Source organism: Uloborus diversus, chromosome 9 (assembly GCF_026930045.1).
Source record: "Uloborus diversus isolate 005 chromosome 9, Udiv.v.3.1, whole genome shotgun sequence".
Classification (NCBI taxonomy): Eukaryota; Metazoa; Arthropoda; class Arachnida; order Araneae; family Uloboridae; genus Uloborus; species Uloborus diversus.
The window spans coordinates 144,135,533-144,279,711 of record NC_072739.1 but is presented as its reverse complement, the minus strand read 5'-3'; the positions used below and the strand labels follow the sequence as shown (position 1 = coordinate 144,279,711).

Genomic DNA, 144,179 nt, shown 5'->3' with positions numbered 1-144,179 from the left:
CCAGGTTATTGGTAAACGGATTGTCTTTGGTTCCAGTTAGTCCAGATAAACGATGTTGTACTGTAATAATACGAACAATAAAAGGAATAACCTAGTTCAAAATTATCTTTCTTTTTAAGGTAACTTGAAGCAATAGAAGAAATGTGATGTAAAATTTATTACATTAATTAGAAAAAAAAACATTATTCTTAATCGAATACTTTGATAAAGCAATGCATCCAGTGAAGCATTATGTAAACTATACCTTCGTGACATACATCAAAGAAAGTTAAATAGAACAGAGTTATCAAAATTATATTTAAAAAACGTGTTTGTTCTGGTGAAAATTAAGTAAAGACCAGATTCATTATACATACAACGCTGTAAAGAGAATGCAATAAAAGGATTAACGTGATTAAATCAAGGTCATTTTTTAACTGGATGCTTCTCCGTTACAACCAGCGCTGAGGAGTTGGCTCGACTAGCAGAGTTGCAAACTTGGGGGGAAAATGACCGACTCCGACTATTGGAATTTTAAAACTTAGAATCCCAACTCCGAATCCTTTACCCCAAAATCGTCTAGCCTCCGACTCCACGACTCAGACCCCTTTACCTAAAAATCAGCCAGGCTCCGACTCTTCAACTCTTTTACCCCAAAATCAGCTAGGCTCCGACTCTGAATCTGACCCCGCAACCTTTTTTTGAAACTACTGCGCCAGTTTCATCGAAAGAGATTGCTTTTAAAGTTGTATGTGAGATATATTAAGAAGGAGGTATACGGGAAGAGTAACTCTGCGGACTTGATGGCACATTCTCAAGTAGCTTATTAGTTGTTTCTTATATAGAAGTTAATCAGCTTCACGTACACAAAATCTGGCTTAGTTGTATTAAATCAAATGGGTTATCACCATCACCACAACAGAGAACCGCAAACACAGCGTCCTTGGCTGTGAAAAAACACGGGAAAGATTTATAATACAAAAAGAAGGAAGTAACATCCAGGGAACAGAAGGAAATCGAACGCTTGACTTCGAGCATACGAAGCGAAGCTTCTTCCTCCGAGAACCGGAGGCTCCACTTAACAAAATTTAAGTGGTGAAATATTGGAAGAAGACATGCTTCATAGGTTGCAGTGGAATTACGTTGATTGGAACCTTGGCCTCTAATTTTCCTTAGCCGAAGTATTGAACTTGCAACCTACAGGTACTGAATCTTGTTTTAAATCTTAAGTACTACTAGAACTCGAGATTGCTTGCGCAAGGCATGACATACACACCGCCTCGCTTTCAATCATATTTCTCCCCCTCTTTTTTTTGAAAGTGGACGATTCCTTGAGTATCTGACCCAAAGGTCATAACCATCTAAAAATAGTTTCTTTGGAATTGTCTTTTACGGGTATGTCATACCCTGCACGAGTATTTCTGCTGCAGTTCCGAACTAAAGCATACGCACTGCTTCCAACAAGACTCAAAATTAAAACTAGGATCTAGTGAGGACATTGCACCCTCTGCTAATAAAGCAAAATCAACGTACAAAAGGTGTACTGAATGTCTCAATAAAAAAGACAGAAAAACAAAATTTGTGTGTGACAAATGTGACCAACACATTTGTATGGAGCACTAATGCGGACACTAACAGGACAGATTTTTTTTTGTCCACAATAGAGTGGTGTCCGCAGGACAGGGGTTTAATAATTTTATTTGCCTTAGAATCAGGAACTTAGATTTGTGTTTTTAACCATTTTGAAAAAAAAAAAAAAAAAAAAAACTGATCTCGAAAATACAAAAAAACCTCATCGAATATGAAATATCATTATCGAGCATTCCCGTTCGTTTTAATCGCGCAAGCAATCTGGGGTCAAGAAGAAATGGAAAACTATCTTCTCCAAACAGACAACATATCACAACGCATATCTTCGATTTTTGTGAGTTTAGCACGGTTGTGTAATTCCAAACTGATTGTACATCGCATTCGTACCGTGTGCAAACTTTTGCAGTGGTGTCAGGACATTTTTGTTGAAAACTCTGGCTATGTGTCCTACGGGGCAAGTAGTCTGTGTAACAGATCGCAATAAAGTCCGTTGTGTCGTTTAATTGATGTAGCATATCGCGATGGAAGAAATGGGAGTACCATTCAGATTTTCTTGCATATCGCTGTGGAGTTCAGTGCATGATGCAATTGATCTAACTGAAATTATTGTTCTCCAGTCAAGCTCGTACTTTCTGTGACATGTCACAATGGAGTCCAATATACTATGTAGTTTCTGTATGATATCGCAAAGAATCAATATTTTTAAATTCACCGCCAGCTCAGTTATTCCATCCAGTTGGCGGTGTATTTTAAGCATTTCTGCATTACCCCTGGCTTTAGGGCGGTAACTTACTACAAAATCAACATTTTATTCACCTTTTTCCTTGTCCTTGGTAGTGACAGTAAGATTTTCCGAACAAACCGTTTTGACCTCAAATGTGCAAGATCTGATTAGATCGTTACCCGTTGTTAAGGATATACTTAGTGTTTTGACGAATGAAATAGTCATAGGCATTTGAGCTTAGTTACACATACATCACATGTCACTTGTGGTTCCTGATGTAATTTACAGAGCACTACATTTTAGAAGCAACATCATATACCTTTGGATAGCATATTTCTTGAATAATGGAGTGGTTGGACTGCCTACTAGCAGGGTTCAGAAAGTATGATTTCTAATTCTATGCATACAGATACTTATCTACGACAGTAATCTCAAAGATGGCCATCGTAGAAAGCGTTTTGGTTTGTCGTCTGTAGCTGTTAGTTGCCGAGCGAGATATTTCTGTTGATGGTATTTGGGGTAGAAACTTTTTGTGAGCTAGTTTGTCACATCAATTTTGTAAAAGCAAACAGATGACAGGTTTGTTTTAAAATTTTAAATGAAAATTTAAAAAATTTTACCGGTATCCTTTCATTTTATTTATGACTGCCTTGTTTCTCTTGATGTCCTAATAGAACAAACATTGCCTTCTTATGCCGTACGCTTTGAGTTCTGATTGCAAAGTTCATGATGATTTTTGCTTGCGTAGTTTATGTTCACGAACTTGTTAGAAACTTCTATTTTTCCTTCAAACGTGTGTACGAGAAGAGAGGTAATAATGGAACAGCTTATATAAATGATAAATAACAGATTGTTAATGATACGTTAATGATCATTTATTTTTTCTAGACAATACTTTTAAATTGCAGAACCTTTGCGCCGATTGGGTCTTTGTACAAGACAAAATTAAACAAGAATATGAGGCAGTGAGAAACAATGTAACAGCCAAAATTTAAAATCTGGAGATAACCAGACCAAATGGCTGTAGAACCTCCTCTCTGTTAAAAGGCAAGATATGGTAATTGTAGTCTTGGTAGGTGATGCTATACATCATGATTTAGGAAAACCATTCAATGCAAGGCCATCTAGGACCAAAAATGTAAATGTATTTTGCTCAAAACTTAAAAATGTCCGTTTACATCTCTTCGCCACTCACTGCCTAATATGCGCTGTCTTCGGATTTACAAGAAAACCATTTTTAAGTGCAAGTGATTGAATCTAGTTTCCCATTACAACAACGATCACTTACACAGAAGAAGGGATTCCTCGAAATTCCGAAACATGTACCAACTTAATATTGTTCCTTATTTAGTTGGTTTAGTTAAATGTTTCTTTTTTAAAACCCCTTAATTATAATCTAACCATTTTTTAACTGCATGGAAAAGTTTAAACAATTGCACTTAAATCAAGAATATCATTTAGAACAGAAAAAAAATCCGAACCCACTTAATTATGGTTTTAACAAATCTGCCCAGACTACATTCTTTTCCCCGAATTGGGCAGCGATGCAAGAAATTAGAATGGTATTTTATTCCAAAGCGACACAAAGTACTCGGCCTTCCGTAAAAAAAGAGTCCCACGTGAATTATCTTTAGTAACAAAGGAAAATAAATATCGAGGAGTCGTTCAAAAAATTTCAAACGTTCCTTCCCAAGCGATTTTTATTTTTTTTCCCTTGTAGAGCACCCTCCGGATACACGATACTGAAAATTGGATCTGCTTTTTCTTTTGGATTCATTGTGTAGCAAGCGATTTATTGTGGTTGAGAGGATGGCAAAGAATGGGTTTTTCTCTTCTGTAAACCATAGAGCAATGATTTCACGGCGACTAAACTTCTGTAATATTTTTATGTATGACTTCGAATTTGAAGTAAAGCATTTTAAATTTACAACAACAATTTCTTACGGCAATTTTTGCTACATAAGCTGTTACATTAAAAAGGAATATAAAGTTAAGTAGTAAATTATTTATTAATTTAAAGGAACCAGTTTTGAATTCAAAAGAAATTTTAGAAATTATCATTGATGCTTTTGAAAATTATCAGAAGAAATTTATCCTGAAATAAATATTTACTCCAAACGATATGTATGGTGTACATTAACCTAATCAGGTTTATATGCTGTCGTAGACAGGCAATGAGCAGTTACTGCAAATTTATCATTTTTCATATGTTTGCCTTTTTGTTATAAAATGTACAAACTTGCTTATTTGGGTTCCGCTGGAAAAAAAATTAATTTGAATTTTGACATCTTGAATTCAAATTATGTTTTTCGCAATCACGTGTGTGTGAGTGTGTGTGTGTGGGCTTGTGTGTTTGTGTCTGTGTACAGGCATGGGTGTGTGGGTATGTGTGTGTGTAAGTGTGTGTATGTGTGTGTGTAGGTGTGCATGTATGCGTGTGTGCATGTACGCGTGTGTGTATGTAGGTGTGCATGTACGTGTGTGTGTAGGTGTGCATGTATGCGTGTGTGTAAGTAGGTGTGCATGTACGTGTATGTGTGTGTATAGGTGTGCATGTATGCGTGTGTGTATGTGTAGGTGTGCATGTACGCGTGTATGTGTAGGTGTGCATGTATGCGTGTGTGTATGTGTAGGTGTGCATGTATGCGTGTGTGTATGTGTAGGTGTGCATGTATGCGTGTGTGTGTGCGTGTAGGAGTGCATGTATGCGTGCGTGTGTGTGTAGGATATTTACGCAACCTGGAAACGGTTTTCGCAAGAGGAGCAGCATCGTGAGGCTGGTCGACGGTGGTGCTGCAGAGGGAGGCGGGGGGAAAATAAAATCATAGGAACATCAAAACCGTCAAGTGAGAACAATAAGCAATGTGATTTCTCCAAAAAAAAAAAAAAAAAAAGCGCAAAATAACGTCTACTTTCAACATTTTTCTATTATCAGTATGGAGTCCAAAGCACGTTTATTCAAACATCACGAAAAATCATTTCTGCAGATATTGCTGTTTATCTGCCGACGGCAGTATGGTGTAAAATGTTTGTTTTAAAATCATTTTAAAAATTGAACTGAAAATACAAAACTTTCAGAATGTCGATATTTTGCTCTGAAACAGGCAATCCTGCACTTTTTATCATCATCAGTTAAATGCTTTTCAAAGAAAAATAATGAAAAAAAAAAAAAAAAAAAAAAAAATTAGCCAAAAAAAAAAAACTTTTTCTTTAAAAGTAATTTGACATTTCCTTAAAGTTGTTGGACATCGGAATTAATTCGCCAATACAACTTCTTTTATTTCTTTTACATCTTTTATTTCATAGTAATTTTGTGTTATTGCTCAAAAAAAATTTACGAAACAAGTGCAATTAACATATTTCAATTATTTTCAAACTGCTGTTTTTTCAATAGGGATAATTTCAGCTATATAGTAATTTATCAGTTTGGTTGAGAAAAACTGATGTTTTCTTTATCGCTCCTGTTTTAAACACTGAATATTGTTTCTTGGCAAAAAAAAAAAAAAAAAAAAAAAAAAACCTAATTTTTTGAATGCACATTTTACTGCTTTTTTGTACTATGTGTATAAAATGCGTTTCATTTCATATTGACTTATTTTCATACACTTGACGTAAATGCTAGTTGTAAAAATATAGTTTTGGAACGCAAACATTTTTTTCATCTAATCGTTCAGAAAAATCAAGCAGATTGAACTAAAAGAATCACGAATCAGAAACACAGCGAGAGGGACAATTAATACTCCTTCCCCGGAGCAATTGGTCTAAGGCCGTAATTCCAAAGCTAATATGGTGATATGTATGTTACGGTCAGTTAGCGAATTGACCTGCCATTCGCAAATTGTCTTCATTAGCTTTCTAACATTTTTGTTTTATATATTTTTTTTTTTTTTAACCATATAATTTATACTGATGCATTTTCGAATTTAGAATTATTTCTGTATAAATAGAACCGAAAAAAAAAGGCTAAAATGTACATTCCGTAAAGCAACACGAACCTAATCAGACATCTTTCGAACTATATCCATCATTACCCAAATAATGAATATAGACTTTCTTTGTAGTCATCCTCGAATTGCCTGCAAGCGAACAATGTTCTTTCGCTATCCCAGGAAAGAAAAATAGAGAAAAAAAAAGGAGCACAGAGAAGGGAATGGCTAAAAGTTTTGTGTGATTGCATCGTCTGGGGTCATTCTTAAAAGGCAGAGCTGTCGGGTGCTCTGGAAGAACGAATCCTTCGCTTGTTATCCTCGCTCCCTAATGAGCGAACGTTAAAAGACGGTGCAACTGTCCTGCCTCATGTCATCATTAAGCCTGGAAGAAGTTCTTCCGTATTTCCAAAAGGCAATTAATAGGCCCATGTTTCTTCTTGGAAACACTTTTAGATCGTGTTTTGTGTAAACTATCAGTTATTCTTTAATTAAAAGCAAATCGTTATTGTTTTCTCCGGTTCTGTTTAAGGAGTAAATGTCGGAGCACACGAGCAAATATCTGTCTGGTTCTCTTCTCTTTAGCTCTCTCTTTTGACATTTCAGTCCTTCTAGAATGGTTTATTTTAACTTGATTTTTTTAACGAGGGGTATTGGATTTCGTTTTGTTTCTTAACGTACGTAGACCAGTGCGTTAATCTATACATCAGTCATTTAAATGCACGCACATTACCTCTAGTCATTGAAATTGTTTTGCTAAGTAAAATTGAGTAAGTAAATAAAATTGAAAACTTTTGTTTATAAACATTTTAGCAAATGCCTTGGTGACTCGTACATTTTTAACGTGTTTTTGCTTATTTTAAACAACCGGACACTACAATTTAAGGTGTCTCAATAGACATCTTAAATTGATAGGTGTCACTGACAATCCAAAATGTAGGAGATTGCCAAGAGAGCTCAATTCATGCACTGAATGATTGTGAATATTGTTCTACAAAAAGATTTGAATATATTTAGGCTACCACTGTGTGAATCCCTGGGAACTATCTAGTATCTGTTAGACAACTGCTCAAATTCGTTTCTGCTATCGGGCTCCATTAGAAGCCCTAGCGGGGGTAGTACAATAGGCCAGTAGTCGTGGTGCTTTCGTCTTATTAAGCGCACACTTTTAACACACTTTTCACTTCATTCATTAGTTTTAAATTTATATGTTAGTACTCATTCAATTTTATTTTGCTCTATTGCTATAGTCACTTGTATTTTCGTTTTATTTTTATTATAGCTATATCACTGTAACGATTTTTTGTTTAAATATATAAAAAACGAAAGAAAGAAGAAAATTTGACGGAAAATGCATAAAACATAAAACAATTGCTTTGACAAAATATATAACATTAACTGGCGCATATTGTGACGAGAAATAACATGTAGTATAACAGATGTTGCAAACGAAAGATCAGCATGAAAAACTTGTAAAAGTAATGAAACGGGTAAAACGAAAAAATGTAGTAGTTAAATCCTTACTACTACTACATGCCACGATTTTCAATTATTTACACTCTCAGTAACTACATTTTTTTTTTTAAATTAACCATTGTTTGTTTACTAATGTATGTGTTTAGTTATTTTGTGAAGGAAAATTATAAAAATTACAATTTTAATAAAGTTACAAAATCAACTTTTTTTTAAACTGCCAGTGATAAATAAGCTAAGAATTACTTATCTTTGCTTTACAATTCCAATTTAAGAGGTCTTATTTTCCTTTTAATAGGGCTGTCTCTAGCTGTCTCTAGCGTTTTTAGGGGCCTTAGCTGTTAGCAGACCTAGTGCGAACCACCGATACGGAATTTTTTCTTTCATGTGCTACAGTTGAGGAGCGGATGTCAATGGTACACATAATTTTGAAGCCCAGTTTTTACCTGATGGAAGGATCAGGGCTATCTTTGATGCGATACTGCAAGAAGCATTTAATTTGCCGTATACATTTAAAACCAAATAAATACACATCTTTTACATCCCGCATAATTATACGAAATGGACACTGGCGATTTTCTACTAATTAAAATTTATAAAATAAAACTAGTAGTTATAAAATTAAATAAAATAAATTATACACTTTAATTTCTGTATATGCACAAGTTAACTTATGAATATTTATTTAACATATTCTTATGCAGGCAGAAGAAGTATTTTTTTTGTTTCAAATAATTGGAAAAATAAAATTAAATTTATTGTAATAAAATTCAAGTATTCTTTACAGCTAGTTGAAAAGCGTTTTTTTAAACTGCAATCAAGGTTGTACTATTATCTCATTTTTAATTAGCATTGGAATTGAGAAATGGTATATCTACATGTACCTTACCAAGCATTTTTTTTTTATAATCAAACTTCTTCGCTTATGATATTGGTTTCTCACAGAATGTTCTTATACTTGATGTTAGCGTTCGAAGAAAATCACCGGTTGACCGATGAGTAACCGGTTGCTAACCGCAACCTTCTTGAGAGCTACCGGTTAACTGGTTGCTTCCGATTTCGTTTTATGAGCCTCACCGGTTGATCTACCGGTCGACCGCAACTCTAGCTGGTTGATTGGTTGATGGAACCACGTGACATTTTTGACCAATTATACGTATTTTTCACCTGCATGTTATTCGTCTGCGTCATGTCTGCGCAAGTAACCGGTGATCAACCGAAAGCGTTCGATATTCGATGAAGCATTGGTTCGTGAACAACCGGTTAGTAACCGCTGACGTTATTGCTGTCACGTGTTTAACCAACCAGTCGCTACCGGTCGTGCTCGTCGAACGTAAGCTTTGGTTGGTAAAAGTTACTTTTTCTTTTATTTTCATTTATATTTATTTTTTAATTTCCAATGACTGGCAGCAGGAAGAAGTAACAAAGACAAGGTAGCAAATTACAAACACAATACACAGCACAAGGAGTACAATAAAATAGTAGCTGCTTATACGCTCTTTTGTCTCCCAATAATGGTCTCATAGGCTCCGTCCAGTAAGCTCATAGCAAATGTGCTGGTGGCAAATGTCCATTTCTTGGTTTGAGTTACAAAGAGAACAATTGGGACCTTCAGCAATCCTCAAACGGAGGTGATGCTTTGACGATCAGTCATGGCCAGTTAAAAGTCGAAGCATGGCCACTGACTTTGCTCTTGGTTGTATTGGGACAAAACTACGGCTTATAAATCGAACTTTGTGATTGCTGCTACATTTTAAGTCTTGCAAAAAACATTCCTTGATTTCTTCCTGATACATAATTTTGCTGCATTAAACGAGACCGGCTCATTTGGTGTTTGAGTAACAACAGACCCCTTCTTCGCTAGAGCATCAGCGAGCTCTTTTCCCCGAGTCCCACTGAGTGCTGCGATTCACTGAAACACTACTTTTAAATAAGAATAATATCCCCCATTACATCTTGAATCGAGCAGAATCACAACATCCAATTTCTTCCGTTGTATACTAAGTTTACTTTTATTGTGATCGCACCAAAAGAAGAGTAACGTTAAAATGAAATATCAATGTAAAAGAGACATCCAGCCACAGGTATTCATTGGAATTCAGACATCTTGAATTCAAATTACGTTTTTCGCAACCATGAATTGCGATAAGACCATACTCGTTGGGTTTTTTACTTCCTTTTACAAAAAAGGAAGTAATGTATTCGCGAAAAAAAAAAATTTCACTCAAAAATCGACCATAATTTCCATTTTGCTCACCCCAAATAAATGTTGAGTTTTTTTTTTTTTTTTCGACTCGACCACACGTGGATAAGTGCCTAAGATCGTATAGACACGCAAAATATCCATTTTGACGATTCCTGAGTTAGTTACAACGCGTTTTCTCGTGACGTCTGTATGTGCGTGTGTCTGTATGTGCGTATGTCCGTATGTGCGGACGTTTGTATGTGCGTATGTATGTCGCATAACTCAAGAACAGTATGTCCTAGAAAGTTGAAATTTGGTACTTAGACTCGTAGTGGGATCTAGTTGTACACCTCCCCTTTTGGTTGCATTCGGGTGTTTCTAAGGGGGTCCTTTGTCCCTTTTGGGGGGGGGGGGAAATAATTTTAATTTCGATGTAAACTCAAGTGGTGTTACAATTCGGCGGACACTTGGCGATATATCTCCAGTCTTTTGGTTGCCAAGTTGTGTCGCCAACTTGGCGACAAATTTGGCGATTTTTTTTAAAATCTGGTTTTAATTTGGCCACTGTTGCTGATATTTATAGAGTAAACTATTGAATCTCATTAAAATTACCAATAATGGGAAAATTACATTAAATAGGAGTAAAAGGAAGTCATGTGAGACACACATCAGCTCGTTGGTTATTTCGAACGGAATGGAATAAAATGAAGAATAAATTTGAATCCGGTTGATTATGAGTGGTGATTTTCTGGATTAGGTAATACTAGGCATATGGATAAAAAAGAGAAAAAGGGTAGTTAGGATGCAGTAATTAAGATATAGTTATTATAACCAATTTGCATCTTTACACTTATAGAGATTAGTTTTACAACATACAGTAGAACCTTGATTATCCGAAGTAATTGGGACCGAACCTACTTCAGGCAATCGAAATTTCCGGATAATCGAGAATTGATCAATAATAATCTAGTTTTATATGTAGTATCGTCTTTGAACTGTTATTATGACTATTTTGTTTGTTAAATAGACTAAAATTATAACTAAAAATAAATTTATATCTGAAACAAAAACTTACAATGATTTAAATGGAATCTCCACCTGGTATAGATTGGCCATCCTTTGGCCGTGCAGCTCTATCCCGAAGTTCTGTTAAAAGCATGAGTTCAGAGGAATCACTGTTTCTGTTGTTCCAACCAAACAAGGCATTTTAGGAAACACTCAAAAGCAACATCGTTAATGACGTTATTTACTCCGGAATTACTATCATTTTCATCCTCATCATCTTCTTCTTTTGGAGACTTTCGGACTGCTGCTATTAATTCCTCATCATTGAGCAACTGGAAGGAAGACAATTCAACCAATCCTGTGATTTCTCTATCCTCACAATTTTCAAAGTCTTTCATTGTGCTAGAAAGGTTTGAAAATTCGACAACGCTATCTTTCACAACGTCTGTAGCATTTTCATCTGCGCCAGTTTAAAAATTCGGCAAAAGTTTTCGCCAACTTCGTCTTAGTGCTATCTGCACTCTTAGTTTGGAAAGGACGGCTTACATACTATCTGACCACGGATTGTATGGAAAGACAAACATCCTTTTTATAGCCGGAAATGGACGAATCTATGATTTTTCACCGATGTCAGTTTTGCAGAAGCAAAGTCTCATTCAAATGAGCGGAATACGCGCATCAAATTTTTACTTTTCCCCCTCATGCAGGTAGATTCGTCTTATCTGGACGTTTGCAAATTCCATGCAATCCGTGGTTGGACAGTATAAAACGAATGTGAAGGAAAGAAAAAAGTTTTGAAAATGCGTGTTAGTTAAGAGAAAATTTTAGATGACAGTAGAAAGTGAAAAAAAAAGTGAAGATGAAACCGACTTCGGTTAACGGAGAGTTTCTGCTGATCGAGGTTCGGATAATGGAGGTTCTACTTTATACCCGTTAAGGTTTTTTTTTTATGTTTTATCAATCTTAGAAGATGGTAATTAAAAATCTGTAAATTTTGTATTTAGATAAAATTTTTCTTACATTCATCTATAAAGGTGCTTTTCCTGAAAAAACGTGATTTTACATAAAAAGAGACGTTTTTTAATGTAAACTCGATTTGAGTTAAAGCTAAGAAAAATGAATAAATGCAAACCGCAGATCATTTGTTACCAGTGTAACGAATACTAGATTATCTTAGCAGTACTAAAAACAGCGAGCTAGATTTGTTTTCGTCTTTATGGTAATCTAAACGGGCTGATGTGTGACTTACATGACTTCCTTTTACTCCAGTTTAATGTCATTTTCTCATTATTAGTAATTTTAATGTGATTCAATTGTTTACTCTCTAAATATCACCAACAGTGGCCAAATTAAAACCAGATTTTAAAAAAAATCGCCAAATTAGTCGCCAAGTTGGCGACAAAACTTGGCGATCAAAAGACTGCCGATACATCGCCAAGTGTCCGCCTAATTGTAACACCACTTGAGTTTACATCGAAATTAACAATGATTTCCTCCCAAAAAGGAGCAAAAGACCCTCTTAACATCCCGAATGCAACTAAAAGGGGAGGTGCACAACTAGACCCCATTAGGAGTCTACGTACCAAATTTCAACTTTCTAGGACATATCGTTCTTGAGTTATGCGACATACATACGCACATACATACATACGTACATATAGACGTCACGAGAAAACTCGTTGTAACTAACTCGGGAATCGTCAAAATGAATATTTTGCGTGTCCATATGTTCTTAGGCACTTATCCACGTGGGGTCGAGTCAAAAAAAAAAAAAAACTCAACATTCATTTGGGGGTGAGCAAAATGGAAATTTAGGTCGATTTTTGAGTGAAATTTTTTTTTCACGAATACAATATTTCCTTTTTTGTAAAAAGAAGTAAAAATCAAAGGGACATCAATAACGCTCAGCTATTAATAATAAACAATTCGCAACTGCTCAAAAATTAAAAGCACCAAACCTAAATTAAGGTTCGCACTAATCGGTTGTTCAAATGCTAACTTTTAAACAAATAGTAAAATACCCCCTTCCTGCGAAAGATAAAATAGATTCAAACTGCACTTAGTTTTTAAAAATAAAGAAAGGTGCAAAAAATAGTTCACTATTCTTGATAAATGAAAAGCACACACAACACATTTTCTCCGAAATTCCAAAAAAATTTGCTCTTTAGTAAAAACTTTTCTCATAAAAAATGCCTTAAAAGCCGCAAAAGCAAATGATTAAATAAAAGGAGTTCATTTTCTTGAAGCATCTAATTAATCTTGTAAGAGGGAAAAAAAGGATTATTTATTCTAAAGCTATGTGAAACCCGTAACATATTTTGTAAAGTATTTTAAGCTTTATTAGAAGCTATTCCTTTTCCCTCTTAGGTACTTCAAATAAAAGCATGCTAATGATATGCAGTTTTGTTAGCTTCTAATCCTAAAAGAAACAGTTTTTTAACGCCTTGTTCAAATTTTAAGCTGAGGAATCAGTTTTTACACTTCATGTTTAAATTTTATGCTAAGGTCACTTGTTTTTTTAAGAGTGATATATCGTTTTGAAATTCAGGAATAGATGAATGTGAAATAAGAGTGACAAAGCTGATGTTTTTGGCGGAAATTATTTCATGGCGTAATTTTTTATTGGTGATTATTAATATGAATGCTGAGCTTTTTGTTTGAGCAATCACGAATTGTATACTGTCATCACTTGTCCAAAGCCGATGTCGCTCTGATTTTCCATATTACCATGACAATGGTTGTTTTAAGAAATTGGAGAAAAATGTGGACGCATCTATTAGCTTTTTATTTAGGAGCGAAATTTTCGTCATCATAGATACAACTTGTCTGCTGTTTGATTTTATTCAGGGCTTTACTTAAGCATATTTTACATTAAAAAAGGCTTTTTTTATTCTGAAAATTGTTTTTAGGGAAAACATCTATATAAATAAATGTAAGCTGTGAAATTTTATATAAATACAAAATTTCCAGATTACTAGATCCCATCATTTAAGATTTATAAGAAAAAAATGCATAACGCTGTGTATAATCTTTACGATAAGTGTACTGGTGGATATCAGCCATAATATCTTTATCTTTATTACCGCATCCTAGTCGCAATTTCCTTTTTTTATGGATATGCTACGTATTAATTATTCAAAAAAATTACCAGTAACAATACGAAGGGTGCAAATTTCTTGGCCACCTCCATTTCGCTCCAATTGTTGAAACAAGAAACTCCACGAGTAAGGTTCCTATGGAAATTCGTGATTGCGAAAAACATAATTTGAACTCAAAACGGCAAAATTCAAATGGATGTTGGATGTTTTCGCTTTCTTATTTTCTTGTAAAAATAGTGGGTTGACTTCTTTTATCAATGCTCAAACTAACGTAATTCTGCTACGATTCGTTCATTTAAATAAGACATTAATTTTGTTGAGTTTGTCGATAGCTCCATAGTAAAAATGAGTTATAAAAATTGCAATAGTACTATTAGCTAAAATTAGCTAAAAATGGAACAACGTTTAAAAGCACAAAAAGGATAAAAAGTTTTTAAAAACGCAGACATGTTTCGGAGGCAATAGCCTCCTTCCTCAGTGCGAAATGAACAAGTGGATGAATCACGGTCAAGGGAGAATTTAAATGCGTAACCGGAAAAACATTGACCAATCAGCTATCAGCGAGTGCTGAGGCAAAATATGACGTGTTTAAACATGTAAGATTGAATAAGATTGGAGAAAACAGCAAAAGACTCATTGCAAAGATTATTTAAGTTTTTATGAATGTAAAAGGATTCAAGAAAATCTAATTCACCTACTGCTGTAGATCTGCAAATGATCTTGGCTTCCGAAAAGAGAAAATTGTGCCCTGTGTCCCAACAATGTTTAGCAATTGTAGATTTGTCCAGTTCCTGTTTTTTAACGTGGTTTTCATGTTCTTTCAAACGAAATTTAAGTGAACGTCTTGTCTGTCCGACGTAACCGATATTACATTTACAAGAAATGTGATATATGCCCCACTGATCAAATGGTTGGGATAGTACTGCCTGACTGCGGATTGTATGGAAATGCAAACATCCGGTTTACCGGCGGAAATGGACGCATCTATTAGCTTTTAGGGATGTCAGCTTTTGCAGATGTATGTTAGCCTCTAAATTAAGCAGAGTCTGATTCTTAGAGTGAAGATGGGTAGAGACTGAATTCCACTTTCAAATCGAGCGGAAGCTGCCGCGAGCACGGGTCACGTGGGGAGCATCAAACTTCTTGCTCCTTTGTGCCCTAAATTTATTGGCGAGTGTTTGCATGCGAAAGGTTGCAAATTTTAATCTTTCCGCTTCTTGAAATCTTTTAAAGATTTCAAGGCATTCAATGAATGGCAAGGGATTGTTCATTAATTACCTAAGGGGTCCCGAGATGGAGGGGGGATTAGAACAATCTCTACATACCCTAACTTCAGATTGGGGGGAGGGGGTGGGAGAGCAAACCCTTTCATACATAATATTTTAAAAGTCAATATTTTATCTTAGAAATCCAGCGGTCAAGTGGTTTGCAGGGATCATGCTTCATTTGCGTGTGGAAGGAAAAAACGTATTAGGATTAGTTGTTTTTTACTTGTTTTATAAAGAATGAATAGAGTAAAATATAATAATAGAATTGCACTACGTATGGTATGTTTTATTTATATTTAATATCGCATCATATAATACATTTGAAAAATAAAAGTTTTTGATGAACATCAAACAGAAAGTTTCAGTGTAACTGATTCTTTTTTAACAACATTTTTTGTTTTGGAAATCGAAATGGAATCTTACGTTAGAATAGGGAGAGGGGTTTGAAAAATCTAAAGTACCCTTGGATGGGGTAGAGGGGGGATGGAGGTCAAAAATTGCCAAAATCATCCTTACGTAATTAATGAATGGTCTTCAACGTATAAGCACAGTCTGCTACGGGGATAATCCAGGAACGGCGAATGGGAAAACAAATTTTCCACTTATTCCAAATGAGCTTCTAAAAGTTTCAAAAAAGTGCAATGAATGCATATGAATTTATCAGAAAGCATTTATAATGCCTTATGCAAATAATACAATAGAATATTAAGAGAGTACTTCCTTTAAATTAAAACACACGATTGCAATATTTACTGTCTAAATTTTATTTAGAACAAAAAAAAAGAAACATGGACTTCCTGTTTATCAGAAATTAACTATCCAAATTATTCGTTTTTAATTACTTGAGTACACAAATTAGAACCATAAATCCATTATCTTGGAAGTGCCCATCCCTCCAAGAGCACCGCCTCAAATGCCACATAGTCCTCTCCCCTCGAATTAGAACCCCCTCCCCCCCCAAAAAAGACCCCGTTAAAGTAATCTTCCACTAAAAATTGCATTAGCTTAGTTTGTGCAATCCCCCCCCCTTCTGGTGGACACCTCGTATCACTAATGATAATTCATACAAAAAAAAGTCACAATGGATACAATTTTGCTTACAGTTTCAATGACCCTTAGAAAACTAAATTGTATTTACCTACGAATAGCATTCATACGAAGATGTAATATTAGTATGAAGCTAAACTCAAGTGAGAAAGAAATCCCAACTTGAATTGATTCAGAGAAAGGAAAAGAGATGTAAGTGAACATTTTCAAGTTTTGAGTAAAATGCGTTTAAAGATGACGTCCTAGGTAGGCTTTCATTGATTTTTTTTATAAATCACACTGTACAGCATTAACTACCAGGGCTACTAATTCTATCTCTTGCCCCAAAACAGACGAGAGATTCCCCTTCTATTTATACTGGTTATCTCCAAATTTTCAATTTTGCCACTGACATACCTTTGCTTCTCAATGCCTCAAATAGCTTTATGGAAAAAAAACTTCATGAGCTCACAGTTATCTCTAAAGATACGAACATCTATATTAAGTATTTTATGAGATAAAAGATGACAGCGCAAACGTTCAGTTCAAGTTGTTCATTTTGGTAATATAAAATGTTTTTCGCCAAAAAAAGCGATAAATGGCATTTTAACCGCATTTTTAGCTAATAAAACCAATAAATTTATAAATAACTGAGATATTATTAAAGTAAAAATTTACTAATGGAATGTTATTGCTTCTCCCTTGGACTGATTTTTCCTTGCATCCAAATGCAGAACAATACAAGATTATTTTGTTGTAAAACAACAGCTCTCCCTCCATGCTACGCTACTCCGAGGTGGGTGCTTGTCACGTGGTGAAAACCACATTCGTGCTGGCGTGAGAAAGGGTTTCCACTACTCTCTGTACCCATCTTTACTCTAAGGTCTGATTCAAATGACCGGAACACGCGCATCACATTTTTACTTTTCCCCCTCACTCAGATAGACTCATCTTAACTGGACTTTTGCCAATTCCATACAATCCGTGATTGAACTGTACTGTACTCCATTTAGGACAGCACTTTCTTAGAAGAATGAAATCTCAACTTCGGTTTTTCTAACTGAACTGAAAATAAGTGGTTTGTTTGATTGTAAACGTACGCTTAGGCTATCTTTAACAGTGATTTACTCTGTATTATAGAAAATTATGGAAATTTGTTAGTTAGATACATAAATAGAAGATAATGAAATATTTTCTTTAATGACAAATCCCGATTTAGTCCATATCTTGATGACACAATATCCTTTTTTAAGTGTATGATGCTTATGTAGTTCAGCGTTTAAAAAAAAAAGAAAAAACGTGTTCCAGGAGAACGTTTAAATTGAGATTAGAACTTAAGGTAGAATTCCAGTCACGTGGCTGTTTTTATTCAGTTTGCAGGCTTGAGTACTTTATTAAATATTTAGAAAGATAAAAAAAAGGCAAAGTTTTATATTTTTTAATGCTATTACTGAATTTACAACTAAAACAAAGAATCGACAAGGTCTTTTGTTTATGAAACGCACTGTTGGACAATTAACCTTAAGCAATTAAACAAAAAATCGCTTTAAAAGCGATCTTGAAGGTAACGCTTTAAACGTTCCTATTTTTAAAATAATCACTAGCTGCTGTGAGTTATTTTGAATATCTGTAGTTTGTGCAGTATCGTCCAAATAATCAATACATATTCAGTAGATTTTGTCTCTTGAAGTTAACACTTCCCTTTAACGTTTTGTTTAAAGATTATCATTTTCTTATACAAGATTGAGAGTAGCTCAAAAAATTTCGCAGCGTACGCGTATTACTTGTCGTGTATTTTACTCATACTAAAAGATGCATTTTACGTAACTGTGAAACAATAAATCTGTAGTTTATAAAGGGTGTCCCAAAATTAACGCAAGATTTGAATTTGCCGCCATTTTTGCAATAAATGGTTGGCAACCCTGAAAAAAGAACAATTTGACAGCTGAGAGTTTAGGGTAATCAAAAATGGAGCGTTATACGATACAATAACGCGCTTTCATTATTGAACAATTGTTTCAAAAATAATAAAAGTTGAGGCTGTTCAAGCAGTTACTATTATTGACGCTCGGTATCGCAACACGGTAATGCACGGATGGTTGTGGGCTTGTCGACATAGACCTTTGAATTCAAATAACCCATAAGAAGAAATTTAAAAATGTTAAATCACACGATCTAGGGTGCCAATTCTGATGATCGAAATGAGAGAGTACGCGACTAGGAAATGCCTTATGCAGTAATTGAAATGTTTCACTCTCTCTAGCTGTATGGTACAATAACACCCCATTTTTACTAACCCTAAACTCTCAACTGTCAAATTGTTCTTTTCTCATGGCTGCCAACAATTTATGGAAAAAATGGTGGCAAATTCAAATCTTGCGTTAATTTTGGGACACCCTTTATTACTTTACGTAATCCTCAAAACAAATAATTTTCTACCGGTTTTGACTTTGCTAATAGATTGTTGTGCGTTGTACAACTCAGTGAAGTAAGTCACGGGCGTGAAATTGTAATATGTAAGAAGCATACCTTGCAAAAAAACTTTAACATTTTTATTTTCCGCGTTGCTTAAGTTAGCTACAACAGTGACGGCTCAAAACATTTATTACTTTATACAACATAAAATAAATTTCGGAACGTTTCTGGAAAATAATAGGCTGTTAATATGCCTAATTGCTGCTAATAATTTATCTGGTAAAAGCCGGGAAGGTTTCCAGTTAAAAGTAAGTAACCTTCCTGAAATTAACCTGGATTCTTTCTAGAAAATTCAGAAAGCTTCCTGAATTTTACCTGGAATCTTTCTGAAAAACTCAGAAACCTTCCTAATTAAAGTCACTCATGTTTCTAGACGAACTCAGGATAACCTTCTGTGAAACTTATACAGTGACAGCTTGGCATCCTTCTGATTTAGCGCAAAAGCTCTTAATGCAAATATAGCCGAAGTTAAGACGGAATTGCAAGCAATTCCTTCAAAGCTACAATATCCGGAGACTGCAATTTGCCTTTTGTTGGGGCTTAGTCAATCCGACGGGCCATAACTAAGTTAAAGAAGAAACACTTAAATGCAGAAAACGTTTTAGCAAAAAGAAAAAAAAAACAATTACAGGAAACTTGTGTATATCCTAGACGTTACTTGGAATTAATCAGTGACATTTCGGGTTTTTTCAGCGTAAGACAGTCAACTCTCGATAACTCGAAGTCCCGAGAGACTGACTGAAACTTTCGAGTTACTGCAATTCTCCACAGCAGTCTCAAGAGTTTGAGACTCGACGAAAACGTCGATATAAAGAAATATTTGAATTAGATGCTTCGAGTTATCGAGATTCGACTGTATTTAATTTTTTAAGCTTGTGAGGTGTAATTTTTAAAAACAGCACGTATGAACAGTGAAACGTGTCAAGTAACTTTCCATTAACTCAAAGGTTGATAACAATTTTCGACATATTTTTTTACTAATAATAAAGCTGAAAGTCTGTATATCTGGGTCTATGGATATCAGAATCTCCGTATATCTGGATCTCTGGATGTCTGTTACGCGCCTAGACTGTTTTGTAGATTTTCATAAAAATTTGGTATAAAGTTAGTTCATAGCATACGGGTAAGCACTTCGAAGCGATTTTTCAAAAATTCGATTTCGTTCTTTTTCTATTCCAATTTTAGTAACATTTTATCGTGCAAATTATCAGAACAAGGACGAGTAAATTATCCTAACGTGGACGAGCAAATTGCCATAACGTGGACGAGCAAATGAACATAGCAAATTGGCGAGAAATTCATCATTCATTATTTCTAAATATACAGGCAAAACAAATGACCTTTTAATTTTCTACTACGGGCAAAGCCGTAGGGGTACCGCTAGTATTAAATACTTCAGTAAAATATGCTCAATAACTAAGATTGTTCTTTAACAATCGAAATGAAAAAAAAAAAAAAATCCGAGCCGTTAAATAAAATACGAATGTTCCATCTGTGATTTTACTGAGATCTTTCATAATACACTGATCTGCTTAGGTAAACAAAGAAAGTTTCGAACAAAAACATGAAGACAGATGAAAATGTCAAATGAGACAATGAGAAGCAAAGGGATGTAAGTGACAAAATAAAAATTTGGAAATAAAATACAAATGGTAGGTGAACCTCTCCTTTGTCTTAGGGCAAGAGGTAGCCCTGGTATCTAGGGCTACTAGTAGGTAAGAGATGGTACTAGTAGCCTAAATCATGCTGCTATACAGCATGATTTAGAAAAAGTTTTTTATGAAGGCCTGCCTAGGACCTTATCTTTAAGGGGTCACAGTACCTTTCAAACATTTTTTTGTAAATTAAAGTAAATTTTATATTTCTTTGAAATTATAACATGCATACTTATTTCTTATTCAATAATTTATTTTCAAAATTTGAAAATATTGCCTATTTTTTTTAAAAATTCAAAACATTGAAGAATATTTTAATTTTTTGAAATCCCTAAGGCTTTTTTATTTTTGCACTAATAATTTTTTTTTCCACTATAATCATCAGTAAAAATCTGTGCATTTATTTGCGTATGAGTTTATTAGAAAATTTTCTGTGTTTAATTATGTAAAAAATCAAAGTTTTTTTTTTAAATTGGTTTTTAAAGGTTTAACATTCTCGAAACATTTGAGTAATTTATAAAATGCTTATCCACTGCACAGCTTTGGCAAATATGTTATCCCAGTGGCAAAAAGTATTACTTTAAAGCTGCATAATAGAAAAAAATCCTTAAGGATTCTAATGATATGAAAACGCAAAAATACCATCATCGAGAAAAAGCAGTTTAAAGTTTTTTTTCGCATAAGAACACATAGCGAGCATAGCCTAAAACCACTCATAACTTTTTAAATATTTGAACTAAAGCAATGAAACTTTTTCCCTGTGCTCAGAATTGGTTTTAGTTTTGAAATAAGCAATAATTTTTTTTTTTTTTGATTGTTTCATCATTTTTGATGTACTGTAACCCCTTAAAGACGTTTTACTCAAAACTTGTAAATGTCCACTTACATTCCTTTGCTTCTCACTGCCTCAAATGTAAAGATATTTTTCACAAAATATTTTAAGTCTCATAGAAGATATTTCATCGCAAGTCTAATTCTTTTGTTTTCCATCTTCGTGCGAAATGACTATTAATGAAATAACTTTAAAAAGAGATTCTTAGTGTCTGAAACCAAATCAACTGTCGCAAAGTAATTGTTTAAATTCACTTTTAAAAAATAAGATGAATACTTTTCATTTTAAACCAGCGAGATCGATCTGGTCCAAAGGGATTGACAGCTGGGAAAGAATCAATATTTTTCCCAGGGTAAAACTTTTAATTATTGACTTATCTAGTTTGCAAACTTAATTGGGTCGATCAATAATTTTTCTTCTATTGTTAAAGTTCTTAAATGTGCGAGGAGGAAGTGACAATCTTCTTTTCTAGCTCGAAGCTTAAGAATACTTTTTCTTAATTAGCAATTAAAAGTAGGAAAGTTTTCAACTCTAAGTTCGTTATAGAATTACTTTTAAACATCTCGCCAAAAGCGCTAGTAAAGGTATTTAATAAAATGGGCAGTTAGCGGATTCAAAGTGTTCAAGTGCAATCCAAACTAAAGAAATAAAGCTGTTATCATAATTAAGAAAATGGTTGCACTGAGACATTTTGGGAAAGAAAATTTGTTTTGTGCGACACGAAAGGAACATAAATCTTAATGGTAAAATGTTCAAAAATTCTATTTTTTTTTTAACGAATAACACCGACAAGTCTTTAGATACAGGAAAAGTGGTATTAGAAGCAGTACGTAGTTAGAACTTGAATGTGTAGAAAGAAGTTTGTGACGCAAAAAGCAAATGGCAAAGTAAATAGCATACACGTTTTCTGGTGATCAATTCATTTCAATTACTTATACTTAAACAAATTCCATTTTTTCGGTTTTTCCTTTTTTTTTCAAGGCGTAAAATTGTTAAAAAGTGGGTAAAAAAGGAAGTTTACGTATAAGAGAAAACTGGAAATGTTGATACGAAACTATTGAAATGTATACAAAACAAGTGAAAGCATTATCTTTATTTATTTATTTTTTTTTTATTGAAGACCAAACTCATAAAGGTATTCTAACTGTTTTGGAAGCAAAAATATCATGCTTTAACTTTTTTTTTTGCTTTTTTTTTTAATTTGGTGAAAAATAAAATGCCTTTTAGTTTTTAACTTCAACTTTTTTATTTCTAACTCTGTGAAAAATATTTATCAGCCTTTATATTGACTATTATATCAAGCAGAAATATAGATGTATAAGGAAGGTAGCTGAAAACATTTTTCCGTAGTTTGGCGGAAAAGAAGCATTTCTTTTTTTTTGGTTTCAGGATGAATTATGAATTTAAATTTTGAGCAGATTTCTATTTCTATTTTTTTAATCAACTAAAACTGGAAGAGTGTTCTTAATTTCAAACCCGTTTAAACTCATGACTAGATCTAAATTTTATTTTTGTCGTCTACTTTGACACGTAGAAATAGAATATAAAAGCTTAGAAAACAAAATTTGATATTTGAAAATGCCGGAAAAAGAGAAGAAAATTAAAAATGGAGGAAAAAGAACTCATAAATGCAAAAAAAAAAAAAAAAAAAAAAAAACACACACAAAGTGGTCACTTTTTACACCATTTCTGTTTCAAGTTCAGCTGTTGAAAGTCATCTTTCAACAGCAAATTAGTTGTAGGGTGGGATTAGAATTTCTAAAATTTATAAAAATTAGTTATTGGACTTGACACACAGTACACTATAAAATTTTTAAACGAAGGAAAAAAATGAATGACGGAAAAGATAGAAAAAAACAGCAAAAGTCTGGGAAAAAAAGTGGAAAACTATTTTTAACAAGAAATTTCGTTAAGAAGTAAAAGGACCTATTTTCCTGTGTACCAACATCGACTTTCTAGTATCTAATCAATATTTTCTAAATTAGATGATGTGCTTTAAAAAAAAAATTCATTATTTTGAAAGCATAAGAAATGAGATTTTGAGAAAGAAATTTGCGTTTTTGAGCCTTTAAATGACAATCAGGTAAAACAAATAGTATAAAAAAAAACTTAAAACGTATCAAAAAATTTAAAAAAACGAGCCTTTGTATGATTTTTTGTATTATGAAACTGTTAATTTTGACAATGACAATTCACTCAAAATATATTCAGGTTTTGTTCCAGAATGCTTTATGAAATTTCAAGTTTTGGGTTAATATCTGTTATACTTTCAAATGCAGATATCCTACTCATAAAAAACCCAGCAATGAAATTTCTTTTAACTCAGTACTTTTAGTGACATTGATAATTTTAAATAAAAACTGAACAATAAAATTACACATTTTCAGCCGGTTTTGGGACTACAGCAAAGCTTCAAAAATTCTTTTTTTGAAACTAGTACAAAATCACTTGCCATTTAAAAATATTTTTCGATGCAACTTCAAACTTTCTTTAAATGACGACACAATTTTTGGGGAAAAAAGAGATTTATTTACAACTATGTACAAGAAATAGCCTTAAACAACTGCTAAATTAACCATAGCAATGAGGCAAATATCAGTTTACACCGCAAACCCAACGGTCACACGCGTATTCACATCAAAATACGCAAAAACACAGCGCAAAGGCTAATACACACAGAGCTAAATACATGCTCTCCAGCGCACGCCTGATACGATTCACAAGCAAAACTAACTCTCATTCAAATGTCATACGGCTTTATACTCGGCAAAGAAATATCCAGAAAATCCTACCTCATATCCTATTCTCATATTTTCTTTTTAATCCGTTCGCAAATCTTATCGTTCAGAAATGGAGGGACCATATACTTGACTCAAATGTAAGGGGGTTGTATATCCATTATGAGAAACTATTTTCAGATTACATTACTAAGACAATTTTAGATGAAAGATAATGGAATAAACGCCCAATTTAGCCAGATTACTACAAATTAATCATAAAACTAATTACTATTAGCAGAATTAGTAACAATATTATAATGCAAACCCCTGATATGTTTTCAGAAGTAATCAAAATCTGAAAATACAGATTTCATTTCCAAATGTTTAATGAAATTTCATTCATATTTAGAGAGGGGAATCTGTTACATAAATGTTGGGTTGATATCTTTAATACCTATAAATACAGACATCTTACTTTAAAAAACCCATCTTTTTTTTTTTGGCTAAATACTTTTAGTAATGATGATTATTTTAAATGAAAACTGAACAATAAAATTACATATTCAAACAGGTATATGGCTGCAGCACAAATTGAAAATTCATGTTCAAAAAACTAGTACAAAATCACTTGCCTTTTAAAAATATTGTAATGCAAATCCCTGATTTGATGTCAAAAGTATCAAAGAACTTCCATGTAAAAATTCAGATTTCGTTTCAAATTTTTCTATGACATTTCATTCACTTTTAGAAAAGGTAATTGGTTACCTAAATTTTGGGGACAAAGCTGTGATAAGGGCTTATATCCTATTTAAAAACCTAGCAGTTAAGTTTTTTCTTTGGCTAAATACTTTTAGTAATTAACAAATAAATACTTTTGTGCTCGAAAATTGAACGAATGAATTAGCAACGTTTGAGTGGGAAAAAATTATAAATTACTGCAGATACCTGCTTCGAGGTTACAAGGAACCCCCTTCTGTTACACCGTGATACCTTTCTCGAACTACTTTTCATTCAAAAACTCATACTTCGTTGTACTGAAAAAGGGGTTCCTGTAACCTCGAAACACGTGTCTGCAGTAACTTGCAAATTTTGTGCATGGAAACGTTGGTAATTCATTTAGTTAACTGTTAGTAATGTTTTTTGTTTTTTAATAAGAACTGAAAAATAAAAGTGTACATTTCTGAACATGTCTATGGCGGCAGCGAAACTTCAAACATTCATTTTCAAAAACTAGTGCAAAATCACTTGCCTTTTAAAAATACTATAATGCAAATCCCTGATTTGATGTCAAAGGTAATCAAACTCTGCAAAAATCTTCAATGCAAAGTTTTCCATTATGTTCAAATTTTGAGTTAACATCTGTAATACTTATAAATGCAGATATCCTATTTAAAAAAAAAAAAAAAAAACTTAATAATTTTAGTAAAGTTTATTGTTTTAAACAATAAAGTTACACATTTTCAAACGGATCTATGGCTGCAGCAAAATTTCAAAAATTCATTTTCAAAAACTAGTGCAAAATCACTTGCCTTTAAAAAATATTATAATGCACATCCGTGATTTGTTGTCAAAAGTAATCAAACTCTGCAAAGAACTTCCATGTAAAATTCTCCATTACGTACTTTTACCCTAATTAAAGCTCAGTTCGGCACACATAAAAATTGTTCTTCTAGTCACGTTAATGGACATTCATCAGCGAGAAACACAAAAGTTGTCGAAGTTGAAGAACAAATTGGCAACTGTTTGCTCTTCCCAATGGCGTCTAAAAGAGAACAAAGCATTCGCAATTCCACAAGGAACATCTAATGAAATTAGCACATCAGTTATTAGAGAGTTTCTCAAAGAATTTTTTCACTTTCTGATTACACCAAATTGAACGCATTTAGTTGGTTTAATTGAGTTGTTTAGAATGAACATTTCGAAAAAGGAAAATGTATTTTCTAATTGCATTAACTTAGGAGACAGCTTCTCAGACTTTTTGTTGTTTTTAAAGAAGCTTACGTGTTTGTAAAATAATAAGAATATTTAATGGACATATACTTCATCAAAAGTTTTTTTTTTTTTAGTTTGATGCATTTAACTTAAAAGTACACTTTAGTTTTGAGAAGTTGGAGTCTTTACCTTATATTTCATTCGTATGTTTGCACAGACACGTTCCGTTAGTAAATTTGCAATTTTCACAATTTCCCCAATTTCATTGGGGGTATGACAAATGGAATAAAAGCAGCTTTTTGTGATGACTGATTTCCTACATTGGACAAACAAAGCGTGACCTTCAAATTTCAGTTGAAGAGCATCAAAAATGAAAATTAGGGTTATCTTCCTTCCCTCTGTATTTTTGGTCGTACAATCATATTTTTAAGGGTTATGCTACTTAAATCATTAAAATTTGTTTACAGCAATCTAGATATTTAGGGATCTAAAATCATTTCGATGAATTCAACACTCCTCTTCCATACCTATCGAGTACCCCTCCATTTCTTACTACTTGAAATCTTTCCTTTAACATTCTCCCATTTTTGACTTCATTCTCGTAGTGAAAATGACCTAACGACTTTTATTGACTTTCTATTTTCCGGCTACTGTGTTTATTTTTCTTTCGGCTTATATTTTTTTTTCTTCAATGATTTCTTGGTTGTTATGAATCTACGTTGAAAAAGTTCCCTTTGTTAATCTCGAAACAAGAAATTTCGAATTGTATGTCTCTTTCTTTCATTTTAACTCGTACTTTTCGTCATTTTGTTTTTGTACTTGATTACGCAATTTTTAATGTTTTTACAATTCACATAAATTGTAAGCGGGAGACATGACCACAACCTAAATTTTTTGACTTAAATCTTTCTTTTTGATTCTCAAAACTCAAAGTCTTCAATTCATTGATTCGGTCGGTTGGAGTGGTTTGTTTTCGTATAATCACGGGGTGTAAGAAGGGGAGTGAAGGATTTTCCTTGTTGTCGTCTGTGTTGCCAACCTGAGATGAAAGGTGAAAATATTAGACACTGCCCCACTATTTTAAAGTTTTTAAATGGCACCTCTCAGGACGCAAAATTTTATTCACGCTTTAAAAGTTCTTCATCTTATTGGGCTGCTGTTGATTAATGGGAGAAATTCCGCAGTCGGACGTAAGATTAAAAAAAAGAAAAATAAAAATAAAAAACCTAACAAAACTGACTTGAATAATTTGATTTTGCTTACATCTTGTACCACAGGAGCGTCTTGAAGTAAAAGAAAATTTGTAAAAGTCACAAAACAACACATATCACTCACCCAGACAAACTCGTACTCTTTTCAACACTTATTTCTAAATATAATTCATAGAAGCTAAATAAATTCTTAAGTTTTGTTCAGTAGTTCAAATGCATAACAGGACTGTATCATACATATTAAAGATCCTCATAATAAACAAATAACAGAGCTGCGTTTTAAAGCTTTTAAAAAAAGGAAATTTTTTTAAAAATTGTAACATACAATACATTTCAATATTTATTTTATTTTTCCTTTAATCATCATTTTAGTACCTAGAACTTTCTGGTTAGCGCAGCAATAATGGCACTTTACTACATGGAATAATTTGCGGAAATTCCCTGAAATTAAGGTTAATAGTTGTTCTTTGATTTTGAAAAACATCAAAGTGTTGTAATTTCCAAAGAAATGCTAAGCAATAAACATCTTTCTCAGTATATAAATGCATGAAAGTACTAATAAAAGACAGTTAATGCCGATTTAATGTGGGTACTTTGTTTAAGTTGTAACTTTTTAATTGGGTCTGGGAAAATAAGTGCCATTGTATGCGCAATAAATTTCTAACTACTGTTTGCTGTTTGGATAACTTATGATAAAAAATAAATGAAATAAAACGAAATGACAAATTTTAATGAACGAAATTCAAGGAAAAATACCGACTTCTTAGGAATAAGCTGGTAATTTGTCTGAAAAGGAATTACATTTAGAAAAGAAAATTAGACTTCTTATTTCAATGTTTATGTCTTTATTTCTTAAGAAATAAAACATACTTTTTCTATTTAAAATGAAAATCTTCGTACTAATTAAATATATTTTAGAACTAAATTTTAACTAAAATAATTTTTTCTTGGCAGATTTATTGCCAGATTGTAAACAATGAAGTTCAGTATAATCTTATGGCGTGAAGTTAGTTAATTATTTTTTATGCTAACACATTATTTAAAAAATACTTGAAAATCACCAATCAGGGTATGAGGGGAGAAATTGCTTCTACATTTGAACCAAGCAATTACCTGGAGATAAATAAATACCTCTGTGCTGAACAGAAAAGTAAGACAAACAACGTGAGAAAAAGCACAAATTTGCCAATTACAGCAGACACGTATTTCGGCGTTACAGGGAAGGCCTTTTTCAATGCAAAAAATAATGAGCTTATGGATGAAAAGACATCCGACAAAAGCCAAGAGCAGATAAGCATGCAGCTTAAAAGATAAAAACAGCGGATTAGCCAAACACCAATGACAAAGTTATAAACCGATCAGGAACCAATAGGAATGCAAGCAAAGGCCAAGAGCTTTCTCTTAGGTACGAAACAAAGAAAGAAAGAATTCAATTGGACAAAGATTAAGCCGAAGCTTAAAGCTCATTATTTTTTGCATTGAAAAGGGCGTTCCCTGTAACGCCGAAACACGTGTCTGCTGTAATTGGCAAATTTGTGCTTTTCTAACGTTTGGTAGCTGAAATTCTAACCCTAACTCCAGTGGATTAAACCTAAACTCCAGTAGACAGCGAAATTTGTTGATCACTTCTTCGTTTCTTCATTCCCCTAAAATAACAATCTTACTATTAAAACAGTTCAGCCTTCTCAAAATAAAGAATTTCCTTGCGTGTCAAACATTGCCAGAAAATATTGTCAAATTATAAATAATTTACTGAGTTTTTGCTGCTTTAACAATGAAATAATGCCGTCACGCATGCTATGGTACGAGTTTTATTGTTGGTGACGTCAGAGTATTACTTGATTAGTGATTTGGCTACTATATACGCTCCTGATTGTGAAAATTGTAACACCATGAAGAAAGCATCATAGTTGAATGAAATTTAATACACAGTTGAATGGTAATGGTACAAATAAATGATTACATTTTCAAAACAAACAAACAATAAAAATAAATAGAAATTAGTATTTTGTGTGGCCACCACGCGCCGCAATAAAAGCTGCTACTCGACTCGGAATGGAGTAAAACAAGGTTTTTATATCTGCCTGCGGAAGAGTATTCCATATAGTTTGTATGCCAACCATAGTTCGTCTGTCGAAGCAACAGGACAAAGATCACGAGCTAAACGCCGCTCAACGAAATCCCACACATGTTCAATCGGTGACATATCCAGGTAATATGCAGGTCAAGGAAGAAGCTGTACCTGCTGCGAATAGAGGTAGGATTTGACAGTCCTAGCGAGATGTGGACGGGCATTATCCTGCTGAAATACAGCCCCTGGCAATCCTTGTAGGAAAGGAATATCTTGGGGCTGTAAAACTTTGTTTATGTATCGGGTACTGTTCAAATTGTCCACAATTCAGATCAGCTGTTATGATGGTCCATGATATGCTATGGCACCCCAGACCATAACCTCCGGGTGTTCGTCCACTGTGGCGTTCGATAATGCACTCCGGAATATGCCGTTCATCGGCATAACGCCTGACACGAACTGTTAACCAATTTATTTGTTAATGAATTGATATACTTTCCTTCATTCCTTAATTCACGCATTTATTATGAAACACAACGAGCATTTAGTGCTGATAGCCAGCAATTGCACTAAAAAACTGTAATTGGTTGCTAAAATTAAATTATTTTACTAATAACAAAAAACATTAAGACCTTATGTATCTTGTGTCGAATGTTCCGCATGAAATTTTACTCAGTAACTGCGATGCTCCAATATTTCTGTGCAGTTATTGCGCAGCTACCAAACCTCCAGATTGATTCGGGGGACTTCCGAATCGTAGTGTCTTCTTCCGAATTTCCGAATTCCTTAATGATGCAAATAAGTTTTCAACCAAAAAAAAAAGAAAAAAGAAAAAAAAAAAACGAAAGCCCCCGAAAAGGAAATTTTAAATCATTATTTAATCACTGGGAAAAATCCCTACCACAAAACGATCGCTATCGAAAAAAAAGAAACCTTTTCTTACACCAGTGGCGTCACTATAGGCGGGGGGGGGGGGGGGAGGGCGGTCCGCACCGGGTCTCACCCATCTGAGGGGTGATGTAGCGGATAGGAAAGTGGAATCTAAAAGTGAACCCAAAGTGGAATTGCAAGTTTTTGAAAAATATGGATCCAAGTTGAACTTTTAAGACTACAAATTTGAAAATTTCCTGGGGGGAGAAGCTCCGGACCCCCCCTCCTTTTTATTTGTTTTTTGTGCATTAGCCCACTTGAGTTTCTGTTATAGCACGATAAATGTAGTTGTTTACTAAATTTCATGTTTGCTTGCATATTTTTTCTTATTTGCGTTTGATGGGGAGGGGGAAGGGATTACACCACAAATTTGCCCTGGTTGTCCCCCATGCTAGGTACGCCAATGCTTACACGCGTATGAAAATTGTCCTGCCAGATTTCTGAACGCTGAATTTCTGCTCCTGTACTGATTTAATTTATGAAATCCCTATTTATAATTTAAAAATCCGATTTACACTCAACTTTTTGTCACTAAATTGCTAAATCTTCATAATTTTGCACTAAGTCTCTGTAATTTTCGAATTTCAGTATTGCAGGCATGGCACTGTAGGTACGCAATGTAAAAAAAAAAATCTGCTACAAAAATTCCATTTACAATACAACCTTGCTTAGCCGGACTATCTGGGACAAATGGCAATCCGGATAAGGGTCATTTTCCAGTAAAAGTAACTTTTGAAAGCAAAATTTTTTTCAATTTCGAAAGCTTTTGTTTTCTTTTTTTTAAATTCTTACATGAAAGTGTTACCTACTAGAAGTAACCATAAACAATGGACTAGCTAACTTCCAATTATTTTACTCATAAATTTAAAAAAAAAATGCTTTGTTCACGGAAATAAAAAAAAAAGAGAAAAACTTTTAATATTTAAAAATCGAGGTCAATTTAATATGAGAGTAGTTATTACTTTCTTCTATCTATACATATAATAAAATAAGATGTTTGTGTGTGTGTGTGTGTGTGTGTTTGTGGCGCGCATCCCAGGAAAATGGTAAGGCCTAGAAAGATGGAATTTGGTATACTGGTGCAGTTTTTGCTGAAAAAGTGCACCTCGGGCTCCGATTTTTGATATTTTTATTAGAAAAAAAAGTTATTTAATGTTTTATGCGTTTTTTTGCACTTTTTAGTACTTTTTACCTCACAGACCCCGAACCAATCGCACCACACAAATATTTTTTGTACTACAATGTAGGAAATTTAGTTTTAAATATGATGATTGAAAAAATTTTGAAGATATTGCAATTTTTGTATTTTTTATAAATTTTTTTAAAAACCTATATTTTGCATTTTTTTCTGGGTTTAGTTTTTTTCGAAATCCATCCTGCAAAAAGTATTGAGCTCTCGATTCCAAAATTTTAGTTGGTAATAGTAAAAACATTCCGCCCCCTTCAGAAGAAAAAAGTCTTTAAAAATACGCATAAGTTTTTTTTTTTACAATTTTTTAAATGCAGAACGCGACGCGACCTGTAAGCATTGCCGGCTGAGTTCCGCACTTCCTCATCACGTGACCTAACTGAAATCGTTTGCTTTCTCTTCACTTTTTTTTTCCCTTTAACTTTCAGAGATTTCATACCTTTATTTTTCCAACTTTTTTTTCTGGAGGTTTTGCTATATTTATTTTTGGTCAAATATTTGTGCGCATTTTAATTCAATAAAAGCAGTGTTTTTTTTTTTTTTTTTTTTTTTTTTTTTTTTTTTTTTTAATCTTTTGCAAGCGCTGCTTTTTGCACACTACGGAGAACACAGGGTCTTTTTTTTTGCGTGCAGTTTTAAGTAAATTAAAGCCCGCGGTTTTTTGTATGCTTTTTGTAGGGATTGGTGGTTAGGTTTGGTAGATAGAGAGATGATATTAAGTGGGCAAAAAAAATTTTTTTTACATAGAAAAGGATTGTTAATTACTATCAGAGATAGATATGCATGGATCGTATAGATAGAGAGAGAGAGAAAGAAGGGTGGACAAATATAGAGGTCGATACAGTAGATAGACAGTAAGAAATAGAGGAACTTCAACGGGGGATCAATAACCGTAACCCCCCCTCCACACACACAAACACATACCATGACTTTGAAAAAACAATGCTTTCACATAAAAGTTGAAGTGCTTTTTGTTATTTTCCGACAAAATTTGCATGAAGAGTATGCTCTTTGTGCCTCCCCCCCGTTTAAAAATATTCCAAAGGACATATAACTGGAGATAGATCTAGAAAATACTTTATTCAACACAAAATTTATTTAAGCAGCCGCCGATAGTGGCAACCTTGGCGTAAAAAGGCGAATGATAATATTGATGTATAAAGAAAAAGATTGATTAATACCATCGACAAAATTTTTAACCAGCCGCCGAAGAAGCCAACATTGGCGTAAAAAGGCGAATGATAATATTGATATATAAAGAAAAACATTGATTAATATTGTCGATAAATTGTCTAAGCTGCCGCCGAAGGCGGCAACCCTGGCGCAAAAAGGCGAATGGCGTAAAAAGGTGGACCAGCTGGTCGCCGAAGGCGGCTAGTATCTAATATATAGAAGAAAGTATTGGATTCGTGCAAATTTTCGAATTTCGAATTTTGACGGATTCGAACGTTTTGAGGTGTGCTGAGTCCATTTCGACCATTTTTGGAAAATGTCTGTCTGTCTGTGTGTGTGTGTGTATGTATGTATGTGTGTGTGTGTGTGTGTGTGTGTATGTATGTGTGTCACGTCTGTGTGTGACCAGTTTTTTGTGGCCGCTCTACAACAAAAACTACCGAATGAAATCGAACGAAATTTAGTACACATATGTGCCCCTATGTGAACTTGTGCCCATTAGTTTTTGGCGCGAATTCCTCCAAGGGGGGTGGAGCAATGGGACGTTTTTCGAGTTACGCGGGCTTGCTATTCCTCAGGAAGTAACTGGCGGAATCAAACAAAATTTGGTCCATATGTTGGTATTAACAGGAACAGGTGCTGATTCAATTTTAGTGTCAATAACTCAAACGGGGGTTGAGCTATAGAACGTTTTTTGTCGTCAATTGTGACTGCTGTATCTCAAGAAATAATGAACGGAATGAAAGAAAAATTTATCGGCAAGTAGCCCTTAGTGGGTATAAGAACTGATTTTATTTTTGTGTCAACAGCTAAAAAGGGGGTAGCGCAATCACCCGTTCTTTTTTTCCATTTTGAGTGCCCTATCTCAAGAAGTAATGCTACGTTCTGGTTGAAATTTGGAATATATGTGAATCCATATGTAAACAGGCTTTGGTTCTATTTTGACGCCGATCGCTCCAAGAGGTGTTGATTTTTTTTTTTTTTTTTGCGAATAAAAATAGCTTTATTAATGCAACAATAAGAAAGATAAATCGTAATAGATTGTCGTCTGCGTATTTCTCGTGATTTTAATTGTATGGAAATGATCGGAAATATTATCGCAATGATTTAAAATTTTTAACTGTTGCCATCTTATGTTTGTTAACAAATAAAATATTTGTAATTAATTCAAGCAAGGCTTTTAAAATAACTTTCAATTTTCGCTCTTTGCTTTGCTTTTGCAATAATTCAGACATTGGGATGGTCGTCAAGTTTTTGCATGTGTAATTTTGTTTTTGTTGGGAATATTGCTTCCTCGTCAAGCATGGGGAGGGATCAGAAAAAAAAAAAGAAAAATATAGAAGAAAGTTTCGTGATGGCCACAACATACTAGTTTTGTTAATTGGGATGCAAACAATCAGCTATTTTAATAATTAGTGAGAATATGATATCAAGCTCTTTTAATTAAAGTACAGCTTAATTAGTAGTTTCAAATGTATGTTAAAAATAGTATTTAGTCAATATGAGGATATACTGGCAATTTATAATTTTCGTAGAATGCCTATTATTGATGTATAATAGGCATTTCACTGTTCGTCTCCATCATTTATTTTCACCTCAGAAATAATGACACTGATAAGGTCTGTCACGGAAGTGAGGAATTTACCATTCATATAGGCCTAATAGGTACATTTTTCAGAGGATTTTTTTTTCTTCTTTGCTACAATCTGCACACATTAAGCGTATGAAAATATGTTCATTTTTTTTTTTTTTTTGTATTAGTTTACATCCCTGAAATTTCACGGAGATGAGAAGTTTTTAAAGCAAAATCTATTTCGACAAAAATCTCACAAATTTAACTATGGCTCAAAATTTACAAGGGGTCTCCCTTGTATCATGGAAAAAAAATTGATGTCATTACTGCCACGTGTTAATAAGAAATGGCATTTAGTGTTTAAGTAACGGAGGTGAGAACTTTTTGTGACATGTCCCCTTGTCCTACTAAAACGAACTAAAACACAATATTAAAATATTAAATATACTTAAACATTTAGTATTTGAGACACTTGTGAAAGGAAATATAAATAAATGAGGGTATACTTTTAACTAAGCAAGTTATTAAGCAACATAAACAGTCACACAAGGTGTGTGACATGCCACTGTGGTGAGAATTCACATGTTGTGAACCAAAAAAAAAAATACTAAAATAAAAATTATTATTAAAATATTGTAGATGGGTTAAAATAGATATATTTTTGATGAAATTAAAAATCATTGTTAAATGAATTGTTCCTTAAAGTTTTTACTGGTAAAAGGCTTGTGACAATACGCCTTGGACAATACGCCTAAGGAACGCCTTAAGGAATACGCCTAAGTGTGACAATACGTCTAAGGAATGACCCATAAACGAAAATACAGAAAATCGGTGTAATGTGGGTAATAAGAAAAATAAATCCTTATCCAAGCCAACGTTTCTTTCATTGCAAAAAAAACAATGCTTTTTAACAAAACTTTATTGGATCGTTTCTCGTTAGCACTTTATTTTTAACAGTTCAATTGCAATAGTGTCAGATTGACCCTGCAAAAAGTACTACATCTTAATGTCTGTTAGATTAATATAATTCCTCCAACGATGTGTGATTGAATTGAACATTTAATCAAAATAATAAGCAAACGTTAAGCGTACAAAAAGTTTCGTTCTTGTTTCCGTAATTTGTTATTATAATTTTAGTGACTATTTTTTTAACTATAAACTTGATTCGGATAAACAGAAGCCGAATAAACGAGGACATACTTTACAACAAAAACTGCTTATTTTCAAAACACTGTTCAGAAAATATTATCACCAACATCTTTATGTGGAAGGCATATTTCAAATTTCCTTTTATTAACTTTGTTTTGAACCGAGTATACATACCAGAAAGCAATTCAGTGAATCTTTTTTAATGTTTGGAAGAAAACGAAAAGCAAAAAAAAAATCTTACTCGCAGCAACAAATTTAAACGACATTTGAAGAATGTACACAAGATCTCTTAGCTCAACATAAAGTGGACCTCGAGTCATTGAATTTTAAACTGGTGATTCAATTGAAGACCATTGTCTTCATTGGAATGTCAACAAAACTTGTTCCGATCATCAGTTCAAGCAAAAACGACGGTAGGATGCTTAAAAAAGTAACATTTTATGCTCAATGGAGTTGAATTTGAAATACATTCTAAGCTGTATTTATTCTAAATCAATTACGGGTATTTTGTTAGCAAAAATGGATTTGTGTTGCAGATTTGTTATGGTTAGACTGGACTTGAAATTGCTCCCCATAACATAGTTACGAGTAAAAAACAGTTTAAAAAGTTGCAATTTTTGCAGAAAAAAAATGCACAAGCATATTTCGGGTTTCGAGGGACAAGCTTTTAAATGCAAATGTGACCGTTTGGATGTAAAGATATCGGATAAAAGCAACGAGAATGACCAGTAGAAAGCTTAAACAGTAAAAGGGGTTAAATAACAAAACCAAAAAGACAAAATGCTGACAGCTACCATAAAATAAAGGACAAAAATGCAGAAAAAAAATCAGTTACTGCCGTTCACCTGCTTACTGCAGAATAAACTTTAGAGTAAATAACTGCAAATACAACAGCATTTGTAGTTATAGCTTGGCACCTTCATGTTTTACCACGAAAGCTCCTAAAGCAAGTATGGTCGAAGCTTTCGCTTTCCATTAGGTCTCGGCCAATCTGGAAGAGCTGTAACTGAGCTGAATGCGAGACACCTAATAAAGAAGCTGAGTGTATCTTCATACTGGTAGATAAAAATATCTTTCACAGCAGTGAGAAAATTGACGCAAAGTTTGCATTCATGAAACCAGTAGTGATTCCAGAAACGTTTTCGCAAGTGTGCTTGTTTTTCACTGGAAGCCTATGAAATCTTGGAAAGTTCCCCGAGAATAATCTGACTTTTCGCCTTTTATTTTTTAAGTGTAGGAATTGTATGCAATCTTTTTCTCAATTTCCTTTTATTTGATCTGCACTCAAACCCACGTATTTAGTCATAATTCCCCCCAAATAAACTTCTTAATTTTAATTATTTTAAATAAATGTGTCGATATATCGAATGCAATTTCCTGTAGTAAATCTTAAACCATTTTTTTTATAATGGGGCGTAAAATGAGAAAATTACGTTTTTTTTTTGTTTTAATTTTACATTATTATTATTATTATTATTTTGTAGTACACTCGCGGTAGTAGTAAGCTATAAATCTGAATTTGGTTTTTTTTTCCAATTACTTTGGGAGAAAAAAAAAGTAATATCACGATAGACTTGTGAAAATAACAGCTTTTCAAATAACGCCATATTGCAACCAAAAAATCTAAAAATTACTACCACGCAAATGATTAATCTTTAACGCAAGTCTTGGAAAGTATTTTTTCGCCCTTTACGCAGGTTTTAAAGGTAATTTTGAGTTTTTTACGCAGATCTTGAAAGTAATTTCAACCCTTTTACGCAGGTCTTGAAAGCAATTTTTAGTCTTTCACGTAGGTGTTTTGCGTGAAATTAAATTTTTACTATGGAATAAAAAATGCAATTTATAAAGGGACTGGCGAACACAAAATGATTAAGCCATGTACACTCAATAACTTACGTAAAAATCTACAATTTTTAAGTCAGATTCATATTGGTGTGAATAAATCACCACCCTTACAGAAGGTTTTAGAGGAAGGGTAAAGATAAATTCATCTTAACAAATTTGTAGTGACTGTTTATTGACTTTATTAAGAATCACAACTTTTCAACAAAAAACTAAGCTTCAATATTTTTATATTGCAGGTCGAGAACACTCTGTTTCGGGTCTTGTGGGAGCATCAGTCGTCCTGCCTTGTGAAGTTGACACTGTAAACTGTGGACGCATTTACGTCATCACCTGGACTAAACACTTGGACAGCAAGGGAAATGGCGAATCCAACGAAGAATGGGAGAGAGTGTACCTGTACAGTGATGCATATTCCAGAGCACTGGGAGAACTGGCGGGAAGGGCACACTTCGCGCTGCATGAAGGAATTTCGAGAGAAGCTGAACTGCACCTTTCGCGCTTGGAAGTTGGTGACGAAGGGACATACAAATGTGACGTCACTTATGTTCACGGAAAGTGCCCGTCTCTAACAATGACAAAGCTTAAAACTCTAAGTAAGTGAACGTTTGGTACTTTTCTGTGAAAGGTGCATCTCTTGGCGGATTTTCTATGTTTGGCGGTTGAATTTTATTTTTCACTGTTGCAAACTAAAAATTTTGTAGTTGTCAACATTCAACAACTTTAATTTTTAAATTTTAGGGTTGCCATACGCTTGCATATATGGCCAATCGTGTAGCCAAGAGGCGTACCTTTTAAGGAAAAGTATCGAAAGTTTTTTTATTCAAATTATGAATACGCAAGCACGTCATTTTATCTGTGCTTACATTTGAGGCGTTTAGTATCAAAGCAGATCAATCATTTTTTTTAAAGTTTACTATAGATGCAAAAACATTACACTCTCTGCCTACTTATTTTTTACTATTGTTTTTTTTTTTTTTTTTGCACAACATTTCTGTTTTTTTTTTTTAAACAAATATTAGATTTTAGTTAGATATGTTTCAAACGCATCTTACTTTTAAAATGTTGGTTTCAGTACATAATATGTAATAAATAACATAATCAATAATAAAGTTTTCACTTCTAGCTACTGGAGGTTCCAACGAATAAACAGTTAATTGTTGAATCTGTTGATATACCAAAGAAAAAATAAAATTTCGAACCTTGTTTTTAATCTTTATCTTTATGATAAACAAGAATTTTCTTCATCTTATCATAAGCGAATGAACGAATACATCGTCTTTAAACGAATAAACATTTAAATGTTAAATTTTAAACTAATAAAAAGAGAAAAATGTTTTGTACTGTTCATTTTAATCTTTATGGTAATCTTTATTGTAAACAAGCATATTCTTCATGTTATCATGCATGACTATTGACTGTTAAACAAACAATTAAACGAAGGATCCTAATTAAACGAATAAACATTTAATTGTAAAATCTCTAAATAATAACAAAATACGAAAATGCCTTGTACTTTTGTTTTTTATCCTTTTGGTAAACAAGCATATTCTTCTACCTATCATACATGACTATTTACTGTTAAACAAACGAACAAACAACTAACCTTTCTAAAACGAATAAAAAGTTAATTGTTAAATCTCTAAGTAATAAAAAAGAACGAAAATACTTTGTACTTTTGTTTTTAATCTTTATCTTTATGGTAAAAAAAATATTCTTCATCCTATCATACACTGCAATTTAGGGCAGAATACGTTCTGTGTTTGTAATTTAACAGTAGTAATTGGAACATTCCACTAACAAATACGCAGTTGTTAAGCATTTCTCTATGTAATAAGGTCCACGATGTAATCTTGTTTTAATGAAGCTTGCTCTGTTCTCATATAGCTTCTCCTAGTTCGTATTTGTCAACGAAACATTCTCCTTTTAATATGAATGCATCGAATTCTAGTGGTTGTTATTTACGTTAATTATTCTTCCAACTCAAAAACATATTTTTTTTCTCCAACGAAACCTATGTTAGCAATATTTTTATGCTAGAAATTTAAGGCGTTCATTAAAAATTCATATAAATACCAAAGAGTAGAAAGCTTTGATCAGTACTGCGCTTTATGTTTGCATATACCCTTATTTACACAAGTGTATAAATATGCAGTAGTTTCAATTTTTGCAAAACAATTCATTGGTGGGCATTTCATTTAGTTAACACGAAAAACATCACAAACATTAAATCTTAAACTGCATTGTGCATCAATGCAGTAGTAATTTGAAATTTTTGTTAAATTGTAGGTCGTTTTGTTTTGTGCAAAGGAAAAACGTGTCACACATCGAGCTTCAAACTACTCTGTGTTTTAATACAGTTACAATTTGAAATTTTGGTTGAAAAAGAATTTTTATTGCCAGCCGTTCTGTTTTGTGCACACGAGAAATATCACATACAAAACAAACTGACCAGTGTTTTAATACAGTTATTGATTGAAGCTTCGGTTTGAAAAGCAATGACTTTGCATTTTTTAGCTTCATGTCTATGAATTATTTTGTCATAAAACTTGACTTGACTTTGTACTTGAATTATTTTTGTCATCTCAAGAACAGTTTTAAGCTTCATGTGCATGAGAAACATCATGCACATGGAGCTCTAAACTATTTAGTGTTTTCATACAGCTGTAGTTTGAAATTTTGGTTAAAAATGAAATTGCATTATAGGCCATTTTATTTTGTGAACACGAATTGCTCGTATTTTGATGCAGTTTTAACTTGAAATTTTGATTGTAAAAGAAATTACACTTAAAGGCATTTTATTTTCTGCACATAATAAACTTAACACATATCAAGCCTAAAACTGCCGGGGGTTTTAATGTAACTGTAATTTGAAATTTTGATTGTTAAAGAAATTACATTTAAATGCATCTTACTTTCTGCACATGATAAACTTAACACATATCAAGCTTAAAACTGCCCGATATTTTAATGCAACTGTAATTTGAAATTTTGATTGTTAAAGAAATTACATTTAAATGCGTTTTATTTTCTGCACATGATAAACTTAACACATATCAAGCTTAAAACTGCCCGGTGTTTTAATGCAACTGTAATTTGAGATTTTCGTTTTGAAAGACATTCACCTCCAGGACATTTTATTTAATCAACACTAAATACATATCACACATCACGCTTTAAATCGTCTAGTGTATCAATACTAGGACTGCGGAGTCGGAGTTGGACTGGTTTTGGGATAAATCAGTTGGAGTAGGTCAGTATCCCTTTGTGTCTGCAACTCTGCCAGTGCTTGCGAGTTCGGAGTTGGACTGGTTTTGGCGTAAAGGAGTCGGAGTCGCAACCGACCATTTTCCATCTGACTCCGCAGCCCTGATTAATACAGCTGTTTTGAAAAAGTTAAGAAAACGTTGCCAGTGTGCGTTGAATTAAATTATCCTATTAGAGGAAGAAAAATTATTTTGCGCAGTCGGAGCAAACGAGGGCAGTCAACAATAAGTACATTCACTTTTCCACGTAAATATATTGCTCCGCACGTTGCTTTAAAAGAGGATTTGAATTACCTTACAGAAGGCTTAGCCTTTCAGTAATGTTTAACAACTAAGACACAAATTTATTGGCAGGTATTAACGAATAAAAACTTTTGTAAAGAACTAAGAAGATATTTCAATGAAAATATGTTCAATTTTGGAAACTCTCTTTGATTTGTTTACCTTGCACACTTATATATATATATATATATATATATATATATATATATATATATATATATATATATATATATATATATATATATATATATATATATTGTTTGTTTTCTTTTTTGTCCGTTAGTTGGTCTGCCATTTTCTTTTGCCGTAGTTAAGTTAAGGGCAATAACTGTAATTTTTTCATTTTTCATCTTTTTCATTTTTGTCATCCATTGTACGTTTACTTTGTTGTACAATCTTACTAATTTGATTTCTGCGATTAAAAGGAAGCGGGAAAAATACTAATTACAACAGTTCTCTATTATTAGTATTGAAAATAAGGCGCGCTTCTTTAAATGTCTCGAAAACTCATTTGTGTAGCGTTTACCTATCCACGGAGGGCGTGTACACGCAATGTACCTATGCACTCAAATCTAAGAAGGCGCAACTGCTAATTTTCCAAGGATATTCTTCTTACTTAAACGACAAGTCACAAAGTACTATGTTCTGAGTACATTCAAACCTGTTTTTTGTGCAGTGTACAGAACCCAGGGCTGTGGAGTCGGAGTCGGAGTTGGACTGATTTTTGTGTGAAGGAATCGGAGTCCGAGTCGTTCAAAAACATGCTGACTGCGGGTTTCTTTTTTTTCTTTAATTTTCATTGACACCCCTTGCATTTTTTAAAAATCTGACTACAAATTAATTTGATTACATGTATAAAAGCTTACTAATAAGGAAATAACTGTCATTGTGACCACCAGCTGACTGGATTGTTTATCGAACTTCCTGTAACAGCTACCTACGCCGTCTACTAATTTGCTTATTTTCTAACTTTATTTAGCTGATAGCAATTGTCAGTAAACAGTTTTGTCAGCTACCATTTTCTAATCACTCTCAAAAAAAAAAAAAAAACATTTTACCTCACTCTCAAATTAAAAAAAAAACATTTTACCTCGATCTCAGTGATAAAAAAATAAAGGGAATGTATGTATCGCTTGAGCAAGTCGGGGAAACTTCTGAGGGTGCTTGGTAAATTCAAATAGGTGTTGGCGCGGAAGCGCAAATCCAAAAGATCCGATAAAAGATAAATTCTTTTTTAAATCTAAAGACTTTCTAAGTCTAGTGATCTAAGAAAGCTTGGTTATCACTAAGAAATACAAAACAAAATTAGTACCTGATTTATTTGTTACAACACTCAATAACTGTAGTTAATCCAAAAATCTTCATATTAAGGCTAATTCTGAAGCTGCCAATCGAATTAAAATTAAAAATTGAGCCAAGAAATGGGTATAGTAAAAGCTATTCGTACAAAACTGTATACCACCGCATTTTGTGCAAAATTTACTCCAGACGTACACGTACCCGTACTCTCTGCAATATAGTGCAATATTTTTGTTTACATTTTTATGATGAAATTTAAGATTCATTATTGGCGTTATTTTAGAATTAAAGTATTTCAATTTTTATAAACCCTGAAATTAAGTTGAGGTGTCAACCATCAGATGGGTGTTAAGAGGGAGGGGGACCGCCCCCTTTCAAGAAAAGTTTTTTGACTTTGCAAAAAAGTTTTTTTTTCCTCTCCCAAAGCTCCTTCTCTAACTCTTGTCAGTGCTTTCAAAAATTGAAAGCACAGGGTTTTATCAACATCTATTTTTTAAACATTAAAGGGAAGGGAAATAATCCTTTTCAATTTTTTTAAAAATGGTATTTTAAAAAAATTTTACAGTAGAAATCTCAAATGTTGGGTAATTTGATTTTCAAATTTAATTTCTAACGTTGTATCACGTTAGATTTGCAATAAAATGCAATGTGAAAATTTCTTAAAAAGGAATTAATATTTCAGTTGTTTAGTCATATTCTCTATTTAGGGGGTTTATCCTCCTTCCCATGAGGGGTGTGATTTGAAAGTGCGAAGCCGGAGTCGGAGTCGGACATTTAAAAGTTCTGGAGTCGGAGTTGGAGTCAACCATTTTTCTTCCGACTCCGCAGCCCTATAGAACACTGCATAAAAGATAAAAAATAAAAAAAAGGCTTAAAAATCCGCTCAAAACTTTACCAGCAGCTATAGAAAATAATTTTCGCAACATAGTTATTATTTTTTTATGCGGTGAATAGAGACCGCATAAAAAAACTCGCGTAAAAAATCCCTCAATACTTCACCAGTAGCTATAGAAACTAGTTTTTGCAACACAGTTACAATGCGATGAATAGAGATCGCATAAGAAAAATCCGCTTAAATAATCATTCAAAACTTCTCCAGCAACTATATAAAATAACTTTTGCAACATATTTTTAAAAAACTTTTTAATGCGGTGCATAGGAGCCGCATAGTAATTGTCATACCTAGTAAATGACTCAAAACGATGTGACGTAACTCGAATTTTAATTCCTTTTTTTAAACGAAGCTAAAACACGTAAGCTACTTAGTATCTCATCAACCCTTTTATGGTCTGATTCAAAAAATATACATGCGATTTTTTTTAAGTTTTTTATTTGCATGTGTACTTATTTTACACGTAAAACAACTTTTCAAAATTTATAACCATTATCCTTTGTAGTACGCCGATATGAGAACTTTCTAGTGGTATACTGGTTAAAAATAGATTTCGTCAATTGAAGATATTGCCTTGCACTCGTTTAATTGATAATTTCTTCTATTATATTCCAATTTCATGGAAAATTTCATGTACCATGCACAAAGATAGGTTCATATTTCAGTTTCTGATTGCGTGAAAAATAAGTTTAATTCAATTTGTTAAAATTCAAATTAGGGGTCAGGGGTTGGATGATATATGTTGCATAGTGAATGTGTGTACATACACTGCTTGACAACTGCTAAGGAACAAGTGATTATGCAAATTTGGGCCTCAAACAGTTGGCCAATGCAAATAAACTCAAGATTATATGGCGTGGTAGATCAAGACTCGCTATTTTGCGTAAAAACTCAAGATTCGTACGAAAATTCATGCTGTTTAGTGCTTAACAAAACTAGTGCTAGATGATGAAAGAGTTTTTTTCTCTGAAATTCTGTTTGGTTCTTGAAATATTTAAGAGTAAAATGTCAGCAAGACATCATTTGAGTACCTATGGTGGTGGACGAGCGATTGGACGACTAGAAAAAGATCAAAGTATCACCAAAGTAGCTGCTGAAGTGGGTGTAACAAAAAGTGTCATCTCGTTATTAAAGAAGGTCGCTGAAGGTGAAATGCTTTGAGAACGCATGCCGTGGGTCGTGGTAAGAACACCACACCTTCAGAAGATCGCTATGTAGCCCTCGTGGTGAAAAAGAACAGAAATTTCACTCTTGCACACAGATAGATGCAAATCTTGCAACCGTTACCGGTGCGCATGTGTCTGCAAGTACTATCTCACGGCGATTAAAAAATGTTGCTTCGTATGCACGGAAGCCCGTACGTTGCATCCCACTTCAACCACACCATCGTCGAGAGAATACGCTGCTGTAAGAATCATGTTGGTTGGATCGTCAAAAGTGGTCTAGAGTGATGTTTTCAGACGAATCTCGTTTCAGAGTGACAAGTGATTTTTTCTGTGTCGATGTTCTCTAAATGACATTGCTTTTATTAAATTTTCTGTTATTTTATATTACATGTGATCAATTTCACGGGTAACTGACTGACATTTTTTAAGCACAACAATTTGTTTTTCGTAACATTAAAAGCAAAATATATGTTGTGAAACGACCTTTTGCCCTGGAATATTATATTTTTAAGCTGAATTTAATGGTATAGTTGAAATTCAGAAATACGTTTTCGATGATTTATTAAAATTTATTAAAAACAAGATAACTGATTGACATTTCAAAAATAAGTACTTCAGTCTGTTTCCATGCTTTAAACATTTTTTTTATTCGTCCAATATGTATATTGAGAATTTAATTATATTATTGAATTCAGCCGTAAAAAATATAATGCTCTTATTCCACGGTAAAAGACTGTTTTTGCAATGTATACTTCGCGTTAAAAATTACAAAATACGTATAGTTGTGTTTCAAAAATGTCAGTCAGTTACCAGTGGCCATGTACAAAATGGTACTAATGTAATATTGAGTATATTTTTTCTCAATTCATTAATTTTTATTTATTTTTATTCTATTATTAAGGACTTAAATTGTTCTAAGAACCGCACAAAATATGTCAACTAGTCAAAATCTCTGTTTCCGTTTTAAAAAAATGTTTCAAAATCTCCTGCTGCATTCATTAAACTAATTTGTTTCACCTTCTCCCTAGAGCTGCATGCTTTTGATAGTTTGATGGATTCTTCCTTTTGCTGCTGAAATAACCGCGACGATGTAGCCCTAAATGAGAATACTTCAGAGCCCTCCCTCACCCAAAGTTTTCCCATCCCAAGAACTAGTGACACACTTCAGAAAACTTCAAGATAATCGGTAGTCTTTACTCTTCTCAGTTTAGCTGAGCCGCCTTTTTTGTGGTTGAGCAGTAGTCTACCAAGCGTAAACTGTGTTCGTAAAAGCAAAGAGAGAGGGCTTTATTCTGAAGTAAAGGTTGGCTCGCCTTTCATCCCCTGGTTTAAAATGGGGATTCTTTCTTTCCTACCTCTCCCCTACACATTGAATTCCTGTCAAGAAGCTCAAGAAAGATCATTTTCCTTTCAAATAGAACTCAAAAGGATTCAGCGGAACAGTGAGATGAGTCAACAACGGGATCGGATGTGAGAAAAGTCTTTTCGAAACGAAAAACCTGCCCATAGTCATTTTCTTAAACTTTTGAGCATTGTCAGGAGTATCATTCATGCTAAGTTTATTCCTTTTTTTTATTCATTACTTTTACATTCCTTTTAAATATTTCCTTTTAATTATTTAACCGAATGGTTCACACAATATTATAAAACACATAGACATCAAAGATTTGAAATTTAGCAAGCACGTTTTTTTTATCTAGGGAAAAATATTGATGATGAAAAAGTAGATGATTTGTGAAAACGAAAGAGCTTGTAATTGAGAATCAAACTGAATCTGCCATAATAGGCATTTAAATCATGATGAGAAAGTTTTCAAAAATAATTCAAAAAATAAAATATCTGTCATTTGTTGTACATCAACCATTAGAAAAACGGCATTCTATCTCTCCAACTTAAAAAAATATGCAATTATTATTACAGTTTGATTTTTTAATAATAATACCGGCAAAATAACGGATCTCCATATTAATTTACAAATTTGGCGAAACATGGTTAAAAATATATGATAAATTAAAATTTTTTAAAGTTTATATTTCAAATTGTTATGATGAATCAGCTGTCAAAATATCTTTGAATCAGCAGCATATCTATCAACAGCATCGAACAGAAAGGTTAATTAGTGACCTTTGCACAAGAACCAGTTAAATCCTAATTTTTCTCTTCCTTTATTTCTTTCTTTATTATTATTAAAAAATCTACTAATCAATAATAACTACAAAAAGATTTAATTGATGATTCATACATTAAAATAGTTTCCGATATATTTCAATTAAAAATGTAATGATACACTTAATCAACACTGATTGTTATATTGAAATTGTATCGATACTGCAAATCTTTATCTTTTCTAATACTAAAGCTGAACTCTGTCTGGATCTCTCTCTGTCTGTCTGTCTGTCTGTCCGGATCTCTATGACGCGCATAGCGTCTAGACCGTTCGGTCGATTTTCATGAAATTTATTACAAAATTAGTTTGTGTCATGGGGATGTGCATATCGAAGCGATTTTTCAAAAATTCGATTTTATTCTTTTTCTAATCCAATTTTAAGAAAATTTCACCGAGCAAATTATCACAACGTGGACGAGTAAATTACGAAATTATCATAACGTAGAACCGTAACATGCGCAAGCAAATGAATCTAGCAAATTGGCGAGAAATTCATCATCCATTATTTGTAAATATACAAGATAATTAAATAACTTTTTAACTTTCTACTACGGGCAAGCCATGCGAGTACCACTTCTATTTAATAAACGCAATAGCACCCAAGAAGTTAACTATACAATTAAGATTGATTACCAAACATTTTAGATAATCGATGCGGAAAATTGTGATTCTGAATTTCATTTAGTAAATATCAAAACTTTTTTTTTTTTAACATCGTATGAAACTGAACTATTTTTGTGCACTTAGACGTAACCATTAGCAATTGCATTATTCGGACAAATTCAAGTCTGCAGACGTGGAGCGGATTTTGCAGAGTCACAAAACCTGATTCTGTGATCATTCGATTTTGAATTTCATGCTACACATGTTCGTAATTTAGATGAATTACGAAATTGATTCACACCAGCTACAGTTACAGTGGCTCCCCAACTGCTTTAAATTTCATGAAGATAAATAGAGAACAATTTATTTTATGATACACACTTTGATTGGCTTTTAAGTCATTTCACGTGAGTATAAAAACTGATTGCTTAAGTCCAAAAATAATCGTTTCCATGTACCTCATTTAATATTTTATAGCAAATCACTATCCGGTTATTTATTTATGAATACTCACCTTGTATCATTTGTTTATGTAGATGTTTACGAATTTAGTTCGATGTTTTTTTATTTCATAAAAAATCGAAGCGAATTAATCCTAGCTCAGGACTTCAATTAATGCTTCGCATTAATACTATATGCAGACATAGCAAATATTTTTGTCGATATTTTTTCTTTTTTTTTTTTTTTGTAAAGCAAAGCATTGAAGAAAAAATCTTATAATTAAAAAAGTAAGAATACAACTCATAATAAAGTTTGATCATTCGGAAAAACTTGAGGTTCTAGAGCGAATGTTTTGTTGAGTATAAGTTTTAAAACAACTACTCTTTTATTAACAGAAAATATATAAAAGTCACGTATAAAGTTTTCTTGCTGCATATTAGATCTATCTCTCTCTCTCTCTCTCTCTTTATATATATATATAATATACAAGCCCAATAACAAGTTTTAAACAATTTATACAAAAAATAATGATGACCAAAAAAGAAAAATTAAAGCAGCAATTTAATAGGAAAAGAAAGGATGAATCCTGAGCTAATCAGCCGTGGAGGATACAATGAATATGATCAAATGACCGAAAAATTTAACTATGAACTACAAAAGAATGTTTAAGCTCCAAGTATATGCAATACAGAGTAACATTGGGCAAAACACAACACATGTTAAACTATAAACAATAAACAAGACCTTAAACCTAACATTAAAAGCAGGGGGGTTCGCCTCGACAAATTAGGAAAACATGGTTCGAATAATTAGAGATCCACGGGACAGTACCTTCAAATAATTTAAATCATCTTACCTTAAGATGATTTAAGTTATTGGCAGGTACTGTCAGACATATAAAATGTTTTATGTTTTAACTATTACTATTAATGATACAAAAATCTTGACATTTGTGCGAGCAAAACTCAAGGAGATATTCCATTTCAAAGCTTTAAGGGACCATACAAAAGATGAGATTGGAACTTATCTCCCTTTCAGAAGAATGGCAGGTTGTCAAAGTAGAAAATCAAAGTATTTATATTTTTTCATTGCTACTCAAAAATAAATGCAAATGTTATGCCGTGATACTCAAAAACTCGAACAATTTGGGAAACCACAGGCTATGTACACATATGATTTTAAACACTTGTTAACCGCTATATTTCCCCCAAAAGGTGTTATTGACGGTTTGTGAAAAGTGGTGTAAGTCACAAAACGCTGCGTTTCATATCTCGGTCAATATTGGTAGTACTAATTTCAAACGTTTTGTGTTGGAATTATTTTTCAACGGAAATTATTTCTCTAAATATTTGTTAGGGGACCTAGGAACAGTATAAAAAGTTAAATTTTGTATTTTTTGACTTATTTGTATTTTTACTTCAAACTTTCACTATCTTAACTCTGCATCTGATTTTGAAAATCTTTGCAATTGTAAGTATACATCTAGGACTAACGGTTGTGAAAATAAAGGTTTTGCAGGTTAAAATGGAACACCCTGTATATTGCACGGGTATTTATGTGCGTGTGTGTGTGTCTGGCCGATTCCAATATTTTTTAAAATTTATTTCAATATAGAGAGCCGAACGCTGCTAGTTTCATATGCCAAAATAACCAAAACAATTTTTTTTTATTCGTATGAGTTTTCTTTAATATTTTAAAACATAAATAATTTTATCCGTCTGAAAAGATTCGCATTTTTTTGTGCAGTCGCAAATGCTTTGATAAAGGTTTCCAAAAATATTTTTCTTAAAACAAAATTTCCTTTCCTTTTTAAAGGATTTATTTTAATTATTTATTTATTTATTTTTCTGCTTTTCCCCAATTGCTCAGTAGACGCTTATACGGGGCTATTATTTACATGTTACCGATGTTCAAGTAACTTTTCGCAAAAAACTTTAACGTAGCCTGAATATACAAAATATTTCAGTTTCGTTTAACGGAAGAAAAACATGATTTTCACTTTTTATTCAGTTCTCGAATACTTGAAGGTGCAAACATGTAAAATTCGTTGAATTGTATGTATGTTTAATGCAGTTTTTGCTTTTTTATCTTTTGGTAAAGCTCACAAAAAATACCGCAAATGTTTGTGATGTGCTTTCGAAAACATCTTATCTTTTTTTGAGAAGACTCATATAAAATATTTGGAGCAAAAGCAGTATGATGCGTTAAGATTCATCACTTCAAAACATGAAAATGCTTTCAAGGTTGTTTTTTTTTTTTTTTTTTTTTTTTTAAGAGCTCTGAAATCCTTCTTATGCAATTTAATATGTTCTGTCTCATACATTTTGACTTATGCTTTCATTCATTTCAATTATTTAAATTATTCACTGATTTATTTTTTATTGATTGAAGAAGTGTTTTATTTTATAGTTAATGACACTTGTTGCTTGCCAATTTATGTTACACTGAGTAAACTTAAGCAGTTACTAGTACAATTAGTTACGGTTATATACAGGTATAGGAGAAAATAATAGGAACGCCTGTGAAAAAATGAAAATCATTCATCAATAAAGGGTTGGGCCACATTGTGCCTGAATGACAGCTTGTATTCGATGTGGGATGGACAAGTAAAGATCTTGAATATAGTTCATTAGAATTCGCACCTAAGTTTCGTGCAAGACCGCCTCGAGGTCAGATAGGTGCGTGGAGGAGGAAATCGCGCTCAAACTTAGTTCTCTAAAACACCCCACAGGGGCTCAATGATGGGGGTGATCAGGGGACTGGTGACACCCCGATAAGGGCTGTTCATTTATTGGCCGTCCGTCTCGTCCATCCCATTTTTTGACGTGACGAACTGCCGACGAAAGCAGAGTAGCATTTACATACTGTCGCCTTACATCAATCACGTGACTGAATTCACCCGCCAGAGAGAAGAGCGCGCTGATTGGCGGAAACCAATGAAATGTCGTTCTACTTTTGTCGACCGTCAGATATCGAGATTCTTCTGATCGAAACCAGTCCCGTCCAAGATGGTTTGCTGTCAAGGTAACCAGCAAAGAACACTTGTTTCGGGAGGTAAAAAACGTGATGAACGGAACGGATGGCTGATATGTCAACAGGCCCTTAGATGTTCTACTTCACCGTCATGCTCAGAAAGTGTCTGCAGCATAGAGGGGAGATGATTGGCGAGAATGATTCGATAATATTTCCCTTAGATTCTCTATCTCAGGGCACCAAGAAGCCCAAATCTACCGGAAGATATCGCTCTCCACAACATCACAGAACCCCCCTCCATGCTTCACGGTAGGAACCAAACAGTCAAGATGATTTGCTTCTGCTGGTGTTTGCCAGACACACACACATCGGATGATTTGGAATAAAGTAAATGATGACTTGTCAGACCGTATGACTTGTTTCCATTGCGGTTGTGTCCAGTTTACGTCTTTTCACAACTGTAGTCTGTTCTTAGCACTTTGCGTCTAAGCTATCTGTTTTTGAGTACTCCCATGAATGTGGCGGCATGCAACTCCTGTTGAAACATTTTCATTGATACGGGGCTCTGAAGGTTTGTATTCTTTTCGGACGGTATCTGTGGCAGTGTAGTCTTGCGTTTTTGGGAGACATTCCTCTTCAATACTCATCTATCACGAGCCTTCAACTTCGACTTTCGCTCACTGCTGTCCTTCGCAGAAGGCATCTTCCCCAGATTTGTAAAGGCTGTCATAACCCTTGATCCAGTGGTCCTTGAATTATCCATAAGATTGGCTGTTCTGAATACTGACGCTCCAGCGAGATGAGCTCCAATATCATGCCTTTTTCATGTCGGAGAAGTCGGACATAATCACGCTTTGCTAAATACAGAATTTTTCCATACAGCACTCACACTGCCAAATGCTTGGTAGATACCTTCCCTACCACCGCCAAACTGTTGCAACACGTCGCGGTCGTTCATTGGGTGGTCGAAAAAAGACTCAATTTTAACTGCGTGTTATATATATATATATATATATATATATATATATATATATATATATATATATATATATATATATATATATATATATATATATATATATATATATATATATATATATATTCATGAATAAAGAATCTAAATAAAATTGAAGATGCAAAAAGCAAGAACATCAAAATGAAAAAAGGTGAACTAGGGACCGACACTTTCTTAAGGGGAGGACCGGTCCCTAAGACCGGTCCCCTCATAACATCCCCTTGAGAAAGTGCCGACCCCTAGTTCACCTTTTTTCATTTTGATGTTCTTGCTTTTTGCATCTTCAATTTTATTTAGATTCTTTATTCATGAATATGTTTGTACTGTTCTTGTTTCTAGCAGCTTTGCTCTGGCATTGCAGTACACTTTAGTATTTATTCTTTAATTTTTTTTTTGTATGTTTTTGAATTTATATTTAAAATATGTTCTTAAAATGTATCTCATGTTGTATATATATATATATACACACAGGGTAAGGTAAATATCTACCTTTGTGCTGAAAAGTATAGTAAGAAATAACAACGTCAAAAAGCACAAATTGCAGTTTTTGACGTTGTTATTTCTTACTATACACACTAGGTGTTTCAGTTTTACGTTTCAGATCGTTTATGAGGGTTAGGGTGGATCCTGATGACTGGACATCATATAAAAATGTGGGGTCGGAAATGCTTCCCCAAAGCTGGGATATACACAAAAGCACCATAAAGAAAATGAGACCGTAAGTGAAAAATCTTTCAATAACACAGATAAAATAGTAAATGGTATATGAGTCTGAGTAAGAGCTCGAAGTTTGAGCCCGACTACAATGTACACCTCACATCTTCAGCGCATGAAACACCGGGCAGTCAGGAAACCTCTTAGCATATTGCAAATTTCTTGTGTCAGGAAGCCAATTCCGAGCCCGCATTGCTATGTGATTTCGAGTTGTCAGGATGCACCCTACCCCACGTAGAAGTTCTGAACAGTTTAAGGGATTACAGTACCTCAAAAATGATGAAACGATCAAAAAAAAAATGTTATTGCTTATTTCAAAAATAAAAGCTATTCTGAAAACAGGGGGAAAAGTTTCATTGCTTTAGTTCAAATGTTTGAAAAGTTATGAGAGGTTTTAGGGCTATGTTCGCTATGTGTTCTTATGCAAAAGAAAAACTTTAAATTGCTTTTTCTCGATGATGTTTTTTTTTTTTTTTTTTTTTTTTTTTGAGTTTTAATGTCATTAGAATCCCTAAGGATTTTTTTCTATTAAAGATACAGCTTTAAAGTAATACTTTTTGCAATTGGGATAACATGTTTGACAAAACTGTGCATTGGATAAGCATTTTATAAATTAGTCAAATGTTTAGAGCATGTTAGACCTTGAAAAACCAATTTATTTTTAAAAAAAGCTTTCATTTTTTTACATAATTAATCACAGAAAATTTTCTAATAAACTCATAAGCAAATGAATGCACAGATTTTTAGAGATGATTATAGTGATCGTTTAGCAAAAATTTTTTTTAAATTAGTGCAAAAATAAAAAAGCCTTAGGTATTTTTAAAAATTGAAATTTTCCTCAATTTTTTGAAATTTTTTAAAAAAAAGTAAGCAATATTTTTTAATTTTAAAAATAAATTATTGATTACGAAACAAGTAACTATGTTATGGTTTCAAAGAAATATAAAATTTACTTAAATTAAAAAAAAATGTTTGAAAGGTACTGTGACCCTTAATTGAAACACCCTGTACAATGTACATGTAACTTTGATTTACAATGTCCATATTTCCAACTGCTTGACTCATGTTTTAATAGGTTTGCTAGGAGGCTCCGTCCTTTTTTCTTTTTGCTTGCCAGCCTCTGATCACCCTCTGCGGTGGCTTAATAGCACGGTGAATGAAATTTGATGATTTCAATGTTTTTTCCTGGATGCCCTATGCGCAGTTTATTATCAATTCATATCTAAATCATTTCACGTCAAATCGCCTAAATTAAAACGTCGGCCGTGCCTTCAGGTCTCCAATTTTGTACGTTATTTTTTTAAGAATGGATATCTATGAGAAAAGCCCCAATTATTTTTGTTAGATTTTTTCGAATAAAAATTACGCTTTGGAGATATTTTTCAAAATATCAATTTTTGATCATTTTTTGGAGTCACCGTTTTGGCATAAATTTAAGAAATCTCTCTAATTTCTTTATTTTTCAACCAATTAATCTGAATTTGGTATCAATTTTAAGCTATTTTTCTCTTTCAGTGTGAACGACAGAAAGCATTCTGTGAATAGTTGGATATTGCCACTCTTTATCTAAAGTCAGTTTTTATGCTTTTTCAATTGGGAGATTAACTAAGTCGTATCTCCGGAGTACCTACTATGATCTGCATCAAATGTTTTTTGTAGCACATTTAAACCATTCTCTTGCTATGTAGAAAAATGTAGAAGGGTGTTTTTTGTTGTTTTGAAATAAAAATATAAAGTTTGTTTTGCAGAAAATACAAGTTCTCTATTGCTTTAAATCCCTTTTAAGCTTAAGAAAGGCCAAAAACTTTCCAGAACAACTAATACTGGACTGTCGGAGGATAAAAATTGATTGATATCAGTAGTTAATCGCTAAAATGTTATTCACTCTGCAAAAATCTCCGTTTCAGACTTCACAAAAAAAAAAAAAAAAAAAAAAAAAACTACATTTGATTGAAAGTGTACTAAATATTATAAGAATATTAATTTGAAGAATAGTGTAAAAAATATTTCTAGAGGTATTATTTTGCAATTTTTCGACATTAAAAGATGGAAAAGAAAATTACTGTTGAAAAGCATTCATAGTATATACTTGTTTGGATTACATTACACCTGACAATGCCTATGACAAATTTTGGGAGTTATGTTGAAGAGTAGTTTAAGAGTTGTAGATTTTTCGTCAATTTTTCCTGTATCCGTACACGATATATCTTTATTACTAAGCGGAACCTACTTCGTGGATATACTTCGTACATTTCAAACCACTGATTGAACGTTTTTTTACTCATAAAGTCTTTTCCAAAAGAATCTTGTTTTTCTTCTCTGTTTTAGGAAGAAGACATGAAAATGTGTAAGTTTTAAAAAGTTGCGTTTTATTTATGACGTTCTTGCACTAAATTTCAAAAATACTATTTGAAACATCTTAAAATATTCGGTCTTTGTTATGATTGAATGTACAACCTCAGCATAGAACACACAGTAAAATTTAGTTCTAACTTTAGTTCAAAAATATGGGGTCTTTAGAGCGTCATTCCAACACCTCTGTAGCTGAACTATAAATGATAAAATATTCACGAAAGTCTGTATTGTGTAGTTTTGTTAAACAAGCTTTGTTTTTTTTTTTTGTGTGTGTACCAAAAGATAAGTCTGCGTATTTAAGAATGTGGTTTGCTTATTACTTGTATTGCCTGGATTTTCGTTTATGTAGATTGTCTGTGGTTCCAGTTAAACGAGGTTGTACTGTATTTAATAAGCTACTTCCATTACTGAGCCAAAAATACTATTTCAACAATTTTTCGAGATTTTTTTCAAGCTTAGATACATGGTTGCCATTCATTCAAGTTTATACAATTAAAATAGAACCTAACATATTTAAATTTTTTGTAGAGTGTTTAGGGCAACAATTTCCATTTTGACAAACCTATGAAAATGGAATTTCTCAAAGGTAGAGTCAATGTTTCACAGGAATCCATGTAAAAGATTTGGATAATTTCTTGATCGCCATATTTAGCTGGATTAATCATGAGAGTCTGATTAAAAGGTTCTTAAAATTTATTTTGTAATTAAAATATAAATTAGAGAAGCACTTTTGAAAATTTTAGTTTTTTTTTTCTCTCTAATGGGTCTGCGCTAGAGGCGTTAGACTTTTGCTGACATAGTTTGTTTTCCCGATATGACTTTCATGACTCACCATTGAGGTACCTTTGTCAATGGCGCAGCCAAATTTGACGCCCAATTTCCACCGAATAGAGGCTCCTGAGCGGTGGAACTGCACTAGGGATTTAATTTTGTTGTGGGCATTTAAAGCCAACGAGTGCCCAAGGAAACTTCTATATGCTGCATAATCATGCTGTAATCTAGGTGCTGGCAATTTACTGCATCTTGAAAAATCACTTTCTTGATTTTCGACATTTTATTCACAATATAAATATTATAAATTAAAAATTCTTCCTAAAACTGCTGGTTAACTTTGAACTCAAAAACAACAAGTTACCTTTATAAAAATAATTTTAAAAACCTTTCCATTTTGAAGTTGTATGAAAAGCCAGTTTTGCTAAAATATTGTTTCAAGTAAAAAAAATCTATAGTTTTATTATCCTCGTAACTGCGTTTTTTTCTCATTTTACTATATTTAGAACCTATATAGTTGATGTTAATAATTTTGTCTTCATTTTATAGTTCCGTTTAAAAAAATTTCGCAACAGAACTGTTTTACTTAGTAGCCTACTCTGTAAAACTAACCGTTCATTCTAAAGTAACTCATGATAAAAGTTTATATCTCTTAAACAATCAAAACAATCTGTTAAACAATCAGTGCACATGAAGATTAAACTAATAAAAAAAAAGTATGAACGTATTTTCTATTTCGCAAGCTTTGCAATCGTACATAGAAAAGAGGTTAATGCATTTGAAGCACAAAAATAGACATTTTTGCAAAGCATTCTCAATTGCAAGCCTAGCATCATCATAAATTTAAGAGTGTTGAGACGAATATTTCAGGGTACTTTCCATGAAGAATTTCCAAAAGCTCTTGTCCGTTTGACAAGATTCGCCGGACTTACCCCATTTTCATCCGCACCGTTGCAAACTCCCCCCTTCTACTAAGAGCGAGTCTAGGATTTGTATTGAATCTACGAAGTGATTTTAGGCAAAGGAAAAAGTTCTATGCAAAGAAAAACATAGAAGGGAAAGAAAGCGCGGGCTTTTAGAGTGAAATATCGTTCCCGAACATGAATAAGAGTTTTTTCTTCAATTTATGTTCATGTATACTTAAGGAACAGAAAGTAAAATTTTCCCGCTTCAGCAGGGTATTTACCTTCAGTCTGTGTACTGATTCACATTTTTCTTGGAATACTCTACGTTGAATGTGAGCTCTCAGAAAAAGAAGCAGTATAAAGTGCTCGCTTTTGAAGTTCTTCGGCAAACAGAAAAAGAGCATTCGAAATTGAACGAGTAACTTTAATTTCAATGAACACAAATACCTTAAAAATGAATTGATAGGTAGAGTATTTATTCCTGTATTGAACTTGTCACAGAATTTTTGAAAAATTGCAATCTCAGCCATTTCTTCGAACTAATATTGCTCAGAGTCAAATAGTTATTCCTTGTGCCACTAAACTGAGGTTTGCACAAGATATTTTTCATTTGCTTCAATGTAGTTCGCGTTAAATGTTCCGTTTAATTTTTGAAAATATATCGAAAACCGATTTAAAGTGGAATTTACGTCAGCATTTTATTTTTAATGTAAAATAAATCATTCCTTTATACAAACATGAGCTATGTTCAATTCAAATGACAACTTTTATGAACGAAACTTTTCAATAGTTGAAAAAAAAAAAGTTATTAATGCTTCTATTGCAGTGAGTTGAAGGTATGAAAAGGCACTTCGGCACTTGGCAAAGTTCACTCATAATTTTAAACAGAGAAAATACCATGTTATTGTTCATAGTTGTTCAATCTCAAGTACTTGATCGCAAGATTTTTCTAAGTCATTAAAAAGCTTTACTTTAAAAAGTAGTCTTTTGAAGTTTATTTGCGAGGTTAAAATATTTTATCGAAATTTTAAACGGCAACTTTAAATTCTGGAATAGAAAATTTTACTTTTGTTTTAACCTGTTTTAGTTGTTGTTTTAAGATTGATGTTCATTCCGTATGCTCATAACTGGTCACTTCATAAATAAATTTGAAATTTAAATTTATAAGTTGAATCATATACTTATATATGTCTTGAGGTGTGATGCCTGGGTTGATTTTCAGTAGTTTGAGGTGCTGTTCGTCTCTTACATACGCAGAGGCGCCCCAAACTAATTTTTTTGGGAGGCATAAATTCACAATTTACCGAATGGAACTCCAAATTTTGCCGCATGATGGTGATTTTTCCATATCGTCAGACGAAAATTGCCGAATAAGGAGTTTTTTGAGAGGCCTTAGTGACCTCCCGTGACCTCCTATCGGGACGTCCTTGTACATAGGGGTCAAAAACCGTTCCTCACACTTCAACACCATATTACTAATTGTCTTTAACCTCGACTGCTCAGACATAGCTGGTGCAGCTTCAACGTTTTTTAAATTCAGAATAGCAACATTGTAGTGACTACTTTAACTATAATTTTAAAAGAGCTAATGTCTGCATCAAATGACTTCCTTTTACTCCAATTTAATGTCATTTTCCCATTATTGGCAATTTTAATGTGATTGAATAGTTTACTCTCAAAATATCACCAACAGTGGCCAAATTAAAACCAGATTTTAAAAAAAAGAAAAAGAAAGAAAAATTTAGAACTTAAAAAAAAGAAAAAAAATCGCCGAATTTGTCGCCAGGTTGGCGACAAAACTTGGCGACCAAAAGACTGGGGTTTAATTGCCAAATGTCCACCAAATTATAACACCACTTGAGTTTACATCGAAATTAACAATGATTTACTCCCGAAAAAGGGGCAAAAGACCCCTTTAGATACACAAGAATGCAACCAAAAAGGAAGGTGCAGAACAAGACTCCACTAGGAGTCAATGTACCAAATTTCAACTTTCTAGGACATACCGTTCTTGAGTTATGCGACATGCATACGCATATCCGCACATCCACACGTACGCACAAACATACATACGTACATCCAGACGTCACGAGAAAACTCGTTGTAATTAACTCGTGAATCGTCAAAATGAAGAACGCCTGCCTATACGTTCTTAGGCACTTATCTACGTGTGCTCGAGTCGAAGGAAAAAAAAACTCAATGTTCATTCGGGGGTGAGTAAAATGGAAATCAAGGTCGATTTCTTAGTGAATATTTTTTCGCAAATACAATACTTCCTTTTTTTGTAAAAGGAAGTAAAAATGAACTAAAATTAATCTTCTTCCATGCTTTTGTCGTGAAGGTTATTTAAAAAAAAACGCATTATGTTTCGGTACTGTATCGCTTAAAAATTAAAAAAAACAATCACCATGATTGAAAATAAACATTTTGAAACCAAGGTAATGAGTTGGAAAAATATGTGTTTGTTTAATAACTTTCAGAAAGAATATTCTGATCTAAAAATAATGCGTTCAAAAAATCTGAAAACAAATTCTCATCCTTTTACTTATGATTTAATTTTTAAACAGTTTGAAAAGACTTGGCGTTATAAGCTGAATAGGAAAAGTTAAATCGTGTATAAGTCTTGATATAAATTCCATTGTACACCATACATACCTGAGCAGCTCGAATGGTATAATTTGAAATCATTTTTAATTTTACGCAAAAAAATATGTTTTAAAAATGCTATGTATTACTGTTTTTCTTCTAAATAAGGAACATTAATCCCTCATTGATATTTTTTTATCTTAAGTATTCGATTAAATTGATAAATATTAAAAACTTATCACTTTGTTACTTTATGAATATAATTTAAATACAAGTTAAGAAACTAAGAATATTTATTAACTGAACATGATGCGCTGATCTAACAAATGGTATTAAAGCATTTCATATACAGAATATCGGGTTTTTTTTCTCTCTCTCTCTCTCTTAAAAAAAAAAAAAAAAAAAAAAAAAAAAAAAAAAAACACATTCTTGAGTCCAACAAAACAGAACAAAGAGGAAGAACCACAACCTAAGCCGAATATTTGGTATTCGGCAAATTCACTAGGGAGCATGCCAATAAAATCATGTCAAGAAGTTTGCACGTAAAGTTTTTAATTGCCAACCAATTGTGAAGTTCTTTTTAGCCGGCATTGTACATGAAAACACTGAAAAACCCGATTTCATTGTTGCAGCAAGAAATTTTATGCGCAACAGTGGCAAAGCTACAGTTAAGTTCTAAAACACGGAACGAAGATAAGTGTTAATAATAGTGTTGAACGAGCAAGCTTTGTCAGTTAAGACTTCAACATAAGGGGTTTTAGGACCCTTAAACTTCAAAATATTCAATTTTCTGGAAAAAAAAATTTGTTATGCATAATTTAATTCTGAACAATTTGATACCGTATTTATTGCCATACGCAAAAAACTTTTTAAGTTATAATGAAAATGCGTAAACTTTTCCCATTACAGATTTATGTTTACAGCAGCTGTTTAAGCGTCTTTTTCTCAGGTGCCGGTTTCTCGTTTTGCGCGCATGATATTTTAGAAAGTTTCTTATGTATTTCCGTAAAACTTTTTCTGAACCTAAATTTTAACTAAAAATAACAGTTAGCATTAAAAAATAAATTTCCTCTCAAAATTTCGGGAAATTTTGATTATAACTTATAAAATTAAAAAGTAAATAAATAATGAATAAAAATAAATAAATAAATTTAGATTCAGATCTTAAAAATAAACCAGACAAACATGCACAAAAAGTTATGCGGAAACATATAAGAAACTTTTTGAGACATCATGCACGCAAAACGAGAAACCTGAGGAAAAGCAACCTGAGAAGAAGAGGCTTAAACAGCTGTTGTTAACATAAATCTCTATGGGGAAAGTATACGCATTTTTTCGATAACTTGAAAAGTTTTTGCGTATGGTAATAAATAAGGTATCAAATTTTTCAGAATTAAACTAGGCATAACATATATTTTTCCAGAAAATCGAACATTTTGAAGTTTTCGGGTCCTTAGACCCTTTAATGTGCTGTAATAATGTTTCCTCTGATTTTTTTATGATTTATAATTCTTGAATTTCCTTCGTAACATAACCTGTATTTCTTTTACAGTGAGACCAAAACCACAAGAGCTTCACATCTCTGGCACCAACGTTACCAACGGTACCAATCTAGGACCATTTCTGGAAGGACAGACGATTTTCATTGAATGCAGATCCACAGGTGGCAGGCCAGCTCCTAAAATGTTCCTTCGGAATGGAACTAATAATATGGATGGCGTAGAGATTGTTTCAAAAGAAACTCCAGATGGTTCAAGTGAAGTAGTGTCTTCAGTAAAACTTGTCCTATCTCGATGGGATCTCGAAGGAAGACTTGAATGTCGAGTTGAGAGTGAAGCAGTTCCGACTCCAATGTTAATATGGGTGAAGCTGGACGTCCATGGTAAGCAACATAGGAATGTATTAGTCTTACTAACGCATAAGATTAACCAAACTTTTACTCTCAGTCAGGCAAACCTCAGATGGAAGCCTTCTTATTAGCTGAAGACTGTCAGTTTGACTGTCTGACCAAAGGTAGAATTGCCTGATGAAAACTGGAGTAACATATAAATCATACAAAAGGAATGTGAAACCTATAAACCTATTGTCGTGGGCAGATAAAGGGCAGTAACTGCAAATTTTTCATTTTTTGAATTTTTGCCATCTACTGTTCGTTTTCTTTATTGTACAAGCTTCCTTATTAGGTTTCCGCTGAAAAGAAAGCGCTAAAAAAAAGTCTATTTACAACATTTCCCTACTGATAGCATTGGATCCAAAACGCATTTTTCAAATATTTCGAAAACTCATTTTTTTTTTGAGACATTGTCGATTACCTGCCCATGGCCAACCAACCGTATTGAAAATAGCGACGAAAGTTCCATGCTTGGTGTTACAAACGTAACGAAACAAAGTACAATCACTGTAAATAACTTAATGAAAATGTTTATTCATATTTATTTTGTATATCTTTTCTTTTAAAAACAGTTTTTATTTCTATTTCTATCTCTGTTAGTTTTGATAAATTGACAAAATTGTAGAGTGCAGATTGTTGAGTTTCCGTGGTGCCTACGCAGAAAAGAACCATGCAAAGAGAGTTAGTTGCTGCGTAGAGAAATATTTTTTTTTTAAATTTCTTTAGCGGGATTAATTTGAGTTTAGACACGGACAGACTTTTTTCCTGCCCATACTTTTTTATCAAAGTTCAAAACTTTATTCTTCTAAACTTCAATCAAATGACTCATCTCAATTTCAATTTATGCAAAATATTTTGTAAGTTAACTGAAAAATAACCATTAACCTCATAAGCTTGTGAATTGATACCTCTATAGTATAGAAACTGTTGTCTTCGTTCTTAACATATATTCGAATATGTAATTCAGAACTAATTGAGCTATGATTTTTAAGTATCAATTGTGCTAAGGTCAAGCCCGCTTATTAGAAAATCGGTTAAAAGAATATCCCGTTTCACATAATACATTTTAAAAGTACCAAGTCACTCTAATGTGTTATTTTGGTTTCGGTTAATGGAATATCCCGCATATTAGAATACTTTTTCGTGGCAAAATAGCTATTCCATTAAGCGAGTTCGACTGTATCCGGGACACCCAAAATAATCATTTGTAGCTTAAATAGTGTTGAGAAATAGAATGTATCGCCCTTTTTTACTTCCTTTTACAAAAAGGAAGTATTGTATTCGCGAAAAAATTTTCACTCAAAAATCGACCTTAATTTCCATTTTGCTCACCCCCGAATGAATGTTGCGTTTTTTTTTTTTTTTTTTTTGACTCGACCACACGTGAATAAGTGCCTAAGAACGTATAGACACGCGAACTATCCATTTTGACGATTCCCGAGTGAGTTACAACGAGTTTTCTCTTGACGTCTGTATGTACGTATGTATGTATGTGCGTATATGCGTATGTACGTATGTATGTCGCATAACTCAAGAACGGTATATCCTAGAAAGTTGAAACTTGGTACGTAGACTCCTAGTGGTATTTAGTTGTGCACCTCCCCTTTTGATTGCATTCGGGTGTTTCTATGGGGATCTTTTGCCCCTTTTTGGGGGAAATCATTGTTAATTTCGATGTAAACTCAAGTTGTGCTACAATTAGGCGGATACTTGGCGATATATCGCATGTGTTTTGGTCGGCAAGTTTTGTCGCCAACTTGGCGATAAATTTGACGATTTTTTTTATTAATTTGGTTTCAATTAAGCCACTGTTGGTGACATTTAGAGAGTAAACTATCGAATCACATTAAAATTGCCAATAATGGGGAAATGACATTAAATTGGAGTAAAAGGAAGTCATGTGATGCACAAATCAGCTCGTTTAGGATTATACGTTGCCGAAACATTTTTAAGCTGAATGCTCATCCGGTTCGAGTCCATGGTGTGTTCCGACATTTACATCACTGGTTTCAGATAGCAACTTGACTTTTTCCAGTTCAAATGATCTTTCTTCTGCTAAGTACCTTCCTTCTCTGTATGATAATCCGTTCTGAAATTTGCTAATCTTAGATAGCAGCATAGTAACTTGGGTTTTTGAGTTCAAATGATCGTTCTTCTGCTGAACTCCATATTTCCTTGTCTGGAAATTCGCTCGGCAACTCACTGTAATTAGATAGCAATATAGCCGTTCAAGTTTTTCGAGATTAAATGATTCTTACTCTGCTTGACGCCATGCTTCCTTGTTTAAATATTTTTTCTGTAATTCACTAATCCCAGATAACAACTTTGATTTTTCGAGTTCTTATGATCTTTATTCTGCTGGAAGTCATATTTTCTTGTCCAATGATTCGTTCTGCAACTCACTGATTTCAGATAGCAATTTCAGTTCTTCAAGTCAAATGTTCTGAATGTTCTGCCAAACGTTTTGCTTCTCTTTCTAAAACTTTATAATGAAACTCACTGGCATTAGCTAGCAACTTTAGTTTTTCCGAGGTAAAATTATCCTTTTTCCGCTAGACGCCATACTTTCTTGTTTAAAGATTGGTTCTGATGCTCACTGATCTCAGACAGCAACTTGAATTTTCCTAGTTTAAATGACTTTTCTTCTGCTAAAACCATACTTCCCTAAATCTTAATTCTGCAATTTCATGTTTACGTGTCCCGTGTTTAACTCTGTTCTGTCGGTATAATGTTCAAGATTTTCTTGAACATGGCATCTTTGCATCAATAAAGAATTTGCATTCCTTACTTTTGTCTTGAAAGTCATCAATTTTGTTCTCAGCAGTGACGTCGAGTTGTTATTCCATGTCATAGTTCTTAATATCAGCCATTTTAATTTTGATAAGAAAGACATGCCTGTATTTCGATTTTGCAAAAATTTTAAAAAAGCTTTGATATAGAAAACTAGTAAAATATCTTACAAGCACAATCTTTTCTATAGCATAACATATTTGAACCAAATATTTCTGTATTTTTAAATCTAGCTGTCTGTATCTTTAAATCTGATTTAGTCTGATCAAATGAATAAGGAAATAAAAGAATAGATAAATAAATTAAGAGATATTGAAACAATAAACGAAAAAAAATAAGTAAGTAAATTAATGCAATGTGAGAAAAATAAATGATTGAATAAAATAATGAATGACAAATAAAATATCTAAATGAATTAATAAGTAAGTGAATTACTAAAGGAAGGAACATAAGTAAAACATAGTTTAAAAAATTATATGTAAGTGAATCGATTGTTGCAGAAAGGGCATACGTCACATTTTTTTCAAAATTGAGTTAGCTGTGGTTTTCTAATATTTGTATGTAGAGACATCGATTGGTGTAGGAAGGAAGTCCCGGACTTATGCCCTTTCTGCACTAAACGCGAAGGAAGAAATAGTTAGACGCAATGGCAAGATCATAGAAGAACTAGATTTTTTGGCGTAATGAAGTAAAAACAAATTACTCCTTTGATCTAGCATACTTTCGGTAATGGAAGGGTTCGTTAGTTCGGGGGGTTAGAGGGGGATTCGAAATCACGGAATCGGAATGAAAATTGCTAATTTCTCGGGAGTTTTATTAACATTACTCTATTAAGATGCGAAAAAAAATAGTATGCTTTCAGTGAGATATACGCTGGTCAAATAACAATAACACTGCTGGAGACTTTTTCTAGAAATAACCCTGAAGAAATTACGAATGTTAAAGAGATATGACAAATTTTAACCATGTGAAATCCAATCTCTAATCCTGAAATTACATCAAGATTCACCGTCAAATCTATTGAAAACGATGAACTCTGTAACTGCTAAAACAGGTGCCCTGCATTTTTTAAGAGGACTTACATCTGAAATTGAGATTTTGTAAAAAGATTCTACTGGGCGACAAATGTTTTCAATTCTCAACATTCCTAATATTTAAATATTTGATATAACATCAAAGGAACGGTTTCAGTCTAGCATTTTATAGACGGTTTTCAAGAGAATATTAAAAAGTAACGCCTGTCGGCTGAACCACATTGCCAATATTAAGTATGAAGGGAAAATTTTGATATTGTTGGAAGAAATAACAAATATCAAGCTGATTATTCGGTGCAATTTTGAACATATTTATGCTAATATGTACATCGAACTTGGTACACAAAACTAGACAAGAGAGGGGTAGAAAAGAAGATTTCCATGGAGGATTTATTTGATGAATATGAATATAGTGGAAGGTTGCCATCAATGAACCACATAGCAGTTTTCGATTTTTTTAGAAAGGAAATCCAACAAATATTTCACGCTAATTATAGGAATAATTTCTCAGTATATTCCTCTTTCAACAATAAAGTTCACTTTCATGATAAATATGCACAATAAAGAATGAAAATTAAAAATAAATATTTTAGCATGTGGTCCATTCATTACAACCGGTTGCTATGGATGGACCATCGAGTTTCCATTGATGGACCACATTCTCAAATTGAAAAACCAAAGAGTAACTTAAAAATATTTATAGCAGGCAACCAATAAACACTACAAATAACAATACGGAAAAGAAAAAAAAAGGTTTATTTTCTAAAGTGTTTTATTTTCGGATAAGAGGAACATAAAAAAGCCCCAGCACTCACACAAAACACCGCTGTTGTCATTACACCTCGTTCACCACTCGATATTTTCTCAACCTGTGCAACACCGTTCTTAGCTAATATCTTTACAACATCTTTTGAACTGTTGGGAGTTTTGTTAAATCCAATGTGAAAATTTTCTCTCGACGCAAGATTGTACTAAATCTCTAAAATGTCAAAGAACTTATTGATAATTTTATTGCTGAAACCAGAACCTTAAGTCTCAAACTACATGAGAATATAGTACTAAAAAACTTTTTGTCTTAAATAAATCTGTGGGACATGTTATTTTTCTCAGCCTCTTGAAAAGCCAATTCCTCTAAATTTTCGGATTTCCAAAAAAGTCTTCTCTAGTTTCAAAATATGTGTGTGTGATTAACTAATTTTATTCCTAAATTTTTGATGAGCGACTAAAGTAACAACAAACCAGTTTTTATCTTCCATGCGACTGTTTAAAGTTGCTTTCAGGACTCCATATTGTCGGCAGATTTCGTTAAGGTCCATACCACCATTTTTTTTAGCTACCGCAACACGTTACATGCTCTCACTTGTCCACTTTCCATATTTTACTAGTTTTTGCATTTTTCTGGAACAGTAAAAGTATTTGAAACTGTGTCATTATGTTTTAAATTTTTAATTAATTTTATTAAAAAAATTGAGGTGAAATTATAATAAAAACAATTGAGCATTTTTCAAAGGTAATTGAGCTAAAATTGCAACACTATGTGATTTTCAATAAACGAACCACTTAGTCATGTGATCCATTCGTGAAAACACATACTGGTCCAATGATAGCAACAGCGTCATTTTGAATACTCTTATAGGTGTTACTGCTATGACAAATCATGATGAAACATAGAGTATGGGGAATTGTACTGAAAAAGCGCTCTTTTAAGTCAATGTTTACGTTTAATTGATCAGTGATCTTCAAAGCAAGTTATTGCTAAATGAAAATCACAATAATTAGTAAGATAATGGTCGAAATCTTATCTGACCAATTAACAATGCGATGAAGTAATTTCAGATGCTTGACGACTCTGCAGTAGACTGTTTTCAGACAAAGGAAGGTACTAAAACTGATTACTCGTCTGCACAAACTCTGGTACGGGAAATATCTTCGCGGTCTAGTCATGAAACCTGCTCCTTGAGGGCAACCTTCCCCTAGTTTTATACGCATGTAAAACTTTTGCTTTTTATCTCAGTTTGTTAGTTTTTGTATTTTTTTAATTTTTTTACACCAGACTTGATTATTTCACTGAAACAAGACGAGAGAAAGAGGAAAATAGACGATGTTATTTTATTAAGAAAATGAATTTATACATACGGATTTCCCTAATTATTTTTGTCACTTTGTCACCTTATTTTTTATTATCATAAAACAGTTTGAAACAAATCTGTTTCACTTGATTTAAATTTTCTTTACATTTTCATCACTCTAAATTACTCTTTCAGGATATGTATTGCAGAAAGGGCATAAGACCAAATTAATTTTAAAAAAAAATTAATTTCTTAAAAAATTAATTTCAGTGACGAAATGAAACGTAATTTAAGGTGAGGTAATGATGTTATTTGTGACTAGATTAGTTGTAAAAAATTTCGTAGAATTTAGTTCATTTCTGAATGAAATAATCACTTTTTATTGATTCCTGAAAAGTTGCATTTGTTGGACTTATGTATGCCCTTTCTGAGATAATCGATTCAAGTGATTCAATAAGTAAACCAAATGAACCTTCTCACTTTCAATGCGTGCACTTGACTAATTGTACAATATTACAATCTTGTACAATTGTACAAGACATTTAAAATAAACTAGTATGTTGTGGCCATCACGAAACTTCCTTCTATATTTTTCTTTTTTTTTTTTCTGATCCCTCCCCATGCTTGACGAGGAAGCAATATTCCCAACAAAAACAAAATGACACATGCAAAAACTTGACGACTATCCCAATGTCTGAATTATTGCAAAAGCAAAGCAAAGAGCGAAAATTGAAAGTTATTTTAAAAGCCTTGCTTGAATGAATTACAAATATTTTATTCATTAACAAACATAAGATGGCAACAGTTAAAAATTTTAAATCATTGAGATAATATTTCCTATCATTTCCATACAATTAAAATCACGAGAAATACGCAGACGACAATCTATTACGATTTATCTTTCTTATTGTTGCATTAATAAAAATATTTTTATTCGCAAAAAAAAAAAAAAAAAAATCAACACCTCTTGGAGCGATCGGCGTCAAAATAGAACCAAAGCCTGTTTACATATGGATTCACATATATTCCAAATTTCAACCAGAACGTAGCATTACTTCTTGAGATAGGGCACTCAAAATGGAGAAAAAGAACGGGTGATTGCGCTACCCCCTTTTTAGCTGTTGACACAAAAATAAAATCAGTTCTTATACCCACTAAGGGCTACTTGCCGATAAATTTTTCTTTCATTCCGTTCATTATTTCTTGAGATACAGCAGTCACAATTGACGACAAAAAACGTTCTATAGCTCAACCCCCGTTTGAGTTATTGACACCAAAATTGAATCAGCACCTGTTCCTGTTAATACCAACATATGGACCAAATTTTGTTTGATTCCGCCAGTAACTTCCTGAGGAATAGCAAGCACGCGTAACTCGAAAAACGTCCCATTGCTCCACCCCCCTTGGAGGAATTCGCGCCAAAAACTAATGGGCACAAGTTCACATAGGGGCACATATGTGTACTAAATTTCGTTCGATTTCATGCGGTAGTTTTTGTTGTAGAGCGGCCACAAAAAACTGGTCACACACAGACGTGACACACATACATACACACACACACACACACACATACATACATACACACACACACAGACAGACAGACATTTTCCAAAAATGGTCGAAATGGACTCAGCACACCTCAAAACGTTCGAATCCGTCAAAATTCGAAATTCGAAAATTTGCACGAATCCAATACTTTCTTCTATATATTAGATATAGAAGAAAGTAAAAAGTAAGATATTGAATAAATAAACACTTCACCAAATTTTAGTACTTTTCAATTAATGCTTAAAATGTTAAGAACCAGAACTTGATCATTTAATAACAACAAAAAATGCTTTGACTTGCAATAAAATATTATAGTGTGAGAATCAATTTCTTAAAATTTCGTGTACTATCATATGCTTTGATCCTCCGAGATAACTTTTTCCTGACTGGAACAAACTACCCGTATTACTACATAGTTAAAATATTTCCGGATAGGTGGCGCTAACAGAGGAAATATTTCACCACTTCACTTTATCCCACATACCCATAACTATTTACGAATATCTCGAAAGAAAAAAAAAACATCAAGCCCTAAGAACTTCTGAATTCTGCTCTCAGAACGTATCCTAAATGTTTGAACAACTCAACTCTCCCAAACAATCAACTTACATCTCTATCTGATTTAACAAGAACATCTTATGAATCATTGGATAATTCTTCTTTCTGATTATTTTATATATTAACAATACACCTTATGTTGAGCGCTTAGAGTTTATTAATCATATCCGTTTTACTCTAAGCTGCTTATATAAAGCCTTAAAAATGAAATCATTAAAGACTTTTCGGAAAATGATTAAGAAACTCGCTATTGTTAATTTAAACTTAATTCTAAGACGCACTACGATTGCCTACTTAATGAAACTGCTATCGGTTGAATCGTTTCTCCAAGATAATGATTCTCTGGAAAATTCTAATCGAAAAGTGCCTCTCAGGTACAGCTAAGTCGTTTATTTATTTAATTCAGAAAGGAGTGGATAGAATAAGTTTCGAAATTTATTTTAAAGGATCTCTTCAGTTTATTTTATCTTCCTTGTTAGAAGAATTTACCTTAAGGGAGGATTGATTTTGGCAGTAGTTGAGTACTTCTTGTTGTAATTAAAGTTTTTGATGTCTTAGAAATATCGATAAATAAGATTGGGTTTTTGCAAATGTAAAGCACTTCAAATCTACATGCATTTTCCTTATTTTTTATGTGGAATTACATTCTGATTTATTCTAGACATAAATGTTTGAAGTACAGTTTTATTGTAACATTTTATCTTTTGGCTTTAGAAAACCTAATAAGGAGCACAGTGAAATGAAGAGTTGTGCTTTGAGTAGTTCTTCAAAAAAAAAAATTACTATTTCGTTTTTGGTTTTTGGATCTAAATTTGATAAAAACCGATACTATAATTAAACGAAATTCTATTCCAAAGAAATAAGATTTCAGATACATATTGTATAGCTTTAAGCAATGAAATAACTTCTTTATATTTAATGCATGCAAACTTTAAATATTTATTCTTTCATTTCTTGATGTTAAATTTTTTTTTTCTTAGTTGTAGGATTCTTTGCGAGTTAATATTCAATATGTCATTTGTGGAATGCTTTACGAAAACTTGCTTCATGTACCTAAATTAAGGAGCATATAATGGAGAATTCTAAAGTTATTTTTGTTCTTCGAAAAACATGGGAAAATGATTATTGGCGTGTTATCTGCCTTTGTTGCCTTCAAAATCTACCATTTCTTCTACGCCTAAATTGCTACAACGTTTAAAGATGAATAATGTATGAACTGGGTGAACAAAAAGCAGGAATTTTTTTATGTTTAATTCTTAACTAAGTCCTACCGACGACCTTTACAGCGGTTCCCGTATTCCCGAAAAATTATGAAACTATATTTTTTGTTCGTAAGTATGCAGCATTGTCATGAAAATTTATAGAAAAGAAAGTGTGTTTAGCAATATACGGTTTCTCCACTCTATTTGTGTTAAATCTTCTGAAGAAGTTATCTTTATACCGTGATTTGATTTTGAAAACATGTATATCAATTAATTTGCATTAAAAAATATCTGAGTAAAAAAAGTGTTGTTTCTTCAAACAATTCAGGGAACCATTACGAAAATGGCCTGTGCTCACCACCAATGTATTTTTTTTCATTGGGGAGAATTTCGCAATTATAAACGTTTCGGAAATATAAGTTTTAAAAAATCAACATGCATTTTTTCTTTTATGCATATAGCTTCTTAAGCAGTGAAGAGGATATTTCGTTCAAGTTATGTAGAGTAGAATATGCAAACAACGAACTCAAATGATCGTAAACGTTAGAATGCGTGTTCATGAATACGTGTGTATGAATGCGTGTGTATGAATAGTGCATTTTTTTCAAAAAGTAATATCATGAACTTATCAACAAAACTTCATTTTTCTTTCAGTAAAACCAATATCTCTGCGTGTGAGAGGTCCAACTACACCCGTTGTAGCAGGAGAGATGGTATCTCTGACGTGCACCGTAGAAGGCGCGCGACCACCATCTGATATCAAGTGGTTCAATAGATCTCTTGAAGTGATGCCCCAACCACCTGCCTCAAGAGATCTTATGAGTGATGCCACTTGGAGGACATCATCTACTCTAGTATTTATCGCCTCTCGCCACGACCACCAGGGGGAATTCCGGTGCCAGGGAGGGAACGATGTGCAGAGACATTTGGAAAAAGACCCTCTTCTTCATGCTGTAATGCTCGATGTCCTGTGTTAGTAGTCACTTTGTATAAAAATATATTTGTTTGGTGTATCATTTCACGTTATGAATAATACAAACTTCAAGAAACTGCAAATTGTGTTCCTCGCAATGGAAATCAAGCTGTGTTATGGGCATTAAATCGGGACTGAAAATGTATCTCGTAGACATAGATCTACGATACAAACACATTGTATCGATATTCGTTGTAAGGTGATTCCACTGTATACAATTTTGTGGGCGTAAAATAATTACAAAGTCAAAGTAAACTGGCGCTCTCAATTGTCTTTTTGATTGGTCCGACTAGTCACATGACTTTTTTCACTAAGTATGTACTCCAACACTAAGGACACAACTTTAATTTTTCTGTGAAAATCATTAAAGTTCAGCCCTCCCTTTTGACGAAAAGTTTCTTTAAACACTGCCAATGAACAACCGTTATTGTAATTTTTTTACTACTGCATTTCGTGTAAAATGTAAGAACACTATAAACTAAAGTGAAAGTTATAAATAAAGAAATAATTAGTTTAAGTTCACGATGCATTAACTAGTATTTGTCAAATGCAAACAAAAATGGAGAAAACAGAAGTAGTTAAATCTCTCTCTTTCTCTCGCAATATGTATAAGTAATAATTCAAACAAAAGCACGATGATCAAAAGTGCAAGTGAAATTTAAATGTTATGCGATTTGAGATCCTTTATTTCATCGTTTCAATTTCAGATGTAACAAATGCTAGGTAGTGTGTTACCAAAATAAATAGTCTATAGGTCAGACGTCAATTGGTTAACTATTTCCAAAGTGCAATAGTTACAAAGTTAGAAACAAGTCAAAAAGCAGTATTTATGCTCGGAGAACGTAATTGGCAAAAGCTAGCTGATTACTTTCGTTCTTTGTTAAATAAAGGGGATAGTTAAATTTTTCGTCAATCAGAGATGAAGTTACTTGAGTCATATTTCACGGTAAAACACATTGAAGGTTTCCAAAAATGGCATCAAATAAGTCAAGGCCAATGTTCATTTATTCAAATGGCAGGCTTTCTTGCTTCTCAATAGTATTCGATAATGCAATGAAATTCTGTACGTGCAATGCACGTGCCTAGATTGAAACTGTTCATAAAAAGCCAATAATCGCATGGGATGCAAGCCGATGAGTCCTCTAGTTCTATTTTGAATGAATTGCCTTTAGGCAATCGTGTCAGGTTAAAAGCAGAAAAATGGCAACAGCACAACGTCTTGGAAGGTACGCAACCGCCGATTCATGATTACAAAGACGTTCCTTTTCCCTTAGTTAATGTAGAACCATGCAATTTGAATTTAATTCTCAAGTTCCATTTTAATGAGAGTTTTAGCGGAATGAAAAATCAACAGATTATTTGGTCTCTAAAGCAGCGATACGTTGCTTAGCGGGGTAATCGGCTCTTTCATACTCCACACTGGAAGGGAATCCACTATAATACCACAAAATTGGAAACTGAATTTAAGTCAGTCAGAAAACTCGTTTAGAACTCGTTTAAACTTAGAAACTTTATTATTGGGGATGGCTTGGATTGCGGACTTTTGGAAGTCAGAAAGAAAAACTACGTTACTGATTTTATGTTTTAGCAGATTATATTGATTATGTACATTATCTTGTTATTTTCATTGTCTTTCGCCTTTATTGAAAATAATTTAAAAATCCATGTGTTTGAAAAAAAGCAACAACTTTGAAGTAAAAACACTGTAAAAACGATTTAGAAACGTTACTGGAAAATAATAGGCAGCTGATGTGCCCAATTTCTTCCAGTAACATATCTTGGAAAAACAAGGAACGTTTACCGCTAATAGTCAGTAACCTTTCTGAAATTAACCTTGAAACTTTCTGAAGAAATGCGAAATCTCCACTGTTAAAGCCAGTTATGTCTCTAGAATCTTCTAGAAAAATTAAGTAGGTCTAGTGTTATTTATTAGAACTTTCCTGATTTACGAAGAAGGCTCCACAGAAATCAGAGCGACCACGGCCAAAGCTATGCAAGAAGGAACCAGCCATATCTCTTGCCTGCAGTTCCTGCTTTGCAAAACTGTGGCCATCCATTGACTTTTTCGCACATCATTAAAAGCTTAGTCAACCTGGACAGGCCGTAAGCAACCATAGGCCGATACACTTAATAAACACGCTCATTCAATCCTTAAACTGGTTGCTAAAAATATTTTCCACAACAGTGAAACGTCTGCACGTGTGCAACTTGTAGCGATTCAGGAAACTTTTTTGTGAAAATACTTGTTTTTGCGGGGAAATAGGTGAAAACGTGTGAAATCCTGAGACGTTCCACGGAAATAACCAGTAACGTTTCGGAATTTTTTTACAGTGAACTAATAAACAGGAACTCTGATTTGAAAAAATGATTATGTTGACAATGTTAAGCACCTGATAACATTAACCGCAATCAAAGAACAGAATATGTTCTTCATCAAGTTCAAAATTATAAAAGCAATCGAGAATAGATTCATGTACTCAATTTGTTTCATTGTGAGAGGTTTGAAATAAAAACAAGGGTAGGCCGGAAAATTATTATTTTGACAGTATTAAGCACTTGATAATACTAACCGCAATCAAACAGCAGAAAATGTTATTCATAAACTTCAAAATTAAAAAAAGTTACCAACTTCCAGAATAAAAGCACACATCCAGTTTGTTTGATCGATTGAAAAGCAATTAGGAAGTTTTAAACTTCCTTCCTTTCCTCGAAACAAGTTACGAGGGCCGATGATGGATGCAAATTGAATGAACAATTAGGAAACTGAAAAATGGCAGCTCGTGGTATTTATCGTTTTGATTTGGAAAAATAGATTCTGAAAGATTAATTAACTTGTTTTTGGAAATATTGTTTCTGTTGCTTAACGCAAAGCCGTTCATGGTATTCAAATTGACATTCAAAAATATTGATTCTTTTTTTTTATTGCAAACGCTTCGTTGCTCTGAAACGTAAATACATCAAAACAAATGTAAAAAACCGATTATTCGTGTTTTGCAACCATTGTAGTGTATTAAATTAATGCAGTTCTTTCAAACCAGTTGCATTTATTTAGCAACGATTTGTTGGCGTGACATTTAGCCAGTTTAATGTAAATTAAAAGTGAATACGTTTTGTTTTATTTATTATTTAAATTTCTTTTTTAGGTATGTAAAGGGAAAAAAGTATCGGTTTTTGATACTTTTCAAAGTGGATGTAAATTTTCAGTTGATGAAATATTTAGTTCATTATTTCATGGTCCCTGGAAAAGTGGACAATGTCTCGCAGTCGTTAATACGAAAGACAAACATTACTTTTTGATATTGAAAGCAAAACATTTGCTACAGTTGGACGAATTAAGGACATAAAGTTAACTGTCTGCTTTAGAATTCATATAACTTTCAAATAATAATCGTTGGGAAAAATATGCATTTAAAAGATTTGTTATTATTTTTCGAAGAATGTCATAGTGACAAAGTATGCATTCTGGTACGTGGTTATGCATAACTCAAAGTAAAGAAACTAAGTTTGGAAATAAATTGAATTTTTTATACCTGAATTGTAACATAAGACTGAACATATATCTTTATTCTGAAGAAAAAGTTAAATTTTCAATATTTGAAGTTTCATCTTTCTCTTCAGATAAAGATGTACTTCATGTTTCTTTAAGTAAATATAATTTCGTCTTACTGATTCTAATATATTTCCAAAAAAAAAAAAAATGTATTGAAAATTATCTCGGTTTATAAACTAGCTTAATTTTAAAAATAATAAAGTTTGTTTTCAATTAAAAGCATAATAATGGTTTAAAACGATTGCATTGTATAAATATTTTTACATTTTCTGATTCATTTACTCTTACGTCTCGTATACTTAGAGTTTAAGCGTAGAATTGTTATGATTCGCTAAATGACTGACATTTTTATCGACTGAATTATTACACAGCTTCTACGAAAGAAAGAGTAACAGAAAAACTTTAGTTAACGTCAAGTATTTCTCTTCTTCTTCTTTTTTTTTTTTTGAAACCAAAATAGAAGTAGAACAACCTACAAGCCTACAGTTTTGTAGAACAATCGACAAGCCAAAAAATTAAAAAAGCAATTTCATTCTGTTTTCAAGATATCTTTGAAACACTTGTTCTAAGTCGTTCGTAAAGATGTAAGCATTTTTTTTTTACCGGTAAATATATACATATATTTTTGTAAAGATATGCATATATACTCTCGTAAAGATATACATATATTCTCGTAAAGATTTTTATATGTATATCTTTGCGATTATACGTAAATATATACATACATTTTTATATTTTTATTTTAACATATATAGCGTTAAATAAGTGCTAAATGGAAATTATAAATCACTCATAAAGATAAGCGTATTCATATACTCGTAAAGATGTGCCTATATTCTCGTAAAGATATACATACTCGAAAATATATTAATCTATACTCGTAGATATAAACTCGTAAAGATATACATACTCAAAAATATATTCATCTATACTCGTAGATCTAAATTCTTAAAGATATACATATTTGAAAATATATTCATCTATACTCGTAGATATCAACTCGTAAAGATATACTTTTTTCTTGTTCATTAGATCCACCGTTTGTGTCGGCCGAACCTTCACGAGGACTGAGTGTTAACGAAAGTGGAGAGGCAATTCTCAATTGCAGCTTCAGCGCAAATCCACCGAATGTCACTGAAATTGCCTGGTACAAAAATGGAGTACCACAAAGCTTTAGTGCCGCAACTTCGACTCCGAGTTCTTTGTTAACATTGAAGAATATTTCCAGAAAAGACGCTGGTTCCTATTCTTGTCACGTGAGGAATGCATTCGGAAGGGGAAACTCCAGTAATTCCATTAACCTCAATGTCTTATGTAAGTTTGTGTTATTTCTTTTTCTTCGTCCAGCGCGTAAACTTCGCTGACAATAAGTTTAGATTATTTTTGGGAGCAATTATATGTTGTTTGGCATTCAGGTCTCACTTTTGGTTACAAGAAAAAAAAATGTGCAAATTTTGGCGAGATAATTATATATATTTATTAAAAGATAAAACTGTAAATGAAACTAATACTGCCTACAGCGGGTAAACGGTAGAACGGTAGTATCTGCAGAAAATAATTTTCGAGATATTTGAAGAAACGCGTTTTGGATTCAATAATAGCAATAGAAAAAGTTGAAATTAGAAGGGATTTTTTTTAAATATTTTTTTTAATAGCGGAAACCAAGCAAGCAATCTTGACAAACAAAACTAACGTACAATAGATGACGAAAATGCCAAAAGAAAAAAAATGAAAAACGAAAAGATTTGCAGTTTTTGCCATTTACCTCAGACGGCAGGTTAAGCATTCGTAATTGCAGAGTTACATTACAAGACAAAAATATTACAACTGCTAGAAGCTCAACGTTCTTTCAAGCATGAAAGAACTTTTTTTTTAAATTCAAATCATATTTTTTATGTCAAAATGTTACATTAGTTCACATACAAAGTATGATTCAGCTGTTGAACACAAGTGATTATTTAAATTTAGGAAAAAAATAGAAAACAAGTAAATGGATCGAAAATTAAAATCTATTTCGGCTCCCCTTAAATAAAATGAAATAAAAATATAATTTTAAGTTACTCTGAGCATAAATATATAATATTGTATTTATATATAAGCGCAATTCAACCAAAATACAATAATTTTGGGCTTTTTTAGTTATACAAGCCATAAGGTTGTGCAACACTTCTTTCGTTATTCCATGATGCAGAACTTTACTAATTGTTTTCATTACCCGCTTTTCTCACTTGCACTTAAAAAAAATCAGTTTAATATCAAGAATACTAATTTTAGTAGCTTCTCTTTAAAAATATACAACTATCTCAATTTTACGAAATTTTTTGGCCAGTTCTGTATATTGTTTTAAAAATTCAATATTTTTTGACCAAATCGGAGAGTTGTGAAAGGTAGCGACATCTGCAAGTTGCAGTGAGAAAAACTGCTCACCAAATGGCCGAATTTTAAGAAGTTTATAACTAACGACTTAAATAATCTGCCTAACGAATACTCTGCCGTGGACAGGAAAAGGGCAGTAACTGCAGATTTGTCATTTCTCATTTTTTTTTTTTTTTTTTTTTTTTTGCATTTTTGCTATGTATTGCAAGTCTGTTTTATTGTACAACTTGCATAGCTGGTTTCTGCGGAAAAAAAGGCGAGGAAAAAAATGCCTAGTTCCAATGTTTTCGTATAGTTATTATTGAATTCAACACACATTTCTTCAAATATGTCGAAAACTTATTTCTGCAGATACCGCCGCTTACCTGCTTAGGGCAGTACTATGTTCAGAATTTTAATGCTGAAAATTGCTGAAACGAGCTTCAGAAATTTAACGTTCATAATGGGGTTGTTTCCTTTAGTCAAAAGTACTACTTTTAGTCACTGAAAGTGATAGAGTGAGTAAAAAAATAACATGGACCCAGAAAATACTTTCATTTTCCCAACAGTTATTTTTTAATTAATTTTTTTAAATGTCTGATTTTGAAAACAAGGCGTGGTCTTTATGACGTCACAAATGATGCAATTTGGCTCATCTTTCTACCACTTTTCCACGTTATGATAATCAAGAAACGAATTAAATATTGCGCTCTACGCTTGCTATCAACCATACCGTTGCCAATACACGTGAGTAAAGATGCGAATTAAATATTTTTCTCCGTGAATGGCAACACTAAATGGCATTTCATCATTTGTGATGTCACACGACAGAAACGTAAATAATGAAAGCGCACCGATTTAAGTAATTTTTTAAAAATATTAAACTTGAACAAATTGAAAAATGGTCAGATCCTATATTTTTAAGCATGCTCTTTCAGAAAAAAAGCATGCTTAAAATTTTGGAAACGACCCCATTCTCTGTTAATTAAGGTTCCGATAATTCCTCTTTATCATAGTTGCATGCATTTTCGAACTCCATTGTTATCAGTAACGGTTCATTCGAAATTAAAAACAAAACACCAGAAAATATGATACGTGTAAAAAAATGTCACAACATTTTACTACAGAAATCAGGACTTAACGCATACTCGAGTCGTCGACCTGTACACGAGCATATCATCGCCTCAAATCAACAGTAAGACATCTAATCCTAGGAATAACTGTAAGATATCCTACTGTTGATTCGAGGCGATGATACAGTAAATCTTGTGTATAACAATACTGTCTGTAACAATAAACCTGTTTATAACGATATTTTCCTTGGTAAGAAAAAAATGTCAGAATAAACAATCAACTTGTCTATAAAGATAACCTGTTATAACAATATTTTTTTAGGTCCCAACAGTATCGTTGCAGACAGGTTTTACTCTATATAGTAAACCTTCTGTGCTCAGCTTATGTTCTTAAATTCCGCCTTAGGTTAAAGATTTTTTCCATTCGGGTTTTTTTTATCTTAAGAAAAGTTACTTTAGTTTGACATAAAGCCAAATAGTAAATAAAACATTAAATGAATAATAAAGTGGGAAATGATGGGAAGTTGAAATAGTTCAGATAAAATAGTTAGACCTTTCATAAAATGAACAAATTATAAATTTATTTTGAAAAGTACTGAACAAAGGGAAATAGCAATATATTTTACAGTTAAACTTGCATAGAATTACTATTTTTGGAGTAAATGTGTCCAAAAAAAGTGAAAAAACTCACTAATTCATTTCATGGGGCATAGTGGAAAATTAAATATTTGTCTAATTCAATCTTTTCGATTTGATAATTGATATTTTTCATCAAATGAAATAATAAATAAGTGAATAAATGAATAAACGATTAAATAAATTAACTAATTAGTTAATTTAATATATGAGGAAAAAAAGTGAAATAAAAGAGTGAACGGAAACGAAAATAAGTGAATGAATTAATAAATAAATTATTTTAGGAATGAATAAGAGAACAGAAAGAACTACTATTTCACATTTGTTAACGCCTGAACTACACAAACTGATTTCGACATTTAAAGTCAGAGCTTGCAGAAAATTAACTAAATAAGGAATCTACAGGACATCAGTAAATCTCAATTGATATTTTAGATGATAATTGCAAAAAAAAATATTATTTCATTGTAACAAAAATGTTTTTTATAAGTTACAAAATGCTGCAACATATGTATTAAATTTTATGATTTGTATTTTATATACAGTGAAACCTGCGTAAGTTGACCACTTGCGGTGCACTACTTTAGGGGTCAACTTAAGCAGGTGGTCAACTTACAAAGGTTGATTTATATGATGATGGCTAATTCCATGCCTGAAAAAAGCGGTCAACTTAGGTGGTTAACTTCACAGGTTTTACTGTACAAAGAAATTTAAACCTATTTATTTTTTGACTGGAATCCGCTTTATGTTTGAGAACATAGCTAAATTATTGCTGGATAGATGGCGCTGAAAACTAAAAATATTTTGCCACTTGACTATATCAAGCTAGTTCACATTGCACCACATTTCCCAACTTTGACATCATATTTCTGGAATGAAATTTTTATGAACAATTCAATGATCATTAAACTTTAATTTTTTTCGCAGATCCGCCAGAAGTTAACATAAGCGTCCATCCTGCTGTAGCAACAGAACAGTCAAACGTAGTCTTATCTTGCCAACCCACTAATGGGAATCCTTTAGTGTTGATTTCCGTGCAATGGTACCATAATGGGAAGTTGTTAGCGGACCAAAGTACAGGAGACAGTCAGCTTACTATTCAAAACTTAACAAGGCACCAAAGTGGGAAATATGCTTGTAGAGGACAGAACTCGGCTGGTTGGAGTCACAACTCAAAACCTCAGTTCCTCGACATTCACTGTAAGTACCTAAGACAAACAAAGCGTTCAGTAGATACTGAATGTGAATATTGCAAATATTTTTTACATTAACTTAGCTAATTAATAAGACTTTCATTACATATTCTTTTTTTTTTTTTGACTCAAAACTATAGGAAATATTGCTAGTACTAAACAAAAGGAAAGTGAAAATACGGTGTTTTACGAGTTAAACATTATCTCTTTACTCTCATACACATTCTTTTCGCTAGGCTAAGGCAGACTATAAAGTGTTTTAACTTTAAAACATGTATGTATCCCTTTCATTAATAAGTGAATAAATAGCAAACAATCTGTCTTCATAGAAAATAAAAGTTTACTGATATTTTGTTTTCAGAAGTTATAAAAATGTGTATAAACATTAAAAGTTTTTTTCCCTAATTTATTGTTTCCTTACGAAAAAACCAACTCTGTTTATTTGCAAATTTGGTGTGCTTTTAAAGTATGGATTTTCCCTTTCTTGCTATAAGTACAGTAATAAAATGTACCGAATTTATAATGTAACCGTAACTAATAGATTTTCTCGAAGAAACTTTATACCATCTGCGATTCTGTTATGTTGACCTTGACATTCTAACTATGCTTTAGTTCTTTTATAAACGAGATGATGTGTGCATCACATGACTTCCTTTTACTCCACTTTAATGTCATTTCCCCATTACTGGCAATTTTAATGTGATCCAATAGTTTACTCTCTAAATATCACCACCAGTGTCCAAATTGAACCAGATTGAAAAAAAATAACGCCAAATTTGTCGCCAACTTGGCAACAAAACTTGGCGACCAAAAGACTAGCGATATATCGCCACGTGTCGGCCAAATCATAACACCACTTGAGTTTACATCGAAATTAACAATGATTTCCCCCCAAAAAGGAGCAAAAGACCCTTTTAGAAACACCCGAATGCAACCAAAAGGGGAGGTGCACAACTAGACCCCACTAGGAGTCTACGTACCAAATTTCAACTTTCTAAGACTTACCGTTCTTGAGTTATGCGACATACATCCGCACATACACACTTCCGCACATGCATACATACGTACATACAGACGTCACGAGAAAATTCGTTGTAATTAACTCGGAAATCATCATTATGGATATTTCGCGTGTCTATACGTTTTTAGGCACTTATCTACGTGTGGTCTAGTCGAAAAAAAATCTCAATATTCATTTGGAGGTGAGCAAAATGGAAATTAAGGGCGATTTTTGAGTGAAATTTTTTTCGCGAATACAATACTTCCTTTTTTGTAAAAGGGAGTAAAAAGCAATTTCATTTGAACTGGATGTATGCTAACAGTCATTACCTCTTTTATTTTAGATCCCCCAGGACCAGCTCAGCTAACCCTAAACGAACTGACTCCACTTAAAGGTGGTAGCATTAGTCTTTTTTGTCAGATGGAAGACCCAGGTAGACCTCCTGCATCAGAAATCGTTTGGAAAACCCCTTCTGGACACCATTCGGACAAAGGATCTACGGAGAAGAACATCCTCAGATTGCATGGCGTTAATGCTTCAACAGAAGGCTCGTATTCTTGCGCAGGAAAAAACTCCGCTGGAACGGGATCACTCGGACACTATGCATTAAAATTAAATGGTATCCACTTTTCAGATCGTTCATTATGAATGTATATGTGTGACTCAAGTACTTTTACCTACAATTTGCTAATTAAAAAAAAAAAAAAAACGCAACAAAAAGGCCTTTTCAGAAGCGATTGAACATTAAATCTGTATTTTTGGGCGGTTGATATACATATCTACCAACTTGAAACGAAAGAATGATTATTTTAAACCATTACAAAAGAAAAAAAAATCCATTTTTTCTTACGGGCATGCTGTACAAGGAATTCTTTTCACTGGCTCCTTTTTAGCCTACTTTCCCAGTAAAAGTCAAGAAAAGAAGAAAAAGCATGAAAGAAGGCTTAATGCATCTTAAAAATATCGCCAAAAACAAAACAAATTCCGAAATAAATAAAATAATTAAATACATATCGAAAAATTAAAAATTGAAAGTAGTGTATTGAGATGGGGGAAAATGTCTGTCGGTCTGTCGGTATGTCTGTCGGTCTGTCTGTATACCCCCCCCCCCCCCCAATAACTTTTGAATGAATAGTCCGATTCGAACAAACTTTTTTTGTTCGAAAGATCTCTGCGAGGACACCTCATTCCCATATCTCACTTTTTTGATTTGAATTATTTTTTTTTTCAATTTTAAACAGTTCAAAAATACTTAACATTAGCGCCTACGGGAAATTCAAGGCAATTCCGAACTGTGAGGCGAATTTGCTTCAAACAAACTTTGTAGGAAAAAGCTTTCGGTGAAAAACTTGTATATAAAATATCTTTTTGATTTAAACAATTTTCCGTTCAATTTTGAACAGTTCAAATCCCTTAACATTAGCGCCTACGGGGAAACTGAAAAACAATGTAGATTCCGTACTTGAAGGCGGATTTTTTTCAAACAAATTTTGTTGGAAATAGCTCTTGACGTATCTTATGTTTCTACATAAAGATATGCGCAGACGATTTTTTTTTTTTTTTTTTTGACAATGAAAAGTATTTTTGTAAGTTGACATTTTATTGTTTTTATTTATTTTGGTAAGTGCATTAATTCATTTTTAAAATTATTTTTGCAACAGAGGAAAAAGAAACGATTCTTTTTTTGATATGATGTTTTTATTTTAATGAGCTTATTAATTTTAATTATTATTTTTTCGTTATGAAAGCGGTTAAAGAATTTTTTTTAATGGAAAAAAGTGTATTAGCTGCTTTGTTTAAAAGGTGCTGCTTTTTTTTACAGGAATATTTTATTCCTAGAAATTAGCTTAAAATATTTTAAAAATATATTTGAAACAATTTGCGATTTTAGCTATTTTTGAGAATATTAATCAGGTACTGGAAAGTAGTGTGGGTATACGGGAAAGTAGGCTCGTATAGTTCTAGACGGAACTTCTTGATGAATTTGCTTCTCTAGTTTGCTGTAAGATTGTCTGAATTCAAACGAAACTAGTACATTCTGTTGTTCTGGTTGTTTTATAATACATCATTAAATCTCGCGTTGAACTGAAATTTTTCATAAGAAATAGCATGTTTTAAGCGATGTTTTATTGTTTTTTGTTTTCAGTGTTGTAAACATGCTTTCTGCTCTCATCAAAATTAGTTTAAAATTAGAATTTTCCCCAAAAAATTATGAATATTTCTGTACCACAAACTAGAACACGACGACGGCGATCATAACACCTTGTTGAAGATCGTCTAATTCCCAGAATGCGAAAGATTTACATCTACGAACGACGATGATGGTGAGTTTAGGTTTTAGGTTTTATATGTAGAGGGTCGTAAAAGCAGCTTAACCTCCACTGATATGTAACATCGGATACTGCTCTCGTCAATTCACTCATAATATTTTTTCACAATATTTTTTGGTAATATTTCAGAACCACAAAGGTAGTTAATTCACAAAAATATAAGTATAAACTTAAGCTATATTTCTTCAATTTCGACTTGCCCGTTGATTTTTTTAGAACGTACGCTTGAAATGATTTTTGAACTTTTGCAAAAAAATCCCAAGTGTTAGACAAAGCAAGCTGTTAAACATCCCTATGCCTTAAATTAAAATGTTCAGCTTTGAAAACATTTTTCATGATTTTGAAATAAAATGAAAATCATAAACGTATGTTAAGAAAATTCAGTTTAATATCATCTTAAGGGTAATATTTAATGTATCCTCTTAAATTAAAAGAAAAAAAAACTTTTTTCATGATGTTTTACATTTAAGAATATTTTTGCCTATACTATAAAAATTGTTAGCCAATCAATTGAACATGCATGGATTTCGTGCGATCAAACTATTCCTTCGATATACCTCCTTATAGCTATGATATCATCATCAAATATTTTTAAAAACTGTTTTAGTTTATTGATGTAAGAATATTCATCACACTATTGCTTTTAAAAATTTACTGATTTCAAATAATTGTTAAAATTCATTAATATCTAAACAATTACTTTTAATATTTTAGTTGCACCAACGTTCGTCAGGCCACTACCAGCGGTTAGCGGTGCACCACGCAATGCGTCATCAGTTCGACTAGTCTGCCACGTGGAATGTACACCCCTGTGCAATATAAGTTGGTACAGAGATGGTCAACCTTTGCAGGATTCAAAATTTTTCGTTCAGGAAAATCTCTCCCTAGAAGAAGATCGAAAACGAAATCTACTTCCTTCCATAGTCGGCAGTTTATCCTGGTCTCCTAGTCACTTGCCTCACAGCCGGTTTGACTCTAGTACATTTAGCTGTCGAAGTTCAGAGAATACGGTTGGTCCAGGTGTAAACAGTTCCACTATTTTTCGAATAGAACGTAAGTACAACAAGCAAACTTTATTTATATATCTACTTTTTTTTACTAAAAAAATACTTGTGAACGCAATTTCTTTAACAATCACCAGGTTTTAAAACAAATAAGTTATGAAAGAATAGTAAATCTTATATTTTCTGCATTCAATATTTTTATTCGTTATTAGTTACTATCAAAATACTTTTTGCAAAAGCTGCTTCAGTATAACCTCAAATATTTGTAGCTCTTTCAACCGGAATCTCGTTTAAACGTCGTATGCGTCTTGGTATTTAATTTATGTCATTTGCTAATTTTTTCACTGCTATTAACTACATTTTTTAACATGAAATTTAGCTCGAAAGCTGTAGAATCTAAAAAATAAAATATTTGTTTACTGCATATTTATATTTGAAATTTAACTAGCGAAACATAAAGTTAACTGCAACAATCTCTGGTATCAAAATGCATCCAGCTTACTAAACATATACTGTATTGCATTTTCTGACTTGTGTATCTCTTATGGTACAATTTTGCTGTTTATAATTAATAAAAAACATCTCATTTAGTAATTCTTTTCTAAATGATCACAGGTTTATATCTAGACTTAATGCTTCTACAATTTCCTGATAGCAATTGTTTAGATTTCAGATTTCATACACAAGAATCCATTCACTCAATTTAAAGCAGATTGGATGTTAAGCGCCTCGACTTCGCTTTTACATGTGATGTTTACTACATTTTTTTTTTTTTGAAATTTTTATTTATAAACATACGAGGGACGTTTTTAAAGTAAGGTCCGTTTTGAAATAAAAAAAGAATGAGTACAGATAGAGCAAAGAAATTTATTACACAAAAATCTACCACCCTTACGCTATTTTTCGACATTGCTCCCATGATTTTCTAAGCATTTGTCATAGCGTGGCACAGATTTTTGAATAACTATTCGTAGAAAATCGCCGCCTGTGTAGTCAACCATGGGGTAACATGTTGTCTGACCTCATTATTGTTGTTGTGCCACAGATTACCTAGAAAATGCTTAAGATGCCTAAACAAATGAAAGTTGCTGTGAGCGAGGTGGAGGCAGACCAGAGGATGTTCAAAAACGTCCTAGTCAAAGCCCCCCAAGAGTCCTCAAGGTTGACTACACAGGCGGCAACTTTGTACGAATAGGTATGCAAAAACCTGTACCACGCTATGCCAAATGCTTGGAAAATCACGAGAGCAAAGTCGGAAAATAGCGTTAGGGTGGTAGATTTCTGTGCAATAAATTTTTTTGCTCTATCTGTACTCGTTCTTTTTTTATTTAAAAACGGACCTTACTTAAAAACACGCCTCGTACAAGACAACAGAAGAGCAAGTTTTAGTACAAGGGAAAAAAACCTACGCCCAGGTCACCGGGGGGGGGGGAGAGAGATTGTTGGCGGGGAATTGAACCCACCACCTCCTGTATCCCACTCACGAACGGAGGCCTCAAAGCAGTTTTAAAGTATACACAGTAAAATGTTTTCTTAAGAGTTACCTGATGAATTTAACCACCTAAAACTAGGGAAAATAAACGTATTTCTGCTTTGCACTTACTAGTTTCACCTATTTAAGCTCGTTTTCCAACAATTTTCATTGCATTCAGTGATATTATAGGAATTGCACATTGAAAATATTTTCTCGCACACATCATTTTAAGTAAAGAAACTTTACGGCTGTTTGTAAAAGATTTTTCAATAACACCACTTGAATTTTTCAAATAAAGCTGTTTCTTTATTTGCCATTCCTTTAGCCAGAAAAGTATTTTTTTCACTAAAATTTCATTCCGTAGTATTTTTCTGAATGCATCGTTGTATTGCACTGTTTGCTTGTGTCTTTTTCCTGTTTACTTTATAGGGTCTGGTGGAGTAAAGTAGTCGTCATCAAATAAAACACTATGTATTTGAAATACAGTGAAGCACCGTTTATACGTTTTTGAAGGGCGTGAATACGTTATGAAAAGAGCGTATAAATGAAAAAACGTATAAAAGGTGTACGTTAATGTGTATTAGACTCTGCAGGGACCAATTTAAAAAACGTGTAATTGATAAAAACGTATAAAAGAGAAACCGTAAGCACCGTTTATACGTTTTTGAAGGGACCGTATAAAAAAAGCGTATAAATGAAAAACCGTATAATAGGTGTACGTTAATGTGTATTAGACTCTGCAGGGACCAATTTAAAAAACGTGTAATTGATAAAAACGTATAAAAGAGAAACGTATAAACGGTGCTTCATTGTAAGTGAGTGTAAAAGTTTTATTTTCGGTTTAACGATTATGAATTATGTCTCTAACTCTAAACTTCAAAACAAGCACTACTTGATTTTGAGAAGAAAAAAAACTGTTTTGTTTTTCTCCGAAACATTTTAGAATCAGATATCCTCTTTTAACTCCCCTGAAATTTTGTTTGCTAGATTACCAAAATTTCAACAGATTGACAGTTCAGAAAGCTTCTTACGTGCCTTAAGAACACTTTCTAATATACAACTTTTTTAGATCTATGCTCCTATATTATATAAAGTTTAAGTAACATGGTGTAAAACGGTCAATGTTTAGGATGTTTCACGTACATTCTTCTTATTAAATCACTTTATCTTAACTAATAAAGAAAATACTGGCTGAACTTCACTTTTTACTATTTTATTTTTCCAAAGTGAACGGAATTAAATGCAATTCAGCTGAAATGAGTATATAAATTGAAATAAGAGCAAGATTGTACTCCTACAATATTTGATAAATTATTAGCACTTTTTCTGAAACCACAGCTTTCAGTTTATTCTCTTAAAATAAGTTGTGTCCCAAAAAGTATCTGTTAAATATTAATAAGTATTAGAAGCTTATCTAGACGTATTTTGTCCTACATTAAAAAAAATGGATATTGCTTGATTTTTTTCTCTTTTTTTTTTCTTTTCTTTTCTTTTCTTTTTCTTTTTTTTTTTTTTTTGAAAAATAACATATTTTCAAAACTGTCTTTGATTTTTTTCTTTATTTTTGTAAAAAATTATGTTCAGTCAAACATTGGAAATTGTCCCCCAATCTTTGATGACATCAATGAAATCGAAGGGTCAGTTATGATTAAAATCCTTAGTAAATCAATGTTTGACCATAGTTCTCAATCACGAATTTGTAATTCTTTCAAATAAAATCAATTTCATTAAAGAAGTACATGCAGTGAGTTAAAAAAAAAGATAGCTTATGAAGGTTTTACCGCAATGGCTTTACCCTATGACCACTTTCCCCACGCCATTTCATAAATATACATACAAAAGAAAATGACACAAGAAAGATTAAATCGATCTATTTTTACTTCAAAGTTTCCATGTAACATGTTCCTTATTAATGTCATGTAAAATAATAACAATTTTTAAGTTTTAAAATAAATTTTTAAATACATTATTCATTTAACTCGGAAAAATCTGGATTTTATGACCATTTTACCCAAACAGCTATAGATTAGTCTAAATTTTCTGTAACATTTTACTACCAATCAATTTACATAATTATTTTGTGTAAATTGGGCCATTTGCATTGCAATTGAACTACTCTTCGAATTCAATATTGCCTTTAATAGTTCAATAATTTCTGAATGCCTATAAGAGACAAATTTTTGCCATACTTCCTTGATTCTTGATTTTAATCTAAACGCTAAAACTTCCTCAATATAGATCCACATACTAATAAATATTCGAGCATTTACTGTTAAATACAGATGCTGACAAATATTTTGATTATAATGATAATAATTAATTTGATTATTGAGAGAAACTAAAATCCTTTAAACAGTCTCCTATTTATAGCTTCCTTGAAAACATAAGTAACAGGTGAAACAAAGTCGTTCGTACATTTATCAGCTACATGCCAACAATTTGTTCATACTATATCTTCAAAGCGATTTCTGTTTGTTAAAAATTAACCGCACATATCCGTTCATCTTTCGTTTATTTAAGATTTGTGAATAGCTAGGACAAAAAAATGCGTCTCACTAAAAAAAATTGTATCACATTACATATTCATTATGATTCTATTCAATACATTTAACCTCATCACATTTCAACTTATCTACTTGAGAAAAAAATTACTAACTTATTGCCTTTTAAGTAATTTTCTGACAAGATATGAAACAACTATTCCAAAAGAGAGTAAAAATTGCATGATATCAATATCAATTTTAATAAACAAAAAACATAATAAAGTGACGCGATAAAATTGAATCCAGTAGAATCGTAGCTGCAATAAATTAATATGCGACAAATTGATGTAGAGGGAGAGAAAAGTTACCAAATGGTTTAATCATATTTACACGCATATTTGCAATAAAATAATAATGATAAAAAATAAATTAATTTCGAAAAAAAATTTCAAATCTTACATTAAAAGCAAAGTAAATTGCTTGCAGATTTACACGGTACTGTCGTACTAGTTTACGCTGCCGTTTTATAATAGTAAGATGATAATTCGTTTAAGTTCTTGTGTTCTTCCCGCTCGTTAAAAAAAAAAGGGGGAAGAAGAAAGAAGGAAAGAAAAGTGAATACTTTTCTGACAAATTCAAGTTTTAGCAATTAAGAACTGCAGACAGATGGTTACTCAGTGCTACAACAAAATGTTTTTGAATAAATTTCAGTTTGCAACTTAAATTTTAGACAAAATGTCATACCAAAGGAACTCTAATGAGATATATTATAAAATTACACAGGAAAGAGAACGTGACAGTAATGAGCTTAGGAAAAGACCTGGTAAATCATCCATTCCAAAGTTTTGTTAAGAATTTGAAAATTTTGCCAAAAAAAGTAAGTTAGACCACAAAAATCCATTACAGTTGAAATGATACGCCAAATAAATTTAGACAACCGTTAAAATTGCATTAAAAGTTCCGTTAAAGTTAAAAAAAAAAAAAAAAATACTCCACCATCTCCATTATATGTCACAAAATTTGCAAAGGTGCGTTACCATAACTCATCCTCATTTATAATTACCGTATCTAAGAATTTGAAGTTCAAAGAAGCAACGCTTTTAAAAAATCCCTATTCTTTAAATAAAGTTTGAAAAATTGAGAAATAATATTAAAACTTGCTAATTGCTCAAAATTTAGCTGACTTGTGAAGCTGTTCAACTTTCCAGAAACAGTGTTATAGAAATGACGTATTTTCTATTGTCAACGTTTGGAAAATGATTAATTTTTCAACATCTTAGAAATTCTTGACAGAATTTTTTAAAAAATATGTCAAAAAATAGGGAAAAACTTGCGTTGAGTTCTGGCATAAAAAATAAGGCTGCGTGAGGTTTTTTGTTAAAATTACTTCGACCAATTCAGACGGAGTAAATGACTGGTATCTATTTAGTAAATGATTTAAAATAAGCGTCCGGATTGCTCCAAATTGTTTGCTAGAAAAAGTGCTCCCCATTGCGGTTTAAAACCTGAAGACATCAATTTCGTATACAGTGGACTCTTTTGATTCTGATCACTCAAGGTACCGAACAAAAGTGTTCAGATTATGGGAGTGTTCACTTTATAGGGAGACTGGATAATGCTTGCATATGTATTCTGTTGCGTTAATGGACTATGTTCAGTACTTTGCGAAGTCAGCTTTACCAGTTATTAAGAGAGTTGCTGAATTTTGGATTGGTGATTAATGCAATGTCTGATTAAACTCAGTAGGACGTAAACTCTTGCTTTTTTTTCTTTTTTAATTTGAAACGTTTTACGTTACAAACAACTATAAAACATTGCAACACAGTTATCGGAGCAATACCTTTAAAAAAGACTAATTTTAATAAGTTTTTATATCGTGTATTCTCATGCAAGGTACGTGTTATCATCTAAGTGAAAATATTTCGAGGTGATTCTGAACCAAGTCGTACTTTAAAGGTCTTGAATGATTGGATTCTTGAAATACACAGCGGTATAAACTTCAGGCTCCTATTGCTCAGCTGAATTATCTCTTCTTCCTGTCTTCATCTTCTTAATGTTCTTCAATCATTATGATAAAAGTTAGAAGGTATTTCAGACTTTACGGTTTGATTCATGAGAACTCTCGAGTACGGATTTTGAACATGTTCAGTATATAGAGTGGTAATAATTGAACAGGGTTAAAAATTGATTTCATAATAGTAGGGTATTCATATTACAGGGTGTTCAGAGTGTAGAGAGGTCAGCCTATGTTAAGTCTAAGGAGTCTCACCGGCACCATCAAAATGTGTTCAGAATATGGGGTGTTCACATTAGGAAGTGTTCAGATAGGGAAAGTGGACTGTATAGAGTATATTTGTTTGATCTTAAGATCAGATAATATAGACTGTAAATCATGCAGTTCAAGAACACGTTGCGTTTGTAAAAGTGCAAAACGAAAAAAAAAAAAAAAAAAAACTTTGGAGCTGTCCACAAATGATGTCACGCATTGAGGGGGAGGAAGGGGTTGAGTGGCGTGTTACACTTTGTGATAAAGGGGGCGAGGGTAAAGGGTAAAAAGTGTTGAAAAAAGTGGATATCATTTATGGGCAGCGCCTTTGTCCATTAAAGTTCACTTAACTAAGCATATTGAAGGTTTTGAATCTGAAGCTAGAATTTTCATGACATCATAAGCTCTTTAAAAGAACTAGTTTATAAAGAAAGTTTTTTTGCAACATTTTCGTAAGATCTATCCGCGGATGAAAGGCCTCCACCAATTTTCAGTATCATTCTTGTTATATAAGAGCCACTTTTGCATTATTTACTTTAAAAGAATTTTCCAGTATTTCTAGCACATACTCTCTTACGAAAGATTTTTTAAGCATTTGATTTGAAATATTTATTTTACTTCAAACTGCTTTCTGAAAAGATTTTCTTAGGTCATTTTTAAGTACGGTTCTAGAGTAAACTTCGGATGTAATCGCTTTATTCCCTTATACAAAATATTTTAGAGGGATCAGATTATCGGATTGAAACCTAAAAGTTAGGACGTGATTTTAAGCATAAGAATTGCCATACTTCGCCAATGTAGCACTTTTTTCGTAACGAAAGCTTTTAAGATTTTAAAATTCCATTTTTATGAATATAAAAAAAAACTTGTTTGAACGGATAGTTGTTCAATACACACACACACACACACACACATATATATATATATATATATATATATATATATGATGCTCAGATAGAGTTTTGAAAAACCCGTTACGATCATATTTTACACTGCGTAAATATGTTCTTGATTAAACTTCATATAATATAAGGGTTTATTCAATAAACGTTGAAAAAAAAAAAACAAATATCATATTGAAAAGTCATTTTTACTTCCTTTTACAAAAAAGGAAGTATTGTATTTGCGAAAAAGGTTTCACCAAAAATCGGCCTTAATTTCCATTTTGCTCACCTCCAAATGAATGTTGAGTTTTTTTTTTTTTTTTTCAACCCGACCACACGTGGATATGTGCCTAGGAACGTACAGGCACCCGAAATATCCATTTTGACGATCCCCGAGTCAATTACAACGAGTTTTCTCGTGACGTCTGTATATAGGTATGTATGTGCGTATGTGTGTATGTATGGCGCATAACTCAAGACCGGAATGTCCTAGAAAGTTGAAATTTGATACGTAGATTACTAGTGGTGTCTAGTTGTGCACCTTTCTTTTTATTTGCATTCGTCTGCTCCAAAAGGGGTCTTTTTCTTTTGGGGAGAAATCATTGTTAATTTCGATGTAAACTCAAGTGTTGTTATAATTTGGCGGACACTTAGCGATATATCGCCAGTCTTTTGGTCGCCAAGTTTTGTCGTACAAATTTGGCGATTTTTTTAAAAACTAGTTTCAACTGTTGGTGACATTTAGAGAGTAAACTATTGAATCATATTAAAACTGTCAATTATGAGAAAATGACATTTAATTGGAATAAAAGGAAGTCATATGATGCTCGTCTACATCAGTTCGTCTACTTTTAGCTTTATTTTAAGCAAATTATTTGCGTGATTTCATTGTACGATGTTCATAAAAACAGACTCATTTTAACATTTTTTTTTCGTTACGTTGGATGCTGCGTTTGCTTGGTGTTCATGTCATCATTTTCTTCTCCAAAATTTTTCCAAAACATTCTGCGTCATTACGGGCCATTCATTAATTACGTAAGGACGATTTTGGCAATTTTTGACTCCCCCCTCCATGTAAGGGTACGTAAGATTTTTCAAACCCCTCCCCGCAATTCTTACACACATATATATATAAATATATATTATACACTTGCGTTTCTTAAACTTTTATTTTCACGCGCGGACTCGGAAAAGCTTCTAAAAAAATTAGCTGAACGGCGAGTTTTTTTTTTTTTTTTTTTTTTTTTAACCTTCGACTCTTGCGAACTGGCCATTAAAAACTTGTGAAAACGTTTTGACATCAATAGTGTGATTTCTTACAAAGGGAAAATAAATAAATCTTTTTCTTGTTTTTAAAAAACTCACATTGTTTTTAAATGCAAACGGAAGTAATATACTTACGTTATTTTAATAGTTATATACAAGTGAAAATCATTTGTGAAAAATCAAAGATAATTACGAAAATTAATGTTAAAAAAAACATCACATAGGACGTTGTTACATATCATTCTTTGTTTGTTTACCTATTTCATTCTTTATTTTTTGAGTAAAGAAAATATTTTAACTGGTAAAAGCAAACATTTTTAAGGATCGGTGCTAGTCCGCCCAACCACTGGTTGAAAATAACTTGTGGCCCCAATTTTAGTGGCACAATCTAGCCCTTGCTATTTCGAAGTCATCCCATTCGATGATACTTCATTTCCACAGAAATTATAAATTAATTTACTAAAACGCTGTAAAAGGATATGAGATATTCTCAAACATAAAACTTTTTTTCATGTTTAGAAATCCAATCATTTAGGCACGAAACTTTTATTCACTTGTTTTAAAGCACACATTTTACCTTCATGATGATCTTATGTGAGGTAAAAAGCATCAGCTTCAATATCATTTTTCTATTAGTTGCATTTTGTTATTATTATTATTTTTTTTTTTTTTTTGAAAAAAAAAAAGTTTTGAAGGGTTTTCTACTTACTTATTAATATTTAACAATATTGCAAATTCAGTAAAAAAAAGCTGTTAAATTCATCATTAATATGTTATTCTATTTTCGATGATGACTTATTTGGAATCAAAAGTAAAACATCTTCATTTCTACAAAAACAATGAAACAATATACAGAAAGCTGTAAAATTGCTTCTTTTTTTCTTTTTCAAATCCAATTTTTCAACCACAAAACTTTAATTTCTCCCTTCAATATGTATGTTTCACCAGCACATTAGATGTGTGGCAGAAAACATTCATTGGATGCTTTAATTATTACGAAAACACTTCTACTAATTAATATTCCCCACACAAGCATACTCACCCTTTCTTTTCTCGAAGATGCTCCAGAGGATGTCAGACTATCTTCCGCTTCCATGGAAGTGACGGAAGGGGAGCATGCCCCCAGGGAAGTGACGTGCACTGCTTCCGCCCATCCTCCGGGACACTTCCTGTGGACGAGGGGGGACAGCGTGGTGTCCCACTCGTCCTCCCTGCGCCTGAATGCCTCCAGAGAGATGGCGGGAAACTACTCTTGCACAGTCTGGAATGAACACGGCCGGATGAGCAAGCGATTTGAATTCAGAGTGAAACGTAAGTCTTTGGCTTCAATTGATTCCCCTTTCATCCAAAGTGTGGATGGTCAGTCATCCAAAGCCGATTTAATTGATGCTATGTTGTGAATGTTGTACCTGAAGTTTTCGCTTGTCTTCTGTTTCTCCTTGAATGTTTTGTTCTTTCTCTTATGTAAGAAGAATGCAAAATGGTTGCAACATTGGATAATTTCTAGAAAAAATGTTTTCAATGTTTGTCACCGCATATAATTAACCAATTAACCATTTATTGTTGAATAAAAACCTTTGTGCATTAAAAGTAAAATAAGAAATAACAATGTTAAAGAAAACAAATTGCAGATTACTAGAAATTACGCTTTTTTAAATGCAAAAGAAATGAGCTTATGGGTGATAAATACCTTTGTACATTAAAAATAAAATAAGAAATAACAATGTTAAAGAGCACAAATTGCAGATTGCTAGAAATTACGCTTTTTACGATGCAAAAGAAATGAGCTTATGTAAGAAAAGACATCCTACTTTTTATCCATAACCTTATTTCTTTTGCATTAAGAAAAACTCCCCTTTAACGCCAAATCACGTGTCTGCAGTAATCTGCAATTTGTGTCATTTCACGTTGTTATTTGTTATTTTACATTTATTGTTGCTTTGAATAATTTTAAATCATATGATTTTTCTTTTTCTAAAACGGAATGCACATTTTCTTTAACACCTTTATAGCTCTTGCAACAATATATGCGAGTGTGAGTGAAATGAAAATGAACTCATCCCCACACCTCTACCCAATAATGGTTAGGTCCATCATATACGAGGTGCGCACGTAGCACAGAAACAACCCTCTTTTACGAAAGTGTCATAAACGTTCATACAATGGTTTGAAGATGGTAGCATGACATAATGGACACTGCAAAAGAGGAACAATTGGCATGGTCAGGTTTTTGTCAGCTGCTACTTTCTTGCTAATTTACTGCTGTGTATGGTGATCATTGCGTCTCATTGGCCACTCTAAAGCGCTAGAGCAAACGGTTCAAAGAAGGACGTGAAAGTTGCAAAGATAACCCAAGACCTGGTCCAAGACCGTCGCGACGGTCGCTTATGTGATTATAAGACACAACTGGCGAAGTTTAAGGGCCTGTTCACAGATCGGCCGTCCGTCCCGTCCATCACGTTCTTTTCCTCCCGAAACAGGTTTTCTTTGTTGGTTGCAATGACAGCAAGCCATCTTGGACGGGACCCGTTTCGATCAGAAGAACCTTGATATCTGACGGCCGTCAAAAGTAAGACAGCATTTCACATTGACTTCCGCCAAGCAGCGCGCTCTTCTCTCTGATGGGTGAATTCAGTCACGTGATTGATGTCATGCGACCGTATGTGAATGCTATTCTGCTTTCGTCGGCAGTCCGTCACGTCAAAAAACGGGATAGACGGGACGGTCGGTCGATAAGTGAACTGCCCTTAAGAGTGGGAAACGCTGCAACATCCTCCATACATCCCTGATTTGTCGCCACCTTTTCGGGAAACCGGAAAAACATCTGAAGGGCACCAGATTCGTGTCGGACGGCGCCATGAAGAAGTCAGTTACAGACTATTTGAATCAGCAGCTCAAGGAGTTTTATGAGACGGGAGTCGCACAATTCAATGGAGAAAATGTCTCAATGTTCATGGAGACCACTTTTAAATAAAGTACTCTGGCATATACTCGCACTGAATCACTTTCATTTCACTCGCCCTCTTATATAATACATGTCATTAGAGATAGCTTAACGCCTTTTCTCATACATATGTTTTTCACACACTGACAATATAGTCACCCTTTATATTTTAGATAATCGACAAAAGCAAAAAAAAAAAAAAAAAACAAGAATGGTTCGACAATATTTTTACAGCAATTTTAGTATATTTAGTAGAATTGTGATTAAATAGAAATAATATATTTATATGAATAAAGTTCTAATATTTACAATTATTGTAGATGATAGAGTTTAATGGAAAATTAAAATAAACTGGCAATATTGAATTTTTCCGGGAGCCAAAACTTATAAGAAATGAGAGTGAGTGTTTTGAAACGCATGTTTAGAAAATAGAACTCGTTTCTCATTCCACAACTTGATTTTTGAATGTTTTGTTTCACAGATCGACCAGACTGTATAGTTCGTAAAGATTTTGAGAATGCAAGAACTGTTCTCATTTGCCGCTCCAAAGCTGACCCTCAAGTAACAACCTTTACGTGGTTCAAAGAAAATGCTTCGATTGCAGGTACTCAAGATGTACACGAAAGTCTACTTCCTATACCATTGGGGGAACAGAACTTGACTCGTTATTCCTGTATCAGTAGTAATGACATTGGCCCATCTGATCCTTGTAGGCTGCAAATTTCCACCCTACCTTGTAAGTGATATACATTAATGTTTCTCAGCACTCCTGTACTGCTCATGGTTGCTTCATTGGTAAAATGTTTCTATTTTTGTTAGCTTACAGTAATTTTGACATAATGTGTGATAGTTAAATCAATGAATCTGCTAAGACCACGAACTCCAGTGTTACTGGGGAAAGCGCCTAAGTGACCACTGTCTATTTGATGCTGCAGGCATACGCAAACTGCTACTTGTAAACTAATTTGTGGTCACCTTAGATGTCTGTCATACTTGACACTTAACAAGACCTGCCCAACATGACCCAAAAATATTATAATTTCCTTTCTTTAATTGCGTTTCGGCTCTTCGTCATTTTCAAACCCAGTACATTCCTGGAGGTAACAGTTCTTCCATACAGCACCACTGCCGCAGGAAAAACATTACCACTTGAGGATTTCGACGCCCTAGCAATAGGAACCTGGGTTCTCAAGATGCGAGATGGCACTGAAAATTAAATTCAGCGGAGATTATCTAGGACAAACAAATATTTAAGGGTCCTATTGCGTAATGACATCACATGGGCACTGACCATTTTCTGCATCGTGAAAACCCATCGACTTGGATCCTGAGTTTGAACGCATACACTTGGGAATAGACCATCGAAATTTTATGGAAATCCATTTGAATTTCATTGCCAATTTCATGGAATTTTAATTTTAACACTGCCTGTCAGTCCTTCTGTAGTGATTCCGCACCATTTTCTACGCAAACACATGTTTTAGATACAACAAAAATGGAAGGAAGAGCGGGATGCTATCCCGTTTTTTCCCAGTCCCGTCCCACTACAGGACCATGTGTACAATAAGTAACATTTATCCGGTCTCTACTTTAATCAAATTAATCAAACAATGTTATCAAACAACTGATCTCAAGCATTTTACTGTTCATTTTCCTAAGTCGAGACTAAGCGTCAGTTTGCGCATGCGTCAGGTCTACTGTGATTTTATCAAAATGAGGAGGGAAACCCGGAAGTAAAAGGTGCAAAATAAGGTGTTCAAAGACAGCAAGTGCGAGCGGTAAGTGCCCATCCTCAACCTATCACCCCTTTTTGAAATGGAATATTTCCTGAGTGGTAGTGTTCGCTTTCGAGAACGGACAGTAATTGTGCTTAAGTATCACAAGTTTATTCGTAAGAGTACTTACAGGTAGTTATCAAAATAATGGAAACACTCTGTGACAACTGTGTCGTGAATCGCTATTCTGCCATAAATGTTCTCTTAATAAAGGTGCCTTCTGACACTAATCACTCACACTGGTGAATCCGGATGGTCATTGAGTTCTGTTGTCACTTTTGCTTCTATTGTTCGCTTTTTAGACATTACAATCCGCTTCAATACCCGTCGGTTTCTTTCACTGAGTTTATCTTTCCGCCCACTATTTTGCTTTGCCGAACTTGTCTTACCGCGCTCTGTGTATGCTGTCATGACTTTAGATACTGTAACTCTAGAAAAGCCAAAAATTTGCGATGTTTCTGTTACACTTGCTCCAGCTAGACACGCTCCAAATATTTGGCCTCTTTTAAAATTTGAGAGGTCTGACATTTCACGCGCTTGAAAAAAATCCAAGACTTACAGAACTTCAATCAAGCCACCATATACTACCAGAATATGTACATTGCTATTTATAAAAAAAAAACGGATATCTAGTTTTATTCTTTATTACTTACGAAGCACATTCAAAAATGCCACTTTTATTCACGGGCGTTTCCATTATTTTGATAACTATCTGTATCTTATCATTACCGGAATTTCATGAAAAATGTAATTTTTACCGAAAAAAACTCGAATATCGGATTAACAACTACGTAATGATGACCGACTGTTTTACTGCACTGTAATCGACGTTTTTTCCTTTTTTCTTCTTCCTGTATTACTGTATCATAAAAAATCTAAACTATTTCAAAATATTTAAGTACATCCACCTAATTTATTAATTATGCATAATAATAACAATTGCCACAAGCATTGGTTAATTTCACAAGAATGCTCCCGAAACACTTACCTATCAGCTTTACACTTCATACTCTTTACTCGATCTCATTTAATTACTCCATAACTTAATTAGAAAGAGCAGAATTGATAGCAAATATATTTTTCTCTCTGGTAAGCTTTTGTATAAACGTTTCGTGAAATGGATAATAAAAAAACCATGACAAAGTCTTCCATACTGAGTATTTTGCAGCACTTTAGAAATATCAAGTTGTGGTAGTAATTAAATCGGTTTTTTGCAGAAAATCTTCGTCTGAATTTCTTGACAATGCTATTGACGTCACGGAAATTTTACTTTGGAACCATGTTTTTGTTCTTAGAACAAGCAAAGCATTTTTCGTCGCTTTTCATCACCAATATTTTTCTTTCGAAATATCTCTCAATTATGATTAATGATGTAAATTAAATGCATAATGAGGTAGCTGACACTACTTAAGAGTTGAGATTATTAATATGAGATAAAACATTTTCTATCTTGTAGTTTCATCGCAAAAAGTTCAACATTGCTCGAAGTGCGTGGGTTTTGCATAATAAATGCTAATTTTCATGAAGCCAGTTCAACGTGAAAAATTAGCAGTGCGGAAAATTAATATTTTCGCCAATCTGTTAAAAATGTTAATTAGCAAAAAGTGATATTTTTTATATGTAAGTTATCGGATTTTTTACTTCCTTTTACAAAAAAAGAAGTATTGTATTCGCGAAAACATTTTCACTCAAAAATAGACCTTAATTCCCATTTTACTCATCCCCGAATGAATATTGAGGTTTTTTTTTTCGACTCGACTAGACGTGGATATGCCTAAGAACGTATACACACGCGAAATATCTGTAATGACGATTCCCGAGTTAATTACAACGAGTTTTCTCGTGAGGTCTGTTACGTACGTATATATGTATGTATGTATGCGTATGTGCGTATGTATGTCGCATAACTCAAGAACGGTAAGTCCTAGAAAGTTGAAATTTGGTACGTAAACTCCTAGTTGGGTCTAGTTGTGCACCTCCCCGTTTGGTTGCATTCGGGTGTTTCTAAAGGGGTCTTTTGCCCCTTTTGAGGGGGGGGGGAATTATTGTTAATTTCGATGTAAACTTAAGTGGTGTTATAATTTGGCGGACATTTGGCAATATATAGCCAGTCTTTTGGTCGCCAAGTTTTGTCGCCAACTTGGCGACAAATTTGACGATTTTTTTTTTTAAAATCTGTTTTAATTTGTTCACTGTGCCTAATTGTTTAGGCACAATAAGAGAGTTTAGGCTAATTTAGAGAGTAAACTATTGAATCACATTAAAATTGCCAGTAATGAGGAAGTAAAAAAAGGAAGTCATGTGATGCACACATCAGCTCGTTTTTTTTTTATTTTAAAAGTTATTCATTAATGGGTGTGACTACTGTATAATAGACTCATCAAAATGAAGTACAGCGAGTTTCAAAAGGACTCCCATACTTTGAAGTGGCACAACATCAAAACAGTGAAAGATAGAAAGTTATAACGGGTGGTAGGTTAGATAGACAGGTCTGGAATTTTTACATAACGGTGATCGTTGCATGTTCGTTTAATTTATGTCAAATTTCAAACTGAAACGGAGGACATCCTGTATTAAAATAAAACTTTGAATACGCAATATATATTGTGCCACTTCTTGGCTATCAAATAGACTTTAATATCATAAATTGAATGCTAAGCCATTTCTTGACTATTTGCAACGACATAAACTTTTCTAGAATGCCGAATAGAAATAAAATTGCAAACAGTTCTACTTTCCTGAAGAATTTGAGTTCGATTCTGATAAGTTATGTCAAATGTTGTTTTAAGAACCAAAATATTTTGAAGACTTACTTCCTTTTTGGGATAAATTGATTAGACTAATGGGTGGTGGAAGACTAGAATCCAGTTACGGGCCAACTGCTAACCATGGATTACTCCACCTGATTGGGCGGACTCTAAACGAAACGAGATAGAATAGAATCCAAGTCATTGCGCAACTCGTTCTTTTTAACCAGTTCAAATGCGATTTTAATGTGAATTCAGGGAAGGAGACTCTCCATTCGGGCTGAAAAAATAGTTCAAAGTCCGAACATTAGAGGGCACTGTGATCACAAAGATCTTTTAAATAGTGTGTTTATTTCACACAGGGCAAATTTCATTACAATGGGTTCGATATAAATACCTTTCAATGCAGTTAGATGATACAATCGGAGGGTAAAGTTCGAAGGCTATCGTCTTTACAAAGGCGGATGCTTGGGCCTCAAACATTTCTTCTAAGGACTTCTAAGTTGAGTAGTCGTTTGTATCCAAAAACGAGAGAGCGATAGATATTTAGGACTACGAGGGCGTTGATTCAATAAATACATTTTTGTAAACTACTTGAAAGCCATTAGTGACCTAAGTGTCTCGAATGTCCAATATTTGAAATATTTTTGAAAATCATAGCATAATAAATTTGAGCCTTGTTTTTCCAACATTACCACATGTTTCACCTATTTAATTTCTCTGTAATGTCGTTTCAAAGTAGGAGAATCCTTTCTGAAACACGCTGTTAGTAGCTTTCCTGAATTTACGATCAGTTTGTGCTGAAAAGTATGTTTCATCTTTGAAATTACGTATAAGGCAAATTTCTCATGAACAGCAACTGATAGAAATTGTGAAATCTTAGGCATCAGGGCGAAAAATAAGAAATTTTTTGCCTTTACTTTAAAAGGTGATTCTCACCGTGGTTGCGAACTCTAGCTGGTGGGCTAAATCAACATTAGCTATCAAAATGCAGGTAATCTCAGTTTCACCGAGAAGATATCTGCCTCAAACTGGCTATTCTAGAGAGGTTTTTTTTTTAAATTCTGCAGCATCTGGATGCCGTAATAGGGATGTATGTGTCGCTTGCAAATCTAGTTATTATGGCAGATCCCAAAGATATCATTGCCTCTGTCTTTCCCAGCAAAGCTCTCACAGTCGAAAAGGTAAAGTAGGTTGTGGCCAATGTACTACAACAGGACAATACTTTTTTGAACTAATCCAGAAAGCCAGTTTTTTCCAACAAACGTCATAAGAAATGCAACTAAGTGTACGCAAAAGTGAATTAAGTATTTCACACTATTAAACTAAAAGGAATCAACCAAACAGTTGTTTTGTCACGTTTAAAAATGAAAGAGGGATATGATACATATTTTCTAAGACCAAATATTAGCTACGAAAACTATTACTTTAATAGCCGTAATTAAAATGTTACTTTCTTCAGGGGTTATTTGTATTCATTATTTGTTTTATAAAAGAGTACACAAAAGTCAAATAACCTGGGAGAACTCGCGTGGGGTCCTGAGTAACCACATTTACTTAAAACGTTATTTTTTGAGTGGGCAATTCAACAGCCTTGAATTCAAACTTATTTCTATTTTTTTTTTTTTTCCAAAAACACCGGCGGTAGTTGATGATTTTTATTTTTTGAAAAGCCACATTCTTTTTTCTATTTAGGAGACTTGCAACTGGAGTAAAAGTGAAACTGGGAGCCAAATACAGAAAATCTAAATCCCTTGGGTTAAATGTGAACAATTTGCTTTGAAGGTTCATTCCAATTAAGTCTGTTATAAATGCGGGTGAAATTTAATATTGGTGTGCGCTAAGTGTGTTATCAGTGGTTTTTATTTATTTCGTTCTATTTTTATGTTAAGTAGTCTTGGAAACCTGTTGTAGCAATCAATTTAAAGTCTCTGAAACTTTTTATGAGTACAAGCATCTATTTTACAAAATAGCAGCAAACTTTCAATAAGTTGCATTTAGCAAAAATTAATGGATGGGCCATACAGGTACCCCGCACGACCTTTTGTGTTCTATTTGGCAAGCGAGTTCTACCCAGTTTAAGGTAAAGTCTATTATATTTTAAAACACGTTGCAATTTTTTTCTTTAATTATAGGATATTAAAAAGTTTATTTTTTAATTATGTACTTATTTCTACACTAAAATCAAATGTTCGACTTTTTATTTTCCTCCAACATTTACAGCATCTTCTGGCTGGGTACTTCAAGAAGAGAACTTGATCATTGTCGTCGGAGTGGCAGGAGGCTTCATTGCCTTGATGTTGTTGATGGTCATAACAGCATCAGTTGTAGCTTTCAGACGAAGAATGTCTGGTACGTAACTTATTTCTGAAATATTTTTACTTGCTTTATCATTGTTGTAAATTATTACTCTATTATAATAGTTAAAATGAAATAAAAAAAATCATGCAAAGGACATAATGTGGAGAAAATGCACCTATTAGGTTTTTCAAAGCTATGATGGAGCCCCTTGATGGAGCTTTATGATGGATAGCTAAAAGTATTTAAAACATAATGAAGTCTTAAATAAATACACCTCGACAAAAGTCACTGTTGTGCATGCCAAAATTTGTCGCATTAGAAAAAAACCCCACGGGAATACAGGACAAGAAACGTTAACAACTAATCCTAAAAATTAAAATTCTGCCATAGATAGCCCACAACCAAGAAGAAAGACTGTATCAGAAGCGATAGAGCAGCGGAAGAGATAGAGAAATAAAAACGGCCCCAAAACAGTCGCTTCCTGATGTCAGAAAACATGAAGTACTGGGAAAACCATTGTTTACAGTAAGAACTTTCCAAAAAAGAATAAGCTTCCCGAAAATTGTGGTCATAGACTAAAGAACATTTAAAAAATGCGTTATCAGAAGAAAATCAAAACAACCGCCTGTATTAGCCGATGAGTAATTAATGTATCAGTAAACTTTTACGCATTTTCTATTGGTTATTATTGTAAAAAGATTTTAAAGGCTGTGTGCAATAGTAAAGAACTTTCATTTTTAATTATGCAAGAAACGAATCATTTTTCAACTAGCCAAAACGTCTGAATAAAACTATACAGTGAAACCTGTGTAAGTTGACCACTTGCGGGGCACTACTTTAGTGGTCAACTTAAGCAGGTGGTCATCTTATAGAGGTTGAATTATATGATAAGATCTAATTCTGTGCCTGAAAATATGGTCAACTTACAAGGGTGGTCAACTTTACAGGTTTTACTGTACAAGAAGCATATAGATGATGATTAAAATAAAGCTGTAATCAAATTTTAGTGAAAACATACTAAGTTTTTTGGAATATGTCAAGGGGTATGAATTTCTAAGCAAACAGAGGTAAACAAAAACTAAGTTTTCTATATTCATAAAGATGAAAGCCCGAAAGTACGATTGAAACGTAAATTTAAAATAAATAAACGTACGTTTTAATTAATATATATTTGTTGACCGTAAGCTGTGCAATAATAGAACGTTTACATAATTGAGTAGTTTAAGCTATTCAATTTCCCAAATGAAAATGAAGTATTATTCCTCAGCAGAGGCCGTGCGCATTAGCCGGTAAACACCTCTTACAAAACTAGTATACATCTTGTAATCCCACGTGACGTAAACATCATTTCCCGGCAACGACAAAGGTTTAAGCTTAATGTATATGATATAATCATTCGATAATGATACATTGAATGAATTAAACTCTAGCGAAGAAGATTAACGCGTATTTAAGATTTTAATCGCACTCTCTGATGCGCAGTGAGGAACATTAATTACAAGTATTATGTTATGGAAAATGAATTATTTAGAAAGATGTTATATGTGTGATATGCTTGTAATAGAATGTTATGTTTCGCTGATGAAAGGTAAAATGCATAGGAAAATAAGGTAACTGAAATATGTGTTCATTTAGAGTAGCCATTTGGCAATGAAAATTAACTTTTTATCTCTACGAAAGATTCATTTAATTTTTCCTTTGGATATTTATGATTTATTGGACGAATTAATTTAAAATAATGATAGTTAATAATTAAATTTAATATAAACCTGTGTGTGCATCATCTAATTATATAAAAAATATTATTAATTGTTTAATATCTCTTTTTACTTCCTTTTACAAAAAAAGGAAGTATTGTATTCGCGAAAAAATTTTCACCCAAAAATCGGCCTTAATTTCCATTTTTCTCACTCCCAAATGAATGTTGAGTTTTTTTTTTCAACCCGACCACACGTGGATATGTGCCTAGGAACGTACAGACACCCGAAATATCCATTTTATCGATCCCCGAGTTAATTACAACGTGTTCTCTCGTGACGTCTGTATGTACGTATGTATGTGCGATGTGATTATGTGTGTATGTATGTCGCATAATTCAAGAACGGAATGTCCTAGAAAGTTGAAAATTAGTACGTAGACTCCTAGTGGGGTCTAGTTGTGCACCTTCCTTTTTTGTTGCATTCATATTCTCCAAAGGGGGTTTCTTGCCCCTTTTTGGAGGGAAATTATTGTCAATTTCGATGTAAACTCAAGTGGTGTTATAATTAGGCGGACACTTGGGAATATATTGCCAATCTTTTGGTCGCCAAGTTTTGTCACCAACTTGGCCACAAATTTGGTGTTTTTTTTAAATTTGGTTTCTATTTGGCCACTGTGTGTGATATTTAGAGAGTAAACTATTGAATAATATTAAAACTGCCAATAATGAGAACATAACATTAAATTGGAGTAAAAGGAAGTCATGTGATGCACACATCAGCTCGTTTGTGTACAGTTATGGTAATGGAAACAAGGTATTAATTCCCCAATATGAAGTAGCATTTTATAAAGTTTAAATTTTGTGAACCGTATTTGAAGAGGATCTCACAATAATGTGCTGTATAAACCATCGTTCTTTTTCGTATTGAAAGTCTCTATCGAATCTTTTTATTAAGCGATAATATCGAAATCTACAACTTCCGTTGTTTTAGTAACAATTAAAAATGGAGGAAAGAGAAACGTATATCAACTGAATTGTGCTGTGCTGGTGTGCACCGAAATATTTTTTTTATTTTTCATTTTCTCATACAGGTCGTTTAATTATATTGTTTAAATCTTTTTTTAATGTAAGATAAACCTTATTCGAAATTTCCGGGGTGATTACAATGTTCGTAATACGAGGAACTAAGGGTTTGCCCCCCCCCCCCTTGGAGGTCATGTTGAACTATTTTTCCCATTTCTATGGTTTTATTTTACGTTTTTTGAAAGGAATGGAGGGTTTTTGCTTGTCTTTCTCCTTCTTTACTTTTTAATATTTTTTAACTCGATTGCTTGTTGTATTTTTGGCGCATTTTACTCACTAGTCTGTTTTTAATGTCTGTTTCTAAATTTTATTGAATGTTTTAGCGTATGTTTTAGAGTTTCCTCCATTTTTTGATCTTTTATCAAGGGTAGAGCAACGATGTCACATCTAGCTAGAAATACCACTAACCAAGCAGCTACAATAGAATAACTATTTACATTTAACTAATTTAGAGCAGCCAAAGTTCATCTGCAGAATATTTTTAATCATCAACTACGAATGTTTTATTTTTTTAAAACTAAAAACCTACATTTTTGACAACAAGTAATGAGAAAATAACTTTGTGTCTAAGAAGAAAGCAGAGAGTTGTAATGAAACGTCAATAGAGAGGCAGAAATACTTAACTTCTTTGATCTAATTTCTACCACAATAGATGATGTTGTTCCAAAATCCATGTTATTAACCATAAAATAACCATTGCAATCTTGTTTCTGGAAATTTGAAGAAACTTTTTTACTCCAGAAGCATAACAAGATTGTGTCGTAAGAAGTAAAATCATTAGGCCAAATTAGAAAATAAGGGATTCTCTTTCACCGTGTGACGCATCAGCTTAAGTTTAGCCATTTTGGATCGGACTTTTCATTGTTGCACTGCTAGAGTCACCTCAGTAAAGTTTCGGATTTCGCCTAATTTGTCGAAATTAATATTTTATTTAATAAACAATTCACGTGCCACTAATAATTGCTCACAGTAAAAAATCACCGAACGCGATAACTCGCCAGAAAAGACAACCAATCAAACACGCTCCGATCCAAAATGGCTAATCTTAAGCTGATGTACCGCCTCGTATATAAAGAGACCTTAACCTATGTCATAGTCACATACATCACAAATGAGGATACAACAATCAGATACATTAATCAGAAGAGTGCTTTGAAAGCTGACGAAAATATTCAAGAATTTGCTCGTGCACTGTAAAAAAATTGTTTAACCTTGCTCGATAGAAAATGGTCGCATTTTGCTGCCTCCATAGCAATGGAGTAACTGAACACATAAAACTGGTGTAACGATATGCATCGCTCATACCGTTACACCAGTTTTATCAGTTAAGTTACGCCATTGCTATCGAGGAAGCTGGCCGCCGGAACATAGTTGTTAAATTTAGACATATTTAACTTGTTGCAAGTACCGGACATTTGATTCAATGTCCTAGATTCTTACTTCATTATTTTACTGAATTTAAACTCGAGAGACAGCACTAGACTTCAACAAAACTATTTATTAAAAACAAATTAAAATCATGGTTAGTTTACACACGCGTGAAGAAAATGAAAATACCAAGTCTTGACTACCACAACACTGGCAGTTTTATACATAAGACAACACTGTTGCCACACAAAAAGTAAAGCCATTAGAAAAATAAAACAAGGTTAATTTGCATAAACATTAAATAAACAACATTAGTAATTAAACACGAACACAAAACATTGAGAATATTCTATAATTCAAATTCTCTATTTTCAGTTCCAACAATGGTTACACAAAATGCAAAATGCTGCCACCGTATTCACGGAGTAATGTTATACAATTTTTTTACAGTGTGTCTTAAAGCAAAACTCTAAAGACAATGTGCATCGCAAATGATACATTAATGCTGTCAAAAAGGTTCTCATGTAGCAAAAAATACTTGCGTATGCGAACATTTGCTTTAATTAGGTGCTGGCTGTGTCGCCCGAATTTGCATCGTTTACGTCGAAAATAAAAGTTATATCGAGTGACGCGTGTTCAACAATCAGACTTGAACGAAAAAAAAATGAATTTTTATGACAGATCGCGGTAAAATAACCAAAAAGGAAAAAAAGTTAACTCCCGCGATTACAGAAAAAGCCTCAAAACAAAAGCAAAAATAATATTTCTAAAAAGAAAGTAATGGCAATAAATTTCTCTTATCAATGATTTTATTCACGCTAATTAAAACTTAGCTTGCAGCAGACGTTATATTTCCGGTGATTACATCTCCTGATGATTTTACTACCTTGGTGGTTTTGAAACCCAAGGGAAGTATAAATATACTTCAAGGGTATTTTTCTCAGGCTTTCGAAGAGACAAAAGATTGGATAAATATATTGGGTAGAAAGAGCATTCAATGTCATTTTCGGGTCCTCAAATTAAAATTCGAACGGCTCAGTACCTTTTTTTTTTGGCGTTCAAAAAACCCCTTACGTTTCTTCTCATGTGCCTGAGTATCTCCCTGCCAAATGTAGTCGAGATCCGACGTAAACCGAATTTGTACCTATAGGGAACATACATACATATATGCACGTATATTCTTTGTTTTATCTATGTAGATAAAGTAGCTTTTGACTACAGAAGCAAAAATAACTTTTTAGCAATTTATAATTGGGTGAATGCAATTGCTCTCCTTATATATTTCTAGTAATTTTCAACTGATGTAAACTACACATTTTACCAACAAATGAATTTTTAAACTACCTACTATAGTAAAAATAACTGGAACATGTTTTTTTTTTAAATTATAAGAACATTTTAGTTATTAATGTATCGCATTATTGTGCTATATTTTTTTTAGAAAATAAATGTACGAAATTTTTCTGCTAACAGAAACTGCAATTAATTGACACTTTTTGAAGAATGATACTTTATTTACTGACCTGTTCTTTTGGAAAATATAGTTTGTCTATCTAAAACAAATGCTCTAATTTCTCGTCAATTTTTTTGCAGTTGTTGAAAAACCTGAAATTGATGAAAGACAAAAGTAAGCATATCACATTCATTGATTTTAAATTTTTAGTAGCTCGTTGGAAAAACATAATTCATTTAATAAGTAAAAATTAAAAAAAAAAAAGCTAATCTAAGCTCGAAAAAAGTAAACTTTTGTTGGAGTAGTGTATGTTTCTTAATTGAGGCAGTAAGAAGCAAAGGGCTGTAAGTCGGCTTTTAAAAGTTTTAAGTAAAACGCGTTTAAGTTCAGATCCTAGGTAGGCTGTTATGAAAAAAGTTCTCTAAATCATACTGTACAGCAGTACTTACAAGGGATTCTAGTACTACCTCTAGCACAGAGGAGAGGTTTTCCTAACATTTGTATTGGTCATCTCCAAACTTTTAATTTTGGCACTTACATGCCTTGCTTCTCACTGCCCTCAATTAATGTTGCAATTAGTGTCATTGAATGAATCTGGTGCTATCCTTACTCAAACATTTGTAGAATGAAGAAAATACAAATCGAACTTTGATTTTTGCCGTAATGACGATAAACTTTTGATACCATATACTGGGTGCGGCAGGTATTTGAGAACAAATTGATGTCTATAGAAAAAAAGGAAGCAAATTAAAGAAAAATAGCATTTATTGCAAGTAAGAGTTTTTGCTCAGGTGGTCAGATACACGAAGAACGACATAATTAAAAGAAAAAACCACCATCAGCGGCAATGACAGCTTCTATAATGACCTGTCCAAACTGACTGCTGGTAATAATAAGATGACCCTCGTAATTTTTGTCATTATTTCCAAAATAACAGCTCTTAGAGCTGCAACAGTGTTGTAGGAACTGTTGGCGTTCCTATCAACTACACCCCACACATTCAAGTCGGTTGGATTGAGATCTGGGGAGCTGGGTGTCAAATGATAGGCGTGTCGAAATTGTGAACATTTTTGCATAATCAATCTTGAGTTATTCTGGCGGTATGTAATGGTGCCGAGTCTTTTTGAAAGACATACGGTCTTCAACGTGCAACAGTAGTGATATAGAGCATGACAACTCTGCCTCATACCTCTGTGCAAGCCACGGCATCAACTCTGGCACCTTGAACAAAAAAAAGATGAATAATCACATGGGTTTCACCAAACCAAGAACTATCTCTGATGCTGGAAATTTGGTAGGGGCGAAGCCTCCTAAGTAGTGCCGAAGGCGCTGTACTACGGGGAAACGGAGTTGTAGACCAACCCTTCCAAGGCGGCTAGTTAGTGCTTAAATGCAGAGCAAGCACAAAAACGACTCATTCATCAACTTTGTTTTGCTATATTTCAAGTTTGAGATTTGTTTAAGAAAGCAAAACATTTTTATACATTATAAGTTCAAAATTGGAGAGGAAAATAATTCGTGTGTTACACCACGAAAAGGATCAGATGTCAGCAAGGTATTAACTGCAATGTTTGCTTCAGAATACACTTTTAAAACATGTATCCTATGCTGCAGTTCAGAGGCGCGCTTACAGTAATTTCGGGGTTCGTCACAAATGACTTTTACTGCTCCCCCCTCTCCATATTGTTTACCTCTACGTCCCCACATATATATAACCCCTCATTTTAAGAATCTCGTACCCCTTTCTGGCTCGGGCCTGGGCAACAGGTGTCTGTTCTCCTCCCCCTTCCTCTTCGACACGCCTCTGCTGCAGTTTACATGACCACAAAGGTATTAGATTGTTTTCAATAGAGTTTACTAGTTTTAAATGCCTGTTGAGCCAAAAAAAAAATCACTCTACCCAATTAGGTACATCTGGAATTAAAGTTGTAAGCTCAGTCTGAAAATGAATTGTTATTTTATGTGTTATAGTAATTATTAGTCGCTTGATGACACACGAGTGTCATTATGATAACGGGTGACAGTTTTTTTTTTTTTTTTTTTTTGAAACTTCAAATGTTTTTGTGTGTGAGTGTATTTTTAAAAGAGGCAGACATCAGTCTCAAAGAAAGAATAATTTTGAGATAGTTCAAATAGCTGTCCATTAGAGTTAAGAATCCTCCTAACTATATAAGGGGTAGTAGTAAAATTATGCTTTATTATTTTCCATATACCATACAACCTGGAAAAGATTTCTAAGAGGTATCAAACCCGTTTAAATGTCTAAAGCTGCGTTTATTGATTTCGTTTCATTTATTTCGTTTCTTATGATGGTTTAAAACATGAATAATTTAAAACATTAAATTTTTGTGGTATAAAGAAATCAATATATATGGATAAATATTTTTTAGTATGAATCAAACCTTGAAACATTGTTTCAAAATAATACAGAAAACATGTACAATTCGACTTCATATATTTAAAGCTGTTTTTTTTTGTTTTTTTAGTAATTATTTACAAGTGAAAGTATGATTTGTAGTAAATAAGTCACTGAATGTTTCATAACCATGAATTTCTTTTATTTAAGCATGGATGTTCTCTCTGCGGAGGTACCTACGTTATGTAGCAGTATTCCAACATTGCATTTAGAACAATCTCGGCCAATCACTGTTCGTGGATCCATGCGTCCTTTGTTGCAGGATGGAAAAAAGAAATCCCCACATCGTATGCTATCTTTCGACGAAAAGCCTTTAACCACTAGTAGGAGGTTCATATCTAATCATTGTACAGGTCAGTACCGATGCTTGGAATTAACTTTATAAATGAACAGATTCGAAAACCAGTCTACCAATTTTACAGGACAGAGAAACTAAATTTACAGGAGATAAAAAAAAATTATTTAACATTTATCTAACACATAGGTTTTTTTTTTTTTTTTTTTTCATTTTTGTTTCATATGATATGGCTGTTTTCTTCATATTTCATCACTTTTATGGGATTGTAACATTTTTTTTGTGTTTTTGAATCATTCATTTGTGTTACCTTAAAAATGGATAATAATGATACTTATTTATTGAAAATTTGAAATATTTTTTAAAATTTTCTACAAGTTAATTGGATATGAATATTTCTGCCTCTCAAATAGTATTTACAGTTATTACAAAACCTAAAAAGCCACTTGATATGTATTTTAACACTTTCTTAATTTCAGCAAATTTATCGCGGTTTCTGGTATCTAATCCCGAATATGCTTCTTTTACTGATAGTGAGACTAGTTTTAAGGTACTTTTTATTTAAAAAAAAATCAACCATTAATTTTCTTTATAACACCTTTGAGATTTGATAGTCAGGTGGTAAGCATTTATAAGTAAAGCTGTAGTAATTAGATACCTGGAATTGCCGTGTTTAGTTAGAAAATAAGTCATCTCCAGGATATGGCACATTTTCAAGCTAAATGCAGATTTGGATAAATTTCAATTCTTAATATTTCCTATAATTGACGGGACATTTTACTTCTTAAAGGGTGTGTCTACATCGTTTGAACATGTAAGTAATAATCACCATTCGATAAAAAGTGAAGATGTCTAGTTTTTGGACTCGACGATTCGAATATATTATAGTACTAGTAGTACCCACAGGCTTTGCCCGTAATGGAAAAATTAAAAGATCTTTTGGTTCGCCTATATATTTACAAATAATGTATTTTGAATTTTTTCGCCAATAGGGAAGTTTTCGATTTTTCAATTTTATTTTTATATGATAGAGTAACATGTATGAACATCATAGGTGAAAAAAATTTTGCGATACGATAAGTAGTTTTCTTAAAATTAATTTTTAAAGTTCAAGCTCTTGTGACGTCAAATGGCATAGGAAGTGACGTCATCCCTTCTTCCGATAAGGGAGAAGCGAAGGTCACGCATTCGACTTCGAAGACGAAACGTAAAAGGCTTTCTCCTCGCATTTAACTCCTCGCATTTCTGGAACATTAAACCTCTCATCCTCTCGAAAATATTCGAATATCTCATTGGTGTTACTTGAGGAAGATTATTTAGATTGTGCTTTAACGAATCCGGCCTCCATAGTGTGTTCAAAAGGATTATTGAATTTCTAAAAAATAAAAATATCAGCGCGCTCAAAATGTTCCTAGCGAAAACAAGGGATCTTCGGCGGAAGGCTGCCCATTCGCGTCCTGTGACGTAGGCTCGTGACGTTTCAGAAGCGCGCACTTTTGCGCGTGGATTTTTAAAAATTCATTAAAAATCAACCACGGTGTTTTAAAATTCGGCGATGGTGAATTTTTTAGTTTTGAGGGTCAATTAACAATATCCAATAGCCAAAATATGAACATTTAATAGGTTGCAACTTCCCTATTGGCTTGTACCCATGTTACGGTTAAACGTTATGATAATTTCGTATCTCGCCAATTGGCTTGTGCCCAGTTACGGTTCCACGTTATGATAATTTCGTAATTTACTCGTCCATCTTATGATAATTTTTGTTCTTAAAATTTGAATAGAAAAAGAACCGCATCGAATTTTCGAAAAATTGCTTCGAGGTGCACACCCCCATGCTACAAACTAACTTAGTGCTAAGTTTCATGAAAATCGGCCGAACGGTTTAGGCGCTATGCGCGTCAGAGATCTTGACAGACAGACAGAAATCCGGACAGAGAGATATCCTGACAGACAGAGAGACTTTCAGCTTTATTATTAGTAAAGATGAAGATATCATTAGTCTATGTTGCATTGATTTCTTTAAACGATTCCACTTTTAATCAATTTTTAGTGTATTCTATGTTGCTGTACTAGAATGCAGGCAGACCGTTCAAAACGTTATTAATTCCGGATGCTCTATAGATCGTTTTTGGTTTTGTGCGGCAATTTAAATAGAGAAATAACACGCTAACACTCTTTTAAGACTTCGATTTAAGTTTCTAATTAGTCAAAAACGCCTGTTGATCTTTTCAACCGGTCTCGAGTTACGGTTACTCTGAGTAAGGCAAATAGGTAAACCAGTGAAACAACCAGAACGAGTTTTGATGTGTCTTGGAAACTGGTGCCTTATTACAGCACTTTGTGTTAGAACTTGGTGAGCTTGGGTCACTCTCTTGGTCTCTTGGTCCACTCTCTTCGCTTAAACACTTTGATATTTTACTGTACGCAGTTTATGAGTTTATATTCGTAAGAAAAGTGTTCAACATAATCCTTATTACAATGCGAAAGAAATGTTATTTATCAGGAGTGAAAGGACCTCATGTGGTGCATACACTGATTTTATTTTTTTTTAAATTAAGGTACAGAAAAACATTAAACGCTTCCATACATATTTTGTCGTGGTATACAGAAAAAAGATAAAGTGCAAAAAGTATTTGAACGCATATAAGACATCTTTTAAATGTTGCTTTTTTTGTGTATGTTTATAGATATGTATCGTGTCCGTGATATCTACCATAGTGAACACGGGAATAATATGGGAAGAATAGATAATCAAGTAATGTGGTGAAATGGTAAGTTATTAAGTTATTTTCTCTCGAAGTTTAACTTAACTTGTTTATTTAAAGTTGGAGTAAAACTTACTTTTGTTTAATATTTCTTTATTGCTTGTTTTTTTCCTTCTGTTATTCCTTTTATTTTGATTGTTTTCATGTGGCACAATCAGTATTCGCCCTGAGTGCCACCCCAGTGGTTTCAATCAATATTAGTTTTTCAAAATCTTTTAGAACATCCTTTCAAAGTCTATCTATTTGTACATTACATATTTATTTCAGAAATAATCTTGATAACCTTGAATTTGACCTTGCAAAAAATTAATTTATAATTGATCATTTCCTTTTAAATTATTTGTTTTTCATTTTCTAACGCAAAACTAAAATTGAATGCACACTACTATATATATATATATATATTTTACCTTTGTCAAAACCACTCCAATCCTTTGATTCGTGATTTCCCTGTTTTGAACAGATTTTCAGAGATTGAAAATATATGTTAAAAACGTATCCGAATTCACGTACATTTTTGATTGCATAAAACATTTTCAAAACTTTCTTGTCTACTTGTTCTATATGTGACATGCCTACAAAGCCAGAGGCAACGAAAATTCAGTTAAAAACTACTTCTTTCGTTATTAAATTAAAGTCAAAACATTCAATGTAAAATTACGCGTTTTAAATTGAATTGAACTCTTTCAGACGGAATTTTGAGATACTTAACCAAAAAGTTTTTTATTTGGTAGACAATGTACTATGGTAAAAATCATATTATAGACAAAATTTCAAATTTGTAGGTGAAAAATTAAAATAGTTATGACATGTCCAATAATCCGGGCATATGTTATTGAAATACATATTTCAGATTATAAAAAACGATGAAGCATCAAACAAACTAGGATTAGAGCTGGTCCCATTCTCCCAATCCCTATTTCTTAATGTTGTCAGTCCCAAAATGAAAAATTCTTGCACAGATAATAATAAGAAGACTTTAAAATGTTAACTACGGAAAAAAATCATGTATTTTTTTCAATTAATAAATGATTAGCAGCTGTTTAAAGTTCATGTCCTATATACTGGACGCCACGTCTGCTAAGCAACATTCGTTGCCCATACGTTTCGTTCGAACCGCTAATGCAAAACCTTATTCTCTTATGAATAATAAGAAAAGTAAGAAAGAATAGCTATATGTTCGTAGTTTTGTTTAGTTAGAAATAAAAACGCTTCTCATGCACCAAAATAAACGCTTTTTATACTTAATTCATAATAAGGTGCCCACCCATATTAACTCATTTGCAATTTATTCAAAAATTTAAAAAGTAAAAAACAATATTTAAAATTTGAACGAAATAACTAAGCTATTTTTAGTTTTAAAATCATTTATTTTTAACGTAATTAGTAATACAATTTCGTGAACGTTTCAATCCATACTGAAAATTTACTAAGGATCCATAACTAACTTGTCTAATTTATAATTTAGAAAGAAATAGCCATAAATAAACTAAATTATCAAAAATAAATAGCAATAATAGAAAATCAATTCATTCTTTTTAACGCTTTAATAATTCATTTTTATGTATAAATATAATTTCTTCACATTTAAATTCAAACAAAATGAATTCGTTCTATGTAGGTTGTATATTTTATGAATTGTATGCGCAAAGCAGAGATTGATGAAACGACTGGATATACATAACATACATAAATGAAAATGAATGCACCATACTTATCTTACTTATTTTCAATAGGTATGTCACATCCAGCAAACGTCCAAATGACGTATCGTGCACCGTAAATAGGATCTGGATACGTCACAGAATAGAGCCACCCTTTTGAGATCTAGCGACATAGAAGCAAGAACTGAGAGCAAATATATCCCAACAACAATGACGTGCGAAGAAATCCCTGATGAAGAGAAATCCCAGATGAAATATTGATCCCCTACAGCGTCAGACAGAAGTAAATATCTCGGCGACACTTGATCACTAAATGCTCTGGAAACAGCTCACAGCAGCCCAAATTGTCATCTATCATTTTCGAGAATTCAATAGCTAGTTTGAATCTCTTGCCAAAATTCACTCGTAGAAAATGTTTATGGATGCAAGAAGTATCCGCTGAAATGCGGCGATAAGAAAAGAAAACACATTTTCTCGGAGTTGAAATTTTCCAAGTGAGTTCATTCTAAGTGTTTATTATCAGTAAACTTTGAAGTTATTTTGAGAGTTATTACTTTCTCCTTTTTTTTAAAATAATATTGTCAAATCTTGAGATAGTATATGTAGAGAAGAAAAATCTCGACTGAAAGACTCGAGATTTTGTCAATTTCTAGATTTATATTTCCTAAAGTTACGAAGTTTAATACATTTTACTTTTGAAGTGATAAAAGTTTTACTTCTTAGAAAGTTCTATGGATTTAGACATTTTTCACTTAATAATAAAGTCTTTTAGTTCTTGTAGAAAGATTCATGTAAGAACAAATGGTGAATGGATGTAATGCCAAATAAGAAATACTTTTTTTAAAGCAAAGTCCCCCCCCCATTGTAATTATTCCTTGATGTAATACTAATGAATCTTTAAATTCAAAATTAACTACAATAAAAAGGTGTTGTAAGAATTTCAGGCAATATTTTAAAATTAATGCACGGGATCATAACTTTAAACAATGAAGAATAATCGAAGTATGAATTCGTAGTAGTTGTTAAAAAATTACCGGAGAAATACTTATTTAGTTTAAAATTTAAAAAACACATACCTGTCAAACGATAAAAAGTACCATCAGACCTCAAAATATGTGTTACATGCATTAAAAATAATGTGAATAAATCACACTATTGTGTAATAGTCTGCTTTTACTTTGTGAGGCAAAGTACAAAATCAATTTAAAACTCGCATGCAGTTTATTATAATTATGAAATGTTAGATGTGCATTATTCCAGTATGTAAACTAACTAAATTTTAGACATTTCTTTTCAGTAAAAACTTGTTTCTTTTCTTTGTACAGGCAAACTTTATTCACTGATCAATATCAATGTATGCATTGAACAGAATGACGAAAGATGATACTTCTGAGAAACATATTAATTAAAAAGGGATTGAAACACAAGAAGAATTTGATGGTAGTATATTTTTACCCGCATTTTTGTCGTAGTGTGCAATGGGGTTTTTTTCCTTAGTCAAAAGTACTACTTTTAGTGATTGAAATGGATAGGGTGAGCAAAAAAAAATACATGGACACAGAAAATACTTTCATTTTCCCAACAGTTATTTTTTTTAATTTTTTTTTAAATGTTTAATTTTTCAAACAAGGCGCGGTCTTTATGACGTCACAAATGATTCACTTTGGCGCATCTTTCTACTACGTTTCCACGTTATAATAATCACGTAGCGAATTAAAATTGCGCTCTACGATTGCTATCAACCATATCGTTTCCAATGCACGTGAGTAAAGATGCGAATTAAATATTTTGTTCTGAGAATGGCAACATTGAATGTCATTTATCATTTGTGATGTCACACGACAAAAGTGTAAACAATGAAAGCGCAACGATTTAAGTAATTTTTAAAACATTAAAATTAATTTAATTATTTAAAAAATGGTCAGATCCTATGTTTTTAAGCATGCTCTTTCAGAAAAAAATACTTTTAAAATTTTGGAAACGACCCCATTGTTGTGAACATTTTGTGAAAAGCGCTACCTCGATATCAATTCCAAAGTGGGAAACTTGTAAATCAATTAAGAAATATACATTGATAAATAAGCAACAATTCAAGGTCAAGGGAAGACCATTTAAAGTTAAAAAAAATAAATGAGCTAAAGTATAAGTTTAAAATAGATGATTATTTTAGAGTATTATGTTCTTTTAAAACCTGTTCTTTTCGTTTGATAAGTTGTATTCTAATACTTTAAAAATTATTATAAATCACGTCTAAGTTCAGACTTGATAGTAAATAGTTTATAAAGGAATTGAATTTTTTTACCCCTTATTCAACCTGTTAGGCAAATTCACGATCTGAAGACACAAATATTATTTTTAAGTATATTTTTCCTACATTAAGGATGTAAATAAACTTTTTTATCTTTGCTATTAGAAGTTGCTTATCGGAAATACAGTGAAGCACCGTTTATACGTTTCTCTTTTATATGTTTTATCAATTACATGTTTTTTTTTTCAAATGGTCCCTGCAGAGTTTAATACCCATTAACTTAGACCTATTATACGTTTTTTCATTGATATGCTTTTTTCATACGGTCCCTTCAAAAACGTATAAACGGTGTTTCACTGTATACTTTTTTCGGTCTACAAAACTAGATAAACATTCATTGATGCGTTTTTCTAAAAGAAAAAAAAAGATGTATAGCATTATTAGATTATTAGACAAGGGTAATTTAACAGAGAAGAGCTTATTCTACCATTTGTATTAACTATCTAAACATTTGTAAATTTTTGCATTAATTGTAAATTTTGCACTTAGCTGATACATGCTTTATATGTTCTGAACTTTCAAATGATTTTGAATTGCGAAGAAGGTGGTAATATTTTGGCATAGGGAAGACCAAGGCACGTTTACGCTGAGTTTTTTCAATGAATTTTTCTAATTTTTATGTTTTAACTTAGGAAATTTTAGACATTGTGGTTTGATGAAGCAGTTAATGGAGTCAAAGTTGGTATAATCAATTGTTGCCCAACTTGTGTTTTTAACCGTTAAAAAATGATTTTTAAGTCCAAGTCGGTTGCGTGAACTTGCCCCGGACACGCCGCACGTTTACGCATATTTAATTTGAATCCTAACGTAGTTCAGTTAGTGTTTTGAACATAATGTCTAACCATCTCTAAAATTAAGCAAGTTTATTACAGACTGAATAGATAAATTTGAAGATGAAGGGGTATGAAGATAGCACTATGTGATTGTAAGCTATAAGATACGAATGCGTCTCTTCATTAAAAATTTAATGGTAATTTTCAAAACTAAATAGCTGGAAAATACTAAACAGTTTCAGAAAGTTTGGAGCGAAAAAAGTGTCAGGGGTAAGTTTAAGTAAAATACAGTAGGAGCGATTGTAAAGGTGCTCCGACGTTTAACACGTGAACTTGCCTCGTCGCCAAGTTTGGTTTTATTTTATCGTACAAAAAAATTTAATAACATTTCAGTTCGTACGAATACAATTCTCAAGAAAACGAGCTGATGTGTGCATCACATGACTTCCTTTTACTCCAATTTAATGACATTTAATTATTACCGGCAATTTTAATGTGATTCAATAGTTTACTCTCTAAATATTACCAACAGTGGCCAAATTGAAACCAGATTAAAGAAAAAACAAAAACAAAAACAAAAAACAAAAGCCAAATTTGTTGCCAAGTTGGCGACCAAAGAACTATTGATCTATCGTCAAGTGTCCGCCAAATTATAACACGACTTGAGTTTACATCGGAATTAACAAAGATTTCCCAACAAAAAGGTGCAAAAGACCCCTTTAGAAACAACTTAATGCAACCAAAAGAGAAGGTGCACAAATAGACCCCACTAGGGGTCTACGTATCAACTTTCAACTTTCTAGGACTTACCATTCTTGAGTTATGCGACAAACATACGCACATACATACAAACGTGCATACAGACGTCACGAGAAAATTCGTTGTAATTAACTCGGGAATCGTCATTATGGATATTTCTCGTGTCTATATGTTATTAGGCATTTATCCACGTGTGGTCGAGTCGAAAAAAAAAAAAAAAACTCAATATTCATTCGGGGGTGAGTAAAATGGAAATTAAGGTCGATTTTTGAGTGAAAATGTTTTTGCGAATACAATACTTCCTTTTTTGTAAAAGAAAGCAAAAAGAAAAAAATTTTGCTAACTTTAATACATTCGTCCTTTCTTAACTAAGTATTAATTTTTCATAATTAGCTTCAAACATTCATCCCAAAATTTACTAAACTTGATAGAAAATCGATTATTCTTTCTACATGCTAGAGCGAAGCTCGCTCAAAAACTTGTGAGAATATTTGCAGGGAGTAGCATCAATCTGGTATGATTGTTGGCTCTCCAGTTATAATTCATTTTGAAAAAAGGGCACTGCGTAAACGTGCTCCGATCCACCCTAAATTGCTTCCAGAGGGGATGAATAAAATCGAGCGTTTTTGTTGTTAGTTGTGACTTCTGTTTCTCAAGAAGTTATGCAAGGACTTCAAAGGAAAATTGATATGAATTGGTCCTCATTGGGAGCTGGCTGTAATTCAATTTTGGCACTAATCGCTCCCAGAGGCGATGTACACAATATTTTTTCTCGTCAAGTCTGCTTATTTTAAAAGTACCGCAAGGATTCTTAGTAAAGCTGGTTTACAAGGAACCCCATTTAGGTACTAATGCTAATAGGTTTTGGCTTAACAACCACGCTTACATACTCCTGTAAAAACACTTATTTTCGTGACATTCGTGAGCTTGTCATAATCGTGAATATTTAAGTTTCACGAAATATTTAAAAATTTTTCATGTAAATAAATTTTGGTCCGATTCATTCAAGACTCGCTAAATTTCAAGCCCGTGAAATCACCGAAATATGCATTTTCACAAAAGTTACAGATTTCTAAAATAAGTCCTTTTACAGTACAATAAAGGTGAAGCTGATATATAGGTATAACTGATAAAGGTATGTAAATGAAAAATATGGAAAAAACTGTTTCGTAATAGACACAATAAGTTAGTTTTTAACATTTTTTCCCGAAAAATTTCATTACGTGTTAGCTTTATGTTTGGGATTTTTTATATAAATCCTCATGAAGTCTGCAAAACATTATAAATATTTTTTCATCGATAAATTGTAAAATATATTTATCTTTTTATTCTTAATTTCAGTTGTGGGACGAAACATGCTTTTGGAAAGATGACGTCATTGGAAATGAACCAAACTTTTCAGAGAATAGAAACAAGTGCTTCATTGTGAACTTTTCATTGGCTCTAAAATTACATTTTAGGCTTAGAACTGGAACTTCATTTCAATTACTTTTTAGAATGTGCTGCTTATAGCATGAACTATTTGCGTAGTTCTGCACTTGTTTTGAGAAGCTCGTTTAGAAGACAAAAGCGCAAAATATTGTGTTTGTAAATTGTGATATACGAAGAAAGAACGAAATATGTGCTGTTTAAAATAGTAAAAAATAGATTTAACTACAAGAACAGATTTGTTTTCTTCGTTTATGCTCTAGAAGTATTTTTGTTCTCTGTATATTCAAGTCAGTTAAAAAGAGAAAGAAAGTTGAGTTTAAAATGTACATTGTACAAATACACTAGAAAACCCTCTAGTCCGCTCATTCCTGCACTGTAAAAAAAATCCTAAACTTTACTGAGTATTTCCGTGTAACGTTTCGCGATTTCAATGGTTTTCAACTACTTCCTGGAAAAGTTTTCTTGTCAAAAAGTTTTCTGAATTACTCCAAGTCGCACGAATGCAGACTTATATATGGTGAGAAAAATATTTTTAGCTCCCAGTTTAAAGATTAACTAAGCGTATTTATAAAGAGTATCGGCTTCAGTTCGATTGTGGTCCGTACAGACTGATAAAGCGTCCACAGGGCTCAAACCAGTCTATGGACTACGTAGCTTTGCAAGAATTGCGGACGAGCAAATGATATTTGCAATTCTTTCTTAGCTTTGGCCATTTCAGCAATTCTGCTTTTGGAGCTTCTCTGGAAATGTAGGAAAGCGCCAAGCTATTATATGATACCTAAAACAAGTGTGTGCTCTAAAGTTCCAGAGACATGACTGGATCAAAACGGCAAGATTTCTGAATATTTCAGGAAGCTTCCAGAATAATTTTAGGAAGGTTACTCAATTTTAACGGAAAATGTTCCTGATTTTTGTAAGATATGTAAATGGAAGAAATTGGGCACATCAGCTGCCCATTATTTCCCAAGAACGTTTCTGAATCGTTTTTACAGTGTATTTTTGAGTACCGTTGAATTATTCTGATAGTAAGATAACAAAAATAAAAGGCAAATAGTCAAGTTATTGAGATGCACATAGCATGTGCCCAACAAATACTGTGTGCTTCCAAATTTTACATTTGATTCCTTTTAGAATTATATTGCGTTTTTTTACTATTAAAAGGTACACTGTAAAAACGATTCAGAAACGTTCCTGGAAAATAATAGGCAGCTGATGTGCCCAATTTCAACCAGTAACAAATCTTACAAAAACCAGGAAAGTTTTCCGATAAAAGTCAGTAACTTTTCTGAAATTTTGAAAAATCTCCCCTGTTAAAGCCAGTCGTGAACCTTCTAGAAAAACTAAATAGATTTAATGTATTTGATTAGAACTTTCCTGATTTACTAAGAAAGCTCCAGAAGCATTAAAGCAAACATGGCCAAAGCAACACGAAAATTGCAAGCAAGAACCAAGCATATTCCTCGCCGGCAATGCTTTCCTCGCGAAGCTGTGGCTATCCAGTGGCATATTTGTTCCCATTGGTCGCTTTGTCAATCTGGACGGGCCGTAATCAAGCTAAAGTCGATACACTTAATAAACACGCTAAGTCAATCTTTAAACTGGTTGCAAAAAATATCTTTCACACCAGCGAGAAGTCTGCATTCGTGCATCTTTTAGCAATCCAGGAAACTTTTTTGCGAGGATACTTGATTTTACGGGGAAATAGGTGAAAACTTCTGGAATCCCGAAACGTTCCACTGAAATAACCAGTAACGTTTCGGAATTTGTTTACAGTGTAGAAATTTTATCAGTAAAATTAAACTGAAAATGTTACATAATTATTACAATGTTTGGGGTGCATATTAAAAAAATATATAAATTTAAAAAAAAGCTATATCATTAGTTACGGCAAACAGAAGTTCAAGTTATTACGTTCAAGTTCTTATTTATTAATTTATTTATTGACAGTTTCATCTGTCGTTCTTAGCACCCCGCACCAGTTTTTTTAGCATTTCATAATATTTTCGCCGGAAATGCCACCCCACCAAATAAAAAAAAATGAACATGACCGAATTGTTATGTTCAAAAATAAACAAAACATCGGATTAAGAGACAGGCGGATTAGATATATTTTAGTGTAATTACTAATACATGTAAAGTTATGAGAATGTTTATATACGGACCAATTAAATATATAGGGAAAATATTGCAGTAGAAATGAAGTAGTATTTTGAAGAGATTTCTATATTTTTAGAATGTGTTGTTGGCGATCTACGTCGAAGCTTTGTAAAAGAAAACATATGATAAATATTTTAAATTGTGAATAGCATATTTTGGAGCTTAAAAACAATGAATATAATGGACATTGATGTAGAAAATTATGAATGTTTTTATTAAAATCGGAAGTGGAAAACTTAACTTTAGTTTATTTTTACAAATGGTGTGTTTTTCTATCTATTTACGATGATGAGTTTCAAAATCTTGAATTACTTTCTTGTTCAGATAATTACAATGAAGTAAATAGGATCTGATTTTGGAATATACAGTGGCTCTCAACTGTTCGTACACGTACGGTTTTCAATGAAATACACCCTTATCCATTGGTTAAAATTAATATTTTGGAGTAGAAATTTAATTATAAGATCTATGATCTATCCTCAACAAAATTACGTGTAAATTTTTAATAAAATATTAAAACTTTATTTTTAAGATATCAATAATTAGTGTCAGAAACTTTATTTCACTAAAGTCTTCGTACACTTTGAAAAAATGTATATAACTATTAGTAAATAATCTAACTTTATATTAAGTTATTTTTTAGTAGAATATCAAGCAGTATCAAAAACAACTTTTAAACATCTGAGAATAAATTTCATTCTTTTTTCTTTCTTTTTTTTACGTAATTTCTGAGCAAGTGTTCAACCACACTTCGAGTCATACTGTTTCTAACTCTCTTTTTGTTTCAAAGCCGAATTTTCATAGTCTAGCCTCCAGATTTCTCTAAGTATGTTATATTAAGTTTAAATCTGGTGATTGAGGATATATTTCTAGGCTTAAGGACAATTTTTGCACCAGACGCAAACATTGAAAACCGTGTGCTTCTTATAGTTATCTTGATAAAAACAAAGTTGTTTCCGATAACCAAATTTTTTGCTGATAGTTTAAAATTGTTTTCGTTTTTTTTAATATTTAAACGAACAACATAATTCATTATTTTATCCAAAAAATCCAAACTGCCAAGTCCTGATGCTGATATGCACTCTCACACAAGAACACCTTCACTATCCTGATTTACTGATTCAACTACGTTCTTAAGATTAAAAAGTCCTCATTTTTACTTATCGTCACAATTATACTACAATTTAAAAACAAAAATGTTGAATTTCTTTTCATCTGTAAGTAAGCCGTTGTATTACAAAACGTTTTGAGCTTATTTATCACTGATTTTGTGACGGAAAGCGTAAGCTTTCTATTTGTACGAACAAGAAAATTTCTGTGGGAAGAGGTCCCACTTAATCAGTTACATTTAATCTAGCTAATCAGAGAACTTGACGAACAATTTTACGTGAAAATTAAATGTAAAATTTTTGCATTAAATTCTGCAGAAACTTTTACAGCACTCAAATGTGAATTTTTCGTAATTTTTTCAACTTTAAATCTCCGATCACGCTTTGTTAATTTTGCCGATCGACCTTTTCTTACATTGTTTTCGACCCGAATCTTTTCTTTAAAGCATTTTATCAAACACTTCACTATGGAATGGAAAACATTATCTAATTTAGAGCCATTTCAAACCAATTTGCAAACCAGTGTGAGGAAAAAATAAATTTTGAATGGTGTTTGTTGTTTTTCACGAATACTAGCCATTTGAAAATAATGATCAGAATATTATTGAAAAAATAAACAAAAGAATAATGCCGAATAACTTTACAGTGTCAACACAATGCAAAAATAATAAAAAAAAACGCCATGCGATAATTTTAATCACAAAATTGTTCGAAAATATTTAAGTGACTTTTGTGACCTATTATCTATTTGTCTCTCCGTTTTTTTGACAAATTTTAAAAATAAAGTCAGGCAATACTTTGGAAAACTCTACTAGGTTTATTTAGAATGGTATAGGAATGACGTGAAAAAATGGAACTTCATATTCGAGTTCAGTGTCACATTACTTTGGTTTTGCTACAAAATTTCAAGGTGTACGAACACTTTTGGGAGTCACTTTATCCATTTAGTTTGCATAATGGTGAAGATGATTTTGTTCTGTTGAGCCATTTTCGCAAAGAAAACATATGCTAAATAAAATTGCATTGCTTTAATTTTAGTATTGTTATTGCTATATCAAACAGTCTAAAAAGAGCTAAACACTTCCAAAGGATAAAAAATAAATACTTATGTGCTAAAAATTAAAATAATCAGTTTTTCGACGTTTTGAAGCACAAAAAATGCCAATTACAGCAGACACATGTTTCGGTGTTACAAAGAACACCTTTTTCAATGCAAAGAAGTATGAGCTTCTGTATAAAAAGTTTAGAAGGAAAACTTAAAAGAAGGTTAAGCCCTTTTCCATGATATTAATTGATTATTTCCTTACAAGATCATTTACTTTCTAAATATGTTACTAATATAATGAATTTATAAAAGCATCGTTTTACATTGGTGAAACATTTACTCAGTGTTACGGTTTTAGCTAAATTTGTGTTAAATTTAACCAATTTCTTGTGGAAACATTGAACATTTTCTGCACAATTTAATTTAGTATTTTCAATCAGTATAGCAAAACATAATTCTTCTCTTCTAAAGTATTACTTTCAAACAGTTTGATTTCATATTAATTTGAGAAAAAAAAGTTTCAAAAATACTTTCAGTGTTGCATTATTAGAATAACCAATAAGAGTGATGTTAGCTTTGCTTTGAATCCATATGTAATTACTTTTTATGAATGATAAATTGTTGTTGCTTCTCGTTGAAAAAAAAATCAAGCACTGTTTGTCACAACTGTTTTACTAGCTACAGTGATGTTTTATAACCCACTGTTTTTTAAATATAGAAGTTATTTTTACATAAATCCTGTTGTAATAATAAAGCAATAAAACTTGTCTTTGACTTATTATTGATGAAATATTCAAAAACAGACTAAACAACATCCACACATTGAAACATACTCGTAGCTTAAATTTTTTAACAAAACCCATATGCGCTCAAATCGTTAATTCATATTTAAAAAACCAAAGCATCATCTCCAAAATCGTTACAAACGCATCCTTATTGCTGCTATTTACTTTTTCTGAAATCTTAAGAGTTGTCAAAAAAAAGCTTGATAACTTAAAAACAATACACAAAAAAGGAATGATGCTCCTTGAAGAATTATGGGGAATAGTTTGAAAAAGCAACAAAAGAAAAATAAAAATAAAAAAAAATCTTGTGTTGAAAAGCCCGGTGTTACACGAATTTTCTCAACCTTATGTATTAATTAATTAAATAAATAAATAAATAAATAAATATATATATATATATATATATATATATATATATATATATATATATATATATATATATATATATATATATATATATATATATATATATATATATAAAAGGTTTCATCTGATTAATACCCACTTTGATTTTTCAGAAGTAAGCTCAAAAGGACTGTTATTATGAAAATGACCCATATGTGTTTTATTGGCACACTCACAATTTTGAGCATAAGAATAATAAATGATATGCGCAATAAATATTATGTAAGTATTTTTTTATGAACATAACAATAAATCTATGAAATATAGTAGATTAAGTTTTACAATAAAAATATTCAATATGCATTGGTAATTAAATGCTCCAATGAAAGAGCAACTGAAAACAGTAGTTTTTTTAAAATTTGAAACATAATTTTAGGTATTTTTCTTAGATCTTATCTCTTATTTAAACTTAAAAAATAAATATTTATATTAATTTTTGACTTTTAACTAAATACCTTTAACTAGGACTTCCTTTAAATCTTTGTCTGCGGTGATATTCTTTGTCACGGAAAATTAGCGCTTTATTTTTTTCAGTAATCATAAGATGGACAAAGACTTAAAAAATATAAAACTGCTTAACTTGCGGACTTCAAAACCAAATTCCGTAATTTCAAACATATTTTTGTCTTCCCCCTTAACACAAACTGTCACATTTGCACGATCCTCTTTCCTCCTTGAAGCGTGACATCATTTGTGGGAGAAATCGTATCAAATTCACCCTTAAGGGGTCTAAGGACACTTAACCTTCAAAATGTTCGACTTTCGGAAAAAAATATATGTTACGCATAATTCAATTTTGAACAATTTGATACCTTATTAATTATCATATGCAAAACCTTTTCAAGTTATTGAAAAAAAAGCGTAAATTTTCCCCATAGAGGTTTATGTTAACAGCAGCTGTTTAAGCCACTTTTTCTCAGGTTGAGTTTTCTCAGGTTTCTCTTTTTGCGCATATGATATATCTCAAAAAGTTTCTTATATATTTCTGTAAAACTTTTTCTGCATGCTTGTCTGGTTTAGTTTTACGATCTGAACCTAAATTTATTTATTTTTTAAAAATTATTTAATTTGATTTTGAAACTTTATAAGTTAATATCAAAAATTTTCAAAATTTTGGGGGACAATATTTTTTTTATTTTAATATTAACTATTATTTTTAGTTAAAATTTAGGTTCAGATCATAAAAATAAACCAGACAAACAGGCATGAAAAATTTTATGGAAATACATAAGAAACTTTCTAAGATACCTTGCGCGCAAAACGAGAAACCGGCACTTGAGAAAAAGAGGCTTAAACAACTGCTGTAAACATAAATCTCTATGGGGAAAGTTTACGCATTTTCACGATAACTTGAAAAGTTTATTACATATGGTAATAAATAAGGTATCAAATTGTTCAGAATTAAATTATGCATAACATATATTTTTTCCAGAAAATTGAAAATTTTGAAGGTTAAGGGTCCTTAGAGCCAGTCGCGTATTGATCTTTTCCCCGTCCGATTTTATATATTTTGCTATATCTCACCATCCAATACATTGATAATGGGGCCAATCTGTGTAGATGACCTTTAGTAACCTCCCAACCCTCATACATGATTCTGAAAATTTCTTAAGGCATTTCAAGGTTGCATAGCTCTTGGAAATGTGCAATCTGTCATTTATACTAATAGCGTGACAACCTAGTCGGGTCCTCACCAGTAAATTTCTTTCAGCGTACGCTTTAAATATTGTTCTTCATTACACACTTTTGTAGAGAAAATGTTATCGATTCTAATAGCTGAAGCAAACCCTATAAGAAATTATTCAAAATTCTTTTTCATCTCATAGATCACTAGGTTGGGGAGATGACCGAAACGTGACCTCTGACGTAATACAAAGAAACGCGACTACACCCGGGTTAATATGTTTTTCAAATGACAGTTTTCAAGAAAATGATTTTTCAGTGCAATATATTCTTTTTCAAAAAATTCCTATAAAGTTTATCATACTACAATTAGAAACTTATATTTTTCGACCCAACAACAAATTATTCGACACAGTAGTTACTTTAATGATTACCATTGAGTGAAATAGAAAGGCATCTGAAAGAAATTGTACTCATAACGAAGCAGAGAAAAAAAGAAACTCTTAGCTGTTCTAGGGTATGCCAGGCAAAGAAGAACCCTAAATCTGGAAAAACAATCAGATTGCGAGTGTTCTTAAGGCAAGGGAAAGGAATGTAAGGTAGGAATAAGTTTCGTTGCAGGATTTAATTCTATTCTTTTTATTTACTGCCGCGGCTACCTATGGAATCAGATTGCTTTTTTCAGAATCACTTGGAGGGGAAGAAATTGCCGATCTTGTAGAATTCGTTTAGGAAAGGAATATATTTGTCTTCTTGGAATGAGGCATTAACGAAAATATAATAGGGCTATAAGTTTTCTTGTATAATAAAAAATAGTTCAGTATACGTTCTGTGATAAGTTAAGATTTTGACTATCAAATGACAGTAGTTTACAAATTATCGATAATTTGAACTTTAAGTGAAACATTAAGAGGATCTGACAAAGAAATATTTTTAAAAAAAAACATGTTTCAGAGGAAGAATTTCTGAATTTGTTAGGAGGCCAATACTATGGCATTGCAAAAAAAAGCTATCTTTTTAAAAAAATTTGGTATCTTGGAAAATATAAAAAAACACAAAATGAATATATTGTATATGTGTTCAAGTTTCCAAAATATTTTTTTCTGTTATTGTCTACATTCACATCATCAAAATGTATTAATTTTAAATGAACTAGCAATTTCTAATTTGCAAAAAGGAAAGCTTAGCGCTTTAATTTTGTCAGCCTTTTTATTGAATTCAAAAACGTTTTGAAAATTATCGTGAATTGAAAAATTTTAATCTATTTTACTTCTTTTACCATTAGACAGAAGTGAACGCGAAATTTTTGCGTTGAAATTGAGCGACTTAGTTTCAAATACTACAACACTAACATTTGTTTTATTTTCATACTAGCAGTAACCGCACAGTGAAGCCCGTGCTAAGAATTTAAAGGAAGATCGTTGAAATCCATCATTTTTCTTCAACTAAAATGCGTACACACATTTTCAAAAACCACTTCGAGTCTCTTTGAAATTTAAAACTATTCGCCGAAACACATAAAAAGATTAACATTAGCTTTAAAACTCAAAATAATCCTTCAACTGTATAGTTCATCGCTTAACGCGCCAAGCAACCACGCTAATGTAAGCCTGTCCTTTAGCGAATGCAGTGGGTTTTTTTTCTGCAATTTAAAGTGTTTCGACAAATGAACAATACTTTAATGAAAACGTTATAAAGAACAATCACAATTGAATAATACAAGTGGAATTATTTACTTAGATAAGTAACTTTTTCAACTATATGAACAAAAACAAACGTTGTAAATAAGTAACAAAACCAATAGAAAAATCCTACAAAATTAAGCTATGTACCTGAATATTGAAAAAAAAAGCCTTTAAAAGTCAGTTCGCTGACCACAACAGTCCTACAATAGCGTAGCTATCGACACTGTCGTCCAGCGCCCTCTCGAGTTAACTTACCCCGCCATCTGATAAGAACTCATAGAACTAAACAATTAATTAAGCATTTTATTTGCAATTACAAATATTTTGGGAACGCGGTCGAACGGGATAAAAAGTATCCTGTGACCGTCCCCTGGTTCTAAGCTATCCCCGCACCAATTTTCAGCCAAATCGGTTCAGTCGTTCTTGCGTTATAACTAATGTAACTAACACGACTTTCTTTTATATATATTTAAATTTACTACCTTTAACAATAACTGTTGTAAGTATGATAGTGAAACAGACCGTGAAAATGATGGAAACACACATAACAGTTCTTGAGCAATTAAATATGTTAGAATCAGAGAAGTATTTTGTTCAGGAAGCAAACTGATACATTAGACAGAACAAAATAATTTTCTTTTTTTATCGTACTTCACTTGCAAAGTACCTTTCTAAATGATTAATAAAAAACTATTTCTGACTTATAACAGTTGCATAATGTCTATAAGCCGGTTGTCCACGGCATTCACCATTCTTTATTTATTGTTGAACGATATTTTTTCGCTAACGACAAATAGTATTTCAGGCTCCTTTTTTTCCCGGTTGTCTGAAAGAACACCATCGGGAAAAACATTTATTTTTATGGGGAAAAATATGTTCTTTCTCATGGTACCAACGAAAAGAAGATACAAGGTGACAAACTTGAGCTACAGGGCATTAAAAACAGACTATTCTTCATGTAAACTATTTTGATAGCCACATAGGATGCCAATATCTTTTAGAAAATCAGTATTTACGCTCTGCAAGTATAACCCATTAAAAACATGCATATCGACAATAGAATTACAAAGTTCAAGCATTTGAATTATTTTTGTTCAAAATTTATGACATTTTAAAATTCAGAAAGAAAGTTTCTCTGCTGCGTTTTGTCAAGACTTTGTAAATTTGCTACAAAAAAGTTAACAAACTCAAATTCGCAAAAACACTAGAACGTATTGACAATCAAAAGTACTTTAAGCTCATAAATTTCAGGCTTCCAGTGTTATTAAATGTCCCGTAATCTGAAATTAAACATGGCAATTCGTTACAACAGATATTATTTTGAGCTCTTATTTTTATCCTTATTCAAAAGAACACCATCGAAGAAAACACTTATTTTGAAAGGAAAAAAATATGTTCTCTTTAATGATATAAACGAAAATAAGATGCGAGGTGACAAACTTGAGCTCTAGCACTTTGAAAATAGGCTATTTTTCACTTGAACTGTTTGTGTAGCCTTTTTGAATCACAATATCTTTTTTAAAATAGATATTTAAGCTCTGTAACTGTAACCCATTAAAAACAAACATTTCTACAATGGAATCACGCATTACGAGCTTTTGAATTATTTTTGTTCAGATTTTACGACAGCCTAAAATCCATGAAAACATTACTTACTTAAGTTTGAGCAATTCAGGTTAGGATAAATTGTTTGTTTAATTCTTCTCAAAAAGAGGGACACCTTCCTTAAAATTTGCAAGTTACGTCCAACTGTCGCATAACACAATCTAAAAACTTTGCAACTCAGGGGAAAATTTGTATAGGACGAAGTTGCACCGACGAGGTTAAAGTGATATTCATTTAGGAAGTTCCAACTCTAAAATAAATAATTCAAGTATTCTGAAATGGAAATAAGTTTTCTTTTTTCCTTTCATATACATCATTGTCTGTACTTTTTTTTTTTTTGTAAATGTTTGAATTATCTTTCCTACATCCTAATTTTACTTCCTTTTGTTTTATCTACCTCGAAAATAAAAGTTATGCCACGTGACGCATGTTCAACGATCGGGCTCTAGCGGAAAGAAACAGAAGTCCCGACAGAACGTGGAAATTTTTTAAATCCCCCGATTACAGGAAAATTCTCAAAACAAAAGCAAGAGTAGCACTTGTTAACAGTCAATGAAAAACATGAAGACAAATCTTTCTTTTCTATCTATCAACTATCAAAGGGACCTCTGGCCCTCAAACTATGAAGGACTGCGTGTCAGGCACCTTGCCTTAAGAAAACAACACAATAGATAGTGGTGCCATCAATGAACAGCTCGAGAATTTAGAACCAGGCCAGGAGCCTTATAACTTTCTGGTCTGGCATCCTCAGAAGTATCGTTTTACATGAAGGACATTGTGACTACGAGCATATTTAACGTCGCCCAGTCATCATTAATGACGACGGTGGATCTTCGACCACGGAGGATTGAACCCGAGACCCTCCAGCCTCAAGTCCAATGCCTTACCGATCAGGCCACCACGGGCCCAACTCTTTCTTTTAAATGATTTTATTCACGCTAATTAAAACTGAGCTCGCGGCGGACGATAAATTTCTAATTTAAAAATGATGTTTCTTCACTTAATAATGGTTGTACCTTTTCTCCTGGTGATTTTAAAGCCTTAATGGTTTTGAAATAGGAAGGAAATAAATCTACTTCAGGGGTATTTTTCAAGGGCTTTCAAATAAGACTGAAATATTAAATACATCGGATAATTATTTCGGGTAGAAAGAGCCATTTAATGCCATTTTCAGGTTCTAAAATTGAAATTCGAATGGTTCTGTACTTTTTTGAGGTTTGAAAATCCGTCTAAGTTCCTTCTCCGGGTGCCCAAGTACCTCCCGCCAAACTTTGTCAAGATCTGACGTTAACTGTGTATTTGTATCAGAAACATTAACATGTATTTAGATTCTTTGTATTATTTATATAGATTGCTAGCCCATTCATGCTCTTTCATAATGTATTTTGTTAGCGCAGTACTTAAAATGGGTTTGATTCAAGTTCCACATTCATTTACACAAAGAGAAGATCAATCCAAAGACCGTGCGATTTACTGACAATAATATAATGTTCCAATTTGTATTCTGAAGCTTAATTAACATTTTGCGCTCCGTGATAACATAACACAATCACAACTGCTTTAAGTGAACCCACTTGACTACTCGAGTACATAAATTAAATCTTCAGCAATAGTACTCGGTTGACCGAACCTGAAGTATTAGAACACTGAAGATAACTGATAAAGATATATTGACAGAAGAGCATTATTACTCAAGAATGGAGTTGTATAGTAAGCAGCAATGTGTTATGTCATAAAATAATACATTTGCTTTAAGTATTTTTACAATAGAACATTGCTTTTTAAATTAACGCAAATTACTCATCTTTATTCCCTTAAAATATAACATGGATCAGTTTGTTTGTTATATATGCACAAATTCGTTTTTATTCTTATCTAGTGCAAACTTCATTCATTCTAACGATATCGTAATAAAAACATAACGTTTACGTTTTATCTATCGTTTCTACTTATTTTCTTTTTGTTTTATTTTTCTTTTCCAAGTCTAAAAGTATGTAAAATTTATTGTAATATGTTTGATTAATTAATAAACGCGTAATACATTTTTCTGCAATATACCTGTCATCCAGAAAGGAGAGCAACTTTAAAATGTTTTAAAGTGCGAAGTTCCTTTACTGAGGCGAAGAATAGGGATGTAAGTGGACTATTTGCAGTTTGGAGTAAATCGCGTTTAAAGTTCAGATCCTAGGTAGGCGTTCACTAAAAAAAATTCTAAATCATGCTGTACAGCAGCACCTACCAGAACTTCTAGCATTTTCTCTTACCCCAAGACACAGAATTGGTCAGCATATCATTTGTACATTTATCTCCAAACTTTAAATTTTGTCATTTACATCACTTTGCTTCTCATGGCCTCATATCTACAGCATAGACAAAGCATGAGATTAAATTATTCAAAATCATTTCAAAAGTTTTGAAGTAGATATTGATTTAACAGAAAAATACCCTTTGTGCCCGTATATTTATTCGTCATCAAGTATTTAAAACTTTCTTAAGATCTAGTTTATAGAAATTTAAAATTCCGGGTAATCAAGTGTATAATAGCTATGAAAATTCTCAAGTGTCGGATGATCATAACTTCTTAAAGAACGAAGAATACTTAATGGGTTCGGATATTAATAATTTAACTATTAGTACTGTATTAAAAAAACCTTCAAAAAGAATCGGATTGCTTTAGTTTATTCAATGAAATGATGGTATTTATTCTTATTATTTGTTTGAAACATCTACCAGTTTGGTTCTGTTATTTATGTAATGTTTTTTGTTATGCGTTTACATCATTTATTCTCGTATCATTTAAGGCAGTGAGAAGCTAAGGAATGTAAGTGACAAAATTGAAAATTTGGAGATAAGCGGTACAAATGGTAGGTGAACTTCTCCTCTGTCTTTGGGCAAGAGAGGGCACTAGTAGCCCTAGTAGATAGGTGCTGCTGTATAGCATGATTTAAAAAAACTCAAAGAAAGTCTACCTAGGACGTTTTCTTTATAGTCGTTTTGAAAATGTCCTCTTAGATCCCTTTGCTTCTCACTGCCTACACTTTTGAACACCTACACTTTTGAAAAAAACTGACATAATATAACCAAGTTTCTCTCTGTTTCGTATTTTACTTGATGAATAAAATGCTTTAGGTTTGTTGTATAGTTTTTGGTAAATGATTTATCAAAAACTTTTTTTTTTATAAATTCTGAAAAAAAAATAATTTCAGTTCTGAAATTTTCAATTCAAATTATGTTTTTCGCAATCACGACAGGACCCTACTCATTGGAGTTATTCTTTCTAGAAACGGCTCCTGTCCCCCCAAGCCTGCCCCCTCCTCCTAGGCGGTTACGTGTGCATAGTTGTGTGTGTGTGGGTAGGCTTGTGTAGTATAGGCTTGTGTGTGTGCGTAGACCTGTGTGTACGCACGTAGGCGTGTGCGTAGTGTATGTGAAGTCGTGTGTTTGTATGTGTGTGAGCGGGCGTGTGTTTAGGGGATGGACGCCTCCAACCAGTAGAAGCGGGTAGCTCAGGACCGGGGGACAGCCGCGCTAGGAGGACGGCGGGCGGTGGTGCTGCAGAGACCCCTGGTCCAAGCTGAAAAAGGAACCACAACATCAAGGACGTTCAAGTCAGAACAATAAGCAACCGTGATTGCTCAAAAACCTTTAAAACACAATCTCTCTGCTTGAGTTCAACTGCAGATTCCACTTTTGCGCTTGGCACGGCAGCATACAAGGTGCGGCAGAAAAAAAACCTCGGATAAAGATTGCATCATCAAATGGAAGCAAAGTAACTTCATTTTAATGAGCGTCTTATTCATTTTTGTCTCTCACTTTATTAGCAAAAAAAATTACACTGTATCTCCTAGTTTATGTATTGTTTTACGGTTTTCTTACAATTTTAAGCAAAAGAGCTGCTATTTTAAAGTTGTTTAAGCAAGTAGATTGACAGTTCATTTGCTTGTTTTGCCTTGACAAACAGTATTTGAAGCGGTATGCCGCTTCAAGCGGCTTAGAAATTCTAGTCGATATCCGGAAAGAGTACAAAAACGAACAGTGAACATTTTAGTAAAACATCGCCAAAATTCGAAGTCAGACTTTGTCTGTGATAGAATCAGCACAAGCGACAAAAAACCTGTTTTTTTGCGGATGAGGGCTATAAAGTAAATGAAACAGTGTATCAGAAGGACATTTTAGAAGCTGTTGTACTTCTGTGGACCTAAGAGCACTTCAGCATACCATGTAGACTGGACATTTTAATTTGACTGCACACCAGTTCATACGGTCAAAAAGACAAGAGCGGTGCAAGGCGCATTGTTTTTGATTTGATATCTTCTTCAGAGTTGACGTTCTACTCGCTTTACCTCAATCCCATTTACTACACTGTATGGCTTGTTTTAGAGTCAAAGGTCTACCCTACGCTATACGCATAAGTTTGGACTCTCTTTACCAATTGCTTTATAGGGAATAGGATTAATTGAAGGACTTGCGGCACTTGAATGAAAATTTTCTATCAGTTGCACCTCTGTTTTACTTTATACATTGCTGAAGGTCTTCTCATATTATTATGTTTTGTGTTTTTTTAACTCATTTATTTTTAATAAAGTTACATGGGAAATTGCTTGCCCGGTTGTTTTTTCTTCTTGCCGCACCCTGTACATTTAGTTCACACAGTCAGCAGAAACATAGTTATGTGATTAAAGTTATGCTTGTTTGTTTTATGAAGAAGAAAAATAAATTCTTCACTAAAGATATTGTGTTTTTTTTGGGGGGGGGGGAGTATTAAATGTTTTTTGATCTATATGCACATTATATTATCACACAACAACATGCATTATCAAAGTTACAGTATTTTAACATATAAGGAGGGAGTGGGGGGAGGAAATTAAATCAGAATTTAAGTATGAAAAATTTCTAATCACTTTTAGACGAAAGTTTTAATTAAAACTTCCTAAAAAGTTGAAAAAAATATTTTCCGAAATGAAAATAAACCCCTACGGAAAAAAAAACGTTTTTTTCCGTTTTTTTCGGAAATTTTCCGGGTTTTTTCCCGACTGTTTTCATCCCTAAACAAGACCAAATCCTCTTCCTTTGTAAAAACTGCTAAAAAACTTAATGAAAACTTCGTTTCTTATTCTTTATGAGTCATGCGTAAGTTTTCAGGGCAATTGAATCATAAATAAGCAAAATGCTAGGACATAAAATTTGGGGTAATCTTACTGGGCGCAATTATATTATATACATATATACGATTAAGCTCTAAGTTGAAGCTTTATGGCATGTAATATTAATAGCCTTTATTATTAAAGTACATTAAAAAGTTCAAAGAAAAATAAAAATTAATACCAATGTTACTTTGTTCACGCTCATAAAAACATCATAACATTGAACTATGTATTACACAAATAAACTTTACAGAAAAGGTATGTGGGTATAAGAAACTACAAAGTCTTTTTTACATATTAAAAAAGGCATGTTTTATGGTTTCCAGAAATTAATTTAAACAGAAAACTTTTCTTTCTCCTCTGGAGTTTTGAAAACTAAATGATTAATTTTATCGCATTTGCAGCACATTTTAAAAGAAGAATTTAATTTGTGTAAACACAAAGTCGGCGTCAGAATTTGGAAAAATTTGCGACAATAGAATTTTCTCAAATTTAATTTTGTAATTTACGTTTTGAAAGTTTCCTTAAAAAACTTTCAAAGTTCACCACTACACTTTAACTAGATTAAAAGCTTTTAAAAAATGCTCTCATTGAAAGTGAAAATGGAGGAATAAATTCTCTTAGTTTGAAAATGAAGGAACGGTGGGGAGAGTTTCGTTGTAAGAGTAGAAACTAAGTTTCCCTAATTTAAGTAACACATGCGTTCCAAATATTGACTTAATATTGTTTTAAATGATGTACTCTTCTCTTGCAACCAGTTTCTTTGAGAGATGACTTAAAAAACTTGGTTTTAAAACTCTTTGAAAAATGTTTTATATTATCCACTATTTTTTCGTATTGTTGAGAACTATTTTTAATTTAATGCGCATTATGATTTTAAGAAAGGGAACAGAAACTATGAACTGTGGTTCCTAAATTTATAAAACAAGAAGAATCGGTATTAATTTATAATAATTAATATGAAATTTAAAATAACTTAAATAAATTAGTTAAAATTATTAACGAAGCGTTATTCTAGAATAAAAGGAAATTAATTTCTCTTAAGTTAATATCGAATTTAAAACATTATTGAGCAATCACGATTGCTTATTGCTTTCATTTGACTGTTTTTCGCGTCCTATCATTTTATTTTCCCACCGCCACCCTCCGCACCATTACCGTCGACCGGTTCCTCATGATGCTGCTTCTATAGTGAAAGCCGTCTCCAGGTTGCATCCATGTCTTACACGCACGCGCATACATACACAACTACACACAAACACGCACGCACACACACACACACAAACACATACACCTACACAAACATAAACACACATACACCTACGCAAACATACACACACATACACCTACACACAAACATATATACACACGCATGCATACGGACACCTACACATACACATACACACCACTACCCACACATTCATGCCTGCACACAGAAACAAACACATATGCCAACACACACATACACATACCCCCCCCCCACACACACATTCATACACACAACTACCCACACACTTATCCCAGCACACAGACTCAAACACACATGCGTACACACACATTTTTCATTCACACAATAATTTTTTTTTTCATTTTTTTTTCTTGCTTATCTGAAAACCTAACTTATTTCAACTGTAGCAAATGCGTAAAAAAAATCAAATTGAATTGAGATTACATAATGAGCTTACTTTCATGTATGCTAATATTGAGCTTTCAACACTGACTTTCTCTCATACAAAGTATGATTCAGATGTTTCAAGACTGATCTCAGAACTAGAAATTTATTGGACATTTAAGTACAGAGCGCTAAAATTTTCCAAAGTATGATCCTTCAGCATGAACACAGCTCTACGGTTTTCTTCTCGACCCAAGGTGTGCTCGAGTCTCAGTGGAGTAGATACCAAGGAAGTTCTAGGAAGTTCGACCTCTTCTTCAGAGGGGAAGGGTTTTGACCAATCGTGGTTGCTGAAAGTGATGTTATTATTTTGGGAGCGCGAAAATATCTGAGTCGTTGTTTCGCGTCGCATTTTTCGCAGCTTTTAGTAAAATGGCTGATCCGAAAAGAATTTCTAAAGACCAGCTGAGTGTGAGTCATTCTTGATTGGATGGAAGACAAGGCTAACTTATTGACCAATCAGCTGAGCAATAATTTCACAAATAAAGGTAACAAAAAAAAAGAAGAATGCGTGGGAGGGGGGGGGGGATTGGCGGATTTTCGCTCCCCCCAAGAGGATAAATTAATTGAATTATTTCATTTATTATCTTAAATTAACTTCTTTACAACATTTTTTTTACAGTTTTTTCACAGAACACAATACATGCACACCATATTTTGAATGAAAGCATTTTTGTTTGTTAAAGAATGGAATTGGACTCAGAGCTGCGAAATTCACTCACTGGTTTCAAATTTAAGGGAATATAATATCGCGATTCATCCATTTAATCTTCTTTAAGGGAAACAATAATTCAGTTTTAAAAAAATGCGTTGACGTGCCTAAAAGAGGCATTTTGATCCAGGAACTATATTCGAAATAATAGATTTCTTTTTCAGCTTATAAAATTCGCAAAAAGAAGAAATTCGCAAAAGTAGTTTCTGAATTCTTCAATCAAACTTATGTGCTATCAAACTATGATTTTTCTTAATTACATGCGATTTTATAATTAAAATATAAATTAATTCATAAAAACTGAAATGAGTTAGGGGTTTACTTAATAACCTTACCCTCGTGTTATAATCGTTATGACACTGTTCCAAATTAAAACCTTCAATTTTGTAGTATATCGGTGATATTATATTGGGTTTTCGCAGAAAAATAAAAAACTCATAATGTTCAGTAGTACAAAATATATAAAGTTAACTTAATATTAAGGGCGGATTTTTTTACATATAAAATACACAACTAAGAAAAGAGTAAAACACCAGAATATTAAATTTTGCAGCACTTTAATTTCTTAAGTTACCATATGAACTTCTGTTTAAAAACAACCTAATTAAAATTAATCATTGTGATTAAGTTTTAATAATCCTTTGCAATACTTGAATTTTATTCCTTATTTTTAAAATGATGATACAAATATTTATCAGTTGCCGAAGAGATTAACATAACAGAAAACCATTTGAATAACTTGTACTAATATTTAGAGCAACTAGGTTTGTATTTGTATGGAAGGTAAATGCAAAGTTCTACACCTGTGGATATAGCTTTGTAGCATGTTTTAATCATGATTATCAGTTATCAAATCATCTCTCAGGAAAGAAATTATTCATCTATTTATGCAGAATTTCAGGCAAACATAAACCAAGTTAATATATTTACTATATTAATTAACTTTTTCTTTTGGATAAATTTGTTTTTATTATAATAACTATACGTAATATATGTAAAATTATGATGTTAAATAAAAAATGTATTCATATTTCTTAAAATAGATAAATATTTTCTATTGTAAATTTGGGAAAAACTAGTTAATTATTAATTAATATTACTTAAAAAACATATTAAACATGTTTTCGGTATTCACCCGAATATTCAGTTTGAATTTTAACTGAATATTCGATATTTGGCAAAATATGATATTCGATGAATCTTTAATCTGTAATAAAAATGAAATTAATTGATTTGAATTTATTTCCCATAATTAGCTTCTATTGTTCCAAGTAGCTATTGAAAGTTAAATACATTTTACTGTTGCTGCGCAAATATCGACCTACAACTTTTTCCATTTCAAAAATCTAAATAAAATTTAACTAAATTTTAAGAAAAAGAAGTGTCGTCGCGAAAATCAAATGCTTTGATTGTTGGGTACATTATATATTCTTTCAGATGCAAGCGCCTGTCGTTGATAACAGTACATTAGCACTTACACGGGGATAGAAAAAGCCATCTCTCGACTGCTCCAAGGCAGTAGACGAAAGAAGCGACTAAAACCGATTCGGCCGCAAGCGCGAACCGACTGTTGAGGGCACACCCCAAATGGAGAGAGAACTGGTTAGCAGGGAAAAAGAGGGAAAATTTCTCCCTTTCGGCTGATTTCTCCACTGGCCGTCTCGACTCCACTAGCCGAGCACAGGGGGAGTCGAATCGCTTCCTTTTTAGGCCTATCTTAGTTATGGGAAGGTGAAAATGTCACTTGGAACTAGGGATGCGACATCGATGTCGATGTTTTCGATGTTTTATTTTCGATGTTTTTGCACCATCGATGTTTTGGTTTCGATGTTTTTTCGATGTTGATGTTTTTACATTTTAACTGAAAATTATCATAAAATTTGTTCCAATTTTCTCGCTGGGTAATTAAGTTTACTTATAGAGTTGTCAAAAAAAAAATAATAATAATAATTTTTTTGCACCCATTTTATAAGATCAATTTTCTGCGTAGAGGATGATTTTTGGGAAGATCATTACAACATAGTAGATTAACTAGAGAGTGAGGAAGAGGTCAAAGCTATTGGAAGAACCTGACACTAAAGTATGTTCCAATCTAAGTTGGCACTGAAGGGAAAGGTACGAGATGTGCTACTCCGCGATGAGAAGTAGTTCTAGTAAATTTGGAGGTTTAAACGGGTGTAAATTCATAAATGATGTGAAAGAAAATAGAGAATGTATGTGGTTGAGACATATAGTTGAAGTTGTTGTATGTTAAATATACTTAATTTGTAAGAATTTGATTATGAAAGGAAAATTAAAGCGCCGTAACTCGACTTCTGTCTTGGCGAAGACTTGAGTTTTCAAGGTTAACCTTGGCGGGTTTCCTGTGGAGGGGCAAACCCCACAGAACTCGTTTCTCCCCACTTCGCATCGCCCAAGGAAAAACATCTGATTGTCATTATCACTCTTAAATGAACTCTCCACATTGTGGTCAAAGCATTTCCGCCTGGTCTGTTTTCTCATTTATGCTCTCTTTCCATCGTTATTTCCAAGCAATTGAATACATTTTTAAAAACAGTTTTCGTGAGTAAGAAATAAAAAATGAAATGAAAATATTAGTTTTCAATTATTTACTTGCTGCAATGACAAATACACTGGGATTTTTTTTCTTTGAATTTGAGATTTATTTACTTGGTAGTTTTAAATACCTTTCGTTTCTTACATAACGAGCCCAAACTTCAAGAAAATTATTGTGCAAAAATGAAAGAAACCCGAATTTTGTTTGAATGTAACGAATGCTTGATGTGTACAAATCCTTGCTACGGCAAAAGTGGTTTTTTTTTTTTTTTTTTTTTTGATCGTTTGACAAGTTTATGGAGGAAGAAAAATAAAAAATAGTGATCACTCGTATGTACAAATACACTATTACAAATGATGAACTATTACACGACTATTACACCGATGAACTGCTGGATGAAAAAGTTTTACTTTTTCATTTTAAATTTGAAACATACACATCTCCCTCGAAATACGAAATGAATTCGCCCCACCCCCTCCAGGTTTAGAACCCCCTGTCTTAAATTAATTTTTTATAGGAAGTAAATTTACTCACTCCCAAAGTATACCTATAAAGTAGGCTGGCTACATTAACCGTTTAATCGCCGAACTATTGACGGAAGATCAAATTTGAGTAATTTTTTGAAATTTTGTCTATTTATGTCTAGTAAATACAGAAATAAAATAAAATTTCCAGAAAAAATTTTTTTACTATGTTTTTCAGTGTGTTCCATTTTTGGAACATTGGCGTTTTGCATGATTTTTTTTTTTTTTTTTCAGAGAATTTTTTTAAACTAAGAGGTTTTTGAATGCGGTTTTTATCTTAGCATAATTTATTACGGAAAAAATAATATTTTAAATTGCATTTATGTACATACCAGAATTCAGAAAATCCAATACAGAAATATCTAATGCCCATGATATGAAAGGAAGCATTGCTGGTGAAGTCGTTTGTCGCAATGGAAACATTTGTCGTATTTTTTTTTGCACATCGTACAACGTCCTTGGGATGCAGATACAATATAATGTCCGTCAGACATTCTTGATTGTTTATGTAAATGACAACGAGGCCCTGGATGACTTTCCACTCGTACTTTTCTTCTTAGGAGGTGAGTTGTTATTTCTCTTCGGAACTCTAAATGCTTCATCTTGACTTCGTGTAACTCACAATGAAGTAACCAACTAGCTACAACTGAAATATTCAGAGCATTACTAAAAAGATTCCACCACCAATTTTTACTCCTCAATTGAGGTCTGTAGTTTCTAAAAGTTTATCCAAGACGTCCACACCCTCCATTCCTTCATTGTATATCTCTTGATAAGATGAGGTTGTGGCACATCTATCTTGCATTTCTGCTCATTTGAGTAACGTTTTACAGATGCAAGTGGCTCATGTGTATAACAATTAGATGCTACTGTAACCACTGCATTATCATTCCAGCTGCACATGTACACTGATCCATCAGATTGATAGTCAAAATCTCCTTGATCTTCTTTAGAAAGGGCTTTTTTGGATTTCAGTGGACAATGGCCAGTTCTGTTTTCACAAATTGTTCCTGTTGCTCGTACACCTTTTTTTGATAGCTGAGAAATTAAGTCATATGATATAAAAAAGTTATTTAACTATACTTCATGCTTAGACGTGTCAGTCAAAACTGATAATAGATCACTTACAACTCTGGATCCTAATTGTTTTAATTCATGGTTGTCCATCAAATGAAAGTTGTTTTTTATTTTTCGAAAACGATTTCGAAGCATAACTGTTAGTACAATTGGCACATATGTATCTTCTGCACTGCTCCAATACATATCTTCAGAAGGAACGGAATGGTACCCACTCAATAGCAGCAAACCAAAAAATTGTAGGATTTCATCTCTGTCAACATCTATTGATTCTCCTTTTTGCAATGCATACAAGTTTGTCATATTTGCTAAGTGTTCAACATACTGCAAAGGTAAAATTTTAAAAAATAAATCAATTGGAGATAAATCCACTATATTCGGAAATGTGTGTCGAAGCGGTTCAATACTTTCTGACGAAATCAGTTTCTGAAAATTAGCTTTCTTCTCCCATGTTAAATCCATTTTCATTTTTTTTTCTACTTTTATTTCCTGATAATTCCAACTTTTTCTTTTTTTCCATTTTCATTCGCTTTTTACTTTTATTATCTAATGATTTCAGACTTTGTTCTTCCTCCGATTTTTTTGTTAAATTTTCACGAGAGTTGGCGGAAAAAATGTCCACCTGTCTACATACATCAATTGGTGTAATAGGTTGTAACTCGTCTTCTATAATGTCTTCTTCCTCAGTGATATTGAGGGGGTATTTGGCATATATCTACATCTGACAAATCCGAATCTGACAATGTCTCTAAATAAGCTACAGCTTGTTCTACAGTAAGAAATCTTGTAGACATTTTTTAACATTTATGAACAGTTGGTATACGTCAAACAGAATTTCGTTTCGCTCGAAAACAAAGCTAGCGAATTATTGAACTGCATTTAAAATGAAGAATAAAACGCTGACTAATATTATTTTTTATCATCACGTCACAATGCAGCTGTCCGAGCAGGTGTGGATTCGGAGCCATATTGTCCGTCAAACAGTAGACTGTTATTATTTTCTTTGCTAACGAAATGTCATATCCATTCAAAATATAAACTTACTTGGTTTTGCCAACATCTACATCAGAGTACATTCAAAATGAGAAGAAAAAAGAAACATATATAACGAAAAATGAAATTTCCCCTTTGAAGTCGAACGATTAACTTCTTGGAAATTTAACTCCCTAAAAGCGCCAATGTTCCAAAATTGGAACATGCTATTTTGAAGGGGTACACCTTTTGGAAATATAATTGTACATTTCTACAAGCATTTTAAAATCATACATTGAAGTATTTTTCACAACTATAATAAATATCATAAAGTTTTCTGAAAAAGCCAATTTTTGGTACATTTTATAAGAAAAAGTTGCAAAAAGCTAAAAAAACACGCATCTTTGAAAAATCGCAATAAATAATTGAAAATATATAAACAATCAAGCTTAAAATCAAAAAATACTTTGAAGTAAGACTAAACTGTGCTAAAAAAACTTGTTTATTTTAACGTTATTTCTTGGGAAAATTTTCAGTTAAATATGATGTTCCATTTTTGGAACATTGGCGGGTAAACGGTTAACTACGCTAAGGTAAGTAAAATAATTTTTAATAAATTGAGTTTCGGGGTTAATCATATACTTTCAGTCACGTAAAATTGAGAGCTATAACTTTTCTATTTGCACAAACCTCGATGCATTCTCGTTTATTATTTTTAACTTTTTTCATAAATAAGTTGAGCTTAAAAATCGACCTTTTTTTTTTTTTTTTTGAAAAATTCAAAATGAATATCTTCTATAAGCTCCGGAATGCAGTAATAGGTAATTGTTTCCATGAAGTTTTTTATTTGAATAGAATTTTTTAACAAGGGCAATCTCCCCCCCCCCAAAAAAACTGGTTATTTAGTCTTTGATTTTTACCGTTATTACTAGGGTGTATAAAATGAAAACGCCTATACAGGGTAGAAGTATATTATTTTAGATAATAAAACAACCATGAGTTACACAAATATTCCGAGAATTGCAGACACGTGTTTTGGGGTTTCAAGAAACACCCAGTTTTCATGCAGAAAAGTGAGCACAATCTTTTTTTTTTCGATGACAAAGGGTCTTCTTGAAACCTGAAAATAGGTGTCTGTAGTTCTCTTTTGAACGATTTAACATTGTTACATTTTCTTTTACTTTTCTGCACATAGGAACTTCTTTGATTTATATACATATGTATAAAAAGACAGAATGGCACCTTTTCCAAATTCCGAAGAAATGGTTGGCATTGGCACAGTT

General features: G+C 32.8%; 1 protein-coding gene across 1 annotated transcript; it reads left to right on the top strand.

Moving 5' to 3' along the window:
- The first annotated feature begins 60,171 nt into the window (after positions 1-60,171).
- LOC129230543 (B-cell receptor CD22-like) lies at positions 60,172-93,440 on the top strand. The gene is made up of 7 exons (XM_054864947.1): positions 60,172-60,343; positions 70,208-70,525; positions 75,109-75,390; positions 79,068-79,340; positions 80,677-80,766; positions 83,378-83,716; positions 93,100-93,440. The coding sequence occupies exons 1-7, from the start codon at positions 60,172-60,174 to the stop codon at positions 93,438-93,440; spliced, it is 1,815 nt and encodes a 604-aa protein (XP_054720922.1).
- The last annotated feature ends 50,739 nt before the right edge of the window (positions 93,441-144,179 follow it).

Excerpts from the sequence above, each read along its gene's own strand:
- LOC129230543 (XM_054864947.1), top strand. The coding sequence starts at position 60,172 with ATGGATGGCGTAGAGATTGTTTCAAAAGAAACTCCAGATGGTTCAAGT. Across the intron at positions 80,767-83,377 it reads TTGTCAGATGGAAGACCCAG|TTGCACCAACGTTCGTCAGG; the intron begins GTAGACCTCCTG and ends TTAATATTTTAG. Across the intron at positions 83,717-93,099 it reads CACTATTTTTCGAATAGAAC|ATGCTCCAGAGGATGTCAGA; the intron begins GTAAGTACAACA and ends CTTTTCTCGAAG.